This window comes from Bos indicus x Bos taurus, chromosome X (genome assembly GCF_003369695.1).
Source record: "Bos indicus x Bos taurus breed Angus x Brahman F1 hybrid chromosome X, Bos_hybrid_MaternalHap_v2.0, whole genome shotgun sequence".
Lineage (NCBI taxonomy): Eukaryota > Metazoa > Chordata > Mammalia > Artiodactyla > Bovidae > Bos > Bos indicus x Bos taurus.
In genome coordinates, this window is record NC_040105.1 from 132435952 (window position 1) to 132580130 (window position 144179).

Genomic DNA, 144179 nt, shown 5'->3' on the forward strand with positions numbered 1-144179 from the left:
TCTGATCATTCTCATCTATCATCAGATGGCATTTTGTCTAACTGAATAAAGGTCTTATGTCCTATACTTGTATTTACATACAAGAGGCATCCAGTTCAAAGAATTAAATGGTCATTGAACAAAATTCAAAGAAATGAAACTCTGGCTTCAAGTCTCACATTCACCATCACCACAACCATCCCCTCAACACACATACACATGAATAAATGTGTGTTCAGTGCCTGCCTTTATCTATCAAACAACTATAACTAAGTGCTTAGGACTTCTGGGCTTTCTCAAAATAAAAAAGTGAGATCTTTAACATAGACTATAAAATACTTTAAAAAAACTCAAAAATAATTTCAATTAAAAGGACACAAAATATAACATTCTATCAAGTTCATTAATTATTTAATTTTACATTTATTAAAAAAGTTTATTGTCTTTGAAAGCAATTTTTAGGTTAGATCTTCTGACTTCCCAAGAATTTCCAAGTATGCACAATGATTATGGAGAAATCACAGTCATTATAAATTAAATTAGTTATGCACAGACACATAATTTCAAGAGCAAAATTACAAAAGCCCTTTCAAAAATTTATAGCAAAAATATAAATTTTTAATGCAGGATGAGGACGCATTTTAATATGTTTAATATGATGCCGGCTGAAGCCTTCACCAGAAAGAGTGTGTAGGGCCTGCAAAGGCAAAAACAAGCCTGCCTAACATAGATGAGGCTGGGGAAGAAGATTCTCGTAGGTGAGTCAGCAGCCAGAGGCTGGAAGACAGACTGAGCAGAGGCATAAATGATTCATTGATTTTTAAATCATCACTACTTGAAAAGCCTCGATTTTCAAATACACAAATCCAACATAGATATTGTGCTCCATGCAGAGCAGCATAACAAAGAGCTCATTTTTATTTATGTATCTCCATTTATACTTTTCATTCCTTATAGAATGTGGGGTGAAAAAGACTCATGTGAAGGGAATAGGCACAGCTAGTCTCCTTTGACACACGAGGCCCTGAAAAGGCCTCCTCCAACTCTCTACATCTCACCTTCCCTTTGCTACTCTATTACTGCCCTGTTTGGGCTTCCCTTGTGGCTCAGCTGGTAAAGAATACGCCTGAAATGTGGGAGACCTGGGTTCAATCCCTGGGTTGGGAAGATCCCCTGGAGAAGGGGAAAGGCTCAGTTCAGTTCAGTTGCTCAGTTGTGTCTGAATCTTTGCAACCCCAAGAACTGCACACCAGGCCTCCCTGTCCATCACCAACACCTGGAGTTTACCCAAACTCATCTCCATTGAGTCAGTGATGCCATCCAACCATCTCATCCTCAGTCGTCCCCTTCTCCTCCCACCTTCAATCTTTCCCAGCATCAGGGTCTTTTCCAATCAGTCAGTCCTTCGCAACATGTAGCCAAAGTATTGAAGTTTAAGCTTCAGCATCAGTCCCTCCAATGAACACTCAGGACTGATCTCCTTTAGGATGGTCTGGTTGGATCTTCTTGCAGTCCGAGGGACTCTCAAAAGTCTTCTCCAACAACACAGTTCAAAAGCATCAATTCTTCAGTACTCAGCTTTCTTTATAGTCCAACTCTCACATCCATACATGACCACTGGAAAAACCATAGCCTTGACTAGACGGATTTTTGTTGGCAAAGTAATGTCTCTGCTTTTTAATATGCTGTCTAGGTTGGTCATAACTTTCCTTCCAAGGAGTAAGCATCTTTTAATTTCATGGCTGCAGTCACCATCTACAGTGATTTTGGAAAGGCTATCCACTCCAGTATTCTGGTCTGGAGAATTCCATGGACTATATAGTCCATGGGGTTGCAAAGAGTTGGACACGACTGAGTGACTTTCACTTCACTTCACTTCCTGCCCTGTTTAGTTTCTTCTTTCTTTCTTTCCTTTTTTTTTTTTTTTTTTTTTTTATCATGCATCTCAGTTCCCGGACCGTGTATGCAATTCTCAGTGCATCGGATTTAACCCAGCCCATGGCAGTGAAAGCCTGGAATCCTAACCACTAGGCAACCAGGGATTTTCCATGCCTTAGTTAGTTTCCTAATTCCCTTCACCCTCCTCCCCTATTTCGCTTTGCTTGAATAGGATCTCCTTTCTGCTTCACAAATCCCATAGCCAGGTCTGACATTGTCCAGTCTCCTTTCTCTCAGAAATTGGAGTTAAAAATTATCAGAAAGGATTCTATCCTGAACACATCTTTCCATAGTTACCTCCCAAATCCACTTTTCACAAATGTTGTGCTCTACCCAGTATTTCCCTTAGGAACTGAACAAGTGCAGTGGTTAGTGGCAGTCAGATGGGTGTGTTCATGATTCAGGTGCTCCTTTGATCATCCAGCTGAATACTTCTAACTTGCCATCTTGGTCTTGACGTTTTTAGAGTATTAAATTATTATTTTTTCTTACTGGCTATAAGCTGTTTAACACATATCTGCAAAAAATCAAAGGGATGCTGATGTTGAAATACAGACTGTAAAAATGATTAAAATTCTACAAATTCTCAAGATGATACTCATCAGACCCATAGGCTGCATTTATCTGATCAAAATTCTTTCATGGCACCTAAAGATTTCTCTAGTAATTTGAAAACCCTAAAAGAAAAAATAGAGTTATGGCTGAATTCAACTCAGTTTTTTGCTTATCAGAAATAAAAATATCTACATCTGCCAAGTAGAACCATCTTTACAATGTCATCATTCAAAGATTAAACACAAAAACTACTAAAGCAATAAGCAAGCTGATATATTTTAAAGCACAAAATTCAAGGATTCCAATCAGGTTTTGAAAGTAGTTTTTTTCTATTTGTGGCATTTAATCTACACTTTGATGGATCCAATAGGATGATCTCTAAAGATTACCCAAGCTCTCTTCTAACCTCAACCCTGTGACCTTTTTTTTTTTAAATTAAAAAACACTGTTTATGTATTAGGGTGCACTGGGTCTTAGTTGCAGCACACAGGATCTTCAAACTTCATTGTGGCACATGAGATCTAGTTTCCTGAGGGATCGAACCTGGGCCTGCTGCATTGGGAGCATAGAGTCTTAGCTACTGGGCCACCAGGGAAGTCCCAACGCTGTGACCTTTTGAGGCAGGAGGTGACACATGAGGATGGTTTCCATTCCAAGGCAGATGTCACAAAAGAAGGGCAGAACATACTCTTGGTTTTTAGATTGTTTTATGTCTCAGTCCAGGATATAAGACATAAAGATTTGGAAAGAATCCTTGCTGGGAAAGACATGTTATGTTACTCATTCCATCCGTCCTTCCATCCTAAGACGAGAGCCCCAGAACTGAGAAGAAGGTGAGTTTGAAAAGAAAACAGAAGCTGGAGTCTTGTGGTTATGACCAGGGGAAGCAGTGTTGGGTGGTTGCACGGATGGGGGTCATTAGAAGCCTGATGGGGAGCTGGCTACCTTCAGAGATGGCAGAAGGAATGGATGGCAGGGTGACTGTTCATCTCAGGGAAGGCCAGTGCAGAATATGTCAAGAGCCCAAGAAGTGGATGCGCCTCCTCACCACTGCTATTTTAGTCTTACATAAACTCTAGAGTTCAAAATCAACTTGAAGGTCCTGAAGGAGGGGGGGAGCTACACCTAAATCTGACAGTTTAAACATGAAGTGACACACACACACAGAGGAACACACACACACACACACACATTGAACTTACATGGAAAAGTCTAGATCGTTTTCTGCTCTCCGGAAGAATAGTGCCTGTAGAAAGAAATTAAGTCCTGATATAGTCAGTGTAAACTCCATGACTGTGTCTGTCTTGCTTTGGCTGTATATCTAGCACTTAGCACAGTAGTTATTCAATATAGGTATCTCTTGCAAAAAATAATGTGTGATTTAGAATTTTTTACATTTTGTAACATCTAAGAATATTAAACATCAAAACAAGTTGGGAAATGCTGCTCTTATCAGTCTGACTAATTTCTTAATCACATCTTCCATCTCATGAAAGCTGCCCTTCCCTCCAACCTCCCTTGCAGCTGTACCTGCTGGAATCCTCACTACTCTTCAATGCTCACCTCAAATAGTCCTTCTTTGAGGCTTTCCTCCTGTTACCTCTCAGCTGGAAAAGAATATTGCTTCTTCTGAACAACAATGTTTCTCTCTGTGTACCTCTTATAGACCATATTGGAATTTCTCAAGGTCTGCTTTGTATCATATTGTTACAGAACAAATAAGCACACAATGAAGTAACAAAGCATGAGCTCTCATCATTCTTATCTTAACTCCCCGCACCCTCTCCTCAGTGCTTTACAGGGGCTTTGTTTTATTTTTTATTAAAAAATTGTTTAAATAATATTGTGTTGGTTTCTGCCCTACATCAATGCAAATCATCCATATTATACTTTTAAAAGTAAACGTTTATAAAGCATTCATACTTTCCTATAAAATATGTCTATTTTTTCTGCTTTTAATGTGTGTATACAATTTAATAAATTACTACCAAGTGAATGCCCATGTAACCTCTAGCCAGATCAAGAAACCAAGCACTGCTAGCATTTTGGAAGGCACCTCCAAACCAAGTGCCTCTCTTTCTGACCACCCCTTCTTTCCCCACCTAGAATTAAACCAGTGTTAGTACTGAGCCAGCATACTCTCATGAGATATAAAAGCATCTATCCAATAGGATTTGAATCATAACAATCATTAAAAATTTTGAAGATCATTCCTGGATATAACTACTATCTTTTTTTTTCATGCTAATCATTTTATTTGCTTTTCTTTATAGTTGTCAATTATGAATGTAACCATAAATACTTTCACTTATTTTTGAACTTTATATGCATGGCATCATACAGTATGCATGCTTTTATAACTTGCTTATTTCACTCAATATTGTGTCATGCATGTAGATGTATATAGCTGCCATTTTCATTAGTATAATATTCCATCAATGAATATATCACATCCATTCCCCTGTTGATGGGCATTTGCATGGTCTCCAATATTTGGCTCTCATAAACAAAAGTTGCTATGAATATTCCTGTACACGGATTTTGATGATTACGTAAGAATGATATTTTCTAAGATATATTATTGTAGTGGAATTTCTAGGTCCGAGGTGTCATAGGTTGGGCTATCCAGAAGCAAGAGCTGAGATGGAGTGTTGAATGCAAGATGTTTATTAGGACCAACACCTGTGAAAGGAAGGCAGAGGAAGGAGGATTGGGCTGAGGGGGAAGGTGACCTGTGACACAAGTCTGACAAAGCTTGAGCCAACCTGGTGTGGAGCTTTGGAACAAGTAGTGCCCATTAGTGTGCTCTGCATCTGGCCTGGCTCATTGACACTCTGATCTTGTTCATTCATCTTAGGAAGAGCATGACCCTGGGGCAAAGCAACTCTTTGCAGCTAAAGTAGACCTTCAAGGAGTTGGCAGCTGGAGGCTATCTGTTGATGGCATTCCTAATATCTGCACAGAATGTCCTTCCTTGAAGGAGAATCTGGGTGGCAATCTCTTTCTCTATCATGCAAGGGTGCATGTGCGTTCAGGGCTGGTAAATAATGCCAAACTGGTTTCCAAAGTGGTTGCACAAAGTACGCACTCAACCCATACTACATGAGGGTTCCCATTGCTTCTCATGCTCACCAACTCTTGGTATTGTTAATCTTTAAAAATTTTTAGCCATTCTATTGGATGTATAGCAGTATCTCTTTGCTGTTTTAATCTGCATTTCCCTGGTTACTATCAAGGTTAAACACCTACTTACATGTTTATTGCTTTGTTATGCCTCTTTTCCCCACTTGTCCGCTTGTGTTTGCTTTATCTTCCTTAGACAATGAGTCTTTTTCAGGTAGGGGTCAGCAAACACAGCCAGATGCCCATTTTTATATGACCCTCGACCTAAGGACCGGTAGCTCAGCTGGTAAAGAATCCGTTTGCAATGTAGGAGACCCAGGTTTGATTCCTGGGTTGGGAAGATCCTCTGGAGAAAAGATAGGCTATCCACTCCAGTATTCTTGGGCTTCCCTGGTGGCTCAGTTGGTAAAGAATCCACCTGCAATGTGGGAGACTTGGGTTCGATTCCTGGGTTGGAAAGATCCTCTGGAGAAGGGAAAGGCTACCCACTCCAGTATTCTGGCCTGGAGAATTCCATGGGCTGTATAGTCCATAGGGTCACAAATGAACGACTTTAATTTACTTGACCTAAGAATGGTTTTTATGTTTTTTAATTGTTGAGAAAGTATAAAAAGGAATAATATGTCATCACATGAAATTCAAATTTCAGTGTCCACAAGTAAAGATTTTTTGGCCCCTCACCATTATCCTGTTGTCTATGTCGCTTTCATGCTATACCCCAGAGTTTAGTGCTTACAACAAAGACCTTTTGGCCCAGAAAGCCTGAAATATTCATAATCTGGTCCTTCACAGAAAGAGTTGGCTGAGCTCTGTTCTAGGTTGCTGGCTCTAAAGTGTGGTCCTTGGACCAGCAGCATCAGTATCACCTGGGAATCTGCTAGAAAGGCAAATTCCTAGCCACACCCCAAGCCTATCAATTCTGAAAGTCTGGGAGTGGGTCCAGCCATCTGTGTTCAACAAGCCCTCCAAGTAATGCTGGCATGTTAAATTTTGAGACCACTGGTCTAGGCTCTGGGAACGGACATAATCCATTTTCTATGCCAGTCATCATAATCCTTGGCATACTGTTCCACACAGAGTGGGTAAGCTGTAAAAAGCCTTGAAAAGTGTTCTATAAATCCATTATTATGCATATAAAATCTGTCCAAAATGGATACCAAAGACAAAATTAAAAGAAGAAAAGTGGGAGAAATCACAGAGGGCATCATAACACCTGAAGGGTATGTGTGGAGCGGGGAAATCACTGGGGAGCCATTCCCTGGGCCCCCTTCCCTCCACTTCATTTCAAGTAGACTTTTATTATATCCATTTTACAGCTGCAAATTGGAGGCTTAGAAAGGTTAAATTGTTTGGTAGAATTCGAACTACAAGTCTTTTCGACTATAGAGACCAAGCTGGTGATAACTGTGCTATTCTGCCTCTAATATTCACCATTTGTTTTTTAGCAAACCCAATTCAGATTACTTAGCCTGTGTTTCATGTTTTAGGGCATACATGGGTGTGTAGAATTTCAGGTTGGGAAGTATTCAAAAAATTTGGCTATATTTTTTCCTGAGCTAGGTTTTGCGTGATAACTTTTAGAAGTAAAAAAATTCTTTCACTATTTAAAAAATCTGGCTGTATTTTTTCCTGAGCTAGGTTTTGTGTGATAACTTTTAGAAGTAAAACTAATTCTTTTACATGCAACTTAAAATATTGTCAACAAAAACCAGTTCCTTAACCAGGTAGCATTACTGTAAACAGCATAGTAATTTATATTTCTTCTGTTATATTACACATGAAATAACTGCATTGTCTCTTCAGTGTGAAATTGTTCTGTTTTTTTTACTTACCCTGTCTACTATTTCCTACTCCGTCCATTAGGGATGATTTCAACCTGCCCAGGTTTCAGCAATATTTTTTGATTCACCTGAGAAAAATGTTTTTTTTTTTATTTTCAGTATTTTTTTTTCTGAAGTATAGTTGATTTACAATATTGTGTTAAGTTTCAGGTGTACAGTAGAGCGATTTATTCATATGATGTTATTTATTATATAAGTATGAATACATTCACAGAGGAAAGTTAGATTAGAAAAGCAAAAATAAGAAAAAGTCACACTTAATCCCACCATCTTGCTGTAACTACTATTAACATTTAGCGTGGTACCTTTCAGACCTTTCTTTTGTGCAAATCTATTTATGTAAACAATTTCTTTCTCTCTTTTTGCAAAAATGGGTCACTCTGTTTTCTTGCTTGCCTTTTTTCACTCAGCAATACATTAGAAGCACATTCCCACATCATCAGATATATATTTACATAATCATTCAAAATAATCATTTAGTATTCCATTTATGAATATACTATATGATATTTTGCCAAACGCTTCTTCTCAGACATCTAAGTTGTTAGATTTACCCCGTCCCTTAATTCCAACTGTCCTGAGTCCATTACTGTTCCAAGAATTTAATTTGGATACAAGAAGAATCTGAAATTATTCTTTAACTTCCACCTTACAACAACTTCTATGTGTAGCTAAAGAAATTATCTGGGTTGATATAATACCAAAGCCTTAAAAGTGACAGTTTCTCCTAATAAACAGAGAGTGAACACCATGGAGACAATTGGCAGAAATATTTTTCAGTTATTTTCTCAACATAATTTCTACTGTCAACGAGGAAGCCTTGTAAAAAAACAGAGAACTTAGTAAAGGTGAAGTGGAAAGATGAGGTTTGGAGCCAGACAGTCTGGCTTTGAATCTGGTTTCTGTCACTCACTATCTGGGGGAATTCAGAGGAGTTGTTTAGCCTAAGTCTTTGTTTTCTGATATGTAAAATAGGGGTAAAATATTTATTTCATAAATTACCAGGAGGATTACCAGTATCATACGTAAAGAGCCTAACACAGTGCCTGATACAAGAGTATACCATAGGCATACTAGCTATTTTACTATTTTACCTTTTCCTTAACGTACCAAGGAAACTGCATATTTTCAAAAATGTCACTAGCTTAAATGTCTTTGATAAGAATCGTGAAGTAGCTTGCTGATAAGAACAGAATGATCACTAGAGTGGTAAGCAAGATACTGTTACCAGAAGTGTTTGTTCCAGCTTCTGAAGAACACTGAGCAATGGGATCATAATGTGGTTCTCGGCATACTGTGGTTTCAGTGATGAATTTCAGATATAGGATAGAGAAGGAACACCAAGCCCTTGACCTTGCCTTTATGAACTTTATGAAAGTATTTAAAAGCACCACTGGACACGCATTCTGATAGCTAGTAAACAAGCTTTGGCTATGTGAAAATGACTATTGGATAACTTCTACAATGTTCACACTTGGCCAAAATGGACATATTGTCCTGTCCTATGGACTAGGATTCATTTTGAGGTTCTCAAAGATGACTCCACGGTTCTCTATAAAAACTTTCCTTGCTCTACAGCCTCAACAGGGAAGAACAATTTAAGACCATTTCAAATGAAAAGACATAATAGGGGAAAGTAGAAACAGACAGGGCAAGGTGCTGAGTAGGATCAGAAACAAGGTGACTCGAGAACAAAGTCTACAGATAATGAATTTTAGGCAGATTTGCAAATAAGGATAGTACATGCTCTGTAAATAGCAGTTGTTGCCACAAGCCAAAGGGCAATATTTACATGAATCCGGTGGCAAGGTCTGTGGACCAAGCCTTGACCTTTCCAGCCAAACTTATACTTGCTAGCACTTTCAGCCACGTCATCTTGCAAAGGAAGGATCACATAATACATACATGGAAAATTGCCAAATACAAATATGCTTTGTTCCCCCAAATTAATTTCTAAATTCTTTTTTCTTGAAACTGGGAACACATGTTCCCACAGAAAAGGTGTTATGAAAGTATGTGAGTTTCCCACATCTCCTCACAAAAGTACATTTAGACCACTTCTTTAACTGAAATACCATACACTGGAAATGAGAAAATCAATCGAATAAAGTACCCTTGCAAGCAGGAATACATCAATACACAAGGAATATTTCTTGAGACTTTCTTTGTGGATGCCCCAGGCAATGAAAAGGGGCATTCTATCCTCCCATAGCTGCAATTTGGTGATAAAGAACTCTTCCATTGCCCTTGTCTGGAAGGGTCTTTCTCAAGTCAGGTGGATGCATGTACTATAGCATCCTTCTCTTTCAGTGCTTCTTGAACTTTCCCACCAGACAACTCTTAGTGACTGAGGAGACTGAACAGCTAGTGGGGAAGGGGTAGGATATTTAATTAGAAGTTTCAAGCTATCATTTGGAGACACTTCAAACTCTGCAGTTCATTCTTTAATACATTTGCACATTTTAATTTTAAAAAGTCGTGTTTAGAATGACCTGTCAAGTAAATTAATTCCATCCCACTTTTGGATTGCAGTTGATGCTTCAGAAATAGGAACGATTTTTAATATTGAGACTCCATATACCTGTTGGATAGTACACATGTGTACTTCAGGGTGAGAAATGTAGGCACTGGGGGCAAAATCTAAAGTAAATGAGAAGAACATAATGAAAGTAAAATCAGAGAAAAGCTAGCACCACCAGCCTCTCCTTTCTTCTCAGTGGCACACTCCTTCCATCTTCTGTGTTTTGCTCTTTCCTTTTCTCTGTTCAAAACCAGTCCCAGGACAGGATCTCACACTCCTTCACACTAAGGTGTAAATGATCAATAATAGCCGAAATGTCACATGGTCTTTGGACATTAACGAGTCACAGCTTTAAAACAAAAAATGAATTTAGGGTACTATCCCAAGGAAAAAGGGATGTATTTAGGGGGCAATTGTGTGCTTTCCCTCTTTTTGCGGAAATCACACTTGACTTCAGGTTCATAATTTAGAAAGGTGTGTTGAGGGAAATTAATTGTGACTTCTTTCCACTTTGGAAAACACTTGCTTCTTTTTGGAAATTTTAGGTTTGTGATTGTTGCTTGGTATACTGTGTTCTATATGTTTTGCTACCTTTTTTTTCCCCTAATGACTGAATTTTAAGACTAAGATGTAAATCTTCCCATTATTGATCAAAATAAATGCGTGGGGAGAAACAGAAACAATAATATTTAATAACAATATTTGCATACCCTTTACAAAATTCCTTTGTATCCACAATCATGCATGATCGGTGTTGACTTACTACTAAATAACAACAGGGATATGAATAAAACAAAAAAACCCACAATAACTCAATCTAATTATTAATATTAGGCACCTAACATGAATTGCCCCAGGTTCTGTGCGGACCTTAACTTTGCCCCCCAGGACTTTTAAAATTCAGGGGTGAATGCAAAAGAAGGGCTTCTGTACACTGGCCATCTGAGAGATAGCAGAGTTGAAAACAGATCGAGTCACGCTTTGCCTTGAAAGTGAACGTCTGCAGCTGCAATCAAGAGATTCAAGGAATGCTTCTTTTGCAGAATTTACGAAGGTGGGAAAGGCACCACCAGTCCCTCTTTGGGGACCTCGGAAAGGGCAGTCCCCTGAGGGGTTCTGGGCTTGCAAATGGTGAGACAGACCTTCTACAGTACAGTTATAAGCAGAGGAAAAGTTCTTTGTGCAAGAAGAGGAGAGCGCCCCGAGGTACAAAGAGCAGATTTAAGGGGAAGAGGATTCCTTCTGCACACATCTGCGAGGGGAGCTCGGGCTGACTGTTGGGGGCGTGTGGGGAGCGAGATTTTCAGGGGGCCGCGGGCTGTGGGTTCCCGCCTCCACCCCTGTCCGCGCCCCACGCTCAGGCAACAGTTGGTCGTGCGGGGCCGCCCGGGCTCCGAGTGGGGAGGGGGAGTCTCGCGATCGTTGGGGGGGGGGGTGGAGGAAGGGGGGAGGGTGACGGGGGGAGGCCATGACGTAGGGTGGGTGGACGGAAGTGGGGCAGGGTTGAGGGTTATTTAAAGAAGGGGGGCCCGAGCGAAGGGGTTGGAAGCGAGTGATTCCCCACCCCTGCTCCATCCAGCTCGTTCCAGTGCAGACACTGCCGCCGCCCCGGAGCCCTCGTCCCCTTGTTCGTCCCCCTCCTCGTTCCCGCTCCAACGCCATGGAGCCGGACACCGCCGCAGTGGCAGGCACCGTGGCAGCCTCTGATGCTACCGCCGCGATCGTGCTCATAGAGGACGATCAGCCGGGGCCGTCCACCTCTAAGGAGGAGGGAGCGGCCGCCGCGGCCACCGCGGCCACCGAAGCCACCGTGGCCACGGAGAAGGGCGAGAAGAAGAAGGAGGTAAATAGGAAGGGGGTGTGTATGCGGTGGACAAATCCCGCGCCGGGCCCCTCCGAGGGGCCCAAACCTTGACCTTTGGGCGCCGACAGGTACCCGCAGAGCTCGGCGGGGCTGGGGGCTGCGGGCGTGCGGGGTGGGGGCGGCGGAACAGTCTGGGCTTCGCTCCCCTCCCCCTTCCCTTCTCGCCGCCGGGAGGGCGGGGGCGGGGCGCGGGTGCAGCGCGGGGTGACTGGTTCCCGTTATCCCGTGGCTGGGGTGCTGGGGAGCCCCCCGACAGCCCCCGGCCCCCTTCGCGTTCCCGGAACTGGGGTAACGGGGTGGGGGATGGGGCCGTGCAGGAAAAAGCCTCCGCCTCTCCCTCTCCTCTCGCTCTCTCTCCCCCCCTTCCCGTCGGCCTCTGCCTGGGAAATCTGGGCCCTTCAATCCCACACTCGCGCAAAAGGGGGTTTGCCGGAGGCTTATTTTTTTAAAATTTGAATTTCCAGGTGCCGGTGGTGGGGAGGCGGAGGACGAGAGGAGAGACTTTTACATCTTTGATTGGCAGTGTCGGCCTCTTGGGTGGCAGGGGAAAAAGAGAAAAAAAATCATCTCTTGTTCGTTTGGTCCCCGCCTGCTGAGTGAGGCGGGGGTGTCACCCCGAGAAAATGAGCTCTCGGCGTTGTACCCCCGCCCCCTTCCAATCCAAACCCCAAACTGAGGCACCGTGGACGCTGACTTAGGAAAATTTCCAACGTGTGCACCCTCACCCTCTCCTGCCCCGCCCCCGACGGTATAGTGTTTCACTCCAGGGCCACCCAAATGGTCCCCCAATCCGGCCCCAAGCCTTCCAGGCTTCCGCCTCTCTTTCCTAGTGGGCGCTGCTGGCTCCTGGACACAGGCAGGTTTTTTTTTTTTTTTTAATTTTTTTTTAAACCCAGCGTCGCCAGGATGAACTGCTGCTACTGTACATAAGGGGACCGCTCTGACACCTATTAAAGCCAGATCCAGAAAAATATGTATTATCTCCGTAAGGCATATGTCGTATGGACCGAGACGTGCAAATGAAAACTAGGAAACTCGCTGAAAAAATTAAGATAATGAATAGGATGGGGCATAAGGATTTTTCATGTATAATAAAATTGCTTATGGCTGGATTTTTTTCCATTTACGAGTAGACGTATTGCAATTTTTAAAAAAGGTAGGTAATTAGAATTATGCTTTAGCGATCTCCAGTGGCTTTGTCTGAATCATTATATGATATTATACGACCAAATGAAAAGCTTTTGAGGGAAATTGACACCTTTCACCCTGAATTAGAGTAATTTTAAATTCAGCAGTTGCTTAAGTGACATATTTTACTATTACAAGGTTGACTAAACAGAAAGACAGTTGTAGTGCTAAGTGAAAACCATAGAAAACACACGCATTTCAAGATCTGTGTGGTACTTGGATCGGTAAGACAATATCAGTGATTAAAGCTGGGCCAAATACCAAGCATCAATATAAATCAATGTTGGGAAATTCAGCAGTGTGTCTAGGTGCCTTTTATTCCCTAGACTGGACGAATGTAAGTGCTCACCCGTCTTTTGAACGGCAATCAAGGTTGTCGAATTTCCAGGGTGGATTAAATTTTTTGGATTGTGAAGAGATTGGGAATCAATAGAAAACGTGTATAATCACTGAATTGAGGCATAGATATTGCTATAACTCGGTGGCCTCATCAGAAATTGCCCGAATAGTACCTCATCTGTCCGTTCAGCACAGGGAAATGAGATGCTGCCTGGAACTTACTTCCTGGATATCTGAAGTTTACTACTTTAGTCACTGCTGCTTTTTTATTTTTAATTTTTCCTTGAAAATCTGAATAGCCAAAACATCTGCTTAAGTGCTTTCATTTGTACCATTCCTTCAAATAAAGTAATCTGGTACCTACCCCCATTCTAAATATTTACATGCTGCCTTGACGCCTTAACTGGTGTCCTAAAAGTGCAGATTAAATGCCTTTTTCTTACGTGTGTCAGTTATTGTATTCTGACAGTGATACAAAGGCATTTAAGACCTAGGAGGTTGTTTCCCCTCAATTAAATAACCATCTCCCAGACACTTCAATATTGTGTTGATTTTTTTCATAATGTTTCAGTCTCCTCCCTCAATTGTCAGACTGTTGTTGTTCAGTCACTCAGTGGTGTCCAACTCTTTGCGACCCCATGGACTGCAGCATGCCAGACTTCCCTGTCTTTCACCATCTCCCGGAGTTTGCTCAAACTCATGTCCATTGAGTTGGTGATGCCGTCCAACCATCTCATCCTCTGTTATGATAAAGGACATAGATGTAACACAACATTTCAAATAAAACAAATGTAATGTACAAAATTACAAGTGATCCAAAAGGGAGAGGGAAATCACCTGAACACCCAGCAGAAGGGCTATTCCTGCAGTGGAACTGAAGTTTCAGTCCTGGGCTTCGGCCATTCCTCTTGCTGTTGCCAGGGTGTCTTCTTCAAATGGTGGTTCCCAAGTCGTTTGCTGCTGCTTTTACTCTCTGTAGAATAGGAAGCCAGATTATCAATCACGCTGGAATTGTGTATATATTAAATAAAAGAAAATAGGCTCTGAATGAGAGCATTTTCATGATGCATAAAATAGATGAGAGTGGATTGTCTTCTGACATTTAGCTAAGAAGGGTATTTTTGCTTACCTTCTGGTTCTTTTTTTTTTTTTTTAACCTTCTGGTTCTTGAACTTCTTTTTCTAAGTAGCAGTTGGATAACCCAATGCCATGACAATTGGAGTTGGTATTTTTGGTAATGAAAATGTCAAAAAAAAGGTCATGGTCTTTAAACAGGACATCTTGGTGACCTTGTGCTGCATTCTTATAGCATCTAGACTACCAAATGAGAAAACCCATAAGGAATTCATTAGAATATCTTAGTCACCTTTTATATTTCCTAGGATGAGAGGTATATTTGCAAAAACATACACATACAAAAATGGAAAGGTTTTGAAGGTAGGTATTTTAAAATTTGTTGTGAAAGATAGTGCCAATTAAGTAATTGCCTACTGCTTTAAATGGCAGTGCTCACAATTAGGAATTTTAATTATCATATAATTAAAATTTTATGATACTCTACTACAAGGCAAGGAGAAAAGTAACAAGTGTTTTTCTAATATTAAAGTTTTAGTTTTCTGTAAATGAAATTTGCATTCCACATTATTAGATATATACTTGTGTATTTGAGAGGTAATTTTTGAAACTTGTAGATTTTATTTAGCTTTTCAAGGAATGATAAAGGATTTTCTTATCCATTTTTTTTTTTTACTTTTTGCTTAGAAAATAAAAGAGAGTTTCTAGCATATGTGACAGTTTGAAAGTGTGTTATTAAGGGCATTTTAGTAGTTTTTATTCTCATCCATCCAGAATTACATTCAAAACATCCCACATATATACATATGAGATGCTGTAAATCAAGACGGCTGTTATTTGGGCTAAGAATAACTGGACAGTATCTAATCAGTGCTCCAAAGGAGAACCCTGATCAGGGTCAAATTCCATAATCTTAGTTTGGATTTCCTCAAAATAGAAATTTTAATAAATGTTGGAAAACATTTATTAACTACCCGAGCCAGATTTTTCTTGTTTAAGATCACATTCTTCTATTGATTTATGACCCAAGCTTTCAGGAACAGTATGTTCTTGGAAAAAAAAAAAAGTAATGCTCAAATGGACATAATTTCTTTAGTTTTCACAGATTTGTATTTTGAATTTGCAGTCTGTGTTAAAACTTGAATGCCCTCTAATTTGGTACTAATGGGTAGATTTATATTTGTATCATTTTATTTCTTGATTTCTTACAGGGATGGAGGTGTATTCTACATATCTGTTTATAAGTACAAGCTTGTCTTTCAAAAGGATAGGGTACATGACATAACCCTCTCGATAATTTCAGTATTCTAAAGTAGCTGATTTATGTTACTATTCACTAAATTACAGTGTTTTAAATATCAAAGGTTAACAATTAATAGCCCTGAGAAACTGCTTCTACAAGATATTCATGTATATACTTTTAAAAGGTTTTCTGTCCAGTTGGAGAAAATTAACATAAACCAGAAGTTTGAAGCTACTGTTTGATTGTTTCAAATATAAATGATCACACTGCAGTACATAAAAGTTTTAATGTTCTAATTAAAATATAAAAACTATTAAAAAATTACATCTTTTCAGGAGCAGAAACCACAGTCTTTTCTCATGAAAGTTTGGCTTCTTTCCATTACATAAAGAAGTACCTTTGAGAATTAATATTTACTTTCTTTGAATTCTTTGGTTTGTGGTTGAAAATATCCTAGCTTTTGAATCTCCTCTTGAGTGGTTATGCACTTCTTTTACTTTACACAATAGGTGAAAAGGCTCATTTTCCCACCTTTTGGTTTTTAATTAGTATTATTTCTCTGGCTTTACAATTCTTTGGATTTTTTTTAATTGGACCTCAGGTGCACAGAACTGGATTAATCATAAGCCCTGTTCATGACATGCTCTCATCATTGGTCCATGCATGGCCCATGTGGATTTATTTATTTAGTATTTAATTACTTTTTATTTTCTTCAAATGAGAATGCTGACCTTGCTTTGCAATTTGATGATTTATTTTCTTTGAAATTCTAGAAAAACGTTTCTCCATTTCAACTCAAACTTGCTGTTAAAGCTTCTAAATCTGAAAAGGAAATGGATCCAGAATATGAAGAGAAAATGGTAAATATGTTCTTGGGTAGAAGAGTGAATACAGTAGTTGATTTTTATAGAGGAGATGTGAAAGATTAAAAAATACATGTGTGTATATGATGAATACAGAATTATAGGCTTTAGAATTCAAAAGTAATTTAATATATAATCCATCATAATAGATTTTTGTTGGATAAATGAATCTCCTCATTTTCAGATGAGGAAATAGAGTATCAGAGAAATGATATGGAATAGTTGAGACCAGAAGCCACATCTCTTCATTTTTGTTTAGCCCTCTTTACCCCATAATAGGATGTTTTATGCTAGAAATATTTTATCCACAAAGTGAAAATATAAGTGGCAATATCAGTATGGCTGAGAGAAAGCAGGTCACAAAACCAGCCTGGTATTTCTTTTCCTCTCTCTCTCTTTGCTCTGGATATGTGAATGAATGCTTCATATTATGAAACATGTAATACATGTTTTTGAGGGAAGGCTATTTGCCCAGTGCATGAAAATATTACACATTTAAGCAATATAACCTTAGATACACCTACCTAGTGCTTTGCTGTACATTTCATTATTTAATTTTTACTCACCAAAACTCATATTTTAGCTTTAATTTTAACTGGACTTTTATGCCTTGGGATCTTTCAAAACCAGTGAACTTGGTTAACTGAAAAGAGAAATAAATGGGTAGCTGGAACTGGATTTTTTTTTTTTTTTTGTCAAGGGGTTGTTTTTGAAAGTAAGTAGAGATGAAGTACATTTTTCGGTCATTTGTAGTGATTTTACAGAACTCAGTGCCTTAACGCTTAAGGCCACATCTAACATGGACAAGTTAATGTTTTAACAACTCTAGAAACAACATTCCAGTGAGGATAACATAAAATGGAAAGATTTTGGCCTCCTTCCAGCTACTGGTTTGAATGTATTTGTCTAATTCTTGTATTTATGGTAATGAATTCTTGGAAGATTCTTATGTTATTAATTATGCATTCTTCATTGGTAATCAAATATTGTCTACCCTGTGGTTAGAAAGTGACTGGGAATTAAAAAATCACCTTTGTTTTTTTTTATCTGGAATAATAGTCTTTTGATCTTTTAAGATGTTTTTAGTGAAAAAATTTTATTGCGTTTATTTTTATAAGCTATATGACCTTTTAAAATGTATTTAGAATTTATAACATACACTTCTGAATTGCTAATGTGTATTAACTGTTTCACTTATATGTGTGTGTGTGTATTTTTTCTCTAAATCCTCACTTTCAGGAGAAACTTTATATACTCTTAGCATAAACCACAATTCTGCAGATCACTGTACTTGAACAGAGAAAAGGATTGTACCAAAGCATTGAAAATATTTTGAGAGAAGATGACACTGTATTCTGAGTTTTAAATTATTTCTAGATGAAAATTCTTGGCTTTCCAAACCATTCAGAATTTGCTTTTTGACCCCAATACTTTAAGCAGAATACTTATTATTGAGGCATTTATTAAGCCTGTCAGATCACTTGGCTTCTATTCAAACAATCTGAAAATACCATTTCCAAATTCTCCTTATTAGCTGTGGGAGCTTGGGCAAGTTACTTACCCTTTGTGTGCCTCAGTTTTATTTTTATTTATTAATTTTTATTTTAATTGGAGGCTAATTATTTTACAATATTGTATTGGTTTTGCCATACATCAACATGAATCTGCCCTGGGTGTACACGTGTCCCCAGTCCTGAACCCCCCTCCCACCTCCCTTCCCATACCATCCCTCTGGGTCATCCTAGTGCACCAGCCCCAAGCATCCTGTATCCTGCATCAAACCAGGGATGATACTAGTACCTACCTCATAGATTTATTAAAAGAATTAAATGAGTTAGTATGTTTAAAGTACTTAGAGTGTAGTACAAATTAAGTGCAATGTGTGTATTTGTTGAATTTTGAAAGAACAGAAAAGGAAATCATTACTTTTTCTTTTGTCTTGTAAATTAGAAAGCAGATCGAGCAAAGAGATTTGAATTTTTACTGAAGCAGACAGAGCTTTTTGCACATTTCATTCAACCTTCAGCACAGAAATCTCCAACATCTCCTCTGAACATGAAATTGGGACGCCCTCGAATAAAGAAAGATGACAAGCAGAGCTTAATTTCTGTTGGAGAGTATGTTGGCATCTCTCTAACTTTCTTCCCTCCTTTCCTCCTGCCCTTCATATTTACCTTCCTTCTTCATGTATTTAGTGTGATTTTATGTCTAAAAAACAAGGTTATCGCCTGTGTAAATATGTTTTAGAGACAATACTTTTTTTCTCAATAGAAGTCAACCAATAAAAATGTCAGCTGGTTTTATCAACTTTTATGCAAGACTCTAGATAACTTTTTTTTCGTAAAAGATATTAACAGAATATACTGACTTAATTGACACCTTAGCATTTGAATTGAATATGAAGATATGTCTTTTTCTGTTTCAGCTACCGTCACAGGCGCACAGAACAGGAAGAAGATGAAGAGCTCCTCTCAGAGAGTCGGAAAACATCTAATGTATGTGTTAGATTTGAAGTGTCACCTTCGTGTAAGTACCTCATCATGTTGGTGTTTTTTGTTTTCAGTTTAGTTTTAGAAAAATTTTACTTGGTTGTACTAATGAAAGTATGTGAGTCTTGATTTTTTTTTTTTCAGATGTGAAAGGAGGACCACTGAGAGATTATCAGATTCGAGGACTGAACTGGTTGATCTCTTTGTATGAAAATGGAGTCAACGGTATTTTGGCTGATGAAATGGTAAGGCGTTGGTAGCTAAAAATACATTCTCACTTATCAATAATTTTATGTAAATTTGAAATACCTGAGCTGAAATTCCCACCAGCCCTGGAGTTCAGAGGCTAGATGTTTTATTTAGCTGTAACATACAAGGTATTTGTAAAGTCTAGAATTGTTTAACCTCTGGAACATATGCTTTTACAGGCCCCTAAATTTGTTATTGAAATTTCCTCAAATGGTATTAAAAAAAAACCTCCTGTACTTTTGTCGATATTTGCACTTTGGCTTCCAAAGAGCTCAGAGCTATAGTGAACGCCGAAATGGAACATCTGTGTAACTTTTAATGGTCTGCCCATTGTGTTCTTTGTGCCTTTTCCTATTCTTTACCTTTTACTTTCCTTGGCCCTCTTTATTTCTCTTTGACCATTAATTTATGTTCCATGTTTTCATTGTAGGCTACCTGAAATCCTTTTGGGACTGAGGTGGGGCTAAAAGCCAAATGCTAAATGAATGAATGCATGCATGAGTGAATGTAAATGCCTTTGTGTGTGATCAAACCAAGTGTGAATAGATGGAATAAAGAACAAAAAAGTGAAGAGCAGTATTGAGTCTTGATAGTAGAGTGCCAGCTGGGTCAGGAAATGAGCTGAGCATTGTTGGGAGATATAGTCTTCCCTCCATATATGGGGGAGATTGGTTCAGGGACTCCCCGTGGATACCAAAATCTGTGGAAGCTCAAGTCCTCATGTAGAATGGCATAGCACAGTTGGGCCCTCTGTGGATTTTGATCTGCGGTTGGTTGAATACCTGGATGTGAAACCTGTGGATTCTGAGGGCACACTGTGTTAAAAAAAAAAATGACCAAAGAGAAAAAGTAAGGCCATTTAAGATGCTAATTCAGCAGGTCAGAGGAGTATATGAAGACTTGGTTTGACATTTTAAGACCAAATGTATATGGTGGGGGTTAAGAGAGGGTAGTGATACTACTATATATGACTCTGGAGCCATATTTGCAATCACTTGTCCATATGGGCAACATGACTATTTATGCTCCATAGCTTGTAGTGTGGTAGTTGGTTCCATAAGTACTCATCCCTGGCTAAGCAACTGGTAGGTGTGTGGCAGGTCCTTGAAAACTGCAGTCAGCTCAGGCAGGAAGGAGCTTAGTTAATTGTTTGCAACTCCATGGATTGTAGCTCCCCAGGCTTCTCTTTCCATGGGATTTCCCAAGCAAGTATACCTGAAGGGGGTGCCATTTCCTTCTCCAGGACAACGGAAAGACTAGGATTATTTGCCCCAAACTCCTCTTGGCTGCAGTCTGTCTAAACAGGAATTAACTAAAGATATTTCATATTGAATTTGTGCTGATACCAGTTATGTTTTAATTATTAAAAAGGAGAAAGTTTAATGATGCTAGAAAATTTGGGAAAAACTCAGCAAAAAATTTAAAGCAAGTTTTATTTTTATTACTTAGAAACAACAATATATAACAGTTTGCATATTTCTTTTTAGTCTTTTTCCTCTGGTTTTATTTATTTTTCATATTTGAGGTTGTATTGTATATATGATTTGGTATTCTGATTTCTTCACCTTCATACATATTTTCCACATAATTAAAACATTTTGGTAAAAATAATTGTTAATTACTGCATAATAATTAATTATAGGGAGGTAACATAATTTTATTCATTTCATATGGATTGGTTGATGCATAATATATACATATAGTATATATAACATATATGTATATAGTATATATTGGTTCATATATATGTATCTACTTGATGTCTAATAATACTATTATGAAAACCCTTGTAATTCAGTTTTCTGCACCTCTCAGATTATTTCCATAGTATTTCTAGAAGCGGAATTACTTGGTTGAGGAGTATAAACATTTTAAGTTTTTTTTTTCATTTTAAGATTTTAATGCATAACATCCATAAAACCCATCTCATAAGTGAAATGTCAGGCAGGATAAAGCCTACAAAAATAGCTTTTAGCTTAGGTTTATAAAAGAAATATATACCTTGACTAGAGACAAAGTCAGAAAGTGTTTTAAAAGGTCATGTGACATAGGACATAGTTCCTTTTCCCGTAGGTTAGGTAGTGGGTTCATGGGTGTTAGTATATTATTTTTCTTTTTAAAGTCACCTGGACTAAGTGATTTCTAGGTTCCTTTCTGGCTGCAAAGTTCTTTTATGTTTTGTTCCCTTATAATTCCTTAGGTCTCAAGGGTATGAGATGCTATAGAGGGTATGAGGTCTCAAGGGTATGAGAGTCTATAGAGCTATAGACTCCTTGAGATGCAGAGTCTGAATATTTCAAACCTGGGCTGTAATAATGTTGAGGGCAATGGGAAAGAAAGAGTGGTATCTAAGCAGGCTGACTGGGCTTCCCTGGTGGCTTAGTCTGTAAAGAATTAGCCTGCAGGGCAAGAGATCTAGGAGATGCGGGTTTGATCCTTGGGTTGGGAAGATCCCCTGGAGAAGGAAATGGCAACCCATCCCAGTATTCTTGCCTGGGAAATCCCATGGACAGAGGAGCCTGGAGGGCTATGGGTGTCCGACATTTTGTGACTAAACCACCACCACTAACACCAAGCAGGCTGATAAAGGAAATGTGTCTTTGTGAAATACACAAAGTTCCTAATTTTGCAAACTAGTAGAAAAAATGATAGGGGTTGCTCACTCCTTTAGGAGTAAAAGTCTCCTAAATAGAAAATTGCTTTGTTGAGCAACTTTCTAACTGCAAGTTCTTGGCTTCTTTTTGTGCTCAGCCTAAGTATTGAATTGGAATGGTTATTCACTTTAAAAAAAGTCTTTTAACTTTTCCCAATGTGAGATACTTGGCAGATATCTTTTGTAATGTTGCTACTAACAAATGTTTCATTAAATAAAAAATGATTATGGATTTTTTTCTCTGTGATGATAATGCAGGGTCTTGGTAAGACTTTACAGACGATTGCTTTGCTTGGTTATCTGAAACATTACCGAAACATTCCTGGACCTCACATGGTTTTAGTTCCAAAATCGACTTTACACAACTGGATGAACGAGTTTAAGCGATGGGTCCCATCTCTTCGTGTTATTTGTTTCGTTGGAGACAAGGATGCGAGAGTAAGTGAGAAACAGGTTTTAAAAGGCAATCAAGAATAACAACATTTCTGGGGTTAAATTTTGTTGCTATAAAAGACATTTGAATTGACTACTACTACTAAATAACACTTAAGTTGTGCTTATTCTGTGTTAGATTCTTTTGTAAGTGCTTTTTTTAAATACCACATTTATTCCTTATTATTGACTTTTGTGTGTATCTCTGTCAATGTACTTATACATTTTTAAAAAATTGGAATATAGTTGCTTTACAGTGTTGTGTTTCTGCTGTACAGCAGAGTGAATCGGTTATATGTATACATATATCCCCTCTCTTTGTTTAAAATTTCCTTCCCATTTAGGTCACCACACAGCACTGAGTAGAGTTCCCTGTGCTATATAGTAGGTTCTCATTAGTTATCTATTTTGTACATAGGGGTGTATATATGTCAATCCCAATATCCCAACTCATCCCACCCCCGCTTCCCTCCTTGGTATCCATATGTTTGTTCTCTACATTTGTGTCTCAATTTCTGCTTTCAGATAAGTTCATCTGTACCAGGTAAGTACTTTTAATATATTAATTGAGCTAATTCTCACAACACTCTTCTGAGGTAGATGTATTACCTATTCATAACAGAAAATCCGTTATTATGCTTATTTGCATTTACTTTTAACCAGCTCATTAATCTAAGCACTTTTGAGTTGCACTGAGTAACTTTCTGTTTTTAAAAAAATCTTATTTTATTGACCATCTATCTTTTTTTTACTTTTTTTAAATTTTATTATTTAACTTTACAATATTGTATTGGTTTTGCCATATATCAACATGAATCTGCCACAGGTATATACGTGTTCCCCATCCTGACCCCTCCTCCCTCCTCCCTCCCCATACTATCCCTCTGGGTCGTCCCAGTGCACCAGCCCCAAGCATCCAGTATCGTGCATCGAACCTGGACTGGCGACTTGTTTCATATATGATATTATACATGTTTCAATGCCATTCTCCCAAATCATCCCACCCTCTCCCTCTCCCACAGAGTCCAAAAGACTGTTCTGTACATCAGTGTCTCTTTTGCTGTCTCGTATACAGGGTTATTGTTACCATCTTTCTAAATTCCGTATATGTGCGTTAGTATACTGTATTGGTGTTTTTCTTTCTGGCTTACTTCACTCTGTATAATAGGCTCCAGTTTCATCCACTTCATTAGAACTGATTCAAATGTATTCTTTTTAATGGCTGAGTAATACTCCATTGTGTATATGTACCACAGCTTTCTTATCCATTCATCTGCTGATGGACATGTAGGTTGCTTCCATGTCCTGGCTATTATAAGCAGTACTGCGATGAACATTGGGGTACACGTGTCTTTTTCAATTCTGGTTTCCTCGGTGTGTATGCCCAGCAGTGGGATTGCTGGGTCATAAGGCAGTTCTATTTCCAGTTTTTTAAGGAATCTCCACACCGTTCTGCATAATGGTTGTACTAGTTTGCATTCCCATCAACAGTGTTAGAGGGTTCCCTTTTCTCCACACCCTCTCCAGCATTTATTGCTTGTAGACTTTTGGATTGCAGCCATTCTGACTGGTGTGATATGGTACCTCATTGTGGTTTTGATTTGCATTTCTCTGATAATGAATGATGTTGAGCATCTTTTCATGTGTTTGTTAACCATCTGTATGTCTTCTTTGGAGAAATGTCTATTTAGTTCTTTGGCCCATTTTTTGATTGGGTCATTTATTTATCTGGAATTGAGCTGTAGGAGTTGCTTGTATATTTTTAAGATCAGTTATTTGTCAGTTGCTTCATTTCCTATTATTTTCTCCCATTCTGAAGGCTGTCTTTTCACCTTGCTTATAGTTTCCTTTGTTGTGCAGAAGCTTTTAAGTTTAATTAGGTCCCATTTGTTTATTTTTGCTTTTATTTCCAATATTCTGGGAGGTGGGTCATAGAGGATCCTGCTGTGATGTATGTCGGAGAGTGTTTTGCCTATGTTCTCCTCTAGGAGTTTTATAGTTTCTGGTCTTACGTTGAGATCTTTAATGCATTTTGAGTTTATTTTTGTGTATGGTGTTAGAAAGTGTTCTAGTTTCATTCTTTTACCAGTGGTTGACCAGTTTTCCCAGTACCACTTGTTAAAGAGATTGTCTTTAATCCTTTGTATATTCTTGCCTCCTTTGTCAAAGATAAGGTGTCCATAGGTGCGTGGATTTATCTCTGGGCTTTCTATTTTGTTCCATTGATCTATATTTCTGTCTTTGTGCCAGTACCATACTGTCTTGATGACTGTGGCTTTGTAGTAGAGCCTGAAGTCAGGCAGGTTGATTCCTCCAGTTCCATTCTTCTTTCTCAAGATTGCTTTGGCTATTTGAGGTTTTTTGTATTTCCATACAAATTGTGAAATTATTTGTTCTAGCTCTGTGAAAAATACCTTTGGTAGCTTGATAGGGATTGCATTGAATCTATAAATTGCTTTGGGTAGTATACTCATTTTCACTATATTGATTCTTCCGATCCATGAACATGGTATATTTCTCCATCTATTAGTGTCCTCTTTGATTTCTTTCACCAGTGTTTTATAGTTTTCTATATATAGGTCTTTAGTTTCTTTAGGTAGATATATTCCTAAGTATTTTATTCTTTTCGTTGCAATGGTGAATGGAATTGTTTCCTTAATTTCTTTTTCTGTTTTCTCATTATTAGTGTATAGGAATGCAAGGGATTTCTGTGTGTTGATTTTATATCATGCAACTTTACTATAGTCATTGATTAGCTCTAGTAATTTTCTGGTGGAGTCTTTAGGGTTTTCTATGTAGAGGATCATGTCATCTGCAAACAGTGAGAGTTTTACTTCTTTTCCAATTTGGATTCCTTTTATTTCTTTTTCTGCTCTGATTGCTGTGGCCAAAACTTCCAAAACTATGTTGAATAGTAGTGGTGAAAGTGGGCACCCTTGTCTTGTTCCTGACTTCAGGGGAAATGCTTTCAGTTTTTCACCATTGAGGATAATGTTTGCTGTGGGTTTGTCATATATAGCTTTTATTATGTTGAGGTATGTTCCTTCTATTCCTGCTTTCTGGAGAGTTTTTATCATAAATGGGTGTTGAATTTTGTCAAAGGCTTTCTCTGCATCTATTGAGATAATCATATGGTTTTTATTTTTCAATTTGTTAACGTGGTGTATTACATTGATTGATTTGCGGATATTGAAGAATCCTTGCATCCCTGGGATAAAGCCCACTTGGTCAAGGTGTATGATCTTTTTAATGTGTTGTTGGATTCTGATTGCTAGAATTTTGTTGAGGATTTTTGCATCTATGTTCATCAGTGATATTGGCCTGTAGTTTTCTTTTTTTGTGGGATCTTTGTCAGGTTTTGGTATTAGGGTGATGGTGGCCTCATAGAATGAGTTTGGAAGTTTACCTTCCTCTGCAATTTTCTGGAAGAGTTTGAGTAGGATAGGTGTTAGCTCTTCTCTAAATTTTTGGTAGAATTCAGCTGTGAAGCTGTCTGGACCTGGGCTTTTGTTTGCTGGAAGATTTCTCATTACAGTTTCAATTTCCGTGCTTGTGATGGGTCTGTTAAGATTCTCTCTTTCTGGTCCAGTTTTGGAAAGTTGTATTTTTCTAAGAATTTGTCCATTTCTTCCATGTTGTCCATTTTATTGGCATAAAATTGCTGATAGTAATCTCTTATGATCCTTTGTATTTCTGTGTTGTCTGTTGTGATCTCTCCATTTTCATTTCTAATTTTATTGATTTGATTTTTCTCCCTTTGTTTCTTGATGAGTCTGGCTAATGGTTTGTCAATTTTATTTATCCTTTCAAAGAACCAGCTTTTGGCTTTGTTGATTTTTGCTATGGTCTCTTTTGTTTCTTTTGCATTTATTTCTGCCCTAATTTTTAAGATTTCTTTCCTTCTACTAACCCTGGGGTTCTTCATTTCTTACTTTTCTAGTTGTTGACCATCTATCTTATCAGTGATTCTATCATTTGTGCTATTTTGATGCCAAAAGTGTATAAATTTGCATTTCAGTTTGTTTAATTTTTTTACTTTTGACTTTGACTTGTTTACATGCACACATGCACATGCAGACTCACATGAATGGAACCTTTTATCCTTGTACAGAGAACCTTGTGTTTTGTGTTTATGCACAGACAGCTTTCAATTTTGATCTTTGAATAGAAAAATAGGTGTCTGCATACATTCTTAGATAATATTCGAAATTAAGGGTTCTTGTTTAAATTAACTATTTGTCAATCTAGAAGGCTACAATTATTTTAGGACTGTTGAATTAATCTAAAAATAATGAATTATGCAAAAATACCAAAATGAATAATCAGCTTAGAAAGCATATTATTAAACTTGGTCTTTATTTGCCTCCAGAGAACATAGTTTGGAGTAAAGATTTATTCTATTTTACATATTTAGATAGGTTATCAAAAGATATTCTCAAAAGAGTGGTAACATAATGAATTATGTAATTTTATTCTTATCATTTTGCTTGAAGAAAAATTACTTAAATTTATTTAAATTTAACTTATAAATAATTTAAATATTGAAATACTGAGCTCATAAATTTAGAATTACAGGCTTGATTCTTCCCTATGCCTCATATTTCCCAGTAGCAAATTAGTCACTTAGAATTCTTTCTGATCACTGCCATTATTTAAATGTAATACCATTCCTTATAAAAATTTTGTATTTCCAAATTACTGATTTGTTTTGCTGTAATTTTCTTGACGATCATAGATATTGAGAAATATCTGGGCTGTGTTTTCATTATGTCTTCAGTCAGTTCAGTCACTCAGTTGTATCTGACTCTTTGTGACCCCATGGACTGTAGCACACCAGGCTTTCCTGTCCATCACCGACATGTATGCCAGTGGTTTTCGATTTTACTATATGGAATCCATGGGCTCCATGAAGTGTCGCTGGGAGTTTTCAAGAAAGAGTGGATTTAATTGGTTACTTCCCTATCTCTTTTTTTAAAAAATATAAATTTATTTATTTTAATTGGAGGCTAATTACTTTACAGTATTGTAGTGGTTTTGCCATACATTGACATGAATCCACCACGGGAGTACATGTGTTGTTCCCCATCCTGAACCCCCCTTCCCCCTCCCTCCCCATCTCATCCCTCTGGATCATCCCAGTGCACCAGCCCCAAGCACCCTCTCTCATGCATCGAACCTGGACTGGTGATTTGTCTTATATATGATAATATACATGTTTCAATACCATTCTCCCAAATCATCCCATCTTCGCCCTCTCCCACAGAGTCCAAAAAACTGTTCTATACATCTGTGTCTCTTTTGCTGTCTCGCATATAGGGTTATCGTTACCATCTTTCTAAATTCCATATATATGTGTTAGTATACTGTATTGATGTTTTTCTTTCTGGCTTACTTCACTCTGTATAATAGGCTCCAGTTTCATCCACCTCATTAGAACTGATTCAAATGTATTCTTTTTAATGGCTGAGTAATATTCCATTGTGTATATGTACCACAGCTTTCTTATCCATTCATCTGCTGATGGACATGTAGGTTGCTTCCATGTCCTGGCTATTATAAGCAGTGCTACGATGAACATTGGGGCGCATGTGTCTCTTTCAATTCTGATTTCCTCGGTGTGTATGCCCAGCAGTGGGATTGCTGGGTTGTATGGCAGTTCTATTTCCAGTTTTTTTGAGGAATCTCCACACTGTTCTCCATAGTGGCTGTACTAGTTTGCATTCCCACCAACAGTGTAAGAGGGTTCCCTTCTCTCCACACCCTCTCCAGCATTTATTGCTTGTAGACTTTTGGATCACAACCATTCTGACTGGTGTGAAATGGTACCTCATAGTGGTTTTGATTTGCATTTCTCTGATAATGAGTGATGTTGAGCATCTTTTCATGTGTTTGTTAGCCATCTGTATGTCTTCTTTGGAGAAATGTCTGTTTAGTTCTTTGGCCCATTTTTTGATTGGGTCATTTATTTTTCTGGAATTGAGCTGCAGGAGTTGCTGGTATATTTTTGAGATTAATTCTTTGTCAGTTGCCTCTTTTGCTATTATTTTCTCCCGTTCTGAAGGCTGTCTTTTCACCTTGCTTACAGTTTCCTTTGTTGTGCAAAAGCTTTTAAATTTAATTAGGTCCCATTTGTTTATTTTTGCTTTTATTTCCCATACTCTGGGAGCTGGGTCATAGAGGAGCCTGCTGTGATTTATGTCGGAGAGTGTGCCCTATATCTTTACCGCTCCTGGACTTCCCAGGTGGCGCTAGTGGTAAAGAATGCAGGATGGTGCAAGAGATTAAGAGACACGAGTTTGATCCCTGGGTTGGGAAGACCCCCTGGAGTAGGGCATGGGAATCTACTCCAGTATTCTTGCCTGGAGAATCCCACAGACAGAGGAGCCTAGCAGGCTACAGCCCATAGAGTTGCATAGAGTCGGACATGACTGAAGAGACTTAGCACGCCCTACCTCTACCCCATGGGAGGTTGAAATTCTTCTAGAGACTTCAAAAACTTCTTAATCATGAAAACTAACCTTCGAAGTTGGTGTTTTGCAAATTACCACTCATTAATGTGTTGGGATTCAGCTTTGTGGGTGGTGACAACAATTTTTTGAAACACTGAGATAGGATAGAATAGAAAACAGGAGTGAGAATATGTAATATGTATTGTTTCTTTCTAAAAACATGTCCTCAAACACATATGTATACTGAATTGCAACCTAAAACACAATTTTACTCGGCCATGGTCAAAGAGTTTGAGAACCAGTAATTGTTAATTACATAAATAATTAATGTGCCATATGCAACACTTAAAGATTGATGTCGTTATGTATAGAGAACATCTGGAACATTACTTATAGACAGATTTGAACGTTTGTACTGCACAGGATAGATATATTGGGTCTTTTTACTTTCCTGGCCTCCTGTAAACATTTTATGAGGTCAGTTTGGTAACAAAGTATTTGATGTAGGCTACAGTAAGTATTTAATAGAGGTAGGAAATTATTTGAGAAAATTATGATCCTATTTGAAGCTAATGTAGTTCTGAAGTATTTAGAGGTATGATTCCTAAATGTAATTCTTTTCTTTAAAAATGTTTTATTTATTTGGCTGCACTGGGTCTTAGCTGTGGCAAGCAGGATCTTAGTCGCAGGCATGTGGGATCTTTAGTTGCAGGCATGTGGAATCTAGCTCCTTGACCAGGGATTGAAAATGGGTCCTCTGCAGTGGGAGCTTAGAGTCTTAGCCACTGGACCACCAGGGGAGTCCTCCAAACATAGTTTTTGACACCTTCCTGTCCTACTCTAGAGGCATCAAAGGTCATGGACACGGAAACAGATCTGGTTTTAGTTCTAGGTTTGCTACTGACTGTGATGTTGAATGAATCTCAAAGGGCCTTAATTTTTGTCACCTATGAGAACTTTTGAATTATGTGATATTGAATGTTCTGTCGACATTTAACTCTGAAACTATCAAATAGTTACACAAGTTTCAAAGCAGAGGTAATTTAAATTAAAATGTGTATGTTCTGTGAAACTGTAGGAGGAACCATTAAACTGAGTATTTCACAAACTCTAATAAGGATAAAGTATTTGCAGGACCAGATGGGGTCTGGCGCCCTGGTTCTTTTTATTTTGCCTCTAACTCCCTAATGTCTTAACTTTTTGACTACGACCACTTCCCAGGGTGAGGCTGAGATCTACAGAGGACTTTTTTCCTGTCCTCTCCTTCAGTCCAGGCAGTCCTTTTATACATAGTGGGCACTCATTGAATATTTGTTAAGAGTGTCCCTGGTGTGTTTGGTGCACGACTGAATTTATGAAATAACGACTTTGAGATGAACAGTCGGTTATGTTTGAGCACTGTCATTTCAGATTTACAGTACTAATCAGCCCCTTCTCAGTGTAGATTTTGCTGCTCCTTGTTAACCTTTTTGGTTTTATTTTAACCCATAATAGAGATGATCTGGAATTCAGTTAATACACATTAGAAGTGCTTTCAGTCACATTGCACATTGGCCACATGAAGATTTAAAAATAGTTTTAAGCAGTCTCACTTTTTTTAAAAATAGATTCCTGTAGTATATAGAGCAAGCCTCCTTTATAAAATTGCATTTGTAGCCTTATAACATCAGGACTTTCACAAAAACACTAATGGGCTCTCATGACCCTTTAACAGAGTTTATGACTCATCCCTGCTAGAAAGTGAAGGAAACATAGGAGAGATCTCAAAAGGTTGGAATCACTCATGAATATTGAGCTTTTTTCGTTTATCAAACAGAGAAGGAGATGGCACCCCACTCCAGTACTCTTGCCTGGAAAATCCCATGGATGGAGGAGCCTGGTGGGCTGCAGTCCATGGGGTCGCGAAGAGTCGGACACAACTGAGCGATTTCACTTTCACTTTTCACTTTCGTGCATTGGAGAAGGACATGGCAACCCACTCCAGTGTTCTTGCCTAGAGAATCCCAGGGACGGGGGAGCCTGATGGGCTGCCATCTATGGGGTCGCACAGAGTCAGACACGACTGAAGCGACTTAGCAGCAGCAGCATTTATCAAAATGATATCATGTTGGTTAGTGCTTGGATCTTGGTAAGAGTATGGTATTCAGAAACTAGTTCCTTTTGCCCATGTCCTTTTGATCCCTTGTGGTATGAAGAATAATTGTCATCTTTTGGTGATACGAACTTCTCCAGTTCATTGAATATACTGTACTTGTTTAATGGAAACCTCTGCTTCTCTTTCGTTAATGGAAGTATTAGCATGTCATCCAGATAATTGACCATAAAAGTACCTTTGGGCTTTAGCATTCCTATCTCTAAAATGAATGAGACCAAATGATTCTAGAATAGTCTCTTGATGCTTTAATTCTGTGACATCTTGTCAGCATATTCTAATATAAGGAACTTTGTTTTGCATCAGGCTGCTTTTATTCGTGATGAAATGATGCCAGGAGAGTGGGATGTTTGTGTTACTTCTTATGAGATGGTAATTAAAGAAAAATCTGTATTCAAAAAGTTTCACTGGCGATACCTTGTCATTGATGAGGCTCACAGAATAAAGAATGAAAAATCTAAGGTAAGCTAGTTCTGAATATCTGTATTAAAGTTTCTGTTAACTACCACATCTATTGGTTTACTCCTCTGTATTCAGAATTTGAAAAGTGATAGATTGTGATTTTATTCACAGAATGTGAATGAAAATCAGTTTTTAAAAATGATTTTGGAGTTTAAATAATTGAATATAAGATAAATGAAAATTGAACTCAGTTTTTAATGTAAAGAAAATTCATTTACTATACCTGTTGCAGTCTAAATAACTCTGTTATGCTACAGTGGTTTAATATTTTTGCAATATTTGGTGTACAAATGTCATTTGCTTTGGTTTATTTTTTATTGAGGAGCTAACTTATGTGTATTCATATGGATTAGAAAAAAAACTCGTTTTCTAGAATTACCTGACTTGTGTGTATTAGAGTGTGGTGTTAACATTGAAAAATACCAATATTTCTTGCCATTACACTCCATCAATAGTAGAAAAAGCCTCAGTTAGGATGATGAACCTCTCTTTGGGTCATTGGTCTGCTTTGGGAGAACCAGAGACAGAACTGAAGCAAAATCACCAGGTGGTGCTTTTTGTAGTTAATACTCAGTAAGAGGATACATGTTAGAGAATAATTGTTAATTTAAGAGCAATATAAAACGAGCCTTTTTATTGATAAGATTACTGTTATTTCTACTTTTTGTGCTTTAATTTTTGTGGTTTTATATTTAGAAAGTTAACATAAGATATTCGGGGAAGACGGGCTCAGGTGTGGTGCTTAAAAATTGTGACCAGGCCAAGTTAGAAGTTGGTGAGGTGTGGTGGATGAACATGATTGGCATGGAGAAGGTGATTCTATGCTGTAAAGTGACCAGCCTGGATTCCATAGAGTTCTGACTGTTTCTGTGGACCGAAAATAGAAGAAAATAAATTTTTTACAGTGGGGGAAGGGTCTCAGATGTGACTGTGATCTACATTCTTGTAAGTGTAGAAATGCCTATAATATTTTGTTTAGCTGTGCTTCACTGTGGCAATGTCACGTGAACTAGGATTAATAGTTATTTCAACTTTCATTCAAAAAATGTTTTGGGTTGGATGAAGATCTGAATGTTCAACATTCTAATAAATAAAACAATGTTAACATAACTTATTTTTCTAGCTCTCAGAGATTGTTCGTGACTTCAAGTCAACTAACCGCTTGCTCCTGACTGGAACACCTTTGCAGAATAACCTGCATGAACTCTGGGCACTACTCAACTTTTTATTGCCTGATGTCTTTAATTCTGCAGAAGTAAGTTTAAGTAGTGCATTTGAAGTATACTTTTCTTATGTTCACGACATCTGTTTTCAAAACACAAAATGTATGCCTGCGTGCTAAGTTGCTTCAGTTGTGTCCGACTCTTTGCGACCTTGTGGACTGTAGCCCACCAGGCTCCTTGGTCCATGGGATTCTCTAGGCAAGAATACTGGAGTGGGTTTCCATGGATGGAAATTGATAGTTCTTTTTTATTTGTGATTCTTTGTGGTTTAGCTCTTGAATAGAAATTTTTTCAAATGGGGGTATTTAGAGAAATAAGTTTCTTTGCTTTGAGATTATCCTATTAAGGTTTGCCTGTATCACATTGCTACCACAACTTATGACATGAGGTAGGCTGAGTTCAGAATAGTGCTTTCTACATTTTCTTTTAATTAAATTGGAAGGGCTTTCTGCATACTAGTTTAGCAAGTAGAGTCATTGAAATAATCTTGAGTTATTGCAGGTATTAACATTTGGTGAGTACTAAAGAGCTTATAATATGTGATTTGAAAAGCAACATATTTTATGAATATGATTTATACTGTTTTTATCATTGACACAAGGTTATGCTAGTGCAGCAAACAGAATTGAATGATTTAAGGACTTTGGAGCTTGATTTTCCTTATTGATATTAATTGATAATAAAAAAGTATCAAGTTCATCTACCTATTTGTATACCTTACTTTGCTTTTGTTAATTTTTACTGTTTGATTAACATTTTCATTAGCATGTCTTCCATTTTATATTCTTATTCCTACTCCTCTTAACTGGTTATAATTCTGCTGTGGTATGCTGCTGCTGCTACTGCTAAGTCGCTTCAGTCGTGTCAGACTCTGTGCGACCCCATAGAGGGCAGCCCACCAGGCTCCCCTGTCCCTGGGATTCTCCAGGCAAGAACACTGGAGTGGGTTGCCATGTCCTTCTCCAATGCACGAAAGTGAAAAGTGAAAGTGAAGTCGCTCAGTTGTGTCCGACTCCTAGTGACCCCATGGACTGCAGCCCACCAGGCTCCTCCGTCCATGGGATTTTCCAGGCAAGAGTACTGGAGTGGGGTGCCATTACCTTCTCCGCTATGGTATGGGGAAGCCTAATAAAAGCCTTTTAAAGAAAAACTGCTGATGGAGTACTTGTATAATGGTGTTCAAATTTTGTTAACTGCTCCAGTATTTATTTTCAGAAGTAAATAATATTGGCCATAACAGTTAACATAATTTTGACAGTGCTTTTAAAATGGATTATTGCTATATGAGTTGTGTAAGAATTTATAGAATGTTACATTTATTTAAAAAAACTACACACTTACTGCAGAATTTTCGCCCTCCACAGGACTTTGATTCTTGGTTTGATACTAAAAATTGTCTTGGTGATCAAAAACTTGTGGAAAGACTTCACACAGTAAGTAATAGAAGACAGGAAAACTTAGTAATTACATGTGTAACTGAGCTGGAAAACATACTGAATCTGTTGGAACCTGTGGATGGGCCTCTGAGCTCAGTCTCAGTGTTTTTCTCTCTCAACCTTTCTGACAGCCTCTTTGGGAGGTGCGCTCCCACTGTATCCTCAGCCTCTCTGTGGAACAGCTCTTTTGCTTTGGCGCTGTCCCATGGACAATGTCGTGCTCTCCCGTAGAGGCTGTTCACTCTCCCCTATTCCATGGATCCTTGAGATCGCATTCATTGAACATCAGTTTTCCCTTCTTGTATCCTTCTTTCACTCATGTTACTCCTTTTGTACTTGTCCTGTTATCTCACAAGGACATCCAGTGCCTGGACCCCTGCTTTACCCCCATCTGTCAGCCCATTTCTGTTGTTACATTTTCTGTATCCAGCAAGGAGGAAGTTCTCTATCACTTGAACCACTTTTTTGGGGGCCAATATCTCAAACTCTCTTGCTCTCTTGATCTGCCATTTCTGCCCTAAAAGCCCTAAACCAATTATGTAACTGTGTCTGCTATCCTCTGGGTTTGAATTCAGCTTCTACCACTTACTAGCAGAGTGACCTGCTCTGTACTCAGGCTGCTCAATACTGACTGATAAAGAAGATGACACCCACTGTACAGGTTGGAACCACTACATTTTCATGTTTGCTGACATGATTTGATTTCCTTTAATACCTTTCCCTTAATACCTTCCCCTTCTGGGATTTGACGATGTTGGTGATCCTTCTTCGTAGCCTTCTTTAGCATTCTCTCTCACTTCCTGTAAGAGCTATTTCAGACTTTCCACAGTCTCCCCGAGACCTCTAACGCATGTGTTCCCTGTCCTCCTTTCTCAGCAAGTAACGTCATTCCTTTCTCAAAGAGGAAATAAAAGTCATTAGGCAGGAACTCTTGAAGGATATCCATCTTCTAAGAATATCTGCATCTGTATTACCTTCTGTTTGAGTGGAAGAGGTTTTTTTTCTCTTTTTGATAGTTGTTCAGTCACTAAGTCGTGTCTAACTCTTTACAACCCCATGGACTGCTGCACGCCAGACTCCTCTATCCTCCACCATCTCCCAGAATTTGCTCAAATTCATGAGCAGTGGCTAATTCTTCCAACATGAACCCTGGATCTCATCTTTTCCTGTTTCCTTAGGGACTTTTCTCTTTGATTTTTCCTTTTTATTGGCTGAATTTTCTACCTCTCTCTCCATGTTGGCTCTTCTCCCTCAACATGTAAACATGCTCAAGTATCTCCCTCATTAAATCCTAACCCACACTTAGACTCTCCTCCCTACATCCACAGAACAGTACTCCTTCAACACTCTGTCCCTCTCGAGCTGTGATTCTGGTTTATTCCCTTGATGGCTAAGCTATTTGAAAGTTTAGTTTCTCCCCTCTTCATCCACCACCAAATCGTCTATTCACGCTTCTTTTTTATTGGCCGTGACGCCTGTGGCATGTGGGAATCTTAGTTCCCCGACTGACCGGGCATTGAAACTGCGCCCCCTGAATTGGAAGTGTCGAGTCTTAACCACTGGACTATCAGGGAAGTCAGTATTCACTTTTTTAAAAAATGTACAACTAAATTTTAATTGACTCAGTGGAGTTTTGTAAGATGGTATAGATGTGTTTTTTTTTTTTTTGTCTGCTGTTTTTAATGAGAATCTCAGTCTTTGTTTATAAATTAAAAAAAAAAAAACATGTATTGCTCATCTCTCCTTCTCTCCCCCTCCCCCAGAAAAATGTAAACTTAATGTGGCAGGGATCCTGTCTGTTTTCCACCACATTGTGCCCCGTGTGCCTGGTCCAGAGTAACTGCTCATTAAATTTATTTATTGACTCGAAGCCCCACCAGTCATCATGTGTTATGTAAATATTTATTTAGAGTTAAACAGAACAAGTCAGAAACCAGTGACCTTATGTAATAGGGAACTTATTGTAAGAATGCAGAGGCGTAGAAGACAAATCTTCGAAGAATCCTGTCATACAAGTTGCAGTACAGCTGGGCCTCTCATAGCAGGAACTCGGTCAGCTCTGAGGAATGGCTACTCTGTTTCTGATGGGTCCTATTCATTTCTGAATCCACTGACCATTAAATACAACTGAAACTTAACCTCACAAGTATTTGTGATTTTTCATTGTACCTTTTGGTCAGTGCCCTCAGTTCTCTGTAATACTTAGTACCTCTAACCATGCGTGCTTGAAGTGCTTTCCTGCTTAGTGTCTGGGGATGGGATACATTTTGTCTTATCTCTTTGGCGGTTCTTTTCTGTTTCCATCATGGGCTTTTCTTTCTTTGTCCCTGAAAGTTCAGTGTTGCAGGGCTTTGTCTTTGATTTCCTTTTTCATATGTGCTCTCCTGGAGGATCACTCCCATAGTTTCAGCTATACCTCTATACTTATAACTCCCAAATTTCTCTCTCCTTATCGCTCTCCTAAGCTCAAGACTTACATATCCCACTGCCATCTGCGTGTTCTGCTGAATGTCTCACAGACAGTTTAAACTCTTAAAAATGCAACTTAGGCAAATTTAAGAGGCCCAAACAGGAAACCAGAAGTCTTCTTTTGCACTTCCCTTTTCCTTACCTCCCATGGATCTCTAGTAATAATAGCTACAGTTTACTGATGTCTGTTGTGGTTAAACTCTACTTATGTACTGCCACAGATTGTCACAGCAGCCTTGGAAATAGCTATCTTTTCCCCCATTTAAAATGCTTAGCATAGATATATACCATAAATCTATATGTTTTGGATGAATGAATGAGGAAACAGGCTTGGAAAAGTTAAAGAACTTGCCCAGTTTACAACCGCTAATCAGGGACTGAGCTAAATGTAAATCAGCCTGATGTGGGTTTGATTACTGTTTCTACCATTTACTAGCAGAGTGACTTTGGTGATGTTACTAAAATTGAAATAAATGTCTTTCCCTCAAAGACTTATTATAAGGATTTAATACTCTATCTAAAGTTCATGGTACATTGTCTGGCACATTCAGGTGCCCCACAGATGTTCTTTTCTTGTAATAGAATCTGCCTTGCAGGTATACATGGATAATTTCATGTTTTTTTCTTTTTGTTCTGATCTTCTTTTTCATTGAACCATTTTCTTCTCATTCATATATTTAAAGCCATTTTTAAATGGCTTGAATTTTTATTTCATTTTTAGAGACACTCTGATTCATACTCTGATTTCAGATTTCCTCTCAGGTTTACAAATCTTATATGACAGCAGATAATTTTAAAAAGGTTTTTTTTTTGTACTTTTTCAATATTCAGTAATCTTGTTGTCTTAATTTTTATTGTCTTTTGTGCCATCAAATCATGGATGTCTAATTTAGGTCCCCTATTCTGGTTTGCTAATGGGCCATTACTTGGTTCTTTTTTACCAAGAAAATTAGCAACTGGTGTTGGTAGTGTTTTTCAGATTATACAGTGGGAAGTAAATTTCACCTCAGAGTGTTGTCAATGAAATAAATGGTTTATAATATTGAATGTTTTATAAACGTTTATAAAAACTCTCACTTTTTAGGTTTTAAAACCATTTTTGTTACGTCGAATAAAAACTGATGTGGAGAAGAGTCTGCCTCCTAAAAAGGAAATCAAGATTTACTTGGGACTGAGTAAAATGCAGCGGGAATGGTGAGTTATTTTATTTCTGCTAGAATTTATGTGTAAAGATTTATTAAAAATCAGCTTTGTAGTGTTTCAATTGTGACTTTAGTTCAGAAAGTACATTTTAGGTTCAAGTGCCAAGTTAAGTAGTTCAAATATTTTAATATAAAGTTGATAAGTATTTTATTTAACCTTTAGGAAAGAATATAGGGAGTCTGTAGACCTGTGTTTGAATCCATGCATTGCCTCTTAATGGCTGTTTAGCTTGGACAAGTTATGTAACCTCAATTTCCCTTCTGTAAAATGGCGATAATAATACTTATAAGAATGATGTCAGAGTTAAAGGGGATAATGTCACTGGCACATTTGTTATTCTTGCTTTTTCCATCAATGAAAATAGTAATAACCATAATAATGAGTGAAAATATCAGTGCTTGTAGATATTATAAAAATAGACGCTGGATTGGTTTGATAAATACAAGCAGAACAGGAAATTGACAAGAGTCACACAGAATCATAAATTTGATATAAATTGAACATGTTAGTAATGTAATAATGCTAGTAAGAGAAGCAAAGTGTTGCTTATATAAATAAAATTTAGGTAACATATACTATATAGACACTTCTCTATTATTGAAGCCAGTATAGGGTAGTGATAAAGAGGATATTTCTCTAGACTCAGAAGTAAGATCAAACCCTTGCTTTGTCCCTTTCTGTGGCTCTGAATAAATTGTTTCACTTCTTTTAGCTGCCTGAATTTCCATCAGTAAAGTGGTGGCGACCCTAGTACATACCTCAGAGTTGTGAAGATTTAACAAGATGATTCATATGCCTGGCACTTGCACTCAGTACAAGTTGGCTATTGTTAGAATTAAATACTACTACTCCCCAGGTGCATACATAGATCTGTTTTTTTCCTGGGTGAAAGTCTGGAAAAGTCAATAAAAATGTTTATAGGGTCGGAAAAAAATGACCTATGAAGACAGGTATAAGAAATTGCAACTGTTTTTAGCTCAAACAAGTAAAAGCTGGATGCCAACTTTGAAAAAATATTGTAGTTATTAAATAATTATTTTATGTAGTTGTCTGAATTGTTATCAACTGATGGCAATTTTTAGCAAAGGATAGAGCAGAAGGAAATCGGTTTATAGGCAGCACACAAGTTAAAATACTCAAATCCTCGCTAGTTTTTTGGTTTTGCTCATCAGATTTAGTCTCCAATCAGATCTTTTTGTTCTTCTTTAAATAGGAATCTAAGCAGATTATCAAAAGGACATTTTTTTTCCCAAACAGACATTTCTTGATGGTGTTAAGCCTGTATAATAGTTGATGATTAATTATAGTTTAAATTTTTAGGTATACAAAAATCCTGATGAAAGATATTGACATTTTAAACTCTGCTGGCAAAATGGACAAGATGCGACTCTTAAACATTCTGATGCAGCTTCGAAAGTGTTGTAATCACCCTTACCTGTTTGATGGTGCTGAGCCTGGTCCCCCCTATACCACTGATGAGCACATTGTTAGCAACAGTGGTAAAATGGTAGTCCTCGATAAACTATTGGCCAAACTCAAAGAACAGGGTAAGTTACAGATCTTCAAAGTAATGTGGAATAACGTAATATTGTATATGAATAACATTTTGCTTAGTTGTTCATCATTCATTCATTCACTTATTCAGCACACATTGTTGAGTACTTACTCTTTGGTTAGGAATTGTCCTGTGGGCTGTGTATGTTGTTGTTTAGTTGATAAGTTGTGACTGACTCTTTTGTGCTGCTGTGGACTGTAGCCCATCAGGCTTCTTTGTCCATGGGATTTCCCAGGCAGGAAGACTGGAATGGGTTGCCATTTCTTCCTTCAGGAGATCTTCCCAACCCAGGGATAGAACCCGCGTCTCCTGTGGCTCCTGCATTGGCAGGTGAATTCTTTACCACTGTGCCACCTGGGAAGCCCCTATGGGCTGGGTATACAAGAATGCGTAAGACAACAGTCCTTGCCTTGTAGATGCTCACAGTGCAGTGAGGAGACATAATTGCAAGTCATTGCGATAAGTGCTGTGATATGCTAAGATATTAGGGGTTGAGGGAGTCTTCACAAAGATAACATTTAGGGTGAGCACTGCAGGATGTGTAGGAGTAAACAGTGGAAAAAAAGGAGGGCAAGGGTTTTCCATCTCTGCAATGAAGCAGAGGTGTGAAAGAAGGGAATGTGGAGCTTATGGTATTTGGATAGAGTGGCAGTGGATGAGTCTGGGAAGATGAATTGGGGCTATTACAAAAGGCCATTTAAACCATGCTTTATGGGTTTTGGGCTATTTTGAAGGTGGTGTGGGTAATTGCAGAAGATTTGCCTGTGGAGAATGACACAATCAGACTTGTATGTTAGGAAGAGAATCTTGAAAGCAATGTGGGGGTGTACCTCCTGAGCCTGAGAGACTAGAAACATCCTCAGGACAAAGTAAAGGCAGACTTTAAATCATCTCAATGTGTATGATTTTGAAGACCTTAAAAATGTGTAACTCAACAAATACATACTTCTGTATAGTATCCATTGAAGAGATGTGTGTAGGGTGCTTAGTATTCATTAGTGGTATGAGTGTTCACGTGTTAAATATTTATATTGCATATGATGTTTTAACTTTCAAGTTAGTTTTACACAAGTTGAATAACTTGCCTTTTGTTTGTGAAATGTTTTAGGTTCAAGGGTTCTCATTTTTAGCCAGATGACACGCTTGCTGGACATTTTGGAGGATTATTGTATGTGGCGTGGTTACGAGTATTGTCGACTGGATGGACAAACTCCACATGAAGAAAGAGAGGTGAGGAAGAGAAAATAAAACAAGACTTGAAAAATCAGAGTTCAGTTACGCCATGTTTTTCATCATTAGGTAGTTTTGAATTTTGGCCTTTTCTTTAGCTAGGTGCATTGAATTGCTCACTACCATCTTTCGCTCCTTGAGATCTTCAGCTGGACTTTCATTACACTGGCTCTTTACAAATCATTCTTTCCAAGGTTTTCAAAGACATTCTCGCTTATCAAAAGGACACTGCACCATCGCATCCTTACCTCTTCTAACCACTGCTATCCTTGGCCTTTTGACTTGCTGTTTCTCCGCTTCCTCTTTGACCCTTGATTCTATGTCATTTTCTTTTCCTGATTTGCCTCCTACATTAGACCCTCGCCATTCATGGAGTTGAACAGTTGAGACTTTTTCAGTTTATGAGCAAGTGTAAGGATTCATGAGACAATAATTTGTAAAGGAAATGATCTCAATAGACATTTTGTAAAACTGAAATTGGACGACATAGGTACAGGTGCTTATCATTCAGTTGGATCTTGGAAGACTAAAAGGTTGGTGTGCAGGAATGAGTCACTTAGCTAATGAGGAAGCCAGTCTAGCACCCAGTATATTTTAACTTGGAAATTCTTAAAGATTTTAAGATTATTTTTCATGAATATCAGGGGTCTAATGTATATAAAACCCTTTAAAGCACTTTTTCTGAGGGAGGGCTTTGCTAATTTATCTTCTCTTTTCTGTGATCCTTCAGGGCTCTGTCTTTGGCCTCTGTTTTAAGTCTATACTCATGCTGTGGGCAGAGACCGTGATTTCATGGTATAGTGGAAAATGCATTGAACTTGGTTTCCGAAGACTTGAATTTAACATCAACTCCACCATTATGTGTGCAAGCTATTTAATCCTCTGAGCCTCAGTATCTTTAACTGTATATTATAAGGGTACTTTAATGCCTAAGCTTTTGTTTTCCTGACAGTGTTGTGAGGATCACTGGATAGAATAGGTATGAACATAGTTTTTGTGCCGTGCAGTGCAGTATAGATCACAGGTCATGAAAGTGCACACAGGCCTTTGCACTTCTCAGCTCTTGGACCCCTTCTCAGGCCACAGAGACTCTCAGCCTATGTCCTTGTCCTTCCATAGCTGCAGGGGGCACTCTGTCCCTTGTGTGCCTCCTATAGCAGAAGCACAGGCCCTTTTCACATTAAGGGTTTCCCTGCTACCCACTATGGGGAAACGGTTGTGGTAGTATTTATAAATAAGGATGTTTCAAAGCTTACACTGTTCCCTGCTCTATAGTCTGACTCTCTCAGAAATGGTAACTCAAAACTTTATTGGGCTTTTGCTGATTTCTTCCTGAGAATGGATTTCTGCCAATCCACATGAAGCATAGGCCATATAGTACCATTCAAGATGGCCCTTCTTCCTGGAATGAAGTTGGTATTAAAGCAGAAGAGTAGGTGCTTTCTGATCTCAAATAGCCAGTTTGCATTTCTGACTGATCTCTCTGCTCATGAATAATATGGACTTTACCTAATTATGCCCCAATTATCTGGTCTCTTAAAATGCTAAATAATGTTCTCCCTTCAGAGAGTTGGAATCACATGTTTTGACTTTAGATGCAGCACAGTGAGAGCTGTTCATTTTATTTTGGAAACATCCTGCCTCCCCATTATGTCATCGTTCAGATAAGCATTTCATCTGTTTTCCCAATAAGAAGTGGAAATCCACCTTGGATTCCTTACTCAAATTGTTCACGAGCTGTTCATAAGCAGTTCTTTCTCAATAGCACTCAGATTTGCCATAGATATAGCTAAATTCAGCTAGCTTCTGTAACCTTGACTTACCTTAACTTTAACCTCACTTTTATAGGGAAAGGAGCTAACATTTATCAAGTAACAGCTATAAGCGAGGCAACTTTATAGTTCCAGTTGAATTCTCCTAGCAGCCCAGTGAAGTATTGGCATAATTTGCTCCACTTGAAACTGTGTCTCAGAGAGGTTAAATGCTTGCTGAGAACCACATGTGTAATAAATGGTAGAGTTATGACTCATGCCCAGGTTTTTGCTATTTCCTCTACACCAAATTGCCTCTCACTACACCATGCTGCTTTCTGTACTGCCCCTCTACGTGCTGTATGGACTGCAGCAGAGTCGCCTTCTCTGCCTGCAGCTTTTGACCATGCCATTCCATTCCTTGAAAATAGAACTTCTTGTATTTCATGATTATAAAAGTGATATATGATTGCCAAGGAAATTTGGAAAATAAAAGTATTTCTGGCGGATCTTTCTATGCATATATAATATATAAGTAATTAATATTATACTGTATATGCTACATATAAAGTTCAGTATCCTGATACATTGTACTCAACATTATGTTGTATTTCCCCATATTAGTAAAAAAAAATAAATCACCGTAAAAATAATTTCAGTGTACTGTTTCATCCTATGGACATACAGTAAATAATTTATCCCCCTGTTGTTGATCATTTAGGTTGTTTCCAATTTTTCACTATTATAAATAATGCTTAAGTAAAAGTCCTTCTACATAAATCTTTGTGCCCATCTCTGATTATTTCCTTAGGATAAATTCCTAGAAGTGGAATTACTGGGTCAAAGGGTATGAACACATTTAAGACTCTTGATGCATGTTGCCAAATTGCTTTCCAGAAAGGTTGTACCAATTTACACTCCCAGCAGCAATGTATGAGAGTGCCCGTCTCATCGCCCCCTCGTCAACATTGAGTATTATCATTCTTTTAATCTTCAAAAAATGGTATTATGTTTTTTTTATTTGCATTTACTTGATGACTAGTAAGACTGAACATTATTCTTGTGTTTATTAGCCATTTGTATTTGTTCTTCTGTGTACTGTCTGTTCTTTTTTTTTTTTTCCCCCTCATTTTTCTACTGGGGTCTTAGTGTTTTTTTTTCTCTAATTAATTGAAATCTTTATATAGTAAGGATATTAATGTCCTATTAATTTTTAAGACTCTTTACTAAATATCCATGGATTACCTTCCTGATTTTCCTCATTACTTCCCTGTTTGCTCCTTTTCACCATACGGTAGTAAATCTACCTACCTCCCCCTTTATCTGTTGCTCTCATTCCCATTTCTAAACTTTTTTTTCTCTCTTGGTTGGTCTTCTAAACTATATCTTCTTTATTAATCCTTCATAAATTAATGGGAATGAAGTTGAGATATCTGACATTTTGCCCCCTAAATAAATTTTAGCTCTCACTCAATTAAAACATTTTCACTATTTTTATTTTAAAATAATTTATCACTTGCTTAGTTAAATTTGTCTTTGTGATTGTTGTTTGTCTTTACTGGTGTAAGTGTCTAAAGATTAGTTACATTATTTAATATACTTTTTACTGTATACACAGTGCAGTTTATAGATAGATGCTTAAATATTTTTGAAGGTGGAAGAATATTACAAAGTGGGGGTTTGAGCATGCATGTTAAAATGTTTATTTATTTCTTAAGAACTCTGGTAATATAATTATATTTTTCTTTTTCTTCCATCTCCCATCAATTAAAAAAAGGAAGCAATAGAGGCCTTTAATATTCCTAATAGTAGCAAATTCATCTTCATGCTGAGTACCAGGGCTGGAGGTCTCGGAATTAACTTGGCAAGTGCTGATGTGGTTATACTGTATGACTCAGACTGGAATCCACAGGTGGATCTGCAAGCTATGGTTAGTTATCTTTAATGATATCAGATATTTATCTTAGTTGAGAAAACTATTGCGATTTATACAGCATGAAGGCAATTTATGATGAAAGGGTAACAGCAATCTTTGGGAGGTTTGGAAAAAAAAGTTGCTATGCTAATTGCAAAAACGAAATGAAAACAGATAGATGCCAAATCCAACTGCAGCATTTCTGTGTTGATTTTGGCTTTTATCATGAAACGCAAATGAAAATTTTCCCCATTCCTAAATATTGAAGAGGGTACATTCATGTTTGAATGATAAGGGATTAAAAATTAGTCTCTAAGTATTATTCTGCTCAACAACTAAATATATTAAAATCCTTAGCACTAAAATTGGGAGAGATAGGATTTTAACTTCTGTAATAAAACAACTGGAGCAAGAAGGTGAAAATGTAACAAAGGAATATATTCCAGGAAAACATTTGCTACCTAGAAACACTATCAGAAACTATTCCACCCTAAGAAATTCAAAGAGCTTTTCTTACTTTTAATCATGTTATCATTTATTGAACTAGAGCTACAACTTCAGTCACTGTGACTCAAATTTTAAGGTGAATTTAATTTCAGAAGTAAAAAGATACAAAATAGCTATGCATTCAAAATCCCCAGAATTTTGGGGACAATTGACTGTCTTTGGAAACAAAATCATATGCCAATGAGGCAGAGCTTAGAAGTCCTCCCTTTTCTTTTGTAATAGAGAATTGAAAATACTTACATTAGGACATTTTAAAATTCACATGCTTTGGCATGCTGCTGCTGGTGCTAACTTGCTTCAGTTGGACTCTGACTCTGTGACCCTGGACTGTAGCCCACCAGGCTCCTCTGTCCATGGGATTCTCCAGGCAAGAATAATGGAATGGGTTGCTATTCCCTCCTCTAGGGGATCTTCCCCGGAGAGGGCAATGGCACCCCACTCCAGTACTCTTGCCTGGAAAATCCCATGGACGGAGGAGCCTGGTGGGCTGCAGTCCATGGGGTCGCTAAGAGTCGGACACGACTGAGCGACTTCACTTTCACTTTTCCCTTTCATGCATTGGAGAAGGAAATGGCAACCCACTCCAGTATTCTTGCCTGGAGAATCCCAGGGACGGGGGAGCCTGGTGGGCTGCCGTCTGTGGGGTCACACAGAGTCGGACATGACTGAAGTGACTTAGCAGCAACAGCAGCAGCAGGGGATCTTCCCAACCCAGGAATCTTACCTGCATCTCTTATGTCTACTGCATTGGGAGGCAGGTTCTTTACCACTAGCACCAGTTATTACTACTTTAGCGTGTTTGATTTGACTCGGTAGGAGTAAGTCCTGGTAAATTAGTGTTAGTGAACTGGAAAACCTGTTGACAACACTTCATTTCCTTAAAAGTGTTAGAGTATAGCTGATCTTTCACAATTTACTGATTTGAGTTTGAAATGTAAATGTGTGTAGGGGTGTTGCATTCTCTTTCAGCGTGCTGTGTTGAAACTGTTACTGGTGCTGGTGTTTTTATATTTAGTACAGGGCTGTTTGAAACTTGTTTCTTTGCTTTTTTGCTCAGCTACCCTTCTCCCTTCACATATTTGCTGAGAACTTCTGGGGTTTTAGAAAATACTCCCCCTAGCTGTTTATCTGTTATCAGAACTTGCCACCTGTCACCTTTACCAACTGTAAACCACAGGACCAAATTCTAGACCATACAGTAAGGGTATTAATCTCCCATTAATGTTTATGACCCTTTACTGCAGATTGCTGAATTGCCTCAGTAAGCAGAAAGAACTGCTTGCTGATGAGAGAAGGCTGACTTTTGCCACCATAGCAACCCTTGTTAACTACTTTGCCCCTCACTTAAAAAACTCCTTGCTAGGGTGGAAGATATTTTTATTTAATGGCTTAAAGTTACTCAGTAACTCAGTCCAGAAGCTTTCAGCTCTTTTTAGACCTTATCTTAAAGGGCTTTTGTCTTTTGTCCTTCTGGAAATTTCCATTAATTATACAGCAGAATATTTGTGGATTTCTTTGTTCCCAGGGTTCTCTAGATAATCTTAATATTTATTATCCTTCTTTCAGAAGTGGCCGGTCTAGAGAGATCAGGAACTAATTTTATTTTCAGAATTTTATAGCATAAGCTAGCTATACCATACATTTTATCCAAAATACCAAGTGTCTTATATTAGGATTTTTTCTACTAGGATCGGGCACATCGTATTGGTCAGAAGAAGCCAGTACGTGTGTTTCGTCTCATCACTGACAACACTGTTGAAGAAAGGATTGTTGAAAGAGCTGAGATAAAACTGAGACTGGATTCAATTGTCATACAACAAGGTATTTATATGTGTAAACTTACTTAGATGTTTCTTTGGAAAAACACATGCAGTTTTCTTCAAAGGAGATTGCTTTTAATGATAGTTGACCAAAATCTGCAATCTTAGAGAAGAAAGTCAAATTAAAAATAAATCCCCATTTTGAAACCTTGTGTTCAGTATATGGGGTAGGTAGTTGAACCTCACTAGCTTATAGTTGAATGTCAATGGCATGTCTTTTGAAGTACTTGATATTATGTAGCAGATAAAAGTTTGGCTTAAAATTTTAAGTATGTATTAGAGGGTGCCTTTTCATACAGAGAAATTTGATCTGAGAAATGAAGTTTGAACATGAAAAAATGTTTTTGTCCTCCTGTGTTTTAAGTGAATTTTATAGAAGGAAATTCATTGAAATAGAAGGTATTGTAGAAGAAAAACTTGCAGGGTTATTCATTTAAAAAACTACTTCAAAGTTCACTAATTTTCTGCTGTAAAGCTTTACTTATGGTTAAATGTGTGCTTAGTCACTCAGTCGTGTCCGACTCTTGTGACCCCATAGACTGTAGCCTGCCGGGTTCCACTGTCCATGGGATTCTCCAGGCAAGAATACTGGACTGGGTTGCCATTTCCTTCTCCAGGAGATCTTCCCGACCCAGGAATTGAACCCAGGTCTCCTGCACTGCAGGAAGACTCATGGTTAAATGTAGTAGTGTCTGATTAGAACTATTATGCTATGCTTTCTCTGAAATATCATTGAATATATACAGTTTTTATTTTTATTATTAGGGCGACTCATTGATCAACAGTCTAACAAGATGGCAAAAGAGGAAATGTTGCAAATGATACGTCATGGAGCCACCCATGTTTTTGCTTCTAAAGAAAGTGAGCTGACAGATGAAGACATTACAACTCTTCTGGAAAGAGGGGAAAAGAAGGTAGGTTAAAATGGCTTTTTGTTTTCCTGATCAATTGCTTTAAAATCAACATACTTCAGCATAATTATTTTATTGCATTGTTTCAAATGCCTGTTTCAAATAACACATGTTCTCTGTAAGAATTTATAGATTTATATCTAGGGATAATTAAGTATTTTTTATTTTTTTAGTTTAATTTTTGGTGAGAAAGACTAAGAACCAGAGTTTAAAATCAAGTGACCTTATACCTCATACTTATAATATTGGTATTTACTGTATTTAAAAGCCAAGTAAATTTTTTGTTTAATCACTTGTATCAGGACTGCATTTTATGACCTTTCTTTTTGCATGGGATTAGAAATTATCTTGGAGAAGGAAATGGCAACCCACTCCAGTATTGTTGCCTAGAGAATTCCGTGGACAGAGGAGCCTGGTGGGCTGCTGTCCATAGGGTTGCACAGAGTCGGACACGACTGAAACAGCCCACCAGGCTCCTCTGTCCATGGAATTCTCTGGGGAAGAATACTGGAGTGGGTCGCCATGTCCCTCTCCATTCTTTCCCTGACTTATTTCATTTAGCATAATAGCCTCAAGATCCATCCATCCTGTCTCAAATGGCAGGATTTCCTTCTCTTTAATGGCTGAATAATAGTCCATTGTATCCATATACACCACATTTTCTTTATCCATTCATCCATTGATGGACACTTAAGTTGTATTCCTGTCTTGGCTATTGTAAATAGTGCTGCAACAAACATGGGGGTGAAGGTATCTTTTCGAATTAATGAGTTCATTTCCTTCAAATAAATACCCTGAAGTGGAATTTAGAATTGCTGGATCATATGGTAGTTCTATTTTTAATTTTTAGAGCAACCTTCATACTGTTTTCCACGGTGGCTGTACCAGTACCAATAGTGCACAAGGGTTCCTCTTTTTCCACATCCTCACCAACACTTGCTATTTCTTGTCTTTTTGATAATAGCCATTCTAACAGGTGTGAGATGATATCACACCTTTGTGGCTTTGACTTGCATTTCCCTGACAATTAGTGATATTGAGCACCTTTTCAGGTATCTGAGGTTATATGTTGGATTTTGAGCAGTCTTGTATTACTGTGTTTCATATTAGTGTGCAGATGTGTTGTTTAGTCCAAGTTTGCCTTTGTTTTATCATTACCATGTGTCCCATAAAATTATGCAGCAGAAATTATAATAGGGATACATTTTCAATGATGAAAGATTTTAGAGAAAGCCTTAGTCAGAGCACTTAAGAAGAACCATTGAAATATTTAAAATACTTAGGGTAAATTAAATTTATATTCAAGTTTGATGTTAGCATTGCATTATTACCTTGTAAATGAACAGATTGTATATTTCATATCAATAATTGCCTTTAAGAGACAGAGAACTCACAGATTTTTATAAGTAATTCAGTGATAATTTTCTAATTTCAATGCATTCAACTTTAGACCGCAGAGATGAATGAACGCTTGCAGAAAATGGGAGAGTCTTCTCTGAGAAATTTTAGAATGGACATTGAACAAAGTTTGTACAAGTTTGAAGGAGAAGATTATAGAGAAAAACAGAAGGTAACTTTTTACTGTCAACCGTTAGATTCTCAGATTAGCATTTCTTCCCATAACAATTAAATATTTAACAAAACACTGGCATTTACCTGTTAACAGTACTCTACTATAGAGTGAAAATGATGTAGGTCAAAATGATCTTATCCACGGGCTACCTTTAATATATTTTGCTGGTTGTTTATTGTTATTATTATTACCACTATCATCATTATCATTTTTGCTGTTGCTGCTATTACTGTACCACTACTTTGGTTTTTGAGAAGTAGTATAGGATTGTGGTTGAGTTCCTGGATTCTGAAGCTGAAATCACAACTCTATTACTAATTATGTGACTTAAATTTTTTTTTAGTTTAAATATAGTTGATTTACAATGTTGTGTTAGTTTTAGGTATACAGCAAAGCAATTCAGTTACATGTACATATATATTTTTTTCACATTCCTTTCCCTTATAGGTCATTACAAAATATTGAGTATAGTTCCCTGTGCTGTACAGTAGGCCCTTGTTGGTTATCTATTTTATATATAGTAGTGTGTATATGTGAATCCCAAACTCCTGATTTATCCCTCCTCCCCTTTCCCCATAATCAAGTGACTTTAGATAATCAGTGTTTTCACCAGTCAAATGGATGTTGTCATCATTACATTTTAGAGCAATTAGAACAAAATGTGCAGTATTTAGTATTAATTACATTAGTAATAATATTACCGTTGACATATAGTTGGTTAAATGCTGGAAGGACTTTGTTACAGGTGGTCTCATAAAATAATGCCTTCTAATATTCTTCATGGGCCACAAAGTTCCCTTGAAAAAAATGGGAAATTTGTTTATTGTCTCTGTTTAAACTGAAATTATGGCTGTAATTTTTAAAACTTTTAATTTTGAAATGGCTTTAGACTTTATTGCAAAAAAATAGTACAGAGTTCACATATATCCTTTACTCAGCTTCCCGTAATGTTAACAATTTACCTAATCATATTACAGTGATCAAGTATAGAAAGTTAACCTTTTCCCCCAGTACCCTAGTATACTTTCCCTGTTGCAGGGTTTACAATCTAGGATCCCACTTTGCAGTTTCTAAAAACAGTTTTATTTTTAAGAGCAGTTTTAGGTTCATAGCAAAAAGGAGCGGAAAATACAAAGAGTTCCCATATCCTATCTGCACCCCCCCCAACAGCTTCCTACACTATCAACCTACGTTGACATATCATTATCATGCAAAGTCCATCATTTACATTAGGGTTCACTTTTGAAATTGTACAGTCTATGGGTTTGGATAAATTTATAAATGATTGATATCCACCATTATAATATCATCCAGGATAGTTTCATTGCCCTAAAACCCCTCCGTGTGCTGCCTAGTAATCCCACCCTCCCCTCAGCCACTTTATACTATTGCCATAGTTTTTCCCTTTCCAGAATATTATATTGTTGGAATCATACAGTATGTAGCCTTTTCTGCTTGGCTTCTTTCACTTAGTAATATGCATTTAAAATTCCTTTGTGTTTTTTCATGACTTGATGGCTCATTTCTTTGTAGTGCTAAGATCCATTTCTGATGTACTACAGTTTATTTATGCATTTATCTACTGAAGGACATCTTGATTGCTTCCAAGTTTTGGTATTATGAATAAAAGCTGCCATAAACATTCATGTGCAGGTTTTTGTGGGAATATAGATTTTCAACTCTTTTGGGTAAATCCCAAGGAGCACGATTATTGGATTGTATGGTAGTAGTGGTGGTGTAGTTGCTAAGTCAAGTCTGACTCTTGTGACCCCATGGACTGTAGCCCACTAGGCTCCTCTGCCCATGGGATTTCCCAGGCAAGAATACTGGAGTGGGTTGCCATTTCCTTTTCCAGGGGATCTTCCCGACCCAGGGATAGAACCCAGGTCTCCTGCATTGCCGGTAGTTTCTTTACCAACTGAGCCACCAGGGGAGCCCTGATTGTATGGTAAGAATGTTTAATTTTGTAAGAAACTGACAACCTGTCCTCCAAAATGGCCATACTGTTTACATTCTCATGGGCAGTGAATGGGGCTTCCCAGGTGGCACAGTGGTAAAGAAACTTCCTGCCAGTGCAGGAGATGTGGGTTCGATACCTGGGACACGACTAAGCAAGCATGCAGTGTAGTAGTATCTCTTTGTTTTAATTTGTATTTCGCTGATGAATGATATGGGGCATATTTTCACTTGCTTATTTGCCATCTGTGTATTTCATTAGGGAGGTGTCTGTTCAGATCTTTTGCCCGTTTAAAAATCTGATTGGTTGTTTTCTTATTGACAAAGGAGGCAAGAATATACAATGGATTAAAGACAATCTCTTTAACAAGTGGTGCTGGGAAATCTGGTCAACCACTTGTAAAAGAATGAAACTAGACCACTTTCTAACACCATACACAAAAATAAATTCAAAATGGACTATTATTGAGTTTTAAGAGTTCTTTGTATATTTTGGATAACAGTCTTTTATCAGCTTTTTTTTTTAAATAAGGCAAGATTTATTTCTTCTCAGAGTTTACATGAAACATTGGTTGCTAGTCAGATAGGTCTTTTGCAAACACTTCTCTCAGTCTGTGGCTTGTCTTCTCATTGTCTTCACATTGCATTTCGTTGCTGTGTCTCCTTGGTCTCTTCTAATCTGTGATAGTTCTCAGTCTTTCTTTGTTTTTCATGAGCTTGACACTTTTGAACAGTATTTTTCTGCTGTCTTATAGTTTGTCTTTCACTTTGGGTGTTTTTTTTTTTTTTTTCATGATTTGATTGCTATTGTGCATTTTTGGCAAGAATGCCTTGGAAGGGATGTTATGTCTTTCTCAGTACGTCATACCAGGGAACATGATGTCACTATGTTGTGTTACTGGGGACATTAATCTTAGTCACTTTGTTGAGGTGGCGCCTGCTGGATTTTTCCACTGTAGAGTTACCAATTTTCCTTTTATAATTGATAAATATCTTGGTGGGGGGAGCTACTTCTCAAACTTTTACACACTGATTTTGGCATCTCTTGGTGGAGTTTGCTTACAATAGTTATTGTGGCATTTACCTAAAGGTAATTTTGTATTTCCTTCATTCCATCTATATTTATTAACTGGGATTTTTCTGTAAGGAAAAGCTGTCCCTTCTACCCATTTATTTATATACTCATTTATTTATATCACCATGGACTTAAGAATGTTTATTTTTTTAGTTATAATAAAATTCTGTCATTTTTATTTTGTTACTCAAATTGCTCTATAAAGCTGTTATATTTTTTAACTGACAGTGAATTTTTTAAAATAAAAAAAGCTTATTCTTGGGTATTGATTTTATTGAAAAATGAGGTGGGTCATTTTAATTTACATTGCAACTAGTATGGTGATAACACTTTGTTGCTACCATTATTACTGGTTAGTTTTTAGTATCTTGACCAAAATCTATCTGGTTATTCCATCTCTAACCTTAATTGAGACCATTTATGGTTTACTCTGATGAGATGGAGGTGATAGCCTGCATGCACAGTGTAGAAACTGCCTTCCTAATATGCTTTTTAGATCTCATTATGTGACTTTTTAAAAATTAATTTTGCAGTCATTCCTGTGGGCTTATTGGCTTTAAGAGTGTTTTTTAAAGTAGAAAATATTAAACAGTGAAGAGTCTAACCATCACTGGTGCATCTTATCTACATTCTTCAGGGAAAATTAGGCTTAATAAAATATTTGTCATTTCTAATATAACATATTTTCCTGTGCTTCTAAGAAAATAATTATGTGCAGATACAAAAAAATTTAATAACAATTATGATGACATACTTTTATAATTGAATGATTAAATCAGAATTTTTATGAATATTCTGAGTTGAGATTATAATGTGTTTCCTTATTTTTTAGATAGGTTCTTAAAATAGGTTCATACTATCCTTTGAAAAGAATTGAAAACCTGCAAGAATGTTGTTCATACATATCATGGAAATTGCACAGTAAGGGAGATTTTCATGTAAGATTTGTTGAACTAGTTGCATTAATTCATAGCCATACTTGATGAATTAAGTCACAGTGGCTGACATTGATTCTGAATAAATTGACCTAAATAAGTTTGTATTAATGTACTCTTATCTAAAACTAATTTAGCATATTTGTTCTGTTTTTGAAAGTACAGGAATTGCCCTTTAATACTTGTTTCAAATTTGAGTACCTAAACCTTCACACGAGTATAGATTAAATGGCCAGATACATTACTTTTAGAAAGTCGTTATTATTGATTTATTTTAACCCCAATTGAGACAAATAAAATATTGGTTATTGAAAAATGTCTTTTCTTTCCATTACTGTCATCTCACATTAGCCCATCTGAGGGGAAAGACAAAACACAGCTCATTTCACTGTTGTGAGTATTTCTCATTTTACATAAACTCACATTATACTCTCCATCTCTTACGAACTTACAGAGTTAAAAGAGACATTTAGTCTAACAAAGAACTGGTTTTTTTCTGTCTCACAGATGTTTCCATATGTGGATACCGCCATTTTATTTGACTTTAGCCTTTACTTCTTTAGACACTGAGAATTTGTAGATTTCTAACCATTCTAGTCATGTTAGTTTATTATCCACTCTTTTAAGCTAATTTTTAAGCTAAACTAAAAAATTATTATCTTTAAGCTAATAAATGTATTAGCTTAAAAAATACTTAAAATGTATTATCCACTCTTAAAACTCAGCCTGTAGATGTGGTCAAATAGAGTGGGACCATTAATTGTAGATTAGTGGCCAGTTTTATGTAAAGGCACTAGGCTAGGTACTGTGAAATCAAGAAAAATATCTGAGCTAGAAAACCACACCTCAGACTCTAGAACTTCATTTTGTCATGTTTGTATATTGACTTTTAAATAACTTTTTCTAGCTGATATCAGGGTAAAGTTTTGTAATGCTACCAAATCATTGTCTACCAAATGCTACTAAATCACCCCACTTTGGATGTTTAATAATAGCTTACATTTAGCTCTTGACAGTCTACCTAATGCTTTCACATATGGTCACATGTAATCCTCAGGTAGGTATTATTATTATTCCCATTTTACAGATAGAAAAAATAATTTCTTCAAAGTTACACAGTTGATAAAGTGGCAGAACCTGTTTCAAATTTCAAGTCTTTCTGATTCCACTGGCTTGTCCCACATCTACCTTACCAAGAGGTCTCATTTTAAAATTTCTCTTGATTTGAAGGGATATATGGCTGTCATGTTGATATTCAGTATTTTATGCTTTTAACTGTTTTCTAATTCATACACTTAACAAAGTTACCAGAACCAATGTTAGTCTTCCTCCAGTATTAAGTCACTATTTATTTTGCCATAAAATATTAACCAGATTGTACAAATTCTTCTCAATTACTAATAAGGAAGAGCTAAGCTTCAGAAGGCAATGGCACCCCACTCCAGTACTCTTGCTTGGAAAACCCCATGGACAGAGGAGCCGGGTAGGCTGCAGTCCATGGGGTCGCTAAGAGTCGGACACGACTGAGCAACTTCAGTTTCACTTTTCACTTGCATGCATTGGACAAGGAAATGGCAACCCACTCCAGTGTTTTTGCCTGGAGAATCCCAGGGACAAGGGAGCCTGGTGGGCTGCCGTCTATGGGGTCACACAGAGTCGGACACGACTGAAGTGACTTAGCAGCAGCAGCAAGCTTCAAACATACTTAAAAAAAAAAAAACCAAAACCATCTTTGCACCTGAACTTGCTATATAGAATGAGGTTTTGGAATTTGGGATGTATAGCTGTGACTTAAAAACGCTTTGTTTTGAAGTATAGTTGATTTACAATATCGTGTTAGTTTCAAGTGTACAGCATAGTAATTTAGTTATTTTTTCAGATTCTTTTGGGGGTGCATGTATCTCTTCCATTGAGAGTTTTATAAAGCAAGTTTTGATTCTTCCTAATGCTTTGGTTTTCTCGCACTTCTACAGCCTTGATGTACTGGATATTTATAAAACAATTTGGAGTAATTAAACTCTGCATTCTTGTTTTTGTGTACAGCTTGGAATGGTGGAATGGATTGAACCTCCCAAACGAGAACGCAAAGCAAACTATGCTGTGGATGCCTACTTCAGAGAGGCTTTACGTGTTAGTGAGCCGAAGGTTCCAAAGGTAAAGCAGTATGAGGCCAGGTTTCACGTCCTATAGCAGAATTCTCTTGTAGCATGGTCTCTGATTCAGATTTACTTATATTAGTACTAAATCTTAGTCTCTAAAATATAACAGTACAGAAAAGTACTTGATATGCCCCAGCCTTATGAATGGATTCCATTGTATTTATTTTTCTATGTATAAAAGAAATAATAAAAGATAAGTTCACTTCATGAACTGAAACAAATATGTGTGTAATGCATTTTTTCCCCCACAGGCTCCACGACCTCCAAAACAGCCAAATGTTCAGGATTTTCAATTTTTCCCACCACGTTTATTTGAGCTCCTTGAAAAGGAAATCCTTTATTATAGGAAGACAATAGGCTATAAGGTAATTTTTCAGTTTTTTAGATTAGCACAATATAATCTTTTAAGCTAATGTAATGTATTAAGCTAGACTAGAAAGTGTTCCATTTTAATGTGAGAGAACCTAAGAGTAAATAAAAATAGTGGTGTTTTTAAAACCAAAGAGAAGGTTTTTACTAGAAGTAAAGTATCAAACTACCCAGTCACTAGTGAGATCATCACTAAATGAGATTAATGGAGAATTTTCTAATATTTTAAAAATATTTAAAAATATTAAAATTTCATTTTAATAATGCTAGTGTTCAAGTGCTCAAAGAATATGTAGAATAAGTAATAGGTATGTATTTAGATAGAAGTGAATGTATGGTAGATGATAAAAAATTTTTGATTATTTTCCTCAAAATGACCAAGAAATAATGTTTTCTTGTTGATTGCTCATAGATTGATAGAAGCCCCGGTGGTGGTTAGTAGATTATGTTCACTTAGGTGTTAAAATAATGATAAATATGATAGTGAATTGTGGAATTTAAAAATGATCTTTTGGAATTCAAATTTCTTATTTATATGGGTAGATAGGAACCTATTTACAGTGAGTGAAATTTAAAGTTTGTGATACTAAAGCTATCACATTGAGAGATTAAGCATTCCAGGCTATTTTCTATATGTTGAAATTGGCTTCCTAGTGAATGGAAAGAGATGACCAAAGGTATAATAATCAATAGTATGAACAAAATTATGCAGATATTAACACTAATAATAATTTTATGAAGATTTTTGTTTTATGAATTTGAAACTGTGTTTTAAAATTTATTGTGAATCTTTATCATAAATGGAACTATGACCAATTATTTTGATTAGTAACTGTCATGTGCCTAGAAGAGCTCCATACATATATATAAGATATTTATAAGTTAGTTCATATTTTGGAACTGAATGACTCTCTGGAATGTTTCTACTATTTGTCCAGAGTTAGAGCACCGTCTTTTGAAATAGAACAGAAAAGTTTTGCTTGCTGTTTATGTACCGAAGTTTAGATATATTTAAATAGGGATAAGAAACTTAAGGTGAATGTAAGTGGAAATGTATATATAAATAGGAACAAGAAAGTTAGGGTGAATATAAATGTAAACATTTATAAATAAAGTGGCTAGTTATAATCTGGTTAGGGAAATGTGATTAAATTTGAATGTATTTAACCAGCAGGACTGGATAAAATCCTTCTTAGGAAGTTGTAGAAGAGTAAAGTACTCATGGTTGAACATCAGATCAGGCATAAAACCAGCTTCAAAGAAAGTGAAAACAGTGATACGTTTGAAGAAACAGGCAAGTTATAGGTTCAAAATGTAAAATAAAAATAGTAAAATTAATAAAGTAGTGAATAAGATTTTATGAGGTAAGCATATATATACATGATCCCACTAGGGATTATTAAACATTTTAGATCATTATTTTCTGTTACTTTTATTGACTGTTATTAGTGAGACTTGAGAGGAGAATCAAATTGAAATGTTAGACCTCAGTTAGTAATCAACCAAATATCTGTGTAGAACATCTGATAATTGGATAATGCTTTACCACTTCATTTGATTTCTAAGAAATGCTATGAGATAGGTTTTGTTATCACCTCTATATAATAGGTGAGGAAACAAGTTTGGAGAGGTTAAATGACTTATTTAAGGTCAGGTAGCTAACAGAGTTGCCAAAGGTGCTGGTCTCAAACACAGGTTCTAAGCAGTCTAATGCTATGCTCTTACCACTCAGACATTCGGGGCTATTTCTGCATGTGACATAACTCTGCTTCTTTCTGCAGCCCTAAATAAGGACTGTGTTTACAGTGGTTTGACATGTTGTTTGGGAGGTGAGCCAAGTGGTAGTCAAGTAGCAGCAATAAAAAAATCACCTCTGTTAATATAGCTGTTTATACTCCTTCTTTGGAGATACTGCAATTCTGTTCCCTGTGATAATATAGTGCCCACCACATTCTCACCACAGCTCTGGTTTTAATGTAAACAGTGCCTGTCATTACAGGCAATTCTGGTTAGGGGTTGGGGGTCTTACATGAACAGTTGGGCAGTGGCCAGCTGGAAGGAGATGGAGGAGAGAGGAAACTTTAGAAGAGAGGGGAATGAAAGTACAGCTTTTAAAGGGTGATAGGGAGGAAGATGCGAGGAGAGGAAAGGGATGAGTGATGAGAGGGAAGGGCGTGGAATCCATGCTATGGCACCTTCCTGGGTTCTGTTCCTCACCTCCTGGAGAGAAGTGACAAGAAAGGGAGTGTGAGTGAAAGGAGAGCTGTTTTTCATTTAAGACATATTCATCGAGTGCTCCCCTGTGCCAGATTCTATGCCAAGCTCTGAGGATAAACTGGTGAATAGGACAAGGGGGTTCCTCACACATGGTACTTAACATTTTAATGGGAGACGAAGACATTACGCTGAAAGTACAGAGTAGTAACTTTATTTGGTTTCAGTGCTTAAAAAGGGTGCTACGAGGGAGCATAACGTGGGTATCTAACGTGGACTGGGAGGTCAGGGAGGTGGTCTCTAAGGATCAGCATTTAAGCTGAGATCAGAGAGATGCATAGGAATTAGCCAAGTGAAGTGTGGAAGATAAACGCTAGGTTGGGGAGCCACAGGTACAGAGGTGTTGTAGGAAGGAAGAGTGCCCCTTTAGAAACACTCCCCAGTGTTGCTGGGGAGTGGTGAGAAGGAGAATGACAGATGAGTGGGTTGAGTTGGATCATGTGGAGCATTGAACATTAATTATAGGTCATATTAATTAGGTGGAACTTTAGAGCAAAAGAAAGCCTTTGAGATGTTTTTTTAAGGCAGAGGGGTAGGTGGGTGATGGAATAATAACAGCAGATGCTTATTTAGTCCTTACTTGTGTTGCTTACTCTCCTCAGTTTAAAATGATTAGTTCATCCTTCTCAGAAGAGCCCTGGAACTACATACCTATTTTACAGATGGGGAAACTGAGGCATAGAGAGGTTGAGTAATTTGCCCTGAGTAATTTGCTCAAGGTCAAACCACTTATAAGAGGTAGAGTATGATCAGCTTTACATTTTTAAAAACCACTCTGGCTGCAACACAGAGAATGGTGAGTTTCTCCAGGGAAACCCAGCCAGGAAGCTGCCACAGTGTGAAGATGAAAAGATGGAGGTGGCTGGGAGTGTGGTGGTGGGTTGGAGGTGGAAGGAGAATGATCCCCTGGCACTCCACTCCTAGTCCCAAACTCTCCTCAGCCCCATCTGGGATTTCCTTTGTATTGTCTTAAGACTTCCCTTGGTCCTCCATATGCATACTTAGCTGAGGATTTACAAAACAAAGAAGAAAATATTCTGGATGTTGGTTCTTTCTGAACCTTGTCTCTTCCATTCTTTACCAGGGGCTACAGACCTGAGCTAAGGTGGGTGCTTTAATTGGGTGGATCTTGTGTTTGAGTACAGTTGTCCCTCAGTATCTGCGGGGCATCAGTTCCAGAAGCCCCCACAGGTACCACAATCCGTGGATGCTCAAGTCTCTTTAATAAAATGGTGTAGGATTTGCATGTAACCTATGCAAATGTGACCATATATTTTACATCATGTCTGTATTACTTACAATACCTAATCCAATGTAATTGCTATGTAAATAGGTATAAATACAATGTGAATGCTACGTAAATAGTTACCTGCATGCAGCCAAAGCCAATTCACATTTTGCTCTTTGGAACTTTCTGGAATTTTTTTTCCCGAATATTTTTTTAATCTGAGGTTGCTTGAATCCACGGATGCAGAACCCACAGATACAGAGGGCCGACTGTATGGACAGATGAGCATGGCATGTTAATCATCTGCAAAAGCTTCCTGTTAAGGACGATGTGGTATTGATAAGTGTTGGGCATATCTTCTCAAGGATATATAGCATTGATTTTTTTTCCCCTACTAAACCTCCAGAAAACTCAACCCAAGCCACAAAAGTGAATGGAGCAATAGTTTGTTCTCAGATAAACGGGACCGTCGTAATGGAGTTTCCTGATATTCTGTACATAGTTAAACTCTCAAAAAGGGACTCCTCTCTCCCTTTTTTTTGCTTAAATGATTGTTAGCCCAGGGATTACAGGTTCTGTGTGAAGCTGGGGGCACTGTGGTGCATGGTTCCATTTTGCCCATTTTGAGTCCCCACAGTCACGTTCTGTAGTGACTTGGGGTGGAGCTGGTGAGGGACTCAGTAGGTTTGAAGCAGTTGGTAAATAGCATTTTTCTCCAAGGCCTGCTTATTTGCATTTTTATTTCCTATTGTGTTTTTTTCCGCTCCATACTCAGCTTGACAAAGTCACAGCAGTATTGTTGATAATAAGATCTGGAATTGAAGAGTTTTGTTTTATTTGAAGCTGAGAGAAGTAGTTGTTTTACTCTCACCACTTGGTGGAGAGCTGTGTATTATGTGCCAGTTTTCCCTGCTGTCTAAGTTTTGACCTTGTTCCAAGTTAAACATATTCAGAAGCTTCATTGCTCTTGTGACTTAAAGGAGTTACCCTAATGCTTTTAATTACTTGTTCACTAAAACCTTTCTGTCGGAAGAAGGTGACTGAATTGAAATTTCAATTGCAGAATTTTAAAAATCCAGAGTATCCAGAAGTCCCATGGAGTCTAAAGACCTACAGTGAAAGAGTTTTGCCGTAGTAGAAGCTGAAGAAGGCTGTAGAACATTCTAACATATATCTTCAGTAAAAAAAAATTCTTTAGAAGTGGATATAAACATTTGACAAATGCAGGAAGTTCTATGATCTTTGTGAGTTTTGGTAATGTGTCATTGTGGGCCACCTGTTGTGCTGTGGTAGAACTAAAATACGTGAGTTGATTTCAGGTTACTACTTTCATTTTGTGTGTTGTCACATTTAATTCTGTACTCCATATTTCTATGAGATGCTTGCTGAAACTCCTAAGAAAAATGACCCTCCAAAAAGTTTTTCACTTTTCCATGGAACATAGCTCTTAATCACAAATTCCTTACAATCTGACTAGAAATCTAAATCATAATTGAGCTGTTTTCTTGAAAGATAACTTCTTGTATGTTAAGTGTTGCTGGGGACCATCAGTGAGATATATACAATGTGAGTACTTGAGATACTATCTAGGTATCTGTTTAGTCTTTTGGCCTATAATTTGTCTATTTAATTCTTTTATAGCACTTTGAGATCGAGGGAAGCTTAGTGCTCATAAAACCTCATGAGGTGAAAAATGAATACCTTTTAAAAATAATAAATATTAAGAAGTAGATTATTTGTAGGAGATACAGGAATTTAGGAAATTTGAGTCATTTCTAATTAAAAAATTCTAGCAGCTATTTTTGAGTAACTTTTAGAATTAAAATAGTAAATGTAAAATTAAATGTCATTCTCAAGTTTTGCTATATTAAAAATGTGAGCAGTGGATCCTAAAATTTAATGGGTATAATGTAATATTCTGATTTTGCCTTTATTAAAATTCAAGGGATGAATTTTTAGTATTGGGGAATATCTACACAGGAATAAGCAGTTTATTTTGTGTGGGTATATTATCCATTTTCTATCATAAAAATGAGGTATTTGTGAAATTTTTTGTTAAAGTAAGGGTTTTTGCATATGCAAAGTTTGAAGCTATTTGGTAGAGCAATATCTTAAGATTAAATAGATTTTCCTCAATTAAAATTAAAATTTGAGGCCAAAGTAACTTCATCAGCAATTTAAAGGGTCTGTTAAACTTTTAAAGCTGTGTCTGTAATTTTTTCAACATTTTATTATGAAAAAATTTCAAATATAGAAAAATGTTGAAATAATTATACAGTGAACACCACATATATTCTCCAATTTACATCTTACTATATTTGCTTTATCACCTATTTAACCATTTCTCCAGCTTTCTATCAAATGAATATCCTTATTTTTTAATGCATTTCTAAGTTACAGATATAAAGCACTTCAATATGCATATCATTAGCCAGAGTTCAATATTTATTTGATTTTTAAGATAAAATTTATATACATTGAAATATATAAATCTTGTGTATCATTTGATGAATTTTGACAAATGGTATGCCCACATGACTGAAGTCCCTACAAAAATATAGAACATTACTGTCCCCCAGAAAGTGCATCTTTCCAGTCAATTCCCAAACCCACTCCCCAGACAAACTCACTGTTCTGATATTATTTTCCTCCGTAGATCAGGTTTTTTGTTCTAGAGTTTCACAGAAATGGAATCATATAATATTTGTAAGGCTTCTTTCACTTAGCATAATGTTTTTGAGATTCATCCATGTTGTCTCATTATCAATGGTTCATTCTTTTTTATTGCTGAGTACTATCCCATTGTAAGGAAATAGCACAATTTGCTTATCTAGTCTCTTGTTGACGGACATCTGGACTGTTTTCTGGATTTTGGCTCTTGTAAGTAAAGCTGTTGTAAGCATTCTCCTAAAAGTCTTTGTAACAGTTCAGAGTGAAATTGCTGGTGTGCCGGTAATCTAACAGTGGGATTTAGCTATTGAAAAAAGTTATGTTAAACCGTACATATCACTGGACTACACTTCATTTTTAATTTACAGCTTCCTTTTCATTTCCATTTGCTATCATCCTAGGCCAGGTGACCGTACCTCATTTCTAGGTTAGTTTAGCTGGTTCTCTTGCCTCTAGTTGCTTCCCTACTTCAGTCCATCCAGCACAAGGTTTACAGGTGATATAACACTACTCCCTTGTAATCTCCGGTGGCTTGTTGTTGCCTACTGTGTGGTTTGAGAAGGCCTTCTAATTCTGTCTCCACCTGGCCTTGTTTCTTATCCCTTCTCAACATAAACTCCATATATGCTCCTTCTGGTTTTTACCGTCACTGTTTTTGCTTTACTGCTCCAGCCTAGAATATTCTTTCTCTCTTTTCCATCTCCCCAGATCTTTAGAATTCTTAGAGTACAGCTCAGAATTCCACAACTAGGTTGTGAGCTCCTTATGTAGGCAAGGACCGTGTTGGCTGCTTTTTATATTCCAGTGAACACCTGTCATAGTGCTATGGATAAAACAGACATTTAGTCAGTACTTACTAATTTGATTGTCTCGTACTGATGATTACAAATGAATCTGTTTTTTCAGTATGTCTTAAAATTTTTTCTTTTGGCCACAGCATGCATGTGGGATCTTGGTTCCCTGACAGGGGATCAAACTTGTGCCCTCTGCATTGGAAGCACATCAGGAAGGTCCTTCAGTATTTCTTTTTAATGCCCAGTTAGTAGGTTTCATATTTAAACAACTACTGGATACAATAGTTTTTAAAAACATTTAAGTTACAACCCTGTGGTTGAAATGCTATGAAATATGTATAATGATTAGAGAGATATACCCTAATATGCATTTAAAATTACATCACAGTAAAACCGTGACTATCTGATACCCCTGGAGGATGAGTCATTTATGATAGGTGTGCATTCGAAACAGTGGAAGGCTTACCATCAATCCTGTTCTTGCCATATTTAATGGAATGCTAAAAATAATGTACTATATATGTTATATACCTGCCCTCCTAAATCAATGTGCTGCATTGTCACTGCAGATGCACTTAAAAATGATGTGAGGCTTTGCGCTGAGTAACTTAGTTTATCACTCCATACAGTGAATGCTGCTCCATACTGCTGAACTATACGGGTTGTCTGTGTTCATGGGGCCACACTGAGGCCCCTGGGGCTACATTTTTGACATACAGATGATGGCTGACTGCTTGCTTCCTTGTAGAGCTGAGCTTCTGTCCTCAGTCTTTTGAACTTGAGCTCTCTTCTTCTCAGTTGTCAGTGTATTGCAATTCTCTATACTATGCAGAGATGTATAGTATACACTACACTTTTTGTTGGTCACGGCTGCTGTAGTCTTTTTCCCTTGACTGCAGGTCCCATCGCAGCTGTTTGTGTGCTTTGCTTATCCCTTCCCTCTTATATATATATATATATATAGTCTCTTTCTTTCTCTCTCTCTTTTTTTTGCTTCTTCTTTATTCTGTCAATTCTTTCAGTCTTGGCATTTTATGTGAAGATGGTCTCTCTCTCCATACCCTGGCAGGCAGTAAAAGCACTCTTTTCTTTTTGCACGCTGAACTGATCAGAGCATTGGATGCAATCTTCAGGTGCATTGCTACTTCTATGCCCTGGTCTATATTGCCAGGTGAATATGGACTCTTTCCGTACTACCAAACTTTGTTTCTGGGCTTGAGATTTTATTGTATAATGTTGGTGTTGGGGATAATGATATTATTACCATGTATTAATAATATCATAGGGATTTTTTTCGTTCCACAGTATGATTAAATCTAGAATATAATGTGGCATTTAGCAATGGGTTTTTAACTATAAAATACCACATGGCACATTTAAGAACAATTTTACTTTGGTAATATCATGGTAGGAGAAATGTGGAGAGGATCATGTGTCATGGTATGATAATTTACTGTTGAAATAACTCTACATATTGATACAAGTATGTATACCCTTAATTAATTTTTCTCAACAGTTTACTCATAACACATCTCTCGATCTTTAGGTCCCAAGGAATCCTGATATCCCAAATCCAGCTGTTGCTCAAAGAGAGGAACAAAAAAAGATTGATGGAGCTGAACCTCTTACACCAGAAGAGACTGAAGAAAAAGAAAAACTTCTCACACAAGTAAAATATTTTAAGTGATTGAAATACTTTTAGTCAACCAGTAGAAGAAAAGAAAATATAGATCACACTTATTTTTTTATTGTATGGGCCTGGTACCCTGATCAGACACACCAGCAAAGCACAGGGCCATAGTGTAGACATATATTTAGATCAACAATCCCTATTTTTTAATCTCTTATATAAAACAGTTTTGGAAATACTAAAAGATACATAAATGAAAAATATGTGTCAATTATTAGAAATAAGACATACATTTTATCAATTATACTAAAGTCACTTAACCCACATATGAATCCTGATAGACAATAATTACTAGCATATTCTTAAAATATTTATTTTATTGATTATGAGCTGTCTTCTGAAATTATACTCTACTAATCTTTTATTTATGGAATGACTTCATAATCCTCAAAATGCCTCATATCCTTTCTTGAAAAGAATTTTAATACAATGGTGAGAAATTTCTGAAACTTTTAAAGATACTTATTGTATAGTTAAAAGTTATTAAATATTTAAATAATATTTATATTTACTAATAATTAAATATAAACATTTTCATTTGAACAATATATTGATGCTTTCTGGTCATTGTTGCTTTAATGAGTTTTATGAGTGACATAACTTCCAAAATAATCTGTAGAAGATAAAAAGAATTACAGTGCAAAAGGTACTTACAAAATAATAAATAAAAATGTGTTCTACCTTAGTATAGAAAAGAGCCAGAAAGATTTATTATTCAACAGATTTTTTGAGCAATATGCAAAGCACAGTGCTAGGAAATTTTCCATATTAATTATTGAAAGTTCATTTTTATATTTATATATTATTTTTATATAGGTCTTTTTGTTATAACATGTAATTTTATTGAATGAATTTTTACAAATTACATTCATAAGTTTCTGAGCCAAATGCCTGGAAGTCATAAAGTTCAGTTGGAAAATGTAATTGCGACTGGCTAAATATTAGGACTTCAGTTCAGTTCAGTTCAGTCGCTCAGTCGTGTCCGACTCTTTGCGATCCCATGAATCGCAGCACGCCAGGCCTCCCTGCCCATCACCAACTCTCAGAATTTACTCAAACTCATGTCCATTGAGTCGGTGATGCCATCCAACCATCTCATCCTCTGTTGTCCCCTTCTCCTCCTGCCCCCAATCCCTCCCAGCATCAGAGTCTTTTCCAGTGAGTCAGCTCTTCGCATGAGGTGGCCAAAGTATTGGAGTTTCAGCTTTAGCATCAGTCCTTCCAAAGAACACCCAGGACTGATCTCCTTTAGAATGGACTGGTTGGATCTCCTTGCAGTCCAAGGGACTCTCAAGAGTCTTCCCCAATACCACAGTTCAAAAGCATCAATTCTTTGGTGCTCAGCTTTCTTCACAGTCCAATTCTCACATCCATACATGACCACTGGAAAAACCATAGGCTTGACTAGACGGACCTTTGTTGGCAAAGTAATGTCTCTGCTTTTGAATATGCTATCTAGGTTGGTCATAACTTTCCTTCCAAGGAGTAAACGTCTTTTAATTTCATGGCTGCAGTCACCATCTGCAGTGATTTTGGAGCCCAAAAGAATAAAGTCTGACACTGTTTCCCTATCATATTAGGACTTACCATAGAATAAAATAAAATATTTAAATATTCATGTTTTATTTTCAAAATTTATTTCCTGAACACAAAAATAAAGTTATGGTCTTAGAATGTTCCCTGGCTTGCAGTATATTGTAAATGTACAACATATTGTGAACATGCAATCTCAAGTGAGAAATTGCTTTTGTTTGTAATTAGAAACAAAATCAATTTTTTGTCCCTCTTAGTACTTGAAGTCATTTTTAGTCATTTTTCTCTACTGCCCTAAATAATTAATCTTTCAAAAAATCACAGGAGTACAAAGGAACAAAATGTGGCAGAAAACTTTATCAACTAGAGGTTAAGGATAGAGTTTTGCTTTGTTGAGGTTATCACATTTATGTGGGTTGGGGCATGAGGAATGGAAGACAGAAATTTAGTCTTGTGACTTCAGAGACATGCTAATAAATACCAAAGAGACTGAAAACACTGATTGGTCAAACTGTTCTCTTTTAGGAAAGAAACTGAGTGGGCCCAATAACACCGTTTATAGAAATCCTATTTATGAATATAATTTTGAACAGAAATTATTTATTCATAGTAGTTTGGAATGATGTAAAGAGTTATAAAAATTTTTCTTCAGTCTTTTTTTCTTTATGTATTTTTTTGATTTAAAGCATCAACAATTTTTTTCTTAATTTACGTGGGAACATGTCTGTGAAAAAAATGAAGTACTGGAATATCCAGGACTTCAGCATTTATATTAGCATTTTTATTTTATGCATTTGTATTTTAATGTAGTAGGCATCTATAAAATACGGAGTTAAAAACTATATAATATCTTGGAACTATAAATCAGTTTTTAGTACTTAGAGGGAAATATATTCTCTTTATGATAGAAAAGCAGTTATTTTTGCAATAACACTATTCAACTTTTGATTCCAACATAAAAAAACCTGGGATTTTATAAGAAGAAAAATTTTAAGTCTTTTGAACTGTTTTTAATGTATTGTTGTATAGAACTAAATAGAACAATATTTGGATTTGTTAATTTAACCTCTATTGATGATGCTTGCTTTCTTGTTCACAGGGATTCACAAACTGGACTAAGCGAGATTTCAATCAGTTCATTAAAGCTAATGAGAAATATGGAAGAGATGACATTGATAATATAGCTCGAGAGGTGGAGGGCAAATCCCCTGAGGAGGTCATGGAATATTCAGGTTTGTATATATAACTTCAAAAATGGTGTTTTACTTGTAACCTTATGCATTTCTTTGTGTCAGTTTAATTATACCTTTGTTCAAAGACCTTTCAACTTTTATGAATAAACTGTAGGTGAAAGTATAAAATATAATTGCATTTCTATGAAAAGATGATAAGACTTACAAAAACAAATTGCTGTTGTCCCTGCTAGTTAGCTAATAGAGCGAAGTATAGCACTGATAAAACAAGGGTAGCTAGTGGATGATCATCTTCTGGGCAAGTCAAGTTCTGGACTTCAGTTTCAGTGGATGGAATTAGTGTTTTTCTAGGTTGTCCTTGAAGTAGAGGATTCCTATCAGGTTCTTTTAGATCCTCAGGCACTCTCAGGGTTTCTGTTTGCTCCAGGGAGGTTATATGAATTCCATTAACTCCAGGCAAGCTGGAGTAGATCTGAAAAGACTGCTTGAATAAATCTGTTGACAGGTCCTAGAATCAACTCCCTCTCTTACTCAGCTGTGTCTTTGGTCTTGACCAGAACTAAATTATGTGCCAACTCCCTCTCTTACTCAGCTGTGTCTTTGGTCTTGACCAGAACTAAATTATGTGCCAAAGCATATGGAATAAATACTGATTACAATGTCACAGTGCAGCCAACCTCAGGCTTCTGAAAACAAATCTTTTAAAATAGACAAGTATGTGTAGTAAGTTTTCTTTATGTAGAACATAGGAAGTTTCTAAAGTCCAAATAGGTTGAGCTCTCAAATTTAGCCACTTCACTTTCATTTTTCACTTTCATGCATTGGAGAAGGAAATGGCAACCCACTCTAGTGTTCTTGCCTGGAGAATCCCAGGGACGGAGGAGCCTGGTGGGCTGCCATCTATGGGGTCACACAGAGTCAGACATGACTGAAGTGACTTAGCAGCAGCAGCAGCAGCTGTATAGAACCTAGAACATTTCTCCCCATAGAAATGTTACAAAGTAGGTTTAGGTTTCTGTGCTAGCCCCTCAAAGCCTACTTAGCCTAACAAGTGAAATTCTATATTTTTGCTGTGAAAAATAGTAAGGAGGAAACATTGAAATACTAATAAATATGCCAAAGATTAATACAGACTAGGAACAACATTTTATTTATTTTTAGTGCTAGTGCTTGAATAAGTCTATGTTTAATTAGGGAGCAGATACTTTATTTTTCTTTTGGAAATGTGAAAGAGCCTTCTGGTGATTTCCAGGGACTTTAGAGATGGATTATATTGAGTTGTTATTGTATAACATCAAGTCTATGAATGTTCTTTACTTTGATACCAGCATAACATTACTACTGCTGTTACCATTTGCCGCATAAGTTTAGGGTATTTGGAGACTTAAAAAGGGGTAAAATAGAGGAGAGAGTTAAATTTTAGCAGCAAGAGTTGAATGAAAATAGTGTAAAAAGATATGTGCTGAGAAATTTTCTGAAGTAGAATTTTCTTCAAAAGACAAGAAGGGGAATAAGCATCAATGTGTATGAAGTTGCGAGAAAAAAAAAGTTGATTAGAGAAGATATTATGTCAGATATTCCTTCAAGTTGACATCAGGCCAGGTAGGATGACTAACTCAGGACAGCTTAATTGGGGCTGTGCTAGAGGATATAATGTTCAAATAAAAGCATAGCTTAAATCAGTATCTGTATTATCTTTTGAAATTGTAGTCATCTGAGATGGATAATTAAAAACTTCATAATAGGGACTTCCCTGGTGGTCCAGTGGCTAGGACTCCACCCTCCCAGTGCAGGGGGCCTGGGTTCAATCCTTGTCAGGGAACTGGATCCCACATGCTGTAACTAAGATAGAATATCCCACTTACCGCAACTAAGACCTAGTGCAGCCAAATAAATGAAAATAAATAAAATAGAAAAAAAAGCTTCATAATATTTTATGAAAGGAAAATTGCTAACCTAAAATCTTCTTGTTGAGGTCTTACTTGTAAATGAAAAGAGGCATTTAATACCCCTCATTTATTACACCTTAAGAGTATTTAATAATTGAACATATATATATATGTGCATGTGAAAGTGAAGTCGCTCAGTTGTGTCCAACTCTTTGCAACCCCATGGACTGTAGCCTATCAGGTTCCTCCATCCATGGGATTTTCCAGGCAAGAGTACTGGAGTGGGCTGCCATTTCCTTCTCCAGGGGATCTTCCCAGCCCAGGGATCGAACCTGGGTCTCCTGCATTGCAGACAGACACTTTACCGTCTGAGCCACCAGAGAAGCCCTGTATATATGCATATATATGTATATATATATATGTCTATATATACTGATGAATCTGAATCTTAAGTATAAACAGTATAAGTTCACTGCATCCTTTCCTGCTAATTCTTCATTCTATAGTTCCTTGGATTCATTTATGTAAGATGACAGAATTGTGAAATAATAACTCTTGTTTTTTTCAGCTGTATTTTGGGAGCGTTGCAATGAATTACAGGACATTGAGAAAATTATGGCTCAAATTGAACGTGGAGAAGCAAGAATTCAACGAAGGATTAGTATCAAGAAAGCCCTGGATGCTAAAGTACTATATTTCCTAATTGTCAAATTACCAATAGATTGCTTCAATTGATGATTAAATGGTGATTAGCTTTGACTTTTTACTACTGCATATTTAGTTAAAAGCACTATTTTGTTTAAATCTATAGATTGCAAGATACAAGGCTCCATTTCATCAGTTACGTATTCAGTATGGAACTAGCAAAGGAAAGAACTATACTGAGGAAGAAGATAGATTCCTGATATGTATGTTACACAAAATGGGCTTTGATAGAGAAAACGTGTATGAAGAATTGAGACAGTGTGTTCGGAATGCTCCTCAGTTTAGATTTGACTGGTTTATCAAGTCTAGAACCGCCATGGTATGTATTCCTTTCTTGTTTATTTCCTCCTACTTTTTATTTTGAAAAATTTCAAGCATCACATATCCTTCACTTAGATTCTGTACCACATTGGCTTTCTCCTCTTACTAGTATATGCATATGTGTGTATATATGTATGTGTGTGTGTGTATATATACTTACATACATAGAATCTATCTATACATACAGAATCTATATATAATACTCAGAAATTCAGAAACACAGCTATATTCAGAAATCTAGATCTGTATTTTCTATTTATTAATATACAGATCTATGTTTCTAAACCATTTGAAAGTAGGTCACAGACATCATGTGTTCACCTCTAAATACTTCAGCATTTATCACCTAAAAATAAGTGTTTATCTCTTAAATAAAAATATTTTCCTCCATGAGCATAATACCATCATCCTACCTGAAAATATTAACATTGATTCAGTAGTATCATCTCGTATACAGTCCATGTACAAAATTTTCCACTTGTCCCCAAAGTGTCTCTTATAGCTGTTCTTTTAAATTGATGAGCCAGTCACAGTTCACATACTGCATTTGGTTGAGTCTCTTTAGTCTCTTCAATCTACAACTTTTGTTTTTCACGACAGTGACTTTTGTAAGGTACCCAGGCTCATTTTGTAGAATACCCAACATGTATCTCATTGTTTGCTCACTGTTAGATTTAAGTTAAGCATTTTTGGCAACCGGCTGCCTAAGTGATGTGTACTGCATCATATCAGGAGGCTCATTATGTCAGGTTGTCACACTCTTGGTGATGGTGAGTTTGATTACAGGGTTAATATGGTGACCATCAGAGCTCTCCACTTTAAAGGTAGTTTCCCCTTTGTAATGAGGCAGGTGATATTTGAGACTGTGTGAATAACTTAATTTATTTTTAATGAGAAGGAATTGTTGCCTGAGTTTTTGTAAGAGTATCATGAGACCGAATAATTAAGAAGAGATTTTATTTTAGCTTGATGTAATTTCTTGTTACTTTCTGCCATGAATTGTGTTCCTGTTAAATCCTAATGCCGCTTAGTAGTGTTCTTGCTGGTATGGAAATAAATGCTGGTATGGAAAGAGTCGTGTTCGACTCTTTGCGATCCGACCCCATGGACTATACAGTCCATGGAATTCTCCAGGCCAGAAGCCTATCCCTTCTCCAGCAGATCTTCCTGACCCAGGAATCGAACTGGGGTCTCCTGCATTGCAGGTGGATTCTTTACCAACTGAGCTATCAGGGAAGCCGGAAATAAATGCAACATGTTTTTAATGTTGGCACGTCAGTCTTTTGTTAGTTGAGTTAATTAAGACAAAATAGATTCATATAGCCTAAAAGAGTTGGACACGACTGAGCGACTGAACAACAACAAAACATTAAAAGTAGCCAGAACCAACAATCCAAACCATGGACATTTTTCTTTAGTTTCTATTATAAATGTTTTCTGGGCCAAAAGTTCATAGAGATGTGAAGCTATGCTTGATATTTTGTCTGACCCATTTTATATTCTCAGTTCAAATTGAATAAAAAGAAAAGTATGACTTGCTATATTGAAGGTGCTAATTTTGGTGGATGCTTTATAAATCAGATATTTTGTGTTAAAACTTAACACAAATTTAGAGTGTTCCTGGATTGTTATTAGACTGTGTCTATCAAGTTTATGGAATACATAATACTGAGAGAGGTAGCAAATACTTTGGATCAAGCTTGGATCAAGCCAGAATACAAAAGGAACTAGAGAAATTGTAATGATGAATCGATTGAATCTCCCTTGCTGCATGTCAGTAATAGGGATGAATGTAAAGTGCTGTACTTGTATAAAGGAATAGGAAGAGGTATAAATGTTAGTAATACACAGTAGAAAGAACTGAGGAAAGAATAAAAAAGATGAGGATTAATCTGTAGCATGAAGGACTGATGTTGGAGGGAAGAGTTGTTTGACAGGTTCTTTGGATCATTGAAATAGACTATTGAAGAACAGTGTAGAATAGCTTTTCTATTAGCTTTGAAAATTAGATTCTATTTTGAAGACTTTGGCCGTGAGCTTGTTGGCCTTTTAAGGTGCCTTCTAGCTTGATGCATCTATGACCATGTTTAGCAGAGAACTCCTTTCAAAAGCCAGGCATTTAAAATTTTTAGCCATTTGGCGTTTTATGCATATAGTTATCTAATTTACAGCAGCATTAACAGCTTGTAAAAGATGAATACCCACCTGCATTTGTTGATGAATTATGTTTTAAATCATACATGCCCTTTTATGTGATGGAACATTTGCAGAGTTTTGTATATTATTTCAGTGATATTTTACTACTTTTTACAGGTTGAGTTTAATGCTGTTTTCGGTTTCTGGAAACATTAAGCTAAAGCAGTAGGGTGAAACAGATTCAGAAGTGCAGGGGAAATCTTACATTATTTGTAATATGAACATGACTGTAGAACTATGTAACCTTATTTCATTTTCTAGGAAAAAAACCAAGTGTATTGTTAACGACCACTAGATGTCTCTGAACTCCCTTGTAAAGAATCTTTTCCTCCATCTTTCTACAAAACATTTATGTCTTTCTTTACCAAGAGGTTTAAATCTTTAATGTATGTTTTTCAAAGAGTAGATATTAACTACATACGTGACTGAAAAATGAAACTTTTGTCTTAAAAACGAAGACAATTCTGTCCTTAATTATGTTCTGGAAGGTGGAAATTTATGATTTCTAAAGAATCTTTAAAAACATATAGTAGCTTATTTCATAGTAAATATTTTAATCCAGAGTTTTTGTTACGTTTTCCACTATATCCTTTCCTTCCTAGTTAATGGGTAATTTTTATGTTTCTGGATTTAGACTATGTAGACCATCTTTTTAGAATGTTTCATGATAATATAAATCATTAGGGAATTAAAAAATGGATTACTGTTATTTCTAGATGATCTCTTTTCCCCTCATTTTAAACAATTGGTCTTGTATAGTGGATCATTCACAATCTAGGAAGTGAAACTTCCCCCTTGAAGGAGGCAGTTGTGATTTCCAAAATTAAAATAATTTGCTTCGTTAAAAAACCCCAAAATACAGAGGATATAACTTGATTCATTATGTGAGTGTGTCACTGTGTTCAAATTAACATTTTATTAATGATTAAACCTTAAACTTAGCTTACTAAAGAAGCTGTCTTTAAAAACAGTCTTGCTTAAAGATGACTTTCCCAGAGACACCAATAAATAGTGTGAAATACTTAGAAAAAAATAGAAACTTTGGTAGTTATATTTTATTCAGAGATCTCAAACTACTGAATTCATGGCTTCTGACTTAACTAACAGTCTTAAAATGCTTAAAGGCATGAACCTTCACTTCTGAATATGCCACATTTTGAAAGCCTTCAGCTAAAGGTTGAAAATTTCTTTGAGGCTCTTTTCCATTTAAAAATGCTGGCTATACAAAAGAGAAAATGAGTTTTAGTTCCATTTCTCTGTGCTAAAAAGATTGTGATTTCTTTCTCTGAGAAATTGTGTGGTCTTTAAGTAAGTAATCAGTCTCTATTGAACTACATAAACAAGTAGGAAGGATATGATCAATTTAGATTTTTAAGCTCAGAGCATATGAATTGCTCTACCATTTTCCTTCTAAGAAAAAAATGTATTATAGTGAGGTCTTAGTCTTAGGACATTTAAAACTATCAGAATTAAAAGTATCTTTGCCGGATGACTATAAGAAGAAAAGATAATACTTTGTATAGTACCTTTTATATTATAAGGTTGCCAATCCCTTTATCAACAGTAGCTCATTAATTCCTTTTACTGAATGAATTTCAGGGCACTATCTTCATTCATTTAGTGACAGACTAATATGACTGGGATATTTGAAAAGAATCTGAGAAGTCTAAAAGATCTAGCACATTAGTCAGTTTACTGGAAAGGACATATTGAAAGTATCCAGAGTTTAATCAGTAAGTCCTTGCTCCTTCTTAAGTTCTTTGAAGTACTCAAAGGATAAAAAGCAGAATTTGGCTCTCTGAAATAAAGAACATTTCTTGATATAGCGACTATACTTCCTTGGCAAGGTTTCTCTGACTCTTCATTTTAGCCAAAAAATATTCTTAATTTTTAGACTCTAGGGAATTTTTTCTTTCCTCTCTTAGACTCTCAAGAAGCTCTATGTGCATATCCTGTGGCCATGGACCTTAGAGTTGAATGAAAGTATTAATAATTCGTGATTACAATTGCCTCGCCTTTTGTGGTAGTTCAAATGAATTTTTTAGGTAGTATTTCAGAGAATTACACACTGTTGTACAATGTAATAAAAATTTCATGTTATTGCTGTTTGTTTTCAAATCACAGCTTTATTATTAATGAAAGTGTTCCTTATTTAAAATTAAGAACATGGCATTCCTCATTAGAGTTGTAGGAGAAAAAAGACTTTTTAGAAAATATTGCTATAGCTTTTTATGAGCTTGCTTCCCTTTTTGTAGGTTTATCTGTGATAGTAAACATTAATTAAGTTATTAGTTCAGCACAGGATATTTGATAAATTATCTGTCCAGTCAGAGAAGAATTTTCTTTATAGATACTTTAGAAAAACAGAAGTCAAGTTAAAAAATTTCCAAGCTATTCTGTGGTCACAATGACACTTTTGTTTGTTGCTTATGCAGTGTAGCCTAGGAAATTTTATAAGGAAGGCCACTCATGATTTTTCATTTTATGTACTAGTACTTAAATTGTGTGATAACAGCTAATATTGGTATCTTAGAGCATTACTTTCTTAAAAGCTATTCTGTGGTCACAATGACACTTTTGTTTGTTGCTTATGCAGTGTAGCCTAGGAAATTTTATAAGGAAGGCCACTCATGATTTTTCATTTTATGTACTAGTACTTAAATTGTGTGATAACAGCTAATATTGGTATCTTAGAGCATTACTTTCTTAATGAAATGTGAGGATATGAATTAATACATTATTCAAAAAATTGGTAAAATATAAAATTATTGATGAGTTCTTGACTATAGAATTGTTAAAATATATTTATGCTTATCAGTTCAGTTTAGTTCAGTCACTCAGTCCTGTCCGACTCTTTGCGACCCCATGAATCGCAGCAGGCGATTCATGTCCAGGCCTCCCTGTCCATCACCAACTCCCGGAGTTCACTCAGACTCACGTCCATCGAGTTGGTGATGCCATCCAGCCATCTCATCCTCTGTCATTCCCTTCTCCTCCTGCCCCCAATCCCTCCCAGCATCAGGGTCTTTTCCAATGAGGTGGAAGACCTTTTCCAAAGAGGTCTTTTCCTCTTCGCATGAGGTGGCCAAAGTACTGGAGTTTCAGCTTTAGCATCATTCCTTCCAAAGAAATCCCAGGGCTGATCTCCTTCAGAATGGACTGGTTGGATCTCCTTGCAGTCCAAGGGACTCTCAAGAGTCTTCTCCAACACCACAGTTCAAAAGCATCAATTCTTTGGTGCTCAGCTTTCTTCACAGTCCAACTCTTTTATGCTTATAGCTCTGTATTATTTCTCCATGTGCTTGAAAGACTAAAATGTCCTCTTCAGCCTTAATTTTCCAAAAGATCCTATATAGAGGTGTGTACAGGAGGAGTTGTGCTTAACTTTGCCTTAAGGGTTAGGTCAGAGGAACGGCTTCACAGAAGAGGTCTGTCTTGGAAATGAGCCTTGAAAGACCAGGAAGGAATTGGCCCTGGGACTATGGAAATGGCATGTGCAAAGGTAGAAACAAGCACAGCATATTCACAAACTGCAAGTAGGTTGGTGTGCTGGGGTGTGAATAGGAAAGTCCCGGAAGATGAGGAAAGAGCTGGCAGCCAAATGACCAGGGGCCCTGTTGAACTTTGATCACTATTCCATAGGAAATGGGGAGTCATTGAAAGATTTTAAGAGGGCGGTGACATGGTCAGATTCACTGTATAGAAATACTGCTCTGTGGAAATGGGCAAATGTCTACCTCAACTCCCATATAGGCTGATAATTCCCAAATTTCTATCTCTGTCTCTTCTCTGTTCCTTCTCTTTTCCCCCAACCCCCGCCTTGGCTAATATATCACCATCTGCCCCAGAGTCACTTTTTATTACTGCTGTCTTAACCTTCAAGAGCAAATGGTTACATCTAAAGGTACCAGCATAACACTTCGCACAAAGTGGGCATTCAGTGAATAAATGAGCATGGAACTTTGGTTCTTCAGTTGGCTTCTGTCTCATAGACCCTATCATTGGATCACATTTGGATAGAATGTGAAGAAATGTAGCAATGGGTTTGAGTTCTTTTTTCCTCTTCCTTTATTTTCTTTTCATCTCCCTTTCTCTAATGATGGACTTTAGTTGGCTATAACCCCTGAAGCTTTGGTTTGAATAGCCAGTTGTAAACATCATGTGTTTTATTAGTAACTGTAGTGTTTGATTTAAGACTGAATTGTTCTAACAATCTGAAATATGATACATGCACTAACAGGAGTTTGTTTTACGTATTTATGCTTATGTGCTATCCTGGCAACCCACTTCAGTATTCTTGCCTGGGAAATCCCATGGGCAGAGGAGTCTGGCGGGCTACAGTCCATAGGGTTGCAAAGAGTCAGGCCTGACTTAGCGACTACATAGCAGCATCAGCTATCCTGTGAGGAAGTGACATGACATTGTACAAATAATGATGTTTAAGTAGCAGCAATTAGGTAAAACTGTCATAACATTTGATACTTGCTTAAGAAATACAAGATATTTTTATACTATTATTATTAGAATATATAACTCCCATCTAATGGCCAGTGTGCTTGGGCCCTGAGATTCTGGCATAGAATGCCATTGCTTTTTGTTAGTATGAGAGGGGTTCCAAGGTGACAAAGAACCTGGGAAATATACCACAGAATATATAGTTGAAGGTGTTGATTCTGAAGGTAAAGTACAGGGAGTTTACAAAACAGCAAAGGAGAAAAAACCTCCCAGTTTTGTTTTACTAAGAACTATAGAAGAAAATTCTGACTTTATAGAACTACCTACAAATTTTGAGGCACCAATGTGGAGTGCAATTTATTTATTTTTTTTGCTTCTGCTCATTCACCTGCTTTTGACTTTGAACCAATAGCGGGCACCGACCTTCTGTCATTCAGACTTAGGCAGGCTTAGTGTCTAGGATTTTAGTACATAGGAAATGTAATGTGGAGTCTCTTTAATCTCTTTCAATAAGTCACTTCAAGTCTACTGATGCTTTCTGTTCCTTTTGAATTGATGCTTTGAAGCTGAGTATTGGGGCAAAGGATGTTTGAACTTGGTGCCTGGCATGATTGATATTCACCACACAGTACAGGGCAGCGCCACTTACTGAAAACATCCCATCATTTATTAAATAAAGGTAGAGATCCATGTCCTAGTACTCAAAAGTTGGGACTTGGGTGATTTTGCATTGAACAGAATCATAAACCATTAAAAAGACATGGAAAACCAAGGCAGACAGTTTGCTTAAAGTCAATCTAAAGTCTAGTTTAAACCAGGGGTTGGCAAACTACAGCCCTTTACCTGTTTTTGTACAGCCTGCAAGCCAAGAATGATTTTTACATTTTCAAATGGTTGAAAGAAAATCAAAAGAAGGCTATTTTGTGACATGTGAAAATTATGCAAAGTTCAGATTTTAGTGTCTGTACAGTTTTGTTGGAACCCAGCCACACGCCTTCATGCTGCAGTGGCAAAGCTGAGTAGTTGTGACAGAGACCATGTGGTCTGCGGAGCCGACAGTATTTACTGTTTGGCTCTTCGCAGAAAAGAGGTGCTGATCCCTGATTTAAAGAATATGTAAGAAAACTTGAAGGAAAGAAATAATATAACCAAGGTAGACATAAGCATTATACAGTCCTTCAGGAAACATGTTAAATGAAGGATGGGTAAAGGGGAGCCTATTGAGCCTAAAGGAGAGATGTTTGGCAGGTCTGGTGGTGACTGTGGTGATTGTGATGGAGGCATGAGAGCTGCCTTGTAATATTTGAAAGATTGTCGTACAGAAGAGAGAATCAGCTTGTTCAATCTGACTACAAAGGTTAGATCTAGAACCAATTGTTGGAAATGATAAGGTAGCACATTGTAGCTTTGCATAAGGGAATATTTTAAACTTATTCAGAGGTGGGCTAGGCAATCTTGTGAGGTAATGAGTACTCCATCATGGGAAGAATTCAGACAGGCTGGACAGCTAATTAGCAAGGACATAGTAGAAGAGATTCAGCATCAACTTGAGTGATTTTTATTTTTTTATTTTTTTTTTCTAATTTTATTTTATTTTTAAACTTTACATAATTGTATTAGTTTTGCCAAATATCAAAATGAATCCGCCACAGGTATACATGTGTTCCCCATCCTGAACCCTAAAGGTCCTTTTCAATCTTGAGAGTCTGTAATTTTATGAGCTCCCCCTATTGAGACTCTGTATCAGGGGAAGATTTCAGAGTACACAATATACCTTTGATTACATGACTCCTCCTGCTTAAAAATCATCAGTGAGATCCTTTTGTCAACTGAATTAAGTAAAATTGCTTAGTTCTTTGTTTTTAGCTTCTAGGTTCTTTGTATTTTGATTCAAACTTAGTCTTCTCCATCACTCTTACCTGCACAGCATTTCCCAAGTTGGTTTCTACCAAGCATTGTTCCAGGATTTGCAAATATACAGTATGCAAAACAAGGTTTCGAAGCCTGCCCTTTCCCCTTGCAATCTACATTAGACTGCTAAGAGCTCTGTGAAATCCTGCCATGACAAAATTTGTTTAACCTTTTAAAAACCTAGCATTTCCTGAGCATGTGTGAACACAAAGTGCTTTTTTTTTTTCCTTTGGCTACAGCTATTAACACTGCACAACAGTTTTCCATTTGTCATTTTCCTATGTTCTTCTGTTGTTTTTCTTGTTTTTGTGTCTCCTGTCTTCATCTTGTGTTGTGTTTTTCTCCCTTCAATTTCATTCCTAAATCCAGCATGGGGAAATTGTGAAAGAAAGAGATAATTAGACCACAGAACTGTGAAAACAGTTCGAGACCATGTGAACCACTCCCTGTAACCCCAAGGAAAATAGGAAGATAAAAAGGTACAAGAATCTAGGGGGAACATGTATGTGAAAGAAGAAATTATATAAGATAAAATTGCTTTAGACATCATAAAATTTCTCAGAATCATTTTGTTGTCATTTAGTTATTCAAAAAGTGAATCACTGTTTTATTGGTAATCTGGCCACTTTCTTTGTAGAAATTTCTGGTGTTAGCTAGTGTTCTGTTTATGATACCATCTGCTTAGTTAGGCAGTCTTTAAGCATGTGAATAAAAGATGGGGTTGGTATCTTTAGAGGAAGTGGCATTACCTACACTAGGAAGGTAGCATCCAGACTCACTCATTCCTTGATGCCTTTCTCCAGAGAGATTATTTTTCTGTCTGTAGTTAGTGACAGGTTAAAAGGAATGAAGGTAAGAACTTATTGTAGAGTCTATTTATAATCATCTTGAGATATTCTACTTACCTGCATATGAAACTGTCTCAAAAGTATTAGTTTTTTCCTGAACCACCCATATGAACCATGAATATGTATCTAAAGATATCTGCAGTCACAGGCAACTATTACTTATTGAGAATAATAATAGCCAGAGGGTATAGCTTAATGATTCAAGAATCAGCTTCACATAAAGACTCTATCTAGTCTCCCTAGAAACCAACAATCAAATCTCATCAGGGTCAACTTAGCCCTTTCTATAATAGATAAATTGAATAACATGCTGTTTAATTTGTATGTGTGGTATTGAATGAAGCTATGAAGAGTGTTTGGTCTGCATATTAAAGATACTGCTATTGTTTTGGTAAGTAAGGAAAATTCCAATGTTACTTTTCCTAAATTATTTAACCTTGAGTAATTGAAGATGGTTATTTTTAATAGTTAAACAATAATTTGTTAATGAAGGATTTTTTTCTGGCTAGACTGTCTTTGGTTTTCTGCCTTCTTTTGGGCTTGAATTTTACAGAGTAGAAAATGCTTGGATAATTGATAATATTTCTGTGTGCCATTTTTCTAGCTTTTATTTGTAAAGATAAAACTGTATTTAAAAAATTTGCCACTTCTTAAAAATGTTACAGATTGCAATATTCATTACAAAAAAATTTAGAAAATACATGCTAGTATAAAGAAGAAAATAAAAGTTCCCATTGGTTCTATATTCAGAAATAGCTGCTATTAACTACCAGTAACTCTGCACATAGTTCTCTGTCAGCTATTTCTATTGTGTATGTGTATATATAGTAAGATGTATTTATATGTATATCATAATTTCCAAATTAGCAAAAATTTAGTTCCCAGTATTTCTCTGCTAAAAAGCTGCTGCTGCTGCTAAGTCACTTCAGTCGTGTCCTACTCTGTGCGACCCCATAGACGGCAGCCCACCAGGCTCCCCCGTCCCTGGGATTCTCCAGGCAAGAACACTGGAGTGGGTTGCCATTTCCTTCTCCAATGCATGAAAGTGAAAAGTGAAAGTGAAGTCGCTCAGTTGTGTCCAACCCTTAGCATGGACTGTAGCCTACCAGGCTCCTCCTTCCATGTGATTTTCCAGGCAAGAGTACTGGAGTGGGGTGCCATTGCCTTCTCCACTGCTAAAAAGCACACTGCTCTACATATTTTTTGTAAATCTTTGTGTACATTTATTTCCTTACATTAAGCATCTAGAAGTGGAATTGTTCATTCAAAGAATATGAAATTTTTAGGATACATCATTGATATTCCAAATTTTCTTTCTAGAAAGATAGTATTTTAGTCTGCTTGGGCTGCCATAACACCCTACCCACATGAGGTGACAATTTCTCATGGGTTTGGCTCCAGGCGGGTTGGTTTCTGGTGAGGCCTTTCTCCCTGGCTTGTAGATGGTGTCTTCTTCCTTTGGTTAACCTTAATTACCTCCTTTTAAAGGCCCTCTCTCCAAACGCAATCACGTTGTGAGGGTGTTAAGGCTTCAACTTACAGATTTGGGGAGGACACAGTTTTTTCACAGTGGCATCCCATCATCAGTGAATGAGAACTTCCATTTCAGTATCTTACTGCCAACACTGGATGCACGTATCACACGCACATGAACATGTCTTTGCTGATTTGATAAATATATATCATTGTTTTACTTCGCATGTCTTTGAGTGAAAAAAAGTTTTTAATATTTGGACACTTAAAATTATTTTGTTTTCTATTCTTGTACTTTGACCACTTTTTGGTTGGAGTTCTCAATTGTTAGGAGAAGGCAATGGCACCCCACTCCAGTACTCTTGCCTGGAAAATCCCATGGATGGAGGAGCCTGGTGGGCTGCAGTCCATGGGGTCGCGACTGAGCAACTTCCCTTTTACTTTTCACTTTCATGCATTGGACAAGGAAATGGCAACCCACTCCAGTGTTCTTGCCTGGAGAATCCCAGGGACGGCAGGGCCTGGTGGGCTGCAGTCTGTGGGGTCACACAGAGTCGGACACGACTGAAGTGACTTAGCAGCTCAATTGTTAATAAATCCACATTTTTATTTGAGCATTTAGCTATTTTATATCTTATCAGATATTTTTGCTTATGCAAAAAGAAACCGTTTTAAATGTTATTTATCCTTTGATATTAAGCCATTATTTACCTTTAAAATACAGCAAAATGTACAAGGTTAATGTATATGAGTGTCCATATTAATGAATCATATATTTAACGCCCACCATACATTCATAAAAGCTGTTGATAGTTTGGATGCATTGATTTGCTGGCAGTGAAATATAGGTAGTGGCAAGATTAATGTGGAATCTTTCCAGCTATTGTTTGCTTTGAATTAACAACTGCAGTAGTGTTTCCTCAGAACTCTGATCCCACGAGGTATCCTTTGAGAAGAGACTTCTGCTGGTTGAATGGCTTTGGGAATTGCTTGCTTTCTCCATCTCCTACCCTAGTGGTTGACAGTGCTTATTAGAACTTTAAAGGCTCTGAGCATCCCTGTAGAAAAGAAATCTGACTTTTGTAAGCTGAGTACTTCCAAGTCGTACTTTGACAAGAGGACATCCCCTTATTTTTTTAATGTGATTTTTGTTAACTTTTTGTTTTGAAATATTTATAGATTCACAGGAAGCTGTGAAGAAATGTCCAGGGAGGGCCCATGCACCCTTCATCAAGTTTTCCCAGATGGCAACATCTTCCATAAACACAGGACAGTGTCACCATCAGAAAATGGACATTAGTACAATCCAAAGAGCTTATTCAGATTTCATTGGTTATAGATGAACTCATGTTTGTGTGTGGATGTGTGTGCTCATGAGTGTGTGCGTGCATGAGTGTGTATGTGTGTGCTAAGTTGCTTCAGTCATGTCCGACTCTTTGTGACCCCATGGACTGTAGCCTGCCAGGCTCCTCTGTTCATGGGATTCTCCAGGAAAGAATACTGAAGTGGGTTGCCGTGCCCTCCTCATGAGTGTGTAGTTCAATACAATTTGATCACACATAGGTACATGTAACTAGCACCACCAGAAGACTTACTCATGCTGGCTCTTTAAAGTCACACCCCCTCACCCCCTTTTTCTAGTCCCTGGTAACCGTTGACATGTTCTCCATTTCTAAACTTCTGTCATTTAATAAGTTATATAAATGGAACACTGTGCTATGTAACCTTTTGAGATTGGCTTTTTTTCACTCAGATAGGGTTCATTTAGGTTTCTACATATACCCATAGTTCTTTCCTTTTTACTGCTGAGCAGTATTTCATGATATGGATGTACCACAGTTTACTCATTGTCCCACTGAATGATATTTATCCACTTATCATATATTTAGTGGAATATTGCCTGTATGAATATTGTTCTGAAGAATACCAGCTTAGAAAATTCTCTATCACAGAAGTGATAGAATCGAAGAATTACCACTTTTTGAAGGTTGTACCTGGGTTGCAGAAATTAAAAGTCTTCTTTATTTGGTTCAGGAATTCCAGAGACGCTGTAATACTCTGATTTCATTGATTGAGAAAGAAAATATGGAAATTGAGGAAAGAGAGAGAGCAGAAAAGAAGAAACGGGCAACTAAAACTCCAATGGTAAAATTTTCAGCATTTTCCTAACTTTTAGGTAGATCCCATTTTTTTTACATAATTAAAATGCCTATATTATGTTTAATGCTATAGTGATACCTATTATAAAGACTGGTTTTTATGAAATGCTGATTTGTTTTTGACAGAAAAAGAATTACACTACAACCACGTGTTTCCTATCTGTTTGTAGCGTATATGGTTAGGAACTCCCTAGTAACAGGGCTCAGTATTTTTAAAAATTTCTCATTACTTTTAAGCAGAAGTATAATGCAAGTAAAACCCTCTGAACTGAGACTGGAGTTGTCATGGGGAGTAGAAGAGGGGTGGGGTGGGGTGGGGTGGGGCTGAGGTTGAAACTGAGAGTTCTGATTTGATCAAAGAAGTTTTCTGATCTTTGTGGAACTATGAATACAAATAAGAACTTTGAGGAGACAGCAAAGCTTTACTTGATTTACTTGGTAATAAGTTAACTGTTCATAGTAAGATGATTTTAACTCAGTCAGGTTGCCTTGTACAGTTACAATTTCAAGTACTCTTTAACATATTATTTGAGTGTGGTTAAGTAAACTACCATATTTCATCAAGTCTAAGATGCCTTCTATTGTAAGACAAAGCATTATTTTATGTGCTACTAAGAAAAACTGCTGCCAAGTAACTCTGATTTGTCATCAATTCTAGGATGCATCCTGATTTCAGAGATGCTAAAGTGGGAAACAAGTGTGCATCATAGAATATATGAAATATGATATTTTAGCATCTATCATAACATTTCAAAAGTAATACACTCATAAATAACATTTTTCCCAGAAAACTTTAAGTATTAAGTAGTTCTTTAAGCATACATTTTTGGTACCATGTGTAAGTAGAAACTTGATGACTATTTTTGATGGGTATTTTATGTCTTTTCTTAACAAGAAAACATGTTTGGAGGTTATTTTACATTGGGTTATATAGTTTGTTGGGCTATATAGAACATTAACTGTGAGTATAACATTTAAGTGAATATTCATGTTAAAATTTTTTTTTGATGCATTTACATCCTAGATTTAACATTGTTGGGCCATTTAAAAATGTGCATATTGGAGCAGAACATTAAATCTGTTTCCATTTTAGTCACAGAAAAGAAAAGCAGAGTCAGCTACTGAGAGCTCTGGAAAGAAGGATGTCAAGAAGGTGAAATCCTAAAGCCTAGAAATAAAGTTTTAAATGGGAAACTGCTATTTTCTTGTTCCCATCTTCAAATGCTAATTGCCAGTTCCAGTGTATTCATGGTACTCTAAGAAAAATCAATTTGGTTTTGATTTCTTGCATATTTTATATATTTTACAATGCTTTCTACCTGAAATGTGTAGCTTTATATTTTATGCATTCTAGTATTTTTGTGTACTGTATTTTGTGTATTTCATGTCTTCATCTAAATCCTCTCAGTCCTTGTTCTTTTGAAGCTTGTGCTGAGGTTTTAGCTTTTCTATGTTTTATATGCCGCTGCTTTGAAAGAGAACCTAGATTCTATAGCTGTATTATTGTTGTTTCATACTTTAAATTTATATGGCTGTGGAAAAATGAATTAAAATGATTTGAGGAGAAAGACTTTTTCACTTCTTTGTTGCTTTCTTTTCTATTGATTATGGGCTTGTACGTGTTACTGCATACTGTGATTAGCATAATAATTGTTTCTTTGAGGTCATCTAAATATTTTTTTCCTAAAGGAATAAAGGGTGAGAACAGAAAATTATTAAAAAACTAATATTTGATACTGTGCTTGCTGTCAGTATGCATTACATTTAAATTATTCTCTAAATATTCAAGTGGGAAAGTATAATAAAGAAATGTCTATAAGAAATTTAATTATTTCCTGTGTTTTGTGCAGTAGAAAATAGTTGTGTTTACTGAATTGTATTGTTCACAACTATGTATTTGGTTGAAAGTTAAAGCTTTGTTTGCTGACTTGTGCCTGATCTTTTATCACATACAGCCAGTTCAGGGGAGTCTGGGTATAACACGTAGATTTATTAACAACTCAGTTGCGAGTATGAAATAAGCAGCATGCATGCGAAAGAAAGGGGGAGGTCTTCCATAGGAATGCAAGTATGCTCAGTTCACAAGACAGAGTATCCGAGTTTTTATATACTAAGAGCTTCTATCTTTCCCACACCACAGATCCCACACAGGCCAGTGAGATGTGAGATGGGAGGAGATCGGCTCCACACAGTCACTCCAGGCTCCAGTCTGACTGAGGCTCCCTTGTTTCGTATCTGCACCATCTAGGACATGTGGGTTATTCAGCTGCCGCCGTAGGAGAACAGGAGTCTGGAGAATCACATATAGGCTGTTTATTGCCTCAGTCCAGAAGTGACAGATGTCACACCCATTTATATTTCATTGTCCAAAACTAGTCACATGGTCTTGTGTATGTGCCAGAGAACTGGCAAATGTAGGAGAACAAATGGAACGCCTTACAGTACTGCCTCCGCCACAGGGGCTGTCACACGAAACTGTTAGTGTGTGATTAATCAGAGTCAAGGTCAGGTTATGAGGGAACAGGGAAAATGGATCAGAACCTAGTGTGAAACGCATAGCAGTTAAGTAAAGCTGGGCATGTGGGATGGTGGTGTTTGTTATTAAAACAAAATTTGGACGACAAAAGAGTTGCTCTCTTCCTGACCCAAGATCTTTTTGCATTTCCTCTGCGACTCTGTTTAGTGTACCACTGGCAAAGCTTGGTACAAGTCAGCATCTTTCACATCCTCATTGTCATTGGGGTTCTGCAACATAGGAATAGATCTTCTAGAATGACAACCCATCGTCTGCTGGACTCTTCCAAGTCTTTGTTCATTGTCCAGATTTCATATTTCTTACTGCCGTGCTCCTGATTGGATTCTTTTTACTGTTTCCACTATTAGGAGACTGGTACTCTGTTGGAGGTTTGGATGAAACTGGGTTGCTATTAAGAGATGAGTTTACAATGATGTTAGGTCAAGGGACCCAGAGATATCCAAATCTATCCTTGGCTTAACCACCCTTACTGTAAGGTTCACAAAAGAGGCAAAGGTAAGCAAAGTCATACTTCACTAGCTGGTGCTTTGCTCCAAACTTAAATCCAGAGCTCTTAGATCCAAAATAAAATCTCAGAATTTTCCACTCCAATGAAATTAAAAGTTCCAGTCATCTGAGATGGAGAAAATTATACATTAGAGGGTCTTATTAATACCCACAAGTTCTGTGCACTGAAAAACATCCCAATTAGGGTCTTGGACTCTGATCAATCAGTTCAGCATTTCTTGCGGAGAAATGAAGGTGGAGGGTGGGAGCAGGTACAATTAGGATCTTTGAACTTCTTTCATGGACATGTAACAATCTCTACTTCTTGTTCTTTTTCTGTTAACCCAAAGGGGTTAATGACTAAGCTGTATGTGGTATCTACTTTAGGAGAGAAAATCTGCAGGTAAGTTCTCCCACGCTTTTTCATGGGACCATTTTCCTGGCCATATGGCTCTTTCTTGGACCCAAGAGATGGGAAATTCAGCTCTCCTAGATTATGTGCAGCATCACTGGTGAATGTAGCCTACCAAGGAGGTCCACATAGTGAACAAGCAGATGATAGCATGGTCCAAACCATATGATGTTGGGAATGCAGAATGCCCCAAGTCTCCATAGGAAACCCCTCTGATTGTCAATTTCCCACAGAGAAATTAAACTGTCGTAGAAAAGTTAAAAGTCCCAACAAATAAATCCTGTTTCATACCAGAGGCCTGGGCTGATGGGGTAGTAACCCTGGACCTGACTGCCGTGTTGGATTGGAAGAACAGGATAGTTAGTTACTGTGTCAGCTGCTCAGAGGCCAGAAGCAGTGGAAGAGTGCTGTATCCATGAATGCAATTTGACAGATGCATAGTGCTCCAGCCCACCAGTAAAAGTGGTCTAATAGATGGTATTGGAATCTGACCTAACCTGATTGCTTGTTTAGAGAATGTGCAAGGAGGGAACCAGGGACTCTGGTTTCCCAGTAACCCCCAGGCTTCTGCAGAGGCCTTTGTAAAGCATCTATCTTGATCTGTTGGATATTCTAAAATCACAAAAAGATAGAAAGCTCAGCAGTCTCTCATTTGCATCATAGTCGCTTGTCTCTCAGTCTTTATCACACAATTCCTTCTGGCTCCCCAGCCTACAAGTGCTTACGCTGTCTGGAAAACCCGGGTTCTTGTCAGATTACACATTCTCCCATGAAGAATGCCCCCAAATTAGGTCCATTATGTGAGACCTAGTTAAGAGAAGTTACTGAACTAGAATCTTTGCAGCTTAGTCGCTGGGTGTTTGGCTTGAAAACCTAACTGGTGAAACTGTAGTATCTACTGTCACCCAAATAAAGTGCTATTATTTCCCAATTATTGGCAAAGCTCTCCACTGTGGTCCATTATGGTGCTGTGCACCTTGTTCAGATTACTGGGCCGGTGTCAGTGATGAGACTAGGGTCTGCATGCTTTTTCTCCAGGTGTTTTTTTTTAAATCCTCCAGTTGCCAAATCTCAAACAAAGTTGTTCCCCAGAGTTTACCAATGGCATGAAGCTCCAGTCGGCCACAGTTGTGGCTGTGTTGATAACAAACTCCATACTGACTGCTTTCATTTCCCTCTCTCACTTCCTCGCTCCTTTTTGACTGTTTCCTGGGGCCAACTCATAAAGAAACTGCTTGCGTTAGAATCTTTGTCTCAGGGTCTGCTTCCGAGGAAATCCAAATTAAAACCCCTTGTATGTGTAGCTCTTCTTCAGTTCAGTCACTTAGTTGTGTCTGACTCTTTGCGACCCCATGGACTTTAGCATGCCAGGCTTCCATGTCCGTCACCAACTCCCAAAGCCTACTCAAACTCATGTCCATCAAGTCGGTGATGCCATCCAACCATCTCATCCTCTGTTGTCCCCTTCTCCTCCCGCCTTCAATCTTTCCCAGCATCAGGGTCTTTTCCAATGAGTCAGTTCTTCGCATCAGGTGGCCAAAGTATTGGAGTTTGGGCTTCAGCATCAGTCCTTCCGATGAATATTCAAGACTGATTTCCTTTAGGATGGACAGGTTTGATCTCCTTGCAGGCCAAGGGACTCTCAAGAGTCTTCTCCAACACCACAATTCAAAAGCATCAATTCTTCAGTGCTCATATTTCTTTATGGTTCAACTCTCACATCCATACATGACTACTGGAAAAACCATAGCTTTGACTAGATGGACCTTTGTTGGTAAAGTAATGTTTCTGCTTTTTAATATGCTGTCTAAGTTGGTCATAGCTTTTCTTCCAAGGAGCAAGCATCTTTTAATTTCATGGCTGCAGTCACCATCTGCAGTGATTTTGGAGCCCCCCAAAATAAAGTTTCCATTGTTTCCCCATTTATTTGCCATGAAGTGATGGGACCAGATGCCATGATCTTAGTTTTCTGAATGTTGAGGTTTAAGCCAACTTTTTCACTCTCCTCTTTCATTTCATCAAGAGGCTCTTTAGTTCTTCACTTTCTGCCGTAAGTGTGGCATCATCTGTGTATCTGAGGTTATTGATATTTCTCCCTGTTCTTAGCCCTTAGTTATTTCACAAGAAGGTGTTGGGTGTTTAAGAAGAGTAATGATCGATATTATATCATTGATTCCTAGATCTAACCCTCTGTGGACAGTTAGTGTGTGACTTGACTGGCCCAGGATATTTTGCACTGGTACAAAGTATTGGATTCTCATTTCTCTCCATTAATGAATGAGACTTTTTTATCTCACCAGTAGCTATGGTCCTGGGAATTACCAGGAAGAGGTTAAAGGCTTCCCAAATTTTTGGTAAGGCCAGAGCGGGTATCCAGCTGTTGTCTCTCTCAAGCTTTCTCCATGCTGGTTGGCGCCCCTTCCCTGTGGTTCATTGAGGTAACTGGACTAAGTGTTGGCCTTTCTCACTGTGCTGTTCCATATAGCCGTTACAGAAACTTGGTCATAACAGGCTTTTTTTCCCATCTGTTGGTCTGTCTAGTGACCTGATTATTTTGTTCTTCCCCAATACATTGCTTTCCCACTGGGAGAACTTTCATTTAGGCCACTCTAAGTCAGGCTCAAGCTATATCTTTCTCTTGACTTTCAACCTTGCCTTCCATATTGACCCCAAGACATGCTTAGTTAATTTCTGATCTTTCTGTGATCTGATACTAGATTTGTCCATGTGTCGGACTATCGAATTGTGTGGCCTATTTTTTAGGGTCTCCATATACCTATGAGGGTGATGGTGAGTACTGTACCTGTCAACTGTCTACCTTCCATCATTAATACAGTTTTGAACTAACATATCTCCTTCAGTGGTAGACACTAAAGCCTATTTGCTATATCTGAGACAGAAAATATCTTTAAATAAGGTGTCATCTTGGCTAAAGTATTTGGTGTGTGACAGTCATCATCAGTTAGGATTGATACCTTATTTGTCTCTGTTGTAGAATCAACTGGAAGTCTCGAAACACCATTTAGTTTTTGTACTGGCCATATAAGAGCATTACCAAAATATAATTTACCCATTTTCTGTTAATATTTGCATGGTATTCCATCTACTGTTTCCCAGTATATATTGGATAGGTGGCTTTTTCCATTCATGATAGCTGATTACAATTCAGTCTGGGTGTATCCTTGTAGGTGTGTCCTTTTTTCCTTTCATGTATATCCATCCTGGTTTCTGAGATTTCAATGTTGCTTCTTTCTCTTAATTTCATCTTTCCTAGTTTGCCTCCCATCACTCCTACAGCTCAAATTATCTCCTGGACAAGAGATTTTAGTTCATTTAAAATATCCTATAATCATGCTACCTGGTAGAGGGCCTTCCACTATGTCTAGCCCACCTCAATTCTCAAAGTCAGAGCAAGAGGCTACCTTCCCCAGGCAGTAAAGACTTGGATTCTCTTGTACTAGTGATCTCTACCTCCCTGCAGTGATTGCATCCCACGTTGGAAATCTCTGAAATCCACAGCCATGACTGGAACTTGGCCAATGCTCACTGAAGATACCCGATCGGAAAAGCCATTGCAAGGAATATACTGTCTCCTGATCAAACCTTGCAAACCACTAATGGTTATTTTTTGTTACTCTATCCTTTTATCTTTCTATAAATTTGTAGATTAGAATTTAGAGGATGCCCAAATCAGAGTCAACATGAGAACATAGCATGGAGAAGGGACTCAGAAAACTTACGAGAAGGCACATGATACCACCAGAATTTCATTTCTTCATCATTTTCTCTTTAACCCTGGACCTGCCATCTAGTTGGCCATATGATTATTTGGATCTAACCATCTAATAGGCCAAAAATGTCACACACTTCTTATAGGGAGACCTAGGTTGTGTTCGAGACATTCCTGCTCCCGTACTTGGCAGTCAGGGACAAGGCTAGCTCCTAATACCAACACCTGCCTATTACACATGGGAGATTATAGCTTGGGTTTACAGAAGCAGTGCTGCTTCTGTAGTTTGAGGACTGAACTTCAGTCTCTTTTGTGGGACCTTGCCCTCTGAATATCAGTTTCTAGGACATATTTCTGCTGTCTACTGAGACCATGTTAGCATTAGGGATGGAGGTAAGGTCCAGGTGTTATTAACGGATGGAATTACAGCAGTAGTAGGCTAGGGAACTCAGGAATACTTATCTTGCCTTGGCCCTACCACTCTTGCTGTTCTACAGAGGATACATATGCTTAAAAGAGTGTCAAAAGAATGCAAAGCAACGTTTTGTTAACTGAGACATTGGCTCCAAACCCTAGTTCAGCACTCTATTGAGCTGGACTTGACTACTGGAAAAACCATCACAAGGCAGCTTAGGGTAGAGGCAGCCTGCAACTCAGAACTAAAGCAGGGTGAATGGCTTAGCATTTCCTGTAAGCCACAATCAAACTTCAGAATTTGCCACTCCAGTGAGAAAAAAGCTCACAGCTACCAGCTCCAGTTAGAATGAATCCAAAAACAGTCTTTCTATCCATATGGGATTGTTTATATTCCTAAGGCTCCATCCACTAGAAACTGGTTCAACAGGTGTTCAGGAATTTTACCCATCGGTTGTATGTGAACTGTGAACTTCCAGATGTTCAAGCTGGTTTTAGAAAAGGCAGAGGAACCAGAGATCAAATTGCCAACATTCACTGGATCATTGAAAAAGCAAGAGAGTTCCAGAAAAACATCTATTTCTGCTTTATTGATTATGCCAAAGACTTTGACTGTGTGGATCACAACAAACTGTGGAAAATTCTGAAAGAGATGGGAATACCAGACCACCTGACCTGCCTCTTGAGAAACCTATATGCAGGTCAGGAAGCAACAGTTAGAACTGGACATGGAACAACAGACTGGTTCCAAATAGGAAAAGGAGTACGTCAAGGCTGTATATTGTCACCCTGCTTATTTAACTTATATGCAGAGTACATCATGAGAGATGCTTGGCTGGATGAAGCGCAAGCTGGAATCAAGATTGCCGGGAGAAATATCAATAACCTCAGGTATGCAGATGACACCACCCTTATGGCAGAAAGTGAAGAAGAACTAAAGAGCCTCTTGATGAAAGAGGAGAGTGAAAAAGTTGGCTTAAAGCTCAACATTCAGAAAACGAAGATCATGGCATCCGGTCCCACCACTTCATGGGAAATAGATGGGGAAACAGTGGAAACAGTGTCAAACTTTATTTTGGGGGGCTCCAAAATCACTGCACATGGTGACTGCAGCCATGAAATTAAAAGATGCTTACTCCTTGGAAGGACAGTTATGACCAACTAGACAGCATATTAAAAAGCAGAAACATTACTTTGTCAACAAAGGTCTGTCTAGTCAAGGCTGTGGTTTTTCCAGTAGTCATGTATGGATGTGAGAGTTGAACTGTAAAGAAAGCTGAGTGCTGAAGAATTGATGCTTTTGAACTGTGGTGTTGGAGAAGACTCTTGAGAGTCCCTTGGACTCCAAGGAGATCCAACCAGTCCATCCTAAAAGAAATCAGTCCTGGGTGTTCATTGGAAGGACTGATGTTGAAGCTGAAACTCCAATATTTTGGCCACCTAATACAGAGAGCTGACTCATTTGAAAAGACCCTAATGTTGAGAAAGATTGAGGGCAGGAGGAGAAGGGGACGACAGAGGATGAGATGGTTAGATGGGATCACCGACTCAGTGATATGAGTTTGGGTAAACTCTGGAAGTTGGTGATGGACAGGGAGGCCTGGCATGCTGTGGTTCATGGTGTCACAAAGAGTTGGACACGACTGAGCGACTGAACTGAACTGAACTGAACCCATCAGTTGAACACTCTGCCATGACTTGTGTAAGAGGATAGGAAGAGGATCAGAGAGGAGCCTTGAACCCCTTCCCCTGGAGGCCAATATGGACACTGCTTAGATACCCAGTTTCTGTAGCCAGGTCTGTTTCTATAGTCTGTGGTTGATTGAATGTTGATATATGGCTGGAACACTGACAACCACAAAATGTCACAAGAAATACCATTACAGAATGCAAACCTGACAACTTCTCTTGAGAATCATATCACCTAAGTGGGATTTCTTATTTACCATATTTTGTGATTATTGGTGAGACAGTTTGTCAGTGAACTTGAGTCCTTGAGAACAATGGCCCATGATGTGACAGTATCACAGTATTTTGAGTCTTCTCTTCTGGGAGATGGCAACTGTTGCCAGTCATGATAGTAGGAGAAAAAAGTGTTGCTTTAATATGCTATTATAAATGCACATTTACTGCTAAAATTTAAATACGGACACACTGTGGTTTTTGAAAGATTCACTTTTATGGTTAAAAAAGCAAGATAAACTGTGTGTGAATAACTTGCATGCTGTAATTTTCTTCATGTGGAGATCTTCCACAATGCTAGGTGCTGGAGCATGGCAAGATATACTACTACTACATGGCAAGATACATGGCAAGATTCCTGAGCCTCCTGGACCTGCTAACTAGTGGCTGTACCTCCCAGGGTGCAGGCATTTGGACTTAATACATTAAGAAGAATATTCAGAATTAGCTTCAGGCTTTGAGGGTAACTGAGCTTGGTTTAGCTTTACTTTAGTTAGGCACTGCATCAGTTAGCTTTTCCTACCAGCCACTCTTAAAACTTAATGGCTTAAAATAACCATTCCTTGAACTCAAAATTCTGTCGGTTGGCAGTTTGGGTTGGGCTCAGATGGGTGGTTCTTTTGGTCTTGGCTCTGTTCACTCACATATCTATGTCAGCTACTGGCTAAATAGCTCTGGTTGTGGGAATTGACTGATTTTAAGCTTGGGCAATGGGGGTAGCTTTATCATCCAGTAGGTTAGCTGGGGCTTGTTCACATGGCAGCTTGGCAGGGATCCAAAAGAAAGAGCAGGAGTTTAGAAGGCTTTCTTGAGGCCCAGTCTTGGATTCCACACTAGATACTACTGGTCAAAGCATATCACAAGGCCGGACCAAATTTACAGGATACTGAAAACGACTCCACTTCTTGATAAGAGGTGCTGCAAAGTTACGTGGCCAAAGGTCTAAATACAAGATGTGGGTGGACAAGAATCTACCACAAGCTTCTGTTGAGGTGTCCTGATTTATAGTTAGTGTGCGAAAAACAGTCCTCTAGGAGTATCCCAAATTATAACATGGGATCCCCTTGCACACAGCTCAGTGGAAAGTCCAGAGTCTATCACTTAGAACCTTCCTTCCTGATGTGTCCATGAAGGGCATCAAGATATTTTGCACCTGCCTGTTTACTATGCCGTTTGAACTAGTAGTCTTTTTGAGCCCCTAGTTTGGATCCCTTATCTATTTGGCTACAAGAACATTTGGACCCCCCATTTCTGAGTACAAGGATGTATATATGTCACCATATAGGAAGCTAATTGCTTCCCTATATATTTCTTAAGGGGCTTTCTGCAATGGCTCAGTGGGTAAAGAATCTGCCTGTAATGCAGGAGACACAGGAGATGCTGGTTCAGTCCTTGGATTGGGTAGATACCGTGGAGGAGGAAATGGCAAGCCACTCTTGCCTGAAGTATCCCATGGACAGAGAAGACTGGTGGGCTACAGTCCAAAGGGTCACAAAGAGTCAGACACGACTTAGCAACTGAGCACACACAGCACATACATCTCTTACTTCTTGCTTAGTAATAAGACTATATTTTCAGCTGTTCACATTGCCAGTTGTCTAAAAGACTTCATTAGCCCGTTCCCTTTGTGGCTGGGTATAGCTGCATACTAAAGTTTGGCCAGTGAAATGTAAACAGAAGTGACATCACAACTCCTGGAAAGTGTCCTTAAAAGAAGAGGTTTTCTTCCTCTTTTCCTCTTTCCTGCTGGTTAGAATGTGCCTATTATGGCTGAAGTTTGAGTAACCACCTTGAGTGATGTGGAGGCATGTCAAGGATGGTGTAGCAGCTGGATACAAGGAGCCTGGGTCCCTGATGACCGTGGAACTGCATAACTAGCCACTGGGTGCTTCCACTTCCAGACTGTATCTTGAGAGAGAAATAGTTTTCCATCTGTTTAAGCCACTCTTTTTGATTTTTGTTGTCATTGGTATCTGGACTGTCATAGGTATCTATATCCTAACTAATACCCCAACATAGATTTTTTTAAATTGAGCAAATTCTTATTGAAACAAATTCCCTTAAGCCAACTAAAGTCCTTAATCGATTTTCTAAACTGTACCGATTTTTTTTTCCATTTGTATTTTTATTCTACTGAAAGTATCAATATTTTCTTTGGGATTCATTAGTTTCATTTTAAGTTCACAGTAAGGATTTGCTTTATCAATAAACTATTTTTCATAGTAAAATTTGCTTTGTAAATTATAATCTGTGGATGTTATTTTTTATCAGTCTGTTTCCTTGGGTCAAAGTTTACATGTCAAAAAATTTTAAGAACCTGTAATTTTTATTTGTAAAATTATATTAAATAACAAATTTTATCTTGTGCAGTTTTACAAGTTGCCATGTTTTTCTATGGTGGTTATTTCCACCAAGTCTAAACTTTCTCAGGTCAGTTTTCAGTTTCCAGTATTACAAATGACATGTATTTTTTTCAGTTTTTTGTTTCTAATACATCTTAGCATGTGCTGTCTTAGACACTGACCGTTTTATTTTGTGTTGATTAGTTAGTTCTACCAGTTATATTTATTATTAAGACTCGGAAATTGATAATTTCTTGGTGATCCCACAAGGAAATTGTGTGCAACTCCCCTCAGGTGTCCCAGAATTTCCCCATTCTTAAGGATGGATCTCTGGTATTGCACATCAAGGCTTGTGAATACAATCTTTCTCCTCATGATTTGTTCCTGGCACTCTCCTTTGGTGCTGCTGCTGCTAAGTCATGTCTGACTCTGTGTGACCCCATAGACAGCAGCCCACCAGGCTCCACCATCCCTGAGATTCTCCAGGCAAGAATACTGGAGTGGATTGCCATTTCCTTCTCCAATGCATGAAGGTGAAAAGTGAAAGTGAAGTCTCTCCGTCGTGTCTAATTCTTAGCGATCCCATAGACTACAGCCTACCAGGCTCCTCCGTCCATGGGATTTTCCAGGCAAGAGTACTGGAGTGGGGTGCCACTGCCTTCTCTGCTCCTTTGGTGCAAATGCTACTGAATCAAAGTTGCAATTACCATTACTTAAAGTGGGAAAAAATGTTATGCATCCCTGAGCCCCCACCTTGACAGCCATTTTGTTAAAATACCACCAAAATATCATTAAAATGGACTCACGTGGTTTATAAGTAACATGACTTATCATACGTAGTACAACACGTAACAGGCAGTTCCTCCAAATATAATTATGACTGGTTATTTGTTCTTCTTAAACTTTTGGTACATAGTTTACACTCAATATGCAACTCTGTTACCTCTACAAAATCATAAATATAATACTGAAACTTTCTGTCTTTCCACCTTCTGTGCAAAATTCACACACAGACACACACACACTCATAAACAAGCAATAAAAACAAATCAATTAAAAGAATGCATGTTAGGGGCAAGGCAATGCCCTTCAGCTAAAGCCCACCAGGAACACATCTGTAGTTGGTCCAGTTGGGTTTACTACTTGCTACAGAGAAGCTGAATGCACACCCTGGGAAGCCATGGGGTCTCAGTGAAAGGAAAGTAGAAAGAACCTACTTATTAAAGGATTTGGGCTTTGGTTAAGTAGGGGAAGGGTCTGAGGAAGTGGAGGTTCTTTCTAGATTGATGCTGTCAGGAATCAGAGACGATTCTATGACTGGGTATCTCATTGAAATCTTTCTTACAGGGAGGGCAGGCTAGAGAAAGGATAAAGCTCTAATCAGGGGTCCCCAACTTCCAGGATCTAACGCCTGATGATCTGAGGTGGAATTGATGTAATAATAGTAGAAATAAAGTGCGCAGTAATGTAATGTTGAATCATCCCGAAACCATCCCACAACTCTGGTCCATGGAAAAATCGTCTTGCATGAAGCCAGTCCCTGGTGCCAAAAAGATTGGGGACCACTACGTCTAACTGGTAGAGAAATAGCAGTTCCTCATTTAGCTAAGAGGGAGCGGTGTTTGGTAGTTTGTTTGGAGCACAGTGACCTTGACCTTGTGCTTAAGACAAAATTATGAAGTGTCCTTTCTTTGTTTCTCATTCAAACAATACTTGTTTGAAGTTTTATGTGAACTTATTAAAATGTCCAGTGGAAGAAGAACATGGCCTAACTGTGAGCACCAGGCCATCAGCTTTTGGATTTCAGAGGCTGTCTTTTTTTTTATTCTCCTTTCTCAGTCACTGCGCTTGAGGTTATCATGGCTATAAACTGGTAAAGCAGGAGTACTCTGAGAAGAAACCCTAATGCAACATGTGCCACCTCTATTCGTGGGAAGATTAGCACACCTCTCCTGGGCTCAGCTGATTTCAAGGCATTAAAGCCCTATTTGTACATTCTAAGAAGGAAAAAAGTTGAAATAGAGGTATTAAACTCCTAGTAAAATTGAATTCCTCTCACCGGAATGGTCCATATTCTGGGTGGATGAAAGAACAAAATTCAGAACAAAAGTGTTCTGGGGGTCAAAAATGGCAGGGTCAGAATAGAGGCCTTCAGAGCAAATGTCCTGCACTATCTGGGAATGCCCCAAGGGCCCACAGGGTTTCCCAAGGTCTCTGTCTGGTCTCCTGCCTGTCCCTTGGAACTAGGCCAAGATTTGCATAAACCCTTTCGAGGTTGGAAACCTCCGCCTTTGTTACCCTAAATTGTTTCCTTCAGAACAGGCTTTCCATGCCACTTTTTTTTTCCTTTTTTTTTCCATGCCACTTTTGCAGCCACTGAATTTGGCAAGGTTTGTGATTCCTTCATTGCCCCAGAGGCCATGGCTGGTGCTGGACTGTTCAGTGTGATAACTGAACTGATGTGTCCAGGGCAGAACGTCCCCACTCCATCACTTCCAGGGGCCCCGAGCGAGATCCCCACCCAGGCCACTCCTGAGGAAAGGTCAAAAATGATGTGAAATCCGAACATGAGCTCTTTAAAACGTTAACTAACTCTTCTTCAAGATGCCAGAAGATCCTCTTTGATTCTATTGGACAAGGTCTGACCCACAGTGCTCTTTGTACTCTCATTGTGATTTGATCTTAGAAGCTTTGTTGCTCTTTCTGTCACTGGACCTTGGCCAGAGTCCTCTCTCTCTATCCTGACAAATGTCATTACCTACACATTCATTTAAAATGTGTTTATCTATTATTTATTCATTGGTACATTCATTTATTCATTCTTCATTTAATTGGAGTTCGGGTTAACCTCCTGGGAGAAGGGGTTGTGGCCATGAGGATCTCAACAGAAAGCCTTTCAAGGTTTGCATCTGTAGGCACTTTGTCTCTGATGGTCTGCAGGTATTTCTTTGTTTCTTTCTTTCATTTTCTTTGTCTTTCTAATAGACTCTGGGTCTCGCCCATCCCGTTAATTGCCTTCACCTGCTTTTACACTCAAATTCATTTAAACAGCCCTCCCCCTCCTCAGGCATTCCAGTAATTCTGACCACCTCACCATGAAAAGGTGGCTATCGTAAGGACACAAGCCATCAGGAATCCAGGTACTTCTGCTTTCCATCTCTCTCCAGGACTCCATGATGTCTGTACTGTCATTCTCAGTATCTGCTTCTTTCTGTGATTATGCCTTAATGGATGGCCAACTAAGATTTTAGGTCTTAGAAGCCCGTGCTATGTGGAGTGTTCTGTGTTTGTTGTTGGTTTGCCTTGCTGTGACTCTTCATAGATTCTTCTCTTCAGGGCCTTTTCGGGAAGCTTCAGCTGTCATTTCTAACTGTTTCAGCCTTCACATTTCTGAGTGGGAGACTAGTAGGTATACTGATCCTCTTCTACATCAGGTCACATTGTAGGTAAGTGTTTTGATTGACCTGATTGCACCCAGGTCGGGGGTATACCCTGTGGCTAGAGGACAAGGTCACGTGATATTAAAAACTTGGTGGCACGAGCAGCAGACAGTAAAGGCAGGCTGTGGCTAACAGGCATGTCCCTCTGGTTGGTTTCTGCGTGGTTGGTCCACCAACCTTTCTCCTATATGCAGGACCCAAGTTTCTCTGCATAGAAGGGTCTCCCTATCACACCTCAGCCACAAACACCTGCTCCCCCCACTTCCAGGAGAAAGACAACCCAATTTTATCTAGAAATAAAGGCTTCCCCAGTGGCTCAGTGGTAAAGACTCTGCCTGCAATGCAAGAGACAATGCAAGAGATGCGAGTTCTATTCCTGGGTCAGGAAGATCCCCTAGAGGAGGGCATGGCAACCCACTCCAGTATTCTTGCCTGGAGAATCCCATGGACAGAGGAGCCTGGCAGGCTATAGTCCATGCGGTCATAAAGAGTCAGACATGACTGAAGTGACTCAGCACACACGCACACAATATGAAAAGAACACATTAAAAGCTGCTCATCAGACTCAGTGTCTAGAACTCTTAGGTGACATCTTCAAATCTTCAATTCCTGGGCCTGTCTGTGGCTCCTGGTTCAGAGTATATACTGCATCCAGCAGGTGCTTGGGAGTGGTGGGTTTTACACTGGGACTGGTAGGCATACATGTACTGCAAAGAAGTGACTTCCTTGATGAGCAAATCTGACCCACTGGAGACCTGCCTCTGGGAGGCTTACCCCTGAGATGCCCTGAGGGCAGCTGCAGTGCATTTGCAGGTAATGCTGGCACTCTTGGCCAAGCAGTTTGAGGGCTGGGCTCTCAAACTGGAGCTTGGATTGGAATCACCTGCAGGGCTTATAAACCATAGATAGCTGAGCTTCACCCTCAGAGTTCTTGCTTTCATGGGAATGTGCATTCTAATAAGTTCTCAGGTGATGATGATTCTGCTGGTCGGGGAATCACACTTTGAAACCCGCCATTTTAGGGTGCTTGAATCAGGCCTCTGGTGGTCAAGTAGAAGTGGGTTTTGTTTTTCCAAATAGTAAAAATTAAAAAAAAAAAAAAGAAGTGGGGTTTTGGTGGTAGTCTCAATCCAGGAGAATTTCTCTAGGTCTTCTGTTACTTGTGTGCCTGGGAACCTCTATATTTGTCATTTCCAAACAGAGGTCTCCCTGTGTCCCATCCCTCCTGGCACCTGGCTGTTGTGATGTCCACATGTAGTTCTGTGATGAACTGCAGACACTTGTGTATTTCATGATCCTTTTCTTATCACCTTTCCCATTCTCCATTCCTGCCAGGAAAGGACCAACAGCTACTTGTGTTTCCTAACTCCAATTGCTAATACTAGGAATTGGATTGGCTGGCCAGGTTATCTTTTTGTGTCAGGCCAAAAAGGGTTGCTGGCTGGCCTAGGGATTTTTCAGCCTTTGGATTGTGAGTCCATCCTGAGTCCTGTTGACTGTGGCCAGTGCAGAGCAGAGAAATATCGTGTAGAACATGGCTGTGTGGGCAGCAGAGGCTAAGGATAGGGCAGTTGCACAACGGGCCTCGGGCCTGGCAGGCACTGATGAACATTTTGAATACAGAGTATTGACTGGCAAAGTTGATTTTCAGATGGTACACAGCATCCTGGTTAATTTTGATCAATATGGTGATATTTAATGTAATCAGTTCAGTCAGTCAGTTCAGTCACTCAGTCGTGTTCGACTCTGAGACCCCATGGACTGCAGCATGCCAGGCCTCCCTGTTGTCCATCACCAACTCCTGGAGTATACACAAACTCATGTCCATCGAGTTGGTGATGCCATCCAAAAATCTCATCCTCTGTCGTCCCCTTCTTCTCCTGCCTTCGATCTTTTCTAGCAACAGGGTTTTTCAGTGAGTCATTTCTTCACATCAGGTGGCCAAAGTATTGGAGTTTCCGCTTCAACATCGGTCCTTTCAATGAATATTCAGGACTGATTTCCTTTAGGATGGACTGGTTTGATCTCCTTGCAGTCCAAGGGACTCTCAAGACTCTTCTCCAACACCACAGTTCAAAAGCATCAATTCTTCGGCACTCAGCTTTCTTTATAGTCCAACTCTCACATCCATACATGACTACTGGAAAAACAGCCTTGACTAGATGGACCTTTGTTGGCAAAGTAATGTCTTTGCTTTTTAGTATGCTGTCTAGGTTGGTCATAACTTTTCTTCCAAGGAGCAAGAATCTTTTAATTTCATGACTGCAGTCACCATCTGCAGTGATTTTGGAGCCCCCCAAAATAAAGTCAGCCACTGTTTCCACTGTTTCCCCATCTATTTCCCATGAAGTGATTGGACAAGATGCCATGATCTTAGTTTTCTGAATGTTGAGCTTTAAGCCAACTTTTTCACTTTCATCAAGAAGCTTTTTAGTTCCTCTTCACTTTCTGCCATAAGGGTGGTGTTATCTGCATATCTGAGGTTATTGATATTTCTCCTGGCAATCTTGATTCCAGCTTGTGCTTCATCCAGCCCAGCGTTTCTCATGATGTACTCTGCATATAAGTTAAATAAGCAGGGTGACAATATACAGCCTTGACGTACTCCTTTTCCTATTTGGAACCAATCTGTTGTTCCATGTCCAGTTCTAACTGTTGCTTCCTGACCTGCATATAGGTTTCTCAAGAGGCAGGTCAGGTGGTCTGGTATTCCCATCTATTTCAGAATTTTCCACAGTTTATTGTGATCCACACAGTCAAAGGCTTTGGCATAGTCAATAAAGCAGAAATAGATGTTCTCTGGAACTCTCTTCCTTTTTCCATGATCCAGTGAATGTTGGCAATTTGATCTCTGGTTCCTCTGCCTTTTCTCAAACCAGCTTGAACATGTAGAAGTTCACAGTTCACGTACTGCTGAAGCCTGGCTTGGAGAATTTTGAACATTACATGTGAGATGAGTGCAATTGTGCAGTAATTGGAGCATTCTTTGGCATTGCCTTTCTTAGGGATTGGAATGAAAACTGACCTTTTCCAGTCCTGTGGCCACTGCTGAGTTTTCCAAATTTGCTGGCATATTGAGTGCAGCACTTTCACAGCATCATCTTCTAGGATTTGAAATAGCTCAACTGGAATTCCATCACCTCCACTAGCTTTGTTTGTAATGATGATTTCTAAAGCCCACTTGACCTCACATTTACCAAATGATTATTTACAGAAGGATCCACTCTGGATTTCTTCTAAATAGCCATTTGTATATTGTATTGAAATGAGTTTTAATTTGTAAAAGGTCAATCTGTGTGACACTTCACATCATAACCAACAAATACTTACTGAATGATTGAATGACTGAATGAATGAATGCAAAACTACTGTAGCATGAAATTGAAAATACCATTTTATAAATACCTGCAGGATAAAAGATTTTGATACAAATTTAACAACAGTAAGTTGTAATCATAAGTGCAACAGGCAAAATATTAAATAGAAACCATCATGAGTTGTCAAAATACCAGTGATTGGCACTTAGAGTTCATTATTTTGAAGCGAAATATAAAACTGCTTCCTGAATATTCAGTCTGAAAAAAACATTCTGCTGGTTTGTGGTGATCTTGGAAGTTAGTTTAAACTTCACATGCAGCTACGTATTAAAGAAAAGACATTTTTATGGCATGTGGACAATTCAGCAACTGATGCATTCTCCATTTCTTGAGCTACAGTGGAATTTGCCAGTGTCAAGAGTATCAAGAGACTTTTTTTTTGCAAAGAGAAAAGACCACAGGAGAGATAAAAGGAAGTTATAAGGAAACGTAAAGGAAGGAGTATTATGTTCCAAGCCTTTAAAATATAGAAAAGTGAGGGAGAAGTCATTTTGAACACATGCTATGCTGTGCTACAGTACTCTGTACATTTTTAATAATGAAAGGCAGATCAGCTCAAGATTTATTTAATGTATATCAAAACCAATGGTTTAGAAAATACATAAAGTGCCTTTGAATACAGGGTGAACAGGAACTAGGACAATGCTGCTTTTCTTTCTTTGGTTAAATGAGGCTTAGTTATGGGTATCACATAGGTTTTATATAAACACAATGCTGGAAGGGAAGTTCTAACTTTACAAGGACAAATGGAGTTTAATTTACAACTAAATTGTGTCTCAGAAACTATTAATATATTATGTCTCTCAAGGGTTGGGGAATGATTTCATTATCCCGTAGGAGCTATGAAAAAATGGGGGTGATTTTAGTTTTGGTGAGATCTCAAGATGAGCAAAAGAGCTTCAAGATGGAAGGAGTTAATTTGATTATAAAATATGTCACTACTTTTTATTGGTTTCAAATGAATTTGGAGCCTCATGCCAACATTTTTGGAATTGTAAAATGAATGAGTTCTATTAATAGTGGGGAATGTCATCCTTAAGGGGACCTTAATGGTTATGCAGCCCAATCCCTGAATTTTATAAATGGGAAAACTTATGCTCACAGAGTTAGTGACTTGCCTAATGTCACAGAGTGAGTCAGGAGAGAACTGGGACAAAAACTGAGGTCAACTCTTAGTCCAGTGTTATTTCTCCCTTCCTCACTCCCTGCCTCCCTCCTTCTCTTCCTTCCTTCCCTTCTTTCTTTCACACCTCACCAACCAGGGTTTGAACCCAGGTCACAACAGTTAAAGCACTGAATCCTAACCACTGGACCACCAGGGAACTCCTCCAATATTATTTCTCATCCCATACTAGTTGAAACTCTGTGTTATTTTATTTATTTATGCTCTAAATAGCTGTATTATTTTGCTAGGACTATTAGAACAAAGTACCACAAACTAGATGGCTTAAAATGACAGAAATTGATTGTCTCTCATTTATGGAGGCTAGAAGCCTGACGTCAAGGTGTCAGCAAGGCCATGCTTCCTGTGAGATTGTAGGTAGAATCACCCTTTGTCTCTTCCTAGCTTCTGGTAGTGGCCATCAACCCTTGGTGTTCCTTGGCTGGCTGCTATGTCACTCCAATCTGTACCTTTGGCATAGGTGGCATTTTCCCTATGTATCTATCTTTGTCCAGGTTTCCTTCTTCTTTTAAGGATACCAGTCATGTTGAATTAGGGACCAACCTAATGATGTCACCTTTTTTTTTTAAATGATTTAATTATTTACTTTATTTTTGTTGTGCTGGGTCTTTGTTGCTGCACGGGCAAGCTGGGGCTGCTCTTCATTGTGGTGCACGGGCTTCTCATTGCGGTGGTTTCTCTTGTTGCAAAGCATGCACTCTAGGACACTTGGGCTTCAGCAGTTGCAGCTCCCAGGCTCTAGAGCACAGACTCAGTAGTTGTGACAAACGGGCTTTGTTGCTCTGCATCATGTGGGATCTTCCCAGATTAGGCATTGAACCCATGTCTCCTGCACTGGCAGGCAGATTCTTTACCACTTGAGAGTCCCTTGGACTGCAAGGAGATCCAACCAGTCCATTCTGAAGGAGATCAGCCCTGGGATTTCTTTGGAAGGAATGATGCTAAAGCTGAAACTCCAGTACTTTGGCCACCTCATGCAAAGAGTTGACTCATTGGAAAAGACTCTGATGCTGGGAGGGATTGGGGGCAGGAGGAGAAGGGGAAGACAGAGGATGAGATGGCTGGATGGCATCACTGACTCGATGGACGTGAGTCTGAGTGAACTCCGGGAGTTGGTGATGGACAGGGAGGCCTGGCGTGCTGCGATTCATGGGGTCACAAAGAGTCGGACACGACTGAGCGACTGATCTGATCTGAAGCCACCAGGAAAGCCCCATGACTTCATCTTAACTTGATTAAATCTGCGAAGACCCTATGTATAAATAAGGTCATATTCACAAGTGCCAGTGCTTAGTATTTTATCATGTCTTTTTCGAGAGACAATTCAACTCATAATATCAGTTTTATTGAGATATCACTCACATGTCTTATAATTCACCAATTGAAGTGTACAATCTATGGTTGTTAGTATATTTGGAGTTGTGTAATTATCACCACAATCTAATTTTAGAATTTCCATTCCCCCTAAAAGAAACTCCATACCCATTAGGGACCATTCCCTACTTTCCCTCTCCCTGCCCTATCCCTAAGCATTCACTAATCTGCTTTTGTCTCTCTAAATATGCCTCCTCTGGACATTTCATGTAAAAGGAGTCATAAAATATGTAGTCTGATGTTACTGTTCTTTCACTTAGAAAAATGTTTTCAAGGTTGATCCATGTATCAGTACTCCATTATTTTTTATAGCTGCATAATATCCTTTGTACGATATTATGGATGAATGGATATCTATCCATTCATCAGTTGATGGACATTTGAGTTTTCACTTCATTTTGGGGTTATATGGATAATGCTTCTGTGAACATTTGTCTTCAAACTTTTGTGTGGAGATATGTTTTGGTTCCTCTTAGATATGTATAATTAGGAGTGGAATTGCTGGGTCATATGACAACTATATTTAGCTATTTGAGGAATTGGCAGATGGTTTTTCATAGTGGCTGTACCATTTTACATTCCCACCAGAAAGTATGAGGGTTCCAATTTCTCTGTATTTTTCCCAGCATTTGTTAGTGTTTATATCTTTTTTATTATATCCTAAGGGGTATGAAATGGTTTTAATATTGTGGTTTTAATTTGCATTTCCCTAATGACTAATGATGTTGAGTGTTTTTTCATATGCTAATTGGCCATTTTATATCTTCTTTGGAGAAAAGTCTATTCAGATCATTTGACTATATTTTAAATTGAGTTATTTTGACTTTTTATTGTTGAGGTATAAGAGTTTTTAAATAGTCTGGATACAAATTCCTTATCAGATACATGATTTGCAAATATTTTCTCCCATTCTGTTGATTCTCTGTTCATTTTTTTCATGGCATCTTTAGAAGCACAAATGTTTTAAATTTTGATGAAGTCCAAATTATCTATTTTATTGTGGTTGTTGCCCAATATGTCTATATTGTACCAGACTGTCCTGATTACCATTATTTTTTAGTAAGTTTTGAAATCAGAAAGTTTGACTCCTCCTCCTTTGTCCTTGCTTTTCAAGGTTGTTTTGGCTGTTCTGGGAAGTTTGCAATTCCTTACTATAATTCTAATACATTAATATTAGAATCATTTTTTACACTTCTATAAAGAAATCATCTTGGATTCTGATAGGAATTTTGTTGAATATGTAGATTAATTTGTGGAATATTGACACCTTAACAGTCTGAAATCTTCCAATCCATGAACATGGAATATTTTTCCATTTATTTAGATCTCTAATATCCTTCAACAACAATGCTTTGTAGTTTTTGGAGTATACTTCTTTCAAAATTTATTCCCAAATATTTTATTGTTTTTTATGCTATTGTAAATATAACTATTTTCTTAATTTCATTCTTTGTTCATCAAGATACAGTTGAGTTTTGTATATTCATCTTGCATCCTGCAGCCTTGCTGAACTTGTTTATTAGTTATAATAGATTTTTTAGTAGATTCTTTAGTGTTTTCTATGTAGAAGATCATGTCATCTTAAATTAGAAATAGTTTTACTTCTTTCCAATCTGGATGCCTTTTATTTCTTGCTTGATCGACTGGGTTAGAGCCACCAGGACAATGTTGAATAGAATTGGTGCTGGTTAGCATCATTGTCTCATTCCTGACCTGAGAGGAAAAGCTTTCAGTCTCTCACTATGATGATGTTAACCATGAGTTCTGAAGCTCTCCTTCCATTAGTCTCAACTGATCAATCCAACATTTCCCCCCACTATCAACCTTTGCATGCCGATTTGCCCAACTCCCCAGTTCCAGCCTTGCTCACAAAGACCCACTGGTCTAAATAGCCTGACTTTTAAAATCCTTTTCTTTACATGCCCTATTTTATTTTTTGCCTTTGTGCCCACTGCTCATATAGTTACAGCAAATGCTCCATTTCCTCCACATTCTAGTTCACGCACTTCCTCAAGATGAAGCTCCATTTCCCAAGACTATGACACTACTACCTCCCCAACAGGCACAAGAGGGAACACATTGGACACACACACATCATGTAATTCCTCGAGACCCCATTTCCTAGGTTCTTGAAGCTAATTTATATTTTGATTCCACTAATAACACTTTGTAAATTTTCTTTTGTTATTTGAGTTATCTTTATCTTGGCTCCACCAACTATACTATAGCATTCTACAGAGGAAGGAACAAGAATGCTGTATTTTAATATTATCCCCAAAGGACTAGACACAAAGACCTCTAGGGCCCAAAGATGCTTAGTAAAAGCTGACTTCAGTCCAATTTAGTTCTCTCAGAAGGACCCCCTCTTTTTGTGAGCCATTTGGAAGATCAGAGCTGCCTGGTACCACTCATCGCTCTATCCGTGTCCCATTTCCATTTTCAAGGCCTCTCTCTTCTCCTCCTTATATTGGCTGAGTTTTAGAGGGAGATAATTGGCTCCATCAATTTTTATAGCTTAATGAAAATCTCAACCATATTTACCTGCTTCTCTTCCAGAGTAAATGCATCATAAACCAAGGCAAAGTTATTCCTACAGCCCTTGTTTAAAAAATGTATGATTTTTATATTGGCCCCATTAAAGCAATATGGGGCCAAAGTCCAGTAGCTATGACCTCAAAGATGACCTCCTTTAAAAATCAGTGTCTCTCAGTGAGAAATGTTCACTCTCAAGGCCAGGCCCATGCTGGGGTTTGAGTGTGTCTGATAAGGGTCCCAGATTTCTGAGCACAGTATCTGCTGTTGTTTTTTCCCCATGGCATTTGTCTGTTTTTTGTGCTTTACTGCAACTGAAGTATTGACATCTTCCTGCCTCACCCCATTAACTATGGGAAATGCCATGGAATGAAGATCCTTTGCAATAAGCATACCACCAATAAGAGAGTGGGGCTTAGTCTTATGGCCTTAATAGCTAAAAAGGAAGGCTGAATACCAGTTTCAGGAGAAAATAGTTTTTATTAGGTACTTGGTGAGCACATAGCCTGTGTCTGGCATGTAGGAGTGGATAGGCAAGTAAATACATAGTTGCTGCTCTAAAAGAATTTATAGTCTTACTAGGGTGATAAGACTGACATATCTCAAACAGAGAACTGTTTAGGTAGAAGTAGTATGTGGTAATTGCTAAAGTGAGGGCAGAGGAACATACCATCAGTGTCACTTGAAGTCAAGGAAGGCCTTACAGAGAAGGTGAACTTTTTCACCTTTGAAAGAGTTTGACTTGGAAGAATTTTGGTTGTCAGAGAAGAGAAAAAAGATGTTGACAATAAAAGGAGACTGATTAATAGGGTCAAAGGCCCAGGAACTCTTTGAAGATAATGTTAGTGAAATAGGATAAGTCTAGACTGAAATGTATCTTGAGAGGATAGAATCACAGAATATTAGAGTTGGAAAGGCATTGCTAATATTTCTGCTTAACCTGGAGCTCCTAGTCCAGTGTCTACTTCCTGTTGTTTCCATTAGATTTTTTTTTAAATCCATGGAATTTTTTCTTAAAATGGAATCTTATGTAAAGAAGCCCAGTATGTAAAGCAAACAAGAGGGAAAATACTTTGGTTGAATTTAGGCAAGATCAAGATGAACCCACCTGAGATATGGGGGCAGGTAATTATCTCCTTGTCATTAAATCTAATGAACACTTCTTAGTCCCCATCTTGCTTGGCTTCTCAGCAGCTTACTACATTGTTCACTACTCGCTTTTGCTAAACACATTCCTTTCCTATGTCTTCTATGATACAGCTCTTCTAATTTTCCTCTTCCTGGACTCTCCCTCTCAGTCTCATTTGGGTGCTCATTCTCCTACACCTAGACTTTTAAATGTTGGATATCTCAGGACTTGAGCCTCAACCCTTTTTACTTGGTGCTCTACATTCCCTGCCCAGGCAATCTTATCTGATGACTTCAAGTATAATATAAATAATGGTGACTCTCAAGTTTTATTTCTAGCCCAAGCCTCTCCTCTATTACTGATTAGGCATCTCCATCTGGATATGCCACTGGTGCTGCAAAACTCAGAATTCCCAGTACTAAACTCATCTCCTTCACCTCCCCATAGCCCTTCAAGTTCACACCTTGTCCTATGTTCTGTATCTCAGTGAATGACATCATCAACCACCCAGAGTTCTGTGCCCTAAATCAAGGACTCATCCTTGACACCTTTTTTCCTCTCTTCCATACTCATTCAATCTTATCTTCCAAATATCTCTTGAATCTCTCCACTATTCTCCATTTCCACCACTGTACCATAGACTACCATTCCCCTCTGCCTTTTCTCTGTTGGACTACTGCAATTCCTTCATTGGTCTCCTGCCTCTACTCTTTCCCCCCACTCCAGTCAGTTCTCTACACTGAAGCTGGAGCATGCTTTTTAAAGCATAAATCTGATCATGTCACTTCCCTGCTCAAAAGCCTTCAGTGGCTCTCCCATTGCCTAAAGAAAATGTCTAAAATTCTTAACACATTTTAGAAAATCTTTCATGACCAGGTCTCTGTCCGCTTACTTAACATCATTTGCTTAAATCAGACCACTCTCTCTTTTACACTAATAACGACCATAACAAATTTAATTCAGTTCCCGGTACATACCCTACTCAAAGCCTCACAGCTTTAGCCTGTTGTATGGGTTCTTACAGACTGGAACTCCCATCTGTCCATATACTGCCAGACTAACTCATCCTTCTAGTCTCAGCTGAAATTTCCCCACTACCGGGAAGTCTTCCTAACTCCATTCCTACTCCCAAGTCCAGGAGAAATGTCCCTCTATCATAGTCTCACAGCTCCTTGAGGGGTTAACATTTTACAGAATGCATCACATATTATTGCAATTGCTGCTTTAGTTGTATTAATATATCTTCATAATTAACCCATAAGCTCAGTGCAGACAGAGCCCATTTTGCCTACCACAGTGTGTAACCTGCTGCCTGAAATTTAGTAAGTTCTTTAAAAAAATCTGCTGAATGAATACATAAGTGAATGAATCATACCATACATCAGAGCTTATACTGTTTCAAAAGGCTTAACAAAATATACTGTCAATGCAAAACTTTGCCATAATTCCTTCATTTTACATTTTTATTTAATGTCTTCTTAAAGAGATATACCTTTAGATCTTGGAAAATCTTTACAAATGCCAAGGGTATGATTATTTATGATGATTAGATGTTGGTCAAGATGATTATGGTTGAAAAGCTTGCCAATTATTCTTTAGGGAAGACCTTCCCTTTGATTTCTAATTATGGTTACCTAAATTCTGCAAAATCCACTAGGGAAATTAAAAGAGAGAAGATAATTAAAAATAAAAGATGACACATTTTAAACTTACATAGTCAACTAAGATATGGGTTCTCTCCTATTTCAGCTATTTGTCATTCATGAACCTCAAGATATTTTGCTGAGAAGGGGCTATTATTTTTGCATTATGGGCACTCTGGCAGGAGGCTGGAACACAGGATGACACAGATGAGAAGTGAGAGAACATTAAGAGCCAGTTTCAGCAAGTGAACATTCCAACCTCATGAACTTCAAAATTCTGTGAATTTCATTTTTAATGAGAAGGGGATGTCAATTTCAAGATCTGGAGAAAGAGTCCTGTCTTTTTAACCACTAGGCAGGTCAGCAGGGTTACAAGGTAGCTTTCTAGTCAGGCCTCTGTGGTTTTAGTTCCAGCTCTTTGACAACAGCTGCTGGCTCAAAGATCTTCCTGGATTTCTGAGCCTGAGGTCTATAGTAAGGAAATCACACCATGGTTGACAGAGAAGTGGGCCCCGCTGCCAGCCTTCTGGGAAAGGCAGATTGAATATCCCAACTCATTCCAAATGCCATGTTTTCAAAGCTTCTACCCAATACTCGGGGTAGCCTGCTGGTGCTGCTGCTAAGTCTCTTCAGTCGTGTCTGAATCTGTGTGACCCCATAGACGGCAGTCCACCAGACTCCCCCGTCCCTGGGATTCTCCAGGCAAGAACACTGGAGTGGGTTGCCATTTCCTTCTCCAATGCATGAAAGTGAAAGTGAAGTCGCTCAGTCGTGTCTGACTCTTCGCGACCCCATGGACTGCAGCTCATCAGGCTCCTCTGTCCCTGGGATTCTCCAGGCAAGAATACTGGAGTGGGTTGCCATTTCCTTCTCCAATTTAAAAGACAAAAGTCAGCCTCCTATTAAGCAACATGTGAGCTGAACACTAGGTAGTGCTTCATGATGCCAAACTGGAGTGCTTACAAATGAGAGCACCTGCCTTCCTTTTCCTTAGGCACCTATCCACTCCCAAGAGATCTCTTTAGATGAGCAAAAAAATACCACAAAAAAGGAAGAAGTTATATATCATGTGGCACCAGGGAGTCATCAGATAGACCCAGAAAAAATATCGTTGGAAGCACAAGGAAAATGGCAGTAAGCAGGCCTGCTTTTTCATTGGAAAAGTCCCTGATGCTGAGAAAAATTGAGGGCAGAAGGAGAAGAGGGCGTCAGAGGATGAGATGGCTGGATGGCATCACCGATGAACCCGGGCAAACTTTGGGAAATGGTGAGGAACAGACAGGCCTGGTGTGCTGCACTGCATGGAGTCGTAAAGAGTCAGACATGATTGGGCAACTGAACAACAACAATAATGAGGCCTGCTTTTTAGTAGACATTCTGAGTCTTCCAGGAACCCAAGAGCCTTATCATGCCCTCTACTGTCCATAGCTCCATTTACATTTGGCAACTCACTCCAGTATTCTTGCCTGGATAATGCCATTGATAGAGAAGCCTGGTGGGCTACAGTCCATGGGGCTGCAAAGAGTCAGACATGATTGAGTGACTGAGTACAAATACATTAGTTTACTCGATTCTATTATTCATGATATTTGGATTTTTTCCATCCAGTTTTTAGCAATAACAAATAAAGCTGGTCTGAACCATCTCGTATATGTGTTTAGGTAAACATATGCATTGGGTATATACAATAGGAGTGGAATTGCTGGATCCTAGGGTATGTATGTATGTATTCAGGTGTTTATTTCCAATTTTACTAAATATTTATACTCCTTTTAGCAGTATGTGAGATTTTCATTTGCTCTGCATAACTCACTTGGTGTTTTTCTTTTTTCACTTTGGCCATTCTGGTGAATATTTATATGGTTATATAATGGTTATTGTTACGATTTGTGTTTCCATGATGAGTAATGAAGTTGAGCACCCATTCCTAATGTTTTGAGATTAGTTCTACTCTAAATATAAATGCCATTTTACTGATATTTTAGTCTAAGAGTTATTTCAAACTGTGCTTTTTAAAAATTTCCAGGTAAAAGATTTTAAGGAACTATCTTTTTGTAGCTGATGTCCAATTTTATTGCATTGAGAATAATCAACATGGCCTACAGGGCATCATGTTTTTGTACAGGCTTCAGTGGTAAAGAATCCACCTGCCAATGCAGGAAACATAAGAGATGTGGGTTTGATCCCTGGGTCAGGAAGATTTACTGGAGGAGAGCATGGAAACCCACTCCTGTATTCCTGCCTGGGAAATTCCATGGACAGAAGAGACTGGCAGGCTACAGTCCATGGGGTCTCAAAAAGTTAGACATGACTGAGCGACTGAGCATGCATGCATGCATATATTGCATGCTAAAATCTTATAATGTTAGAATTTTTTACTTTAAATCTGAATTTCAGACAAATACTGAACCTTTTTTAGTATAAGTATGTCCCATGCAATTTATGGGGCATAGTTATGGGGGGGAAAGTTCATTGCTTATCTGAAATTCAAATTGAACTGGGTGTCCTGTAATTCATCTGACAATCTTATACCTAAAGCATTGATGTCTCTTGGATTCTAGCTCCCATACTCATGGATCCCACCTGGATACAGACACTACTGTTCCTACTACCTGGCCTGTGGAAGGAGAAGGTGGGACGGCCCTTCCTGACTCCACCACCTGAGTGCATGAAGCATCCTTTGCTCTGCTCTTATCTGCCACAGCAGAGTTTTATTGCCTGTGTCGTGAGCTGTGGTTTCACTAACACCATCCCACCTGCTTCATGTCTTTCAAGGACATGAATTTGATTCCTCTATATTTCAATGGTATTGGTGTTGGATTGAGAGATTGCTGCAAATATTAGGTCTTACATCTTGAAATCATGGATCCTGTACCTTTATTACCAGATGATCCAGTTTTAATTTCCCACCATGATCATTTGTTTCTGGTTGTTTGAGGTCTTCTGGATGGAAGAAACTAGGTATTTGTGTCAACCTAGCAGCTGGGCTTGAGGAGTTAGAAGAACTCCATGAAAGAGAATGGAAGGTGACATTTGGGGAGGATAAGAGCATGGCACCTAAGATATGTGGCAAAGAAAATAAAGAGATCTTACTTCTATAGGCACTGGAATCAGTGATCTGGGTTCGAACACTGGTCACCACTTTCTAGCTTTGTGACCTTGGACTGGTTATGTATCGCCTCTGGACTTCAGTTTCCTCATCTGTAAATGGAGATAGTTCATGGGGTTGCAAAGCGTCTTGAGAGCATGGAAAACTGGCCTGGGACTTAGAATGGATTCTGGGACTTAACAAGGAAAAGACCTCTGTGTACTCTGACAATGACAAATAATAAGCTCATAGGCTAATCTTTTTGATTGGGGGTAGGGGCTGCAGTTGGTTTTTGTTTAGTCGTGGTCCTCCAAGAATAATAAAATCAGGCTAGCTTTGCCTGAGGGCTCTACATCAATATATTCTGCTTAATATATACTTCCTGGCAGCCATATCATTACTAAGCATGAGGAACTATATTAGTCACTTTCGGGACAAGTGACCAGTCAGGAACAACTGCCTCACTCTGGTATATGGATTCTTTTAATTAAAAATCCAGAAGAGTTTGCATAGGAAGGGAGGCCAAGAGTGAACATGTTTGCATTCTTTTTAAGAGTTGACTTGTAATGTTGTGCGGCCGTTGGTGGGGGGGCACTAAGCTTCAAGCTCAGAGTCGATGTGTTTGGGATTTATCTGCATGGTATAAAGCCTACAGTGCCAGCAATGATTGGTTTTCTTTTGGCTCTGTGTGATTCCAATCGATAATTACACCTATTGATCAAAGGCATACATTCAAAACATTAATTTACATTGAGCACCTTAGCTTCATAAAATGGCAACAACTGAATTGGCTGAAATTGATTTCCCTTTTGTTTTCAAAAGAAAAATTCTCAGTGCTGTGGATATCCTCAGTGTGGATTCAGAGCTCAAGGTGGTTAATTATCCACCAATATCACAGGGAAGAAATTTATGCAAATGTTATTAGGGTGCAAATTGGAATCCCAGTGGAGGTTATTCACATGTCCTTTCGAAAGTTTATCTGCTGAGGTGGGGACCTCTCTCTGGACTTGGAGGGAGTTGGGCATGAGGAACGGCTGTCATTTGGAGCCACTGACTTTTTCATTCTCTACATTCTATTGGAACCATATTTCATTGACTCCAAGATACCACTGGTGGAAAAAACACGCCATTATCTACTGAATCATTAAGAAAAATAAAACACCACTAAATATACGACAGCATGCCATCCATTGGAAGACACATCTTAATAATTTCAGAACATTAAAAATGTATTTCTTAGAATCAATGAAATACAGTAATGAATTCTTCAGAGTTTTATGTATTAGTTATCCAACAAGATTGTCCTTCAATATAAATACTGGGTTTTCATCTTCTTTGGGGAACAGTTTTGGAGTGAGGCATGTGGCTTCCCAAGTGGCGCTAGTGATAAAGAATCCGCTTGCCAATGCAGGAGACTCAAGAGACATGGGTTTAATCCCTGGGTTGGGAAGATTCCCTGGAGTAGGAAATGGCAACCCACTCAAGTATTCTTGCCTGGAAAATTCCATGGGCAGAGGAGCCTAGCAGGTTGCAGTCCATGGGGCCACAAAACGTCTGATACAACTGAGCAACTGAGCGTACATAAAAACCTTGTTCAGGAAATTGACCCTGAATATTCTTTGGAAGGACTGATGTTGAAGCTGAAGCTCCAATACTTTGGCCACCTGATGAGAAGAGCTGACTCAATGGAAAAGACCCTGATCCTGGGAAAGACTGAAGGCGAAAAGGGAAGCGGGTGGCAGAGGATGAGATGGTTAGATAGCATCACTGACTCAATGGACATGAATCTGAGCATACTCTGAGAGGCAGTGAAGGACAGGAGAGCCTGGGATGCTGCAGTCCATGGGGTTGTAAAGAGCCAGACACAATTTAGTAACTGAACAACAGCAACACGAACCTTGTTCAGATTCTGGTTCTCTTACTTAACTAGTGTGAGCTGAGGCAAGTGACCTAAATTCTCAGAGCTCTAGTTTTCTCTCTCTAAAAATAGAGATAACAATTCGTATCTCAAAGGCTCATTATGGGAATTTATTAGATCATGCAAATAACATGATGGACATTTAAAACAATGTTTAATTTCTTCAATTAGGTAATATGGGTACATGATCAAAATTTCAAAACATACACAAGGGGCTATAGTGCAAAATAAGCCTTCTTTTATTACTGTCCCCCACCCCTGCCATGACTCAGTTTCCCTCCCAGGAGAATCATAGTTACCAGTTTCTTGATGATTTTTCCAAGGATGCTCACAGAGATCATTGAATAAATGTCAATTTCTTCCGGCCTCTTTCAAACCCCACAGAACCTAGAGAGCTAGGCTTTTTGTAAGGGCCAAGGTGCTGATCACCCATTACTTCCTGCAACTCAAGATGGAAATAGATAGTACAGGAAATTGGACTGAATAGACTAGTGCCAGACATTTCTGGGGGGAAAATGTTTGTCAGTCCATCCTTACATAATTGCTTCTTTTTTTTTTCATAAGAGCAAAGTGCAGAAAATTTTCAATTAACAGAGGGCTTGTTATTTGGGTGCAAGTTAATATAAGTTTTACTGTAACTGCCACTTCTTCAAAAGTGCTGAGATAGGGAATGCAGACTTCACTTACCACAACTGCAAAGCTAGCTAAACAGAGGAAACCAAACTAATAATGTGGCTGATACTGTCAACTGCTATACATATGCAGATAGAGGAAAACTGTATTGACATAATAATAATAAATATGTAAAGAAAGCTCATGGTTTACCAATAAAATCATTTACCATGTTGCTGACTTTACTGGAAAATAATGCTTTATAACCAGTCTCTCTATTTGATTGATACCTAATTAAAAATTCACTAGGCTCAACTTCAAGCATCTCAAACTATATTAAAGTCACTGCTATACCCATCGAGGCATAATATCATTTAAAACTAAAGCAAGTATAATCATTTATTTAGAGCTTAGAGATAGTTCTGAAAACTTCAATGTTGCATAAAACCTGTAGCCACATAGAGAAAAACAGATTTTAGTACTCCAAGGGATATATAGGCTGAAAAGATAAATAAAAGAGGTTAAATAAGTGCTGATATATGGACAGAGATCTCAGGGTATAGGGCAAGCAATAAATATTCAGTTAACTCATCTACGTCTGGAAGTCTGGAGGGGTGGATGACTTAGTATTGGTTCACAGAAGAAAGCAAGGAATTTTCTGGGCAGGTCAAATGACTGAATGATTGGACTATGATCTTTGGTCAAGGGTGTATGCTGGAGCCGGCTCATTCTGGCTCACAAGAACCAATGTTAACTTTTCAGGAAATTTTGCAAGCCAATTTTTAAACATAGCCATTGGTGAAAATTGGGCTCTCCAGGTGGCACAGTGGTAAAGAATCTGCCTGCCAATGCAGGAGACACAAGAGACTCAGGTTTGATCTCTGGGTTGGGAAGATCTCCTGGAGTAGGAAATGGCAACCCACTCCAGTATTCTTGCCTTGAAAATTCCATGGACAGTGGAGCCTGGTGGGCTACAGTTTATGGGGTCATAAAGACTCAGACACTACTGAGAGACTGAGCACATACACATTGCTAAAAATTAAATTATATCAACTTATTAAAAACTGAATTGAAAACAAATATGCAAAAGTCATCAATTCCTAATTGTTTTACTACATTTTACTTCTATATGCTCTTGAGATTATATTCCATATTTGTATATGGAAATAGCTATATAATTTTGTGTTATTGCATATATCTTCCTGACTGTTTTCAGTGATGTCAAGTTGGAGGTTTGAGATTGACTGAGATGGGAGTATATTTTATTCATGGAAATCAGCAAATATTACAAATAAGGGCTTTTGCCCCCAGAGAGCTGATTGCTAAAACATTTAGCCATTAGCCATTGGGATATAAGGACTCCTTCCCCATTAGGCAGAACAGTGGTATGATTATATTATTAGGTTGAACTATATGAAATTGCTGTTACTCCATTGTTTTTGATCTATGAGAATGATAATTTCATATGGCTTAAACTAATACAAAAGGCACTCCTTCTAGATTCACTGAACCTTGACCTATGGCTCCCTGATTTTGTTAGTGGGCACTGGCTAAATTTCATCTCCCATCTTTCTGCTTTTCTAAATCCACAAAGTGCACAATCATATGTGGGAAACTTGTACCTACCTATGGTAGATATTTTTAATTGTTCCCCCAATATGTTCCCCTTTCTGCATCAGCAATAGAACCCCACTTCTTTAGCTGGTCACATAGTCATCAAGACTGAGGACTACATTTTCCAGCGACTCTTGCAGTTTGGTGTGGCCATGTGAGTAAGTTCTAGCCAATGCATTGTAACCAGTATGTGCAACTTGTAGGAAATGTCCTTAAAGGGAAGGGGCAAACGCTTCCCATTACTTTTCCACTTTCTGTTGGATGGAATGGGATCATCACAGTTAAAGTCTCAGTAGCCAGCTAGGACTGTGAAATGACAGTGGAACTGGAAGCAAGACTCAAGATGGAGCAATGGTATTCCAGGCCTCTGACACAGGGGGTATCATACCAGTCTTACCTGGATGTGAGAGGAAATGAAGCACCATGCTATTTAAACCATTATTACTTCCCTTTTATTTCTGTTTTTTTTTTTTTTTTTCTGGGCAAAACTAATCCCAACCAGGAATTGCATAATAGAGTGGTTTTGAGGATTGAGTGTGATAATAGAGTTATCACAGCATTTGACCACAGAGCACTTGCTAAATACATATGTAATATTATTAGGAGCTCACCTCAGTAACAGAATAAAACACAATGCGGGGAAAATGCTGTGGTGTGGAGAGGGATTAGCAAGAGCATCATGGTAGGCTGACACTCATATGAACTGCTGGCACATTCCTTTGGGACTAATGTCAGAGTCTGAGGAGAGAGGGCTCCCACATCGTATCTGGAATGTAGCAGCACATTCTGGTGTAGTGTTTCTGTGCGAGATTAAGAGTGCCAATACAGAAGAGCCCTGCCACAGTGCTGACAAGGACGCTAGCGGTACCATGGAGGGGAGTACTGAAATAGCAAATAGCAGTAGGCTCTTTGGGCAGTGACCACGTGGTAGGTTCCAGAAAGAGTGCTCGGGACCTGGTCTCCAGGAATATGTGGAAATACAGTCTAAGGTGGAAGTTGCAAAACACTCCAAGGATGCTTCCTCTTCTGTTCTTCACCATAGCTAACTTGAGCCAGAAGGAAGTAGTGGATGGGGCTAGAGTTCCTCCAATTCTGCAAGTAGGGACTGAGTCAGAGACAGATGAATTTGTTCCTGTTGCTTTCTGGGTGACTGTATTCTCCACTAGGTTGATGGTCTGGACAACACCTGTTGCTCATAAATCCAGGAGCAGGAGACTGAAAATGAACCCCAGGAGGTCACAATGTTTACATAGACCTGTAATCTTTGAGGTGAAGGGCTGGGAGAGTAATTTCCACACTCCTACAGTAGCCTGTGGAAGGGGCACCCGTTCTTCTGTCCACCCCCACAATGCAATTCTGATGTAACTGGTTCACTCAGGAATATTAAGTTAGTAGAATATTAACATGTAAAGTTTTCAAGTTTGCTGAACATTGACTCCAACCTTGCTTTGTTGAGTTCCTTTTTTAAAGTTTATTTTTTAATTGGGGAAGAATTGCTTTATAATGTTATGTTGATTTTCTGCTGTATAATAATGCAAATCAGCCATAATTAAACATATATCCCTTCCCTGTTAAGTCTCCCTCCCCTCCCCACCCCCTCTAGATTATCACAGAGTGCCAGGCTGGGCTCCCTGTGTTATATAGCTACTTATCATTCCTTTTAAAAAAACATTTATAATATTTATTTGGTCATGCAGCATGTGGGATCGTAGTTCCCCAAGCAGGGATTGAACCTGTGCCCTGTGTGTTGGAAGTGTGGAGTCTTAACCACTGGACCATCATGGAAGTCCCTGTTGATTTCCTTTTTTATTTCATAATCTTCTAGTCCTTGTCAGTGAGTAAAATTTAGTCTATTAAAAATTCCTATCTCATATCTGAATCAGAGATACCCTGTTTCTACCACATTTTTGTCTAGATGGGTGGATAGGAGAACTAGGAGTAGATGCAGGGGGTGCTATTTGTCTCCCTCCTCTGTCTCCTTCCCCTTCCTGTTTGTCCTTTGGCTCCTTTGCTCTTGCTTTCTATTTTAGCTGTTTGTTGGCATGAGGTGATGCCCCTGGCCTCACCCTGGTTAGATTTTCTTCTAGCTCTTGTGGGTAGCTTCCTCTGCTGGGCTACCATCTGTGAACAGAGGCAGCATATGTGACTTCCATGGGAGGGGTGGCTAGCTCTATTGAAGTGTCCTCTGTGACTAAGAACTCACTTAGAGAGGGGCAGTTTGTCTCTCACAGTCATTCCCAGAAGCAAATGTGCCCAACCCCTTCACTAGATAGGTTGCCATGACTGATGGCCCTGAAGCTGTCTGGGTAGCACTCAGGCTCCTTCTCTTCTACTCCAGGCTCCTTCGGGTGGAGTCACATAACTACTGTGGTCCTTTTCTGTGACTTTCACGCACAGTGGAGATCTGGGGGTCAGAGCATCATCTTGTTCTCCTCCAAGTTACATTACACTGCAATCCTTTCATGTCCTACTGGGATGGAGTATTCCAGCAAGTCACCTGCCTTCAGAAATCTCCAGGTGAGTAACAGAGCTAGCCTCAACATTCACACACAACTTCTTTCTTTAGAGAATCTATATCACGCTATCTTAAGGATTCTCACCCTGTTGCACCCAAAGGTATAAGAGTAAGTATGCAGGGTCTACCATCACTCTTCAAGCATCCTGTTGGATGATACCAGTCTGAAGATCCCAGTCTCCTGTTCTTACAGGTTCTCCTCAAATCTATGAAAGCTGCTCTTGGGGTCCATGCCCTATTTCACTTGTTTTGGTGGTGGGAAGAGAAAAACCTTTTCTCCTTTTCCACCAAGCTGAAAACTCTAATAAATTGCTCTCTCGCTTTCTCCAGGCCTCAGGGGAGTAGACTGGAGGTGGAGAGTGGTAGAGGATAGAAGATGACAGTATGTCCAGTAAGCTCTGGGGAAAATATCTGGCCTCATTTATTGGTGGCTCTCTTTAGATTTTGAGACAATCTAGGCTACAAGGCACTGCAAGTCTGGAGCTAGAGCTCCTGAGTTCAAATCCTGAATTTTCTATTTACAAACTGTATCCCTGGGCAGCTTATTTAAATTTTCTGTGCCTCAGTTTCCTCTTCTCTAAAATGGGGATAATGATGAGATAATATTATAGATATCTTATGGTCATTGTGAGGACTAATTGGATCAAGCTTTGTAAACTGCTTAGTACACAGTGCCTGGTACATAATAAATGTCATGCAAACTTGCTATTATTATTATTTATTACTTATCTTCAGTTTTGGACAATAGTCACCAGTTTGGGGGCACTAGGAGAAGTCCCTTTCAACATTCTGTTATGGTTGATAGGTGGATTATGAAATCAACCTAGGAACAGGGAAGGACATTTGGAATCACATATGGAAACAATTATAGCTTAACTGAAGCTGAGCAAAGAAACAAATTCACTATATCTACTTGAATGTCCCATTAAAAAGATCAGGAAAACAATCTTGGGTGGATCATTGGTCCCTAGTTAGTAAATCATCCCTAGTTAGTAAATCAATCAGGCTTCCCTCTGGCAGAGGAGATACTATGTCACAGGAATATATTCATTCAAATCGGGAGCCAACACATTCTTAATAAATACTCCACATGTGCGCAAGTGAATTAGCATGCTGCATAAACTCTGGAAAGATTTTTCTAACTTTCCACTGGATAGGAAAGCTTTTTTTATTAAATATATTGAATAATAGCATTCTGTAAACAACTCATACTTTTTAGATTTACTCCCTTTAAAGAATGCCATACTTAAGTGCTTGGAATTGATGCTTGAAAATGAAATACTGCTGGAAATAATGGGGAAATTGTAGATGTATTTTATACCGCTCTTTCCCAAATCAAAAGGTCTCATAAATAGTCTCTAAAAGTGTTGGTGAGGGAGTTAACATAACTGTACAAGCAATAAGCTTGACCTTTCAATGTAATTTATTTTCGATGTGCTCAATCCCTTTTTATTAAAACTAGCACATCTGAAGCAGAATTAAATCCTATTATAACAGGTGTGTGATCATATCAGGTTCTCCCTGCCAGCAACCCACTTTATTAAAAGTTACTTTGTTTCAAGGAGGATAACCTGATCAGGGCAGTGGGATGCCTTTGGAAGACTGGGGACAGCAGGGGAAGGACGGTTTTATTTTCCTGTGAGCAACTGCTGTTACCAGTGAAATCAAAGAATATTTATGAGCATTTCTTTTGTGTTTGAAAAGCCATGGTGGGATGTAATCTTTCTTCTATGTTTATAAAGGTTATTTCTCTCTGGGGTTACTTAGACCCAGGAAGACAGATGGGTCATCAAGCTGTTCTATATCACGATCCACACATTACTTAGCCTGTGATCATTTTCATGTGCAGCATTTTCACTTTACCAGCTAGCTACCAGGGTACTCTAGTGATCATTGGAGGGGAAAAAACCTTTGAGATACTACTTAGACACAGATCCACTTGGTAGAAACTAGCTTTCAGTATTTGGCCCCCAGTACTCTTGCCTGGAAAATCTCATGGAAGGAAGAGCCTGGTAGGCTGCAGTCCATGGGGTCGAGAAGGGTCAGACACAACTGAGTGACTTCACTTTCACTTTTCAATTTCATGCCTTGGAGAGGGAAATGGCAACCCACTCCAGTGTTCTTTCCTGGAGAGTCCCAGGGATGGGGGAGGCTGGTGGGCTGCCGTCTATGGGGTCACACAGAGTCAGACAGGACTGAAGCGACTTAGCAGCAGCAGGGAATCTAGGTCTACTAGGCCTTTCAAGACGATTTAGAATTTTAGAACATCGCCTCATTGATGAGTGGTTTGACCTGTTTTTCCTTGGTTTCTAGAAACTTTCTCTCTACTTAGTCATCGTGCTGTCCAATTCCTTTTCCGCCTCTTTCAGAAAGCCAGTCCTGACACATTCCTGCCCTAGGTGACCTCTTTCCCCCTCCCAAATCTGATCACCAATAGTTTATATCCATCAGTTGGCCACGGTGTTTGGAAGAGGGCCTGGCACCTAGTATCTACCATCTATGTTTGTTAGACTCATAAATTGCCAGCTGGGAAACTTACTAGCTGTGTTTGACCTTTGTTGTTGTTCAGTTGCTAAGTTGTATCTGACTCTTTGTTACCCCATGGAATGCAGCACACCAGGCTTCCCTGTCCTTTATTACCTCCCGGAGTTTGCTAAAACTCATGTCTATTGAGTCTATGATACCATCCGACCATCTCATCCTCTGTTGCCCCCTTCTCCTCCTGCCTTCAATCTTTCCCACCATCAGGGTCTTTTCTAATGACTCAGCTCTTTGCAGCAGGTGGCCAAAGTATTGGAGCTTCAGCTTCACCATTAGTCCTTCCAATGGATATTCAGGGCTGATTTCCCTTAGGATTGTTTGGTTTGATCTCCTTATAGTCCAAAGGACTCTCAAGAGTGTTCTCCAGCACCACAGTTTGAAAGTATCAATTCTTTGGTGCTCAGCCTTCTTTATGGTCCAACTCTCACATCTGTACATGACTACTGGAAAAACCATAGCTTTGACTAGATGGACCTTCATCACAAAGTGATGTCTCTACATTTTAATATGCTGTCTAGGTTTGTTATAGCTTTCTGAATGGATTTGTCATAACTCCTCCATCAACCTGAGAACTCCTGGAGGGCAAAAAGCCAAGCCAGCCTGATGTTTCCTTGTAGTGAGCTTGAGAGCCTGTCTGGGCTGATTAAGGAAAAATGGATGACCATAAGGTGGCAGTAACACACAATGAGATTGATTTGGGTGCTAATTTGACAGCTTTAAATGGTAGAGGTCCCTGATGGCTCAGAGGGTAAACAATCCACCTGTAATCCAGGAGATTCAGGTTCAATCCCTGGGTCAGAGATCCCTTGGAGAAGGAAATGGCAATCCACTCCAGTATTCTTGCCTGGGAAATCCCATAAACAGAGGAGCCTGAAGGGATCTAGGTGATGTTGCTGGGAAGCCTCTGAGTCAGAGAGCTCTTAACAGGTCAGTGGCTTGTGGTCTTTTATAGCGATAAGGTTTATCTGACTTGTGGGAGCAGATGTTAGGTGTGGTTTTGTAGGGTATGCAAAGCAAGTAGGCTCTAAATAGCTAAGTATCTACCTGTTTGGGCTATATTTGAAACAGTTGGATGTGTAAAATTTTGAGTTTTCTACCTATTGGCTTTTTTTGAAGTATACTTGGTTTACAATATGGTGTTAATTTCAGGTGTATAGCAAAGTGGTTCAGTTATATGTACATATTCTTTTCCTTTATAGGCTATTACAAACTATTGAGTAGAGTTTCCTGTGTTATACAGTAGGTTCTTGTTGGTTGTGTATCTTATATATAGTAATGTTTATGTTAATCCCAAACTTCTAATTTATCCCCCCACCCCCACCATGCCTATTGGCTTTTGAACCGAAAGATCCCAGCCTGCTATGAAGAAGTCAACATCATAGGGCTAATATATAGAGACCACTTTGGGATCATTTATACAACATCTTTTAGTACTTTTGGTAATGTTGAAGGCTAATACTCAGACTGAAAGCAAAAGCTGAGTCTATTGCTTGCTTAACTAAGGGAGAGCTTCACTTGTAAGGTGTAGATACTCTAAGAGAAGCAGCGAGTTTACCTCGTATAGAGTTTTGGAAAGCACAGAATTCAGGGACTGGTGGACTTCAGAAGCAAGAATACTTAGGAACTTGGCATCTTTAGCTATAGTAACATAGTAACTCGGAGAAGGCAATGGCAACCCACTCCAGTACTCTTGCCTGGAAAATCCCATGGACGGAGGGGCCTGGTGGGCTGCCGTCTATGGGGTCACACAGAGTCGGACACGACTGAAGTGACTTAGCAGTAGCAGCAGCAGCAATGTGGTAACTGGAGTGTGTCTGCTGTGGGCTGGCTGACTTTCTCAAGCATGGGTTTATCACTGACCAGTTGGCTTTCAGAAGCCTGACTATTGGTACCCCATGTCACTGACCAAAGAAATGGGTTTAAAACTGGCTCTAAGGGTTCCTTGTTGCTGTGGCCAAAGAACAAATCAGTGTTTTCTTAAGAGAATGGGGAATTTTGATTCTCAGTACCTAGCGCAGTGTTTTGCAAACAGGGAGCACTCGTAGAATAAATGAGCAATGTATGTGTCTCATTTAAAAACACACTGGCCTCCCTAGTGTTGAAGCCCTCCCTGGGGTTTAAATGTGAAAGAATAATAGCGCCCACCACATGTCCTCTCTTTTTAAAAAAACATTATTATTATTTATTTAGGCTGCACTGGGGCTTAGTTATGGTATGCGGGATCTTCAATCTTTGTGTGGTGTGTGGGATCTTTTAGTTGTGGCATGCAAAGTCTTCGTTGCGGCATCTAGCACCCTGACCAGGGATCAAACCTGGGCCCCCTGCATTGGGAGCACGGAATCTTAGTCACTGGATTGCCAGGGAAGTCCCTGTCCTTTTTATTTTCAAACAAAGCACATTGACATCCACCACCTCCCTCGATACTCACTTTAGCCTCTGAGACTGGGAAGGAAAGGAACATTGATATCTCTGTTTGTAAAGGAGAGGTAAAGTGAAGTGTGCAAGAGCGCAAAGTGTTGGACCTTTGGACTCTACAATTCTTAGCCTCTCTTAAAAAAAGGGTAAGGCCATCAGAGCAGAGATTTCCATCTGGTGTTGGTCCTCTCACCCTCAGGTGGGGTTAGCGTTGGCCAGAAGCCTGACCACTTGCTCTGGTTGCAAGCAACCTGGTCCATTCTCCTCAGTATGCCAACAAACATGTTCATGTTCTATGTGTGTCCTGATGTGAAAATGTGCAAAGCACTGCCCAGAAATGCCATTGAGTGCAGATGTGTGTCTGTTCAGATTGCACGTAACTCTTTATGAAATAATAACACCTTACATAAGATTGTTATGTGAGAGTTTACAAAGCACTTTCATACCTATCAGTGTCTCATTCAATCCTCACCTGAAGTCTGTTATGAAGACAAGGCAGAAGTTAGTATGATTTAAACCTACATTGAAAAAAATAAAAGACAGCTTGGAAATTAGAGAAGAAGAAGAATTTAGTTTGGTTGTCGCAATCATTCTTATAATTTTGGTACGTTTTTAAAAAACAGGAATATCATTTTCTAACATAATTAGAATAATATTGTATGTATAGCTTATTATCTGGTTATAGCTATATAAGCATTTTTCCATGTTATAATAACACTTTATTACTGTCATTTTAATGGTTGTAAAATATTCTTCCGAATGAATGTACAATAAGTTATTTAACAGTTCCTCTCTTGTTGCTTCCATCTTTCTGTTATTATAAATTCTTTCACAATGACTTCACTCATGGGAAAAATACCCCTCTACCACCATATTTCAGATTACTTCTAGTGCTATAGAAATTTATTTGCTTAGTTGTTCAATTTTAAAAGTTAAAGATTTTTATACATAGAGACAAATTGTTTTCCAAAAGCCTAGCTACAATTTGTACTTCTACCATGAATGTATAAGTTTAACCACATTTTGTAGGTACTGCTGTCCTTATATTCAAGATGAACACATCCATGCCTAAGATCACATGGCTAGTAAGTTTCCCAGCTGGCAATTTATGTGTCTAACAAACATATATAGTAGATACTTGGTGTCAGGCCCCCTTCCAAACACTTAAAAAAATAACTAATTTCATACCAACAGAGAAACCTTATATAGTAGGTACTACTATTGTATCTTTTTTTTTCCAGATAAAAGAACTGAGGCACAGATAAACTATGTAATTTGCCCAAGGTCACACAGCTAATAAGTGGCTGTTGTTTGCTTGTGCTCATTAGTGTCCGACTCTGCAATCGCATGGACTGTAGCCCACCAGGCTCCTCTGTCCATGGAATTTTCCAGGCAAGAATACTGACGTGGGTTGCCATTTCCTACTCTGGAGAATCTTCCCAAACCTGGGATCAAACCTGCATCTCCTGCGTTTCCTGTATTGGCAGGTGGATTCTTTACTTCTGTGCCACCTAGAAAGCCCCAGTAAGTGGCAGAGGAGAGATTTAAACCCAGGAAGTCTGGCTCCATAAATATGGGATTGGCCAACATATATTCTCTTTTTTTCTCTTAACTGATTTAAAAAAATCATTGCATAAAATACCAATTAAAAATAATATTGTTTGAATTATATAAAGATGCAACATATATAACAACAATAGCACAAAGCAAGGGAGAAGGAGTAGATCTATTCTGAGGCAGGGGAATGACACCAGATAAATAACTCATTTCTGTAAGAAGAAATGAAGAATGCTAGAAATGGTAAATAGGAAGGTGAATATAAAAGATTCTGTATTTTTATCCTGTATTCTCTTAAATTATTTAAAAATATTTATATAGAAATAATTATTACTCAATATTTTTGTGTTCATAACATGTATAGATATACAATATATAATAGTAATGGTACAAAGGTGGGGAAGAAGTGAGCTTATTGGAGCAAAGTTTCTATATTTTACTAGATTTAAGTTATTAAAAATCTGTAAGTAGATTTTACTATGTTAAGATATATGTTGTAGGGCTTCCCAGGTGGTCTAGTGCTTAAGAATCTGCCTTCCAATGCAAGGGACACTGATTTGATCCCTGGTCCGGGAAGATCCTACATGCTGCAGAGCGACTAAGTTTGTGCACCACAACTACTGAGCCCAGTGCTCCACAACAAGAGGAGTTATCACCATGAGAAGCTGGAACACTGCAGCTAGAGAGTAGCCCCTGCTCTCTGCAACTAGAGAAAGCCCATGCAGCAACAAAGACCCAGCACAGTAAAAAAATAATAAATTAATAATTAGTAATCACTTCATGGCAAATAGATGGGGAAACAGTGGAAACAGTGACAGACCTTATTTTTGGGGGGTTCAAAAATCACTGCAGATGGTGACTGCAGCCATGAAATTAAAAGATTCTTGCTCCTTGGAAGAAAAGCTATGACAAAGTAAGCCAGGATGGCCTACTAAAAAGCAGAGACATTACTTTGCCAACAAAGGTCTGTCTAGTCAAAGCTATGGTTTTTCCAGTATTCATGTATGGATGTGAGAGGTGGACTATAAAGAAATCTGAGCACTGAAGAACTGATGCTTTTAAGCTGTGGTATTGGGGAAGACTCTTGAGAGTCCCTTGGACTGCAAGGAGATCCAACCAGTCCATCCTAAAGGAAATCAGTCCTGAATATTCATTGGCGGGACTGATGTTGAAGCTGAAACTGCAATACTTTGGCCACCTGATGTGAAGAACTAACTCATTGGAAAAGACCCTGATGCTGGGAAAGATTGAAGGCAGGAGGAGAAGGGGATGACAGAGGATGAGATGGCTGGATGGCATCACCAACTCAATGGACATGAGTTTGAGTGAACTCCGGGAGTTGGTGATGGACAGGGAGGCCTGGTGTGCTGCAGTCCATGGGGTTGCAAAGAGTTGGACACGACTGAGCGACTGAACTGAATAATTAAAAAAAAAGTTCTAAATCCTAGAAAAACCACTAATAAATAACTCACAAATATAGTTAAAAGTCAAATCATTAAAATAAATCAAAATGTTATATTGGAAAATATTCACTTAAGACAGAAGGCTTTAAAGGAGTAACAGAAGAAAAAAAGAGGTACAATATATAGAAAATAAATAGGAAAGTGACAGACATCAATCCTACATGATAAGTAATCACCATTAATGTAAACACTTCAACCAAAACACAGAGATTGTTAACTTGGATTAAGAGTGAAGAAGTTCCAACTATATATGTCTGCAAAAGATACACTTTAGATTCAATGATACAAATAAGTTCAAAGTAAAATCATGGAAAAAGTAATACCATTCAAACAGCAATTATAAAAGAACTGCGATGGCTTTACTAATATTAGACAAATAGAGTTTAAAACAAAAAAAATTACTAGAGATGGTGGGCTATGTTACAATGAAAATATGGTCAGTCTATCAGGAAGGCAGACAATTATAAATATATTAACAATACAGTTCCAAAATACATCTAGCAAAAACTAACAGAATTAAAGGGAGAAATAGACAATTCAACAGTAATTTTTGGAGACCTCAATACTCTACTTTTAATAATGAATAGAAGAAGTAGGCAGAAAATCAGCAAGGTTATATATGACTTGAATAATGTTATCAGCTAACTTGGCCTAAGTGATGTCTGTAGAATAATTCACCCACCAATAGCAGAATAATCTTTCCATGGTTAATATGTGCACCTCAGTCTAGTGCTTTGCAACTCACTAAGATCAAGCCTGTTTTATACAGGCACCTTCTTCCCATTTGTTAGTAACATGAGATAAACTTTTGTTTATTATTTTAAAGACAGATTATATTCAGGATTGAATACTCATTACAGTTACAAGGAAATGATGACTGACAGACCATTCTCCTGTGCTTCCAGTTATAGCGTTGAAAAGTTGGGAGGCTTCTTTAAATCCAGTGGAAGTCAGTTAATTATAGCTGATACCTTGGTGTGGAGTTAGACAATGGTATGGGATTCCCTTTTTTTGTTTTTGATCTTAAAAGTGTTGATAACAATTTCAGAGTAATAAAAAAGTAAAGGGAATGGTATAAGACCCTCATTATATATTACCTGCCTTCAATGATGATCACTTCATGGCCACTCTTGTTTTACCTATACCACCCTACCTACTCTTTCCAATCTTAATACCAAATTATTTTCAAGCAAAATTCAACGTATAATGTTATGGAAAATCTTTTTGTAAATTCACCTAGTCAGGAGCTGAAGGTGACAGAGGTAGTGTTGGGAACATACCGGGTTATCAGGAATCCCAGACCTGTCCCCTGATAATTAAGTGATGCTTGGAAATTTTTTTTTTCTTTTCTCATGTTGGCCTTCAGCATCTTCATCTGTGAAATGAGGAGACTTGGTCTCCAAATTAGTGGTTGTCCATCCTGACTGCACTAATCATTGGAATTGCATGACAAGCTATTAAAAATTATGGAATCTCTTGGGAGTAAGGTCTGGCTTTGGTATTTATTGTTAAAGGAAAAAAAATATTGTTAAAAAATTTATTGTTAAAGAAAAAAAATCATTGGAATTGCATGACAAGCTATTAAAAATTATGGAATCTCTTGGGAGTAAGGTCTGGCTTTGGTATTTATTGTTAAAGGAAAAAAATATTGTTAAAAAATTTATTGTTAAAGAAAAAAAATCATTGGAATTGCATGACAAGCTATTAAAAATTATGGAATCTCTTGGGAGTAAGGTCTGGCTTTGGTATTTATTGTTAAAGGAAAAAAAATCTTAATGTGAAACCAGGGCTGAGAAACAATGACCTAGAATAGTCTCTGTGATAGTTGACTGCCAACTTGGCTAGACTGTATTACCCAAGTATTTAATCAAACACTATTATAAATGTTGCTGTGAAGTATTTGGTAGATGTGGTTAACATCTATAGTCAATTGGCTTTAAGTAAAAGAGATTATGCTTCATAATGTGTGTGCTGCTGCTGCTAAGTCACTTCAGTTGTGTCCGACTCTGTGCGACCCCATAGACTGCAGCCCACCAGGCTCCCCCATCCCTGGGATTCTCCAGGCAAGAACACTGGAGTGGGTTGCCATTTCCTTCTCCAACGCATGAAAGTGAAAACTGAAAGTAAAGTCGCTCAGTCGTGTCCGACTCTTCACAACCCCATGGACTGCAGCCTACCAGGGTCCTCCACCCATGAGAGTTCCCAGGCAAGAGTATTGGAGTTGGGTGCCATTGCCTTCTCCTAAAGTGTGTGGGAGCCATCTAATTAATTGAAGGCCTTAAGAGCAAAAACAAAAGTTTCCTGGAGAAGAAGAAACTCTGCCTTGAGACTGTAGCATCATCTCCTGCCTGAGCTTCTAGCCTGTTAAACTGGCCTACAGATATTAGACTTGACAGTCCTTACAATAAATATCTTTTACATATAATATAGTATATAATATATCGGTTCTGTTTCTCTGAAGAATCCTGGCTAACACAGTCTTCCTCTACATTTCTAAAGTTTTCTGGTTCCCATTATGTATCCTTGCTCCTGTCAAAGCCAGTCTTGCCTTTCTGAAATCTGTCTTTGTTAGTTTGAAGATTTACTGAGAGGTTGCTACTTGCTGAAGAGTTATGATGTGCTCGGCAGCATGCTTAGCGTCTTTTCCTGACCACCCTTGGTTGTTATGTTAACTGAACTGTCTCTGTCAATATCTGAAGGAGAGTACTTACAAAATAGTAGATAGCATATATTTTATTCCTTTGATCTCATACTTTTTTTAGGTTTGTATTAGTGTCTTGGGTCACAGAGCCTTAGTAACTAGGAGATAATATTTTGCTCCCATTGTTATTGTTTCTATTGCCTGTGTTCTTTTGCTCCAGATGTATTTTTCTTAGCCCAAGGAGACAGGATTATTTACAGTACCTAATGCTCAATAAAAGGCACCTAAGTGTAAAGATAGCATGGAGTAAAAGTTGATTGCTATAAATTCTAATTGCACCTTTTCTCTGAAATCTCAAGGGCTCACATAGGGACTATCAACATTGAAAGAGTGAACCTAGGAGGTGAGCATTAGTGAGAAGAGGCCTCAATCTAGACCCTCGCAATTCAGCCAGTATGTAGTCTTTGGATTTGCAGGCGTGATGCTTGTAAAAATGCTGAACTAGGGCTCCGTCCCAGATCTACTGAATCTGAATCTGCATCTTAACAAGCTTCTCAGGTGAGTGATATATACATTAAAGTTGAGATGTGCTGGTCTGTTCTGCATCTTTCACCTTATTTTAGCTATCCTATTTGTGGCCAACTACTCACTTCATGACATGACTTTTGGGGTTAGGTCTCTGACTGTAGTCTGAGTTGGGAACTTGAGAAGGACTGTGATCAGGGCTTAATCTAGGGCCAGAAAGCAGAACAGCAAAACTGGCCTTGGAATCATAGGTACTGGCTTCCTGAAAACTGTTGTATTTTTCTTTAGTTTATCCTAACTGGTATTTCTGTTTATTTTTTTCTCTGTAGAACCACAATTTTAAGTAGTGCTCCCCACGGCCCTTCCTTTTTAGGTTGTTTTTGCTCTCTTCTCATTTGCGTGCCCCTCAGCCTTGAGCTAAGTGTGCCTCTGTGACACACTCAGGTCCACCGCTGTCAGAGCAGACACTTTCAGATGGGGCCAGTGACTAAACCACTGGACTTCTCCAACTGATGCAAAGCAAAATGCCCCCAGGTAGACCAGTTCCTTTCTACACCATCCCTACTCCCTGCTTCTCCTCCCTTAAGGAAAACTATGTTCCCCTGCTTCTGGAATGTAGCATAGTTTGTCAGTTGAAGCTTGACATTTGGGGACCTTCTGGGAAATCATTTTAGACAAAAATCTAAGCACAATTCAACCTCACTCCTAATTGTGCCAGTTAGCTTCAGGAAAGACCAAGTCCTTCATGAAAACTTCCATCAAGCCCTCCACTGAGCCCAATAAGTTGAACCTAGAGCATCTTACCCACTTGTATGGGTGTTTGAGTTAGCATTGCATGAGCATCTTTCTGGAGCATATTTTTTACTTGGCAATAAGTAATTTTATGCATTGTTAAAAAGTATAAATCATTGTGTTGTGGAATATAGTATAATATTTATATGAATTTTAAGAGTAGAACACAAGACTTCTAAGAAAATTCTACTTGTGAAGGGCACTTCAAAGTAGGTCCCAATATTCCTTCAGGAATAGGTATCTACTCTACCATTAGGGGTAGTTAAGTGGGCAAGTTTAAGAAGCACTGGGTGTGCCAAGAATTATGCTGGGTTATGGGGATACAGACATGACTAAAACCCAGCCACTGATCTCCAGGATCTTACAATGGGGGACTATGAAACATTCCCAAGTAGACATTGAGCTCCTAGAGGGCAAGGGCCATCCTCTATTATTGTTGAATGAATAAAACAGTTTTCTCCTTGTATAATGATCATTTTACTTAACAAGTATTGGCTTAGTTCCTCATCCTGTGGGCCAGGCCATGTGCTGGGAGCCGGAGGTTTCAGCATTAAATCAGACACAGGCCTGATCCTTAGGTAGACCTTCTAGTGGGCAAGACAATCAGTGAAGCAGAGACACACAAGAGGGTACCATATCCCTGTTGAGACACACCAGAAGCAAAGGTTTGTGGAAGGAATGTATTCCTCATGGAGTGACATTTATGACTGAATAATTTACTTTGCAAAATACATCACTTAAAACAACAATAAAAATTATGTTATCAATACCAAAGGAGATACCCTTTTGTTAGTTTTACAGAAGTAAGTTTCATATAAAAAGGAAGTTTTTTGTAATATCCTTGACAAACCCTTGAAAACTGCCCAAACTGAGCAGCCTAGTGGTGGGGAAAGGAGGAGGAGAAAAAATTCCATGTGGTTAGAGACAGGAACCTGCTTTCTCTCCCATCATGACTACCAAGAGATATGATCTTATCCATCAGAAGATAATTCTAGATTAGAAGGCAAAACACCTCGGTTCTGGCAAAGTGACTCAACTTTTCCAGACCTGCATTCCTATCCAGTGAAATAGCACTTTGCAATGTTTACACTGCCTCCCTTGTGGGTTGTTAAAATGATTGAAAGAGCTAAGGTATGTGAAAAATTCTAAGATGTTAAGGCTATGTATATATATGGCATTTCTATGCTATGTGAAAAATTATAAAATGCTAAGGAAGGAATGATACTAAAGCTGAAACTCCAGTACTTTGGCCACCTCATGTGAAGAGTTGACTCATTGGAAAAGACTCTGATGCTGGGAGGGATTGGGGGCAGGAGGAGAAGGGGACGACAGAGGATGAGATGGCTGGATGGTATCACTGACTCGATGGACATGAGTCTGAGTGAACTCCGGGAGTTGGTGATGGACAGGGAGGCCTGGCGTGCTGCGATTCATGGGGTTGCAAAGAGTCAGACACGACTGAGCGACTGAACTGAACTGAACTGAACTGAAGGCTACATATATATAAGGCATTTCTATGTTATGTGAAAAATTATAAGATGCTAAGGCTGTTTACATATAAGGTGTTTCTACGACACAATTTCAGAGGAACAGGAAAGGCCTCTGGCCTTCCCCAAACTCCTCTCACCTATGGGTTAAAAAATAAAACTTGAATTATACCTTTGCAATAGGGGAAATAAATATTTAACATGCACTGTGCGACAGATTTAGGGCTGGGAATTTTAACAGAACAAACTCAGTTAGTCCTTATAACATCGGTGCTTGGTGTGTGCTAGTATTCCCATATTTTGCAGATGAGTTTGCCTGAAGCTCAAAGTGATAAATTTCCCCAGATTACATCCCTAACAAGTGCTGGGAGACAAGACCTGAGTCTTAAATTCAGCCCCTTAATTATAAAGGCATTCTGGTTTCTAAAGTTGATACGTACTGAGTTGTAATTTTCCCCAGGAGAAATGCCTCAATCTTAGTCACTCAGTGGCAAAGACCTGAGGGTGAACGAGTGTGTCAACTCCTTTTCTCAGAGCAAGTTTGTGTTCAGTCACTAAGTCGTGTCTGACTCTTTGCAACCCCATGGACTGTAGCCCACCAGGTTCCTCTCTCCATAGAATTCTCCAGGCAAGAATACTGGAGTGGGTTGCCATTCCCTTCTCCAGGGGATCTTCCCGTCCCAGGGATTGAACCTGGGTCTCCTGAATTGCAGGCAGATTCTTTACTGTCTGGGCCACCAGGGATGCCCCAAGGAAAAAAAGGTTGAGAATAAAATATGAAAGAAAACATTATCCTTCAGCTTTTGACACTCAAAATAGAATTCTGTACTAGGGGATAAGTCTTGAAAGCTTCACATTGTTGAGAGAGGATTTTTCTAAATTCCTTAAATCTCCTGCTTTAGCTTATCAACAACCAGGCTTGAACAGACACAAAGTGTGAGGAAGAATGTCCTCCTCCTCTAGGTCTGCATTGTGAGAAAGCCACATGCATGTCCTAATTTCACTCTCTTCACTGTGCAAATGAGTCCTGAATCAGTAAGGCTGGGAAAGATTGAGAGCAAGAGGAGAAAGGAACCGCAGAGGATGAGATGGTTGGATAGCATTACCAACTCAATGGACATGAGTTTGAGCAAACTCTAGGAGATAATATAGGACAGGGAAGCCTGGTGTGCTGCAGTCCATGGGGTCGCAAAGAGTTGGACATGACTTAGTGACTGAACAACAACAACATATTTACGTGGGTGGAAAATGTAGCAAGACAGAGAAGATCTACTTCCTTGGTTCTTTGTGGTCTAGACCCTGAGTTTAGAGTCGCTATACCTTCAATGGGGCTCTTTGTAGTGGAGGGGAAGCACCCAGTATACTGCTTGGGCCAGAGAGCTGGATGAAGGCTATGGAAGATATTCAGAAGTTTCTACAGTCCAATAGGAGCTACAGGGAGCATTATGCATACAGGTATCAGGGGCTCTTGCTTATATAGCAGAGTAGATGCTGTGACTTGATCTACAAGTCACCTTGGCTTGCCAGTGAAGTGATAGAAGATGTTGAAAGAAGCAAAGCGTGAAACCATTGGCACTGTCAGCGTGGCATAAAGAAAAAAAGTAAAAATTTTATTGTTAAAGGGACTTAAGAGTGTATATAATTGTTGTTGTTCAGTCACTAAGTTGTGTCCAACTCTTTGCAACCCCATGGACTGCAGCATTCCAGGCTTCCCCATCCTTCACTATCTCCCAGAGTTTGCTCAAACTCATGTCCGTTGAGTCCGTGATACCTCCAACCATCTCATCCTCTGTTGCCCCCTTATCCTCTTGCCTTTAATCTTTCCCAGTATCAGCGTCTTTTCCAATGAGTTGGTTCTTTGCATCAGGTGGCCAAGGAAATGGAGCTTCAGCTTTAGCATCAGTCCTTTCAGCGAATATTCAGGGTTGATTTCCTTTAGGATTGACTGTTTTTATCTCCTTGCAGTCCAAAGTATTCTTAAGAGTCTTCTTCAGCACCACAATTTGAATTAAGGGCAAGAATAATGTACATTTTAAAAATATTTAAATTTTATTGGAGTATAGTTGATTTATAACGTGTTAGTTTCAGTACAGCAAAATGATTGTTATACATATACATATATTCATTCTTTTTAGATTCTTTTCTCATATAGGTTATCACAGAATATTGGGTAGTGCTTTCTTGCTATACAGTAGGTCCCTATTGGTTATCTATTTTATATTCAGTAGTGTGTATGTTCGGAGAAGGCAATGGCACCCCACTCCAGTACTTTTGCCTAGAAACTTCCATGGGCGGAGGAGCCTGGTGGGCTGCAGTCCATGGGGTCGCTAGAGTCGGACACGACTGAGCGACTTCACCTTCACTTTTCACTTTCCTGCATTGGAGAAGGAAATGGCAACCCACTCCAGTGTTCTTGCCTGGAGAATCCCAGGGACAGGGAAGCCTGGTGGGCTGCCGTCTATGGGGTCACACAGAGTCGGACATGACTGAAGTGACTTAGCAGCAGCAGCAGCAGTGTGTATGTATTCATCCAAAGCTCTTGATTTATCCCTCCCCCTCCACATTTCCCCTTTTATACCTGTAAGTTTGTTTTCAGTATATATTAGCTTCAGTTTTATAAATAAGTTTATTTGTATCTTTAAAAAAAATTAGATTCCACATACAAGTGATACCATGATATTTGTCTTTCTCTAACTTCATTTAGTATGATAATCTCTACTAATTATCATCATGTTGCTGCAAGTGACATTATTTCATTCTTTTTATGGCTGAGTAATATTCCATTTTATATATGTGTCACAACTTCTTTATCCAAGCCTCTGCTGATAGACGTTTAGAGGGTTTCTGTGTCTTGGCTATTGTAAATAGTGCTACAATGAAAGTTGGGGTGCATATGTCCTTTTGAATTGTGGTTTTCTCTGTATATATGCCCAGGAGTAGGATTGCTGGATCATAATGGTAGTTCTACTTTTAGTTTTTTAAGGACACTCCATACTGTTCTCCATAGTAGCTGTATCATTTTACATTCCCACCAACAGTGTAGGAAGGTTCCCTTTTCTCCATACCCTTTCCAGCCTTTATTGTTTGTAGACTTTTTGGTGATGGCCATTCTGACCAGTGTATGTTGATACCTCATTGTAGTTTTGATTTGCATTCTCTGATAATTAGTGGTGTTGAGCATCTTTTCATGTGCCTTTTGGCCATCTGTATATCTTCTTTGAAGAAATGTCTATTTAGATCTTCTGCCCATTTTTTGATTGAAGAATAATATAAGTTAATGTAACATCTCAAGTTGTCCTCAGGTATTTCTTTTGCAACTTTCTTGGGCACCATTGATTCAAAGGGTGTGCAATATGGACTTAATCAGAAGCTTGGATGATTTTAGAAGTCCCTTTTCTCCAACATCCTATGGCCCTTTGATATTAAGTCTCTAAGGAAAAAAAAAAAAAAAACTAAAGGTTTTATTTGTCAGATATGGGCTTTTTGCTCAGAGATGAATTGTTCTTACACCAGAGGCTTGAGTGTCCTGGTGTCTAGTGGAAGCATGCCGCTTTAAGGTCCTAACTCCCAGATCCTGTAAGTGTAATGAGCCCTATTCAGAAGATTCATCCTGTCCTATTTGGTTCCCATTCCATTTTTAGATAGTTTCAATTATTTCAAAATTCTTTCTTTTACAGAGTTAACTTCTGTTTTCTTTTTCAACCTGTCAGTAGCCCAATTTTTGTTCTCTGGAGCCACCCAGACTAAGTGTCTATTAAAAATAATAACCCTGCCAAGGTTTGAAGACACTACTAGTAGTTTCCCACTAAGTTGTCTCCTGGCTAAACATCTTTAGTTCCCTCAACTAGTCCTCAAAGGCTCAGAATCTCAGGCCCCCAATCATATTTTTTACTCCTTTCTCGACAAACTCTGGAGAAGGCAATGGCACCCCACTCCAGTACTCTTGCCTGGCAAATCCCATAGACGGAGGAGCCTGGTGGGCTGCAGTTCATGGGGTCGCTGAGAGTCGGACACGACTGAGCGACTTCACTTTCACTTTTCACTTTCACGCGCTGGAGAAGGAAATGGCAACCCACTCCAGTGTTCTTGCCTGGAGAGTCGCAGGGATGGGGGAGCCTGGTGGGCTGCCGTCTGTGGGGTCGCACAGAGTCGGACACAACTGATGTGACTTAGCAGCAGCTGCAGCAGCAGCAACATAAAGCAATGAGGGCTTCCTAGGTGGTGCAGTAGTCAAAAATCTGCCTGCAATGCAGGAGATATAGGTTCAGTCCCTGGTTGGGAAGATCTCCTGGAGAAGGAAATGGCAACCCACTCCAGTATTTTTGCCTGGAGAATCCCATAGACAGAGGAGCCTGGCGGGCTACAGTCCATAGGGTTGCACAGAGTCAGACACAGCTGAGTGTGCACACACTCACACATATGGCAATGACTTTTTAGTCAGCCTTAGAGCATTTGGACACGACTGAAGTGACTTAGCAGCAGCAGCAGCAGAGCATTGGTAGCCTAGAGGTGGGAAATGATGGTGAGGGCCAAGGGACAAACATAACTTCATTCCGTGTTTGGCTTTTATATGCCAGTATACTCCTGATTTTGGAAAGAGCTATATTTTCTCAAACCATGGCATGATTTGCATACAAAATCAGAAACTCACAGGTAGATTTTTCATTTGTTCAATACTCGCTCCTGACTTTCTGGGCCAGGCCTAATGAGACCCAAGTAGAAACTACATTTAAGTTTGATTAACTTTCTTGCTCTAGGATTATTATTCTTATTCGGATTCCCCACAAATAAAAGAAGGTCTATCTATACTTTGGATTCCATTTTATTTCTTTTATTTTTTGGTTGTGCTTGGTCTTCGTTGCTGTGAAGGCTTTTCTCTAGTTGCAGAGAGTCGGGGCTACACTTTAGTGCAGTGATGGCTTTTGCTCATCGCAGTGGCTTTTCTTGTCACAGAGCATGGGCTCTAGGGGAATGGGCTTCAGTAGTTGCCGCTCATGGGCTCCAGAGCACGGGCTCAGTAGTTGCAGCTCACGGGGTCAAGAGCACAGCCTCAGTAGTTGTGGCACATAGGCTGAGTTGCTTCATTGCATGTGGGATCCTCTTGGACCAGGGATCAAACCAGTGTCCCCTGCATTACAAGGTGGATTCTTGTCCACTGTGCCACCAGGGAAGCCCTGGGTTCCGTTTTAGTAGTGGATAGTTTTTATATTCCCTCCTCAGCTCTGTTGCTATGCAAACTGAAAAGGGCCAAAGGTATTCTTGGACAAAGCAAGTAGTATTTTTATGACAGTTCTGATCTGGAGTCAGTGATGAAGTACAAAGAGATGAGTAAACAAAGAACTGAGAACCCTTAGATGGCTTCCCTAAGTTGTCCATGTGAGTCAATGATTATCCTTAAACCCCTAGCTCTGGATTAGGATGCTTGCAGTGTGACCTATGTTCTCAGCACTATTTTATGATTGCACCTTTTCTTCTCTTTGTCTAAAATGATCTAGTCAGAGACCCCCTGCAAATGGCAGGCATTAAGTGTATCACAATGCTAATTCTGACGGAAGCCTGACTTGACTCAGTGGAAAATGACTTCCGTGTATTGGATTTACGGTTCATTTAATGAGTGCTGTGGATGTCAATGCATTAGTGTAAACTTGGTAGAGGTGGTGATTTTATTTCTAATGAGATCTTCAACCAGCACCCTACTATGGAAAGCAGGACAGTGGGCACAGAATATACCTGTCTAAGCAGACCTAGGACATGAGCTATTCATATATCACAATGATGTTAGGAACACTTGACTTCTCTGGGACTCAGTCTCCATGTCTGCAAAACGAGCCTGTTGGACAAAGATCTTTGCAGCACTGGACCCCTGAGGATCTGATTAGCCATTTTAGGAAATTCCTCATCTTGAAGACCTGTAGCTCTGCAATGGACGTGGGTTTATATAAGTTGTTTGTGCTGTGATCTGCAGCCCCTCCCAAAGCCATGACTTCATGACCCCTTGCCTAACTACTGAATTTTTTGTGTATCTGAATATCTTACAATTGAGTGGCTGACTGTTCATTGTTTGGGACTTTTTTTTTCAAGGATGTTTATAAAGGGAAAAGAGAGGTAGTGCAATAAAGAGGTAGTATCTCCCTCTGGAGCAAAGGGCAGGCATGCTTATTACCCATTATAAAAAGATTCTATATCTGCATCTCCAATGCATGGGGTGGGGAGGAAGGAGAGGGTGAGATGAATGGAAAGAATAGCATGGAAGTGTATACACTACCATATGTAAAATAGATAGCCAAAGGGAATTTGCTGTATGAGTCAGGGAACTCAAACTGGAGGGGAGGGAAAGGGTAGGAGGTGGGAGGGAGGTTCAAGGGGGACGGGATGTATGTACACCTATGGCTAATTCATGTTGATGTATGGCAGAAATCAAACCAATATTGTAAAGCAATTATCCTTCAATTAAAATAAATAAAATCTGAAAAAAGATTCTGTAGCTTGAATTCCCTAAACTCAAGGTTCTCCTGTGATGCAAATTACTTCACAGGCAGGTGTCCTTTGGCCCTCTTCACGTTGTCCTGTGGGAACTGGGACTCTGGAACCGAAGCAGAAATGCTACTATGCGTGCTACTGCTATGGCTGTGAGCAATAAATTCTCCTTCATCTCTAATCCCAGAGTCTCATACTTTCTACCCATATCCATGAAATTTACTAGCTTGTAATTAGGGTAAAATCTCAGACCTTTCACACTTCTTGACAACAACCTAGCCCACACTCATGTTCCTCTTTTCCTAATGCCATAGCACCTAGTCTCTGAGCCATCCAACTGAAAACACAGTCTGTCTTTTAGTTAATTGTTTTATATGTTAATCTGATGTCCTCACTAGATTGTCAACACTTGAGTCCAGGCACTAGGCCAAAACTTTTTCTGTCTCCCTTACAGCAGCTGGCGTGGGAATGGGTTCGTAGTAGGAGCTCAATATGTTTTTTTGATTGACTTTGGCCTTATGCATGCCAGCTGAGCTAAAATATCCCATGCTTTTTGCCATTGAACTTCTTGGCTTGGTGTCTTAATACGGATGAAAACTATAGACTGGCTCCTCTAAAAATAGAAAAGTTCGAATGAGAAAGGGAGAAGCCGTTTGTTTTTCAGACATGTAGGATGCAAGGCATAGGCACTTCTTAATCAATTGGAGATAATTTGCCTAAGGGGCCAATTGCAAAGCTATTCTGAGCCCCATATTTCTAAAGACAGCAGGGAAAGTTTGTTGTGCTGGACTGCTAATAACGATCTTGTTCTGGCTACTTAAGGAATAGAATATAGTCTCTGGGTTTTTGTAGAATTCAAGAGCATCAGGAGGGCAACTTTGCATCAGTGGGAGCTCATTTGACATTTGGTGCAAATCCCAGAGGAGGGTTTGACTCCCTTTGAGTGCAGTTTCCAAAGCCATACATTTGCTGCTTGTATTATTTTAGGTATCCTATTATTAATGACCCATTATACCAGAAAAAAAAAATGTCTATATATGCATTTTCATTGGGCTTATCATTGTTTCAAATAGTCTGTATTATTCAATTAGTCTAACTGCAGTTTGCTCTAAGGGAATATGGAGGCATAACAGCCTTTGTGCATTTCGAACTGAAACATGAGGACTCAGGGCTCTTTTTGTGGCTATAGCCTGGAGGGTGTACTCCCTACTCCCATAATAAATTTTGCATTCTCTCTGTCTCTCTTCTGCAGTTATCAGGACTGCAACACTCTCACTTCAGTCTTCCTGGATACAACTGATACTACTTTATAGATGTGTCATGGTTATCTTTTTCTAACTTTAACTTTGCGCGGCTAGCATTATCTAACTTTAGTTGTGTAAGTTCAGACTGTTCTTTGTCACTTAGAAATAGTCCCTGCTATTTGAATTTGGGTATGCTGCCACCAAGTGGTTGCTAGTTCTTCGATTTGCCTGGTCTCAAAATTCAGAATACAGGCTGCGTTGTTTTTTGGTGGTGGTGGTGGTGGTGTATGTGTTGAGACTGGGTTACTGTGATACCTGTGAATAGATGAAGGTACCAGGTATCAGGTAATTGGGGATAAATCTTCATTAAGTGACAGAAAGATATTGAAGGACAAAAAATGGGTCATTTTTTGAAGAAGGGAGAAGAAATGTGATCTGAGGTTCAAGGAATTAGATATGGGACAGAAAAGTTGTGGAGTGAAGGGGACAGGGAAAAGACAAGACAAAAAGGAAAATAATCCAGAGTTCAGTGAATTTCATCAGCTTCTGTACTTTTCTATGGCTCCTGTACTTGTTGGAGAGTCTGATTAGCAAGATCAATATAATATCTTGAGCAGGATTGTGTCTTCTACATCTTCTACATTCTACCGAATACTCAGTCCTTAATAGAGGACCAAGTGAATGAAAGAGCCAAACCTGACGGAGTTGAGATGGTACGTCATGGAGGTGGCTACTGGCTTCAGGTGTAGGGGCAGCTCCCAAAAAACAAGTCTTGACAATGTTCTGCCTCTGTCATTAAGCTGAGGGCCCCATACAACCTTAGATGGCTCCTACGATCAATTTTCCAAATTATAAGTGCTCCATGTGGAGTGGTGTAATAGCATAGTGGGTGATAGCATGGGTTTTGAAGTCAAACATGTTGTTGTTGTTTAGTCGCTAAGTCGTGTCTGACTCTTTGCACCCCATGGACTGCAGCATGACGGGCTCCTCTGTCTTCCACTGTCTCCTGGAGCTTGCTCAAACTCATGTCCATTGAGTCGGTGATGCCATCCAACCATCTCATCCTCTGTCACCCCCTTCTCCTCCTCCCTTCAATCTTTCCCAGCATCAGGGTCTTTTCTAATGAGTTGGCTCTTCACATCAAGTGGCCAAAGTACTGGGGCTTCAGCTTCAGCATCAGTCCTTTCAATAAATGTTCAGGACTGATCTCCTTTAGGATGAATTGGTTTGACCTCCTTGCTGTCCAAGGGACTCTCAAGAGTCTTCTCCAACACCATAGTTTGAAAGCATCAATTCTCCAGTGCTCAGGCTTCTTTATGGTCCAACTCTCACATCTGTACCTGACTACTGGAAAAAACTGTATCTTTGACTATATGGACCTTTGTCAGCAAAGTGATGTCTCTGCTTTTTAATATGTGCTCTAGGTTTGTCATAGCTTTTCTTCCAAAAATCTTTTAATTTCCTGGCTGCAGTCACCATCTGCAGTGACTTTGGAGCCCCCAAAAGAAAGTCTGTCACTGCTTCCATTTTTTCCCTTTCTATTTGCCATGAAGTCAGACATACGTGGGTTCAAATTTTACCTCTGCCTTGTAGGAGGTTTTTGACATTAGGCAAATCACTTTACATCTTTGTACCTTGGGTTCCTAACATATAAAAGAGGTTAATATTAACCACTTTACATGGTTGTCATGAAGGTTAAAGTAAATGACAAGACACATGTAGTGTCCTTAACACAGTGCTTAGTATATAGGAAGCACAGGCTCACTGGTAGCTATAATAAATATATTTCTTCCTGGAATGAAAACTTTTGGAAGTGATGGCCCAGGATAGAGTCTGTCTTGCTCACCACTATGTCCCTGCCCCCAGCTCCTAGGGCCTGTGCAGCCTCTCTGGGTAGGCTAGCTCCTGCCCCACTGCATGCTGAACAAGTGGGAGCTTGTAAACTAAGTAGGATGTCATTTTGAGTCAACGTTGCTCTAATTTCTTTAGACATTTGTGAAGAACAATTGGATTTCCTTCAGTTTTAATTTCCCTCCCTTCCCAGATGAATTTTCCAAATGTCTACTTCCTATTTCCTCCATCAAGGCCAGAGTTGAAGGAAGCTGGCCTTCAATTTCCAACTAGGCTGGGAGCGCCATATGGGCTCAAGAGCAAAACTGTATTGGAAAAGCAGCAGAAGCACTGAAATGAATTGCTGTGTGATGGGGCTTCAGATGATAGTACAAGGCAAAGCCTGGTCCTAATTGGCAGTGGAGTTACTCAGGTAAGAGGCCAATTCCATGTGTCTCATTGCAGGATTTCCTGAACATGCACCTCCTCCACCCCACAATCACCTCATTCCACTCACATACAGCCTTTGGAAGATGATCATTGGGTGAAGGTAACATTAATTTAATCCACATTTCTTTAAAACCTCTAATCCATAAACTATGTGCAGAGATAGAAAAAGTTCAAACCATGGTACAATTTAAAAGGTTCTCTGTGTGAGGGTGAGTAATGGTTCCTTAAGTGTTTCCACATCCTAATCCCTAGAAACTATTACCTTATATGCAAATGACCCTTTGCAGGTGCGACTGAGTTAAGGCCCTTGATATGGGAAGATTATCCTGGAATACCTGGGTGGGTCCAATGTAATCACGTGGGTCCTAATAAGAGGGACTCAGGAGGAGACTGGAGGCAGAAGAAAAGTTGATGTGATGACAGAAATTGAGAGTGGAATGATACACTTTGAAGATGGAGAAATGGGCCAAAAGGAATACAGGCAGCTAGGTACTAGAAGCTGAGTAAGGCGAATAAACAGGTTACCCCCTCAAGGCCTCCAGAAGGAACTTGGAAGTCCCATCTACACTGCGACTGTAGCCTCATAAACAAGTATGGACTTGCAGAATTATTAGGACTTATCTCTGAAGCTGAAGCTCTGACACTTTGGCCATCTGCTATGAAAAGCCGACTCATTGGAAAAGATCCTGATGAGTCTCACTTCAGACTTCTGACCTCCAGAACCATAAGAGAATAAATTTGGGTTGTTTTAAACCAACCCTAAAAATTGTCCCAGAGACACGAGATAGCCAGAAGTTCCAAATATTAGAATTACTCTTTGGGGAACTATCACTGAAAGTCAAAATTGCCAAAAGTTTCCACTAAAATACAAAGGAAAAATGTGATAGACAACAGTCAGTAGTCTGTCATGCCTTGATCTGGTTGGCAGGCAGACAGCATGGAAGGGGATCCAAGGTGTAGAGATTTCTGGGCCTGGGGGAATCATGAGGACAGACTTGGCAAGAGGGATGTGTGTGGCTGATACAGCAATTGATGTCTGGGATGTTGTTGTTGTTCAGTCGTTCATTTGTGTCCAACTCTGCAACCCCATGGACATGGATTTGGGTGGACTCCGGGAGTTGGTGATGGATAGGGAGGCCTGGCGTGCTGCGGTTCATGGGGTCACAAAGAGTCGGACACGACTGAGTGACTGAATTGAACTGAAGTGAACTGCAATCCCATGGACTGTAGCACGCTAGGCTTCCCTGTCCTTCACTATGTCCTGGAGTTTGCTCAAACTCATGTCCATTTAGTTGGTGATGCCATTCAACCATCTCGTCATCATGTATATGCTGAGTACATTATGAGAAATGCCAGGCTGGATGAAGCCTGGGATGGGAGGGTGCCAAAAGAGAAGAGAGAGAACCTAAAAACCAAACCCATTTGTTATAGAATTTATTATGTCCTGGGACCAACCAATGAAAAACTCAACACCTTGGATGTGAGTATCATCTTTGTGACTAATCCAGCTTTAAGCCTGTTTCATGGAGCTCCCTGTAAATTTAAAGAAACAAGGACTTCCTGAATCCTACAAACTCCCTGATTTTGGCCTTACTGCTCTTTGGTCTGCC

General features: G+C 38.6%; 1 protein-coding gene and 1 non-coding gene across 9 annotated transcripts; one reads left to right on the forward strand and one right to left on the reverse strand.

Moving 5' to 3' along the window:
• The first annotated feature begins 11395 nt into the window (after positions 1–11395).
• Positions 11396–84668, forward strand: SMARCA1 (SWI/SNF related, matrix associated, actin dependent regulator of chromatin, subfamily a, member 1). Of its 8 annotated transcripts, none has more exons than XM_027534840.1 (25): positions 11396–11800; positions 16439–16525; positions 18479–18645; positions 18954–19054; positions 19162–19262; positions 22178–22357; positions 31259–31414; positions 32538–32669; positions 34002–34070; positions 37627–37736; positions 39066–39292; positions 40409–40530; positions 43093–43128; positions 44059–44211; positions 46392–46524; positions 47289–47437; positions 48885–49004; positions 55017–55127; positions 55384–55497; positions 64014–64136; positions 66790–66922; positions 69341–69459; positions 69584–69796; positions 82716–82826; positions 83934–84668. In XM_027534840.1, exons 1-25 carry the CDS (start codon positions 11618–11620, stop codon positions 84003–84005), a joined length of 3222 nt encoding a protein of 1073 aa, XP_027390641.1. In that variant the 5' UTR covers positions 11396–11617; the 3' UTR covers positions 84006–84668. The 8 variants fall into 8 exon arrangements, with proteins under 8 accessions (XP_027390641.1, XP_027390644.1, XP_027390642.1 ...); XM_027534843.1 differs by having other exon boundaries at positions 11406–11800; positions 82716–82857; XM_027534842.1 differs by having other exon boundaries at positions 11475–11800; positions 82716–82857; positions 83865–84668.
• Positions 16255–16325, reverse strand: LOC113888300. The gene has a single exon (XR_003509936.1). It is a non-coding gene; the product is annotated as a small nucleolar RNA SNORD112 (small nucleolar RNA).
• Positions 84669–144179: the final 59511 nt, after the last annotated feature.

Excerpts from the sequence above, each read along its gene's own strand:
- SMARCA1 (XM_027534840.1), top strand. The coding sequence starts at position 11,618 with ATGGAGCCGGACACCGCCGCAGTGGCAGGCACCGTGGCAGCCTCTGAT. Across the intron at positions 11,801-16,438 it reads AGGGCGAGAAGAAGAAGGAG|AAAAACGTTTCTCCATTTCA; the intron begins GTAAATAGGAAG and ends TTGAAATTCTAG. Across the intron at positions 37,737-39,065 it reads AGTAAAATGCAGCGGGAATG|GTATACAAAAATCCTGATGA; the intron begins GTGAGTTATTTT and ends TTAAATTTTTAG.